At 39.7% G+C, this 123,987-nt stretch overlaps 1 protein-coding gene and 1 long non-coding RNA gene across 2 annotated transcripts; one reads left to right on the forward strand and one right to left on the reverse strand.

The window, feature by feature from the left end:
• The first annotated feature begins 670 nt into the window (after positions 1-670).
• On the forward strand, positions 671-35,134 carry mfng (MFNG O-fucosylpeptide 3-beta-N-acetylglucosaminyltransferase). Its single transcript, XM_003220963.4, has 8 exons — positions 671-1,791; positions 7,403-7,451; positions 11,951-12,053; positions 13,748-13,901; positions 15,819-15,904; positions 32,247-32,412; positions 34,152-34,237; positions 34,712-35,134. The coding sequence occupies exons 1-8, from the start codon at positions 1,438-1,440 to the stop codon at positions 34,776-34,778; spliced, it is 1,065 nt and encodes a 354-aa protein (XP_003221011.1). The 5' UTR covers positions 671-1,437; the 3' UTR covers positions 34,779-35,134.
• Positions 35,135-54,270: 19,136 nt separating this feature from the next.
• Positions 54,271-58,785, reverse strand: LOC134299631 (uncharacterized). Its single transcript, XR_010006862.1, has 2 exons — positions 55,639-58,785; positions 54,271-55,437 (listed from the first exon to the last, which is right to left on the reverse strand). It is a non-coding gene; the product is annotated as an uncharacterized LOC134299631 (long non-coding RNA).
• Between the last annotated feature and the right edge of the window lie 65,202 nt (positions 58,786-123,987).

Here is a 123,987-nt window from a genome sequence, read left to right on the forward strand (position 1 = left end):
CCCATTGAATTCTCAACCACCCCCATGGTTGCTGTCACCATCTTGGATGGTGTTACATGGTATGTTCAGAACCCTCACCTCCAGTGATGCCACTATGTGATCACAATTGTATTTTTTTTTCAGATTTAGAAAAACAAATTATACAGTAAGCCTTTTTGTCTTCCTCTTACTAATGGCTACAACAACTCGAATCATGGCCAGGATTTCTGGGATTGTGGGTAGGACAGAACTGGTTTACCTTAGTCTGGACTTGGTCAGGCTCCTTTATGCAGGAGCTATGTTTAGAGCCCTGGTGGTGAAGTGCATTAAAGCACTGAGCTGGAGACCGAAAGGTGCCAGGTTCAAACCCCAGGAGCTGCGTGAGTGGCCGCTGATAGCTCCAGCTCCTGCCAACCTAGCAGTTCGAAAACATGCAAATGTGAGTAGATCAATAGGTACCGCTCTGGCGGAAAGATAACGGTGCTCCATGCAGTCATGCTGGCCACATGACCTTGGAGGTGTCTATGGACAACGCCGGCTCTTCGGCTTAGAAATGGAGATGAGCACCAACCCATGACTGGACTTAACGTCTGGGGAAAACCTTTACCTTACCTATGTTTAGAGTCTCACTGAGATTTTCATTAGTGAGAAGTTGTTTTCTTCACAGTAATGAGGGTACTTTTTTTCTGCTTGACAGAGTTGGCCAGAGGGCAGCAGCTGGGAGTGCAGCAGCAGGCAGGCAACTGTTAGATGTGAGATTTCCCCAGAGAGAAGAAAGACCTGCCTAGTTCTATTGTGTACCCATAAAAGGAATGGGGTGGAGCATTCACTCAATGTGGAAGAAGAAAAAGGAGGGGGTAGCAAACAGCTTGTGGGACTGGATAAAGGCAATCCCCCTTTCAGCAGCAGCTCTCTCTCCTATCAGTGCTATACTGTACAGCCTGAAAGACCAGCTACCTTAAGTGTGAAGTGCTTTGCAGTTCCTTAAAAACTGGGGTGTTGCTCTCTGACTTCTTCGTGGGATAGACTTTTGCCTTTGTGAGCCCTTGACTTGTCTTCTGAAGGTCATCTGAGCTAACTAAGGGAGCCTATACTTGTGGTGTTTTGGCTCAGATTGGCTGGTCCCTTCACTTGTTACTAGGACCTATCTGTCACTTGTCCCCTGCTATCTGGAAAATCAGGTCTCCCCAGCTGCTGTGTCTCTACCCTGAAGGCTTTCCCATACCCTTAGATGTGAGTGGTGTAGTGTATGTATTGGGAGGGAGAGGTAGAGGGTGTTTTATTTGTTTGAGAACCTCAAAGGCCCCATTTTTGCATTTTGTGAGTATTTCTTAGCCAGGACATTCTGTCTGTTTCCTCTTTTTCTGCATTTGTGGGAAAGCAGATACACTAGGCCAGAATTTGCTCTGTACAAGTGGAAAAGAAGATCTACACTTGTGGGAGCCAAAGAGGAGGGCAATGCGCCGGTACCTTATCAAGGCCTTCTCTGGAGTTATCCTTCTTTTCATGAGCATGGTGCTTCTTTCCACAAGGCATTATGGCATGCAGGAGGAGACAGGTGTCGTTCAAAAGCATGCAGGAGGAACACCAAGTAGATGGGAACAACAGGAGATGACCCTGATGGGTGTGATGGACCATGGTAGTCACACAGAGCAAGGAAACAAAAGCCTCTCGACTCATGTAGCTCATTCTACTGTTGGAAGAGGTCTGTTGCTTGAAGATCTTTTCATTGCTGTAAAAACAACCCACAAGTTCCACCAGTCCAGGATGGGATTGTTGCTGGATACTTGGATATCTCAGCTGAAAGAACAGGTTGGTATGAAGTTAAGGAAGAGAACTAAGTGAGTGTTTTGTGATTTTCCCCTAAACTGTGCCTTCAGATATGCTGGGACACAACTGCCAACATCCCAAACCAGGAGGCAAATGTACAAACTATTTTGGGATAACATGGAGGGTTGAGATTGGGAAAGTCTGATATATTAGAATCACAATCCAAATGATGTGTAGTGGAATCAAATTACTGCTAAGATGAGGAGCAAGTTTGAGAAATGTAAAAACAATTGTGTAAAGCTTTTTAAAGAGTTTGGATATTGTTATTGCATGATTTATGTATATTAGGTTTATGTAATGCTTTTTTCCTAGGAAGTTCAGGGTGATACACAAGGTTGGTTGATGCTTTCCAAGTGGGACATCTAATATGTGCTGGGTTTTAGTCCGAACTTTAAAGAAGCTATGAAAGATACTGAATAATTTGGAGAAAATAGAGTTTCAGATCCTTGGATAGCACTTTTAAAGTTTAGACTATAAAAGCAGAATGAATTCACCATCCCACTGAAATGCAAGCCACCAGCAACATCTATTGGCAGATATGCTTTTCCACTCTATAACTGTGGTTTTTGCTCGCTTCATAAAAACAATGCAGGGTAGGTGAAGATGAGATTGTAGTTGGCTCAAGGTAGTGCAACAGGTTTTGGGCTGCATGATAATCTGCAGAACTCGAGTCTTCCAGGATTAAAATGTGATATTTTGAACAACTGCACAGATTTGATTTTTTTTAAATTGTAGATCTACAAAGTGTAAGTCACCAGTACCTATGTCCATCTCATTTAGATCCTCTTCTTATCCTCCAGGTAGATGATATCTGAGAGCTGTATAGTAAGCACAAGTGATATAGTCCACAGATGGAAATGTGCAAGGTGGCCAGTTGATCCAAATGGGATCTTTTTATGCATGTGTTGTCCTGCGAGCAAAAGGAAGGTCAGGAAACATAAGAAGCTTTCATGCAGAGACAGCTTTAGAAGAAGCTTTGGTGAAAAACAAAGAGATAAAATAATTCTTGAGTCTGGCTGCCTCTTTTGGTTGTCCTACACTGCAGGGAGAAAGCTGCTGACAATTCAGAATTGAAACTGCTTGAGGTCTTTCAGTCTGCAAGGCCCCTGAAACCAGTTCATCTATGATGAAGTGAAACTTGTGAGATTTTTGCAGATGAAAGTAAAAGAAGGAACCACCAAGGGGCCAGAAAATATATGTGTGATTCACTCATACACACTCACCACAGAACTAGAAGATTTTACTTTTAACTGGAAACAGTAAATTGGCAGCCACAGGGCTGGAACCACCTCCTTTACTAAATTTATTTGTCTTCGGGCAAGAGTCTTAGTTAGTAGTATCATATTTTTTTAAAAAAGCTCAAAACTGTTCAGGGCTCATGGGGTAATTTAGGTTTTTAGTCAGTTTACTGATTGAATTTTGTTTTGGAATTTCCCAAAATAGGAACAAGGAACTAGAAGCTGCTTCAATCCTTCAGTCCTCTTTTAATCAAGATTTACTAAAAATGTCATTTTTGCTTAAAGATTTTTTTTAAAAAAATAAATAAATAAGGGGCATCTTTATTTTGCATCCAATTACATGATGTAACACATTTTTGTTCCTGGGTTATAAATGTCATTTCCTAATTGGTTCTATCATAAAAACATGGGAAATATTTATTAAACTGCAAAAACATTGTTTTTGTGGGACATCCTGCAGCATATTTTGTTATAGTTTTTCAATGAATATCTCATAGAGTCTCGATATAGTTTGTGGCAGCCACTCAAATGAAGTTTCTGGAGTAGAACAACTACTTTCAAAGTAAGTACAGTAGAGTCTCACTTATCCAACACTTGCTTATCCAACGTTCTGGATTATCCAACGCATTTTTGTAGTCAATGTTTTCAATACATCGTGATATTTTGGTGCTAAATTCATAAATACAGTAATTACTACATAGCATTACTGCGCATTGAACTACTTTTTCTGTCAAATTTGTTGTATAACATGATGTTTTGGTGCTTAATTTGTAAAATCATCACCTAATTTGATGTTTAATAGGCTTCTCCTTAACCCCTCCTTATTATCCAACATATTCGCTTATCCAACGTTTTGCCGGCCCGTTTAGCTTGGATAAGTGAGACTCTACTGTACTGCACAATTAAACAGGAATAACACTTTCAAACCAGGAACAGAACATTTTTCAAATTTTGTTACATAGTGTTACTTGCCATCTAACACAGCTTGATTATGAATGGCTTTCTGGAGTCTCAGACAACTCTTTCATAGTAGCTGCTACCTGAGTTTTCCTTTTTGCTGGAATTCCCAGAAGACGAATTTGGGCTCTTGTGCATGCAAAGCATATCTATCACAGATGTATGGTCCCTCATTTGTCTGAAGTTATTTGAGTATGCTGCCTGCTGAGAACATCAGTAAAACCTTTCATGTCCTCCTTGTTAGCTTCTTGTAGAGACACCCGACTGGAAACTGTGGAAGCTGAATGCTAGGCTAGATAGGACTTTTTGGATCCTGCACAACTTTTCTTCAGAATTTAGAAGTAATTCATTACACATAAGTGTAATGTGGGTGCAACTTACTTTTTTGGGGTAACAGGCATAAGGCAATTTTAGGATTGCATATTGAAAACTGGAGAGGATTCCTGCAGCTTTAATGTCTGTCTAGAAGAGGGAACTTCTGCATTCATTTGTTTGCTTATCATGCAACCAGGTTAACATGCAATACCTGTTTAACACAGCCATTAATATGAAACACATTTTCTCCAGTTTTCGGCAACCTAACAAAAGGGAACACTTAGTTACCTTACTGGTGTAAAGAGTGATGTTTCATGGTTTTTTTATAGGGTCCCCCTTTATGGACCCATTAAAGCAGTTTCAGAGCATATATCAGGTTTCAGGGGTTATTTTGAGAGATTTATGATCACTTTGGATTTTTACAACTTTCTTTTTAGTAAAAGGTAAATTTCAGAGGATAGTGACAAGGATTATGAAAAATGGCAAGTCACATAATGAACTACTTTTACAATTATTGCAATGAGTAATAGTAATGAATAACCCAGTGGACATAATAACTTGTAATGGGGTTGATTTGCATTTAAAAAGTAACTTTCTGGGCTATACTGTTTTCTCTCCTTACACAAAGAAAAGGCAGATTGAATATTTTCTGCCACAAACTCACATATGGTCAGCTCCTTGATTATTCCGGGCCTTTCATTGTTCATTATGCTTCTGCTATCTGTCTCATCCATCATTTTGGTCCACCCAGATAAAGTAACATTGATGCCTCTCATTTAACCTGAAAGCAGGTAAAGGAAGGAATCAAATCATGTAGATGTGAATATGGATAAAGGGAAGGGAGGACTTCAGAGCAGAATGTGATGATTTAAGGTCGACCCAAAACCTTTGCTTCCTGAGAAAGAGCATTGAATGACACCCACTTTACTTGTGTGATGCCCACAAGAAGGAAAGGATTTACATTGGATGATTGTTGGGTTGCAGAGAAGAGAGGGTTTTTTTAAACGCATGCCTTCTTGGCCATACATTATGTTTTTAGCTATACATCTACAAAGGTAAAGGACAGATGAAACAAAATATTCAGAAAAACATATTTTATAGAGATATACATGTGAGGGAGGTGGCATGTGACAGATTCAGCATCCCTTTAGTGAAGGTGTAGAACAAGTCTAAGAAACTGTGTATTGATATCTGTCTATCTACCTGCAGTTCTGCACTCTCCAAAAGTTGAGAAAACTGTCTTGTGTGATGTACACAGATTTGCCCAAACATCAGGGCTGAACCTCTTTCAGAGGTGAACAGCTCTGTCGTACATCTTTGGAATTCTCATCTCCGATCACTGATTTAAGGAACAATGGTTCTCCATAGTCTCTCAGCCTCCCTTTATTCCCAGCAGATGTCTTTTATCCATAGATATTGTTGTATGTGTTGCTTTTTCCTGAGGTTCTTCTCCCCTATAGTTGCCCTTTAGCGCTTTTTATTCTTTTGGAAACAAGAGCGCCACAATAGTATCTTGTCCGAATGCGCAGAAAGGCCTCGCTGCAACCGGGCCTGGGGGAAGGCCCACGTGCCTCGGTGACTGTTTGGATGACTTTGCCCCGCTTTCAATGTATAATGCAAGCACAGTGTTTAACCAGCCTGCAGGCAGCTGGTGGGGAGATTGTTTAAGGCTTGTGTTTCTCCCTTTCAGTCCCCTTGGCTTTTTGAAAGCCCATTTTCCGCTTGAGGGGAGCTATTCTTTGCTGGACGTGATCCCCGCTTTGCCCTTGGGATGGAGGAACATGCCACATAATGTTGTCAAGCGGGGCTGAGGGAGGGGCTGAGGTGAAGGGGAGCAGGGCTGGGAAACAGCAGAGAGTTTATGGGTCTTTTGCACACAAGCAGCTGTTCTTTTCTAAATGCAAATTTCCAAAGCTTCTGTTTACTCTCATATTAAGATATCTTGTGCATATCAGAGCAAGAGTCTCTTGTGACTAACCTTCAGTTTCATAGAACCATAAAATCATAGAGTTGAAAGAGACCACATGGGCCATCTAGTCCAACCTGCTGCCATGTAGGAAAAGCACGAACAAAGTTTGATGGCCAGTCCTGAAGTTCATGATTTCTTTAGTGGAGCCAGATCAGAGCAGACCCTCCAGGCAACGGGGCTGGTGTCCAGAAACATTTAAATGGCCCATATCTGCTTCAAGGCTGGTGTCAACAATACTGGAACATCCTTGGCTACTTATTGGGGAATAACTGTCATGACATGGTTCCTTGCTAGTACTGTGACTTGTCTTCTTTCCCTACCCTCCATCCCAAATATAGTATCACTTCAAAGCACTGTGGGGTGTTTAAAATAGCTGCCTCCCTTGTCTACCAGAGAAGACACGTAATAGGGTTCTCCATTGAGGATCCCTTTCAATCCTGGTGTATGCTATATCACTGAACCAGTTTCAGACCTACCGAACTGGCAAGACAACCACACAAATGAAGAGTTGTGGCGTGGGAGGCAAAACTGCACTTCTCATTCTATGAGGACTTTAGAGGTCTATTGCAAACAATGAACAAAACCACCTCAGGATTATAGAGGGGAGATTTATTTAGGAGGAGCCGTGACAGGTTTAAGGCAGTTTTCAAATTGGTTTGGATTAACACTGTAGAACAAGCAAGCCATCAGAGGACTAGTGTATTTTAAAATAAAGACATGCTTATATCTATCAATCTTTAAAAAGACTTTTCCTCGATCCCTTTCTCTGTCTCTCTCCTTTTGTTGCCTCCTCTCTCTTTGCCAAGAAGATGGGCCAGATGCTTATTATCAATAATCATATAACACTTTAAAAATATCCAAACTTGTTGCAACACTTATTTCACAACACCTCTGTGAAGGCCGGGGGGGGGGGGGGGCATTATTTTTCCATTTGTATAGAGCAAAACACTTTCCGAGTGTTTGGAGCACTTCATGTACATTACCTCAGTAATAATTCATCTCAGATTATGCTTTCCCAGGGCTGAGCAAATTATGTGGTTTGTCAAAGGCTGGCAGGTATGGAATTCAGCAAATGTTTGACACTGGAATAACCCCTGTTTCTTCTGTTTCTCAGACACATGTCTTCACAGATAAAGAAGATGATGAGCTGCAGGAAAAACTGGGTAATCCAGCCTTTGGCATTGTGCAACATCTGCTAACTGACTTCTTTAAATTGTGTATTAAGAAGTGTCCATGGTTAACAGCAACCTGACATAGCCAGCATTGGGGAAGGGCTGTCACTCAGTGGGAGACTGCATGTCTTGCAGTCAGAAAGGCCAGGGTTCAGTCCCTGGCATCTGGAAGTGGAGGTATTAAAGCTTTCTATCTGGATCCCTGAAGTCCTGGGAGATCCTGCCAGAAGGTGAAGAAAATACTGAGGTTCAATGTGTTGTTGAAGATTTTCATGGCCGGAATCATTGGATTGTTGTGAATTTTCCGGGCTATATGGCCATGTTCCAAAAGCATTATCTCCTGATGTTTTACCGACATCTATGGCAGGCATCCTCAGAAGTTGTGAGGTATATTGGAAAACTAAGCAAGGGAGGTTTATACATCTGTGGAAGGTCCAGGGTGGGGGAAACAACTTTTATCTGTTGATGGCCAGTGTGAATGTTGTAATTAATCACCTTGATTGGCATTAATGGCCTTGCTAGCTTCATGGCCTGGTTTCTTCCTGCCTGGGGGAATCCTTTGTTTGGAGGTGTTAGCTGCCCCTAATTGATTCATGTCTGGAATTCCTCTGTCTTCAGAGTGTTGTTCTTTATTTACTGTTCTGATTTTAGAGTTTTTTTAAATACTGGTAGCCAGATGTTGTTCATTGTCATGGTTTCCTCCTTTTTATTGAAATTGTCCATATACTTTGTAGCATATGCATTGTTCAGGGAGGAACAAGAGGGATCCTCTCACCTATGCAGGCGTCTACTGTATACAATGCAGCTGTGGACAAGTCTGTATAGGGACCACCAAATGCAGCATTGCTCAGACTCGAATCAAGGAACATGAAAGGCATTGCAGACTAACTCAACCAGAGTCAGCCATACCAGAGCACTTGACCTGGATACAGAATATTATTTGACAACACAGAAATGCTGGACCACTCTAACAAACACCATGTCAGACTGCACCCTGGACCTTCCACAGATATATAAACCTCCCTTGCTTAGTTTTCCAATATACCTCACAACCTCTGAGGATGCCTGCCATAGATATGGCTGAAACGTCAGGAGAGAATGCTTCTGGAACATGGCCATACAGCCCGGAAAACTAACAACAACCCAATATTGAGGTTGATGGACCACTGGCAGCTTTTGATACTTATGCCCAAAACTGCTTCAAGAGGCAGTATGACTAAATATCTGCTTACAAGAACCTGATTAGAGCCCCCTGAACTTGCTTTTCTCTTTCACTATTGCAACCTCCTTTGTTTTGAAGCAGCTTTACTGCTTCCCAGTTCCCTTTTGTGATAGGTTAATTTGGAAGTAAGTGCAATGGCCCAGATCTATGATCTATGATGCCATTTGAAAATGGAGGGATGTGTCCGCTTTTTCCCAATTAACTTGGCTTCAGAATGGTTTGTTACGAGTCTCAGTCCAAATCTGTTCCGCTGACAAGGCCCTTAAGGTAACATAACAAAACTGTTTTTCGATCTTCAGGTGTCAAATAATCAGTAAAGTCTTTTATCACAGCTTGTACAGTTCTCCAAATGCTTTGAATTAATAGGCACCCCTCCTTCCCAATAAGAAGGAAATCTGCGTGAATTAAATAAAGAACTTGGTTTTGAAAAACACAGCTCCCATCTGCAGGCTGTTAAGTAGCACATTGTGTGTCTTTTAAAAAAAATGATCATCTAATATTTTGAAAACCAATTTAAAAATTTGTACGTCATAAATGCTTAGGTTATGCTCATTTGTTGCTGCCGTTCTGTCCTTTCGCCTTCTAGACAATGCTTCTGTGGACGACATATCTAATTTCCCCAGTGCTCAGAACTTCAGTAGCTTGTTGCTAAGAAAATGAGTTTCTTTTCCTGGCTCCTGCTATCATTGCTAATGTAATTACTGTGCATAAAATAATTGGGCAAGTGTCATCATCAGTACCCCATATGTCGTGCCTGGGAGGAGAATGATGACCAGCATCGCACAACTCCCTTCCACCCAAATGACATTATTGGGCCTCATAAAAATAAATAAATCTTTGTTGGCTCAACACTCTCCCACCTGTTTTTGCTATTAATCGTTTTTCAGAGCATCCCACAATGATGGTTCTTAAAACAAAAATGTAATTTAACTTTGCACATTGCATAAACGGCAAATTCTGAAATGTTTTTTCCAGTTCCTTGTTTGTTGTGCAACAAAAAAAAAAGAAGAAAAAGGAGAGTGAATTATTCTAGTGCCCACAAGCAGCTTCTGTTTTCAGATGGTACTAATGCTTTATCAAAAAAGAGGGCAAAACGGAACATAAATCTGCAAAGAATGTATGCATGCGTGTTTATGCGAACCCTTGCAAATGTGAAAAGAATTATTATAGTTTACGTGGAAATACATCATGCTATAGTGGGAAAGACTGTGACTATATAGACCATCCACACTGTAGATTATAGCTATTTGAGATTCTTAACTGCCATGCCTCCATCCTATGGATTTCAGGGGTCTGTAATATCTTATGGCACTATAGCTCTCTGAGAGAGGGGGAAATATCTCACAAAATTTCACATCCCTAAATTCCATAGTATTGAGCCATGACAGTTAATGCAGTATCAAATTGCTATAATTCTGCAGTGTGGACATAGCTGGTGATCTGTGTGTTCTTCTCAGTCTGCTAATCTGATGCTCATGACTGATGAACAACCTCCATCCCTGCTTCTCTATTCCTAAAGTGGTTCACCATCTTTACATTGGAGTTGCACAGGCAGCCCTTCAAATAGAGTAATGGTCTCTGTGAAGTAGGAAACATGACTAGCTGAGATCAGCTGTCCTAGCCCACAGCTGCCCTTGGTGGCCCTTTGGAAAGAGTAGGGCAATACTTCACCTGAGGGATCATAGTGGGTGGTATCTCCTTGTTTATTCTAGGAGCTGTGTTTATTATAGTTTACGTGGAAATACATCATGCTATAGTGGGAAAGACTGTGACTATATAGACCATTACATTCTTTTTTTAAAAAAACAGCTTAGACCCTAGATTCAACTGGGGCCCTTCACATTATAGTTATAGCACTAGTATTGCTCTTTAACAGCGCTCCATGCAGTCATGCCAGCCACATGACCTTGGAGGTGTCTACGGACAATGCCAGCTCTTCGGCTTAGAAATGGAGATGAGCACCAACCCCCAGAGTCAGACATGACTGGACTTAACATCGGGAAAACTTTACCTATTGCTCTTTAACTGCCATGATCCCATCCTATGGAATCCAGGGATTGGTACAGTTTAGGAAGGGGCATTTATAATGATCAGTCAGAGATCTCTACCATCTGATCAAACTACTATACTCTTGATTTTGTAGAATGTTGCTCTGGCAGTTAAAAATGAATGATGGCACTATTGTTCTGTACTGCAAAAAGGCCTCTAGGGAGCCCGTTGATGGACTATGGTGGAGTGTAGCATGAGAGTATGACCAACATCCTCCTTGGTGCTCTGATCTGTCGCCCAGAAGCCCATGGGCTTTTTAAGGGTGTCTGAAATGGTGCAGCTAATGAGTAATTGAAAAGACTTGAGCTTGCTAGTGACTCAGCTTCCCTTGGGTGAATATTGAAACTGTAGGCTGCCCTCCAGTTTGCCCAGGGAAAATGCATTCTCCCTGGTGCAACTCCAGCATCCAGGCATCCTCCCTCCCACCCATTTTTCTACTTTGTAGTTTTCATTCATGCAATTCTTTTTTTTTCACAGCTTTAATGGTGTGCCATGGGGATGGATCTAGTTTTGGGGGAAAGGGGGATTGTGTGCCCTTCATCAGGAGTTTCATTGAGGGTCATGGACCAGGGTCATGATGGGTTCAAGGGCTGATGAACCTGCCTCACTTCCAGGTGGCATAGATATGTTATAGTAGGTATGTCTCCACAAGGATTCTGCATCTGAAATCCTCAGGAGATGGGCTCAGTGGTTGGTACTTGCTGCATAACAAGTAAGGTATCTGATTCTTGGGCTGTGTTTCATTTTAAGCCAGTAGCATACAGCTCTGAACATTAACATTGTGATCTTGTTTTCAAATCATATTTGTGTGAGAGCCTGGCTCTGTTTAGTTATGTTAGTCTCCTGCTGCTAAGCCTATAAATTAGGATAGCCCTCAATCTTATAAAAATTACAAAAATCTTATTAAAAATATAAAAATTATAGCACAGTGCTATAATTTTAACTGGAAATTATGCAATTTGATTATGGCACGACTTTAGACCTTGTTTTTGAATGACGTGTCTTAACACTGAAATGTACTTTAATTATGCTTTTATGTATGTATCAATTTTAATCTAATTTTATTTCAAGTTTATGTTTTTATGCCTAAGGCACTGTGTAAGTGCCATTTGTAAGCCACCTTGAGTCCCCCTTGGGGTAGAAAAAGGTGGGATATAAATAAGGTAAATAATAAATAAATAAATTTTTAGACAGAGTTTTTTTCTTGTTTTTTCACCAGGTGATCATGTGATAGTCACCAACTGCTCTGCAGAGCACAGCCATCCAGCACTTTCTTGCAAAATGGCGGCAGAGTTTGATGCATTTTTAGCAAGTGGCCTGAGGTGAGCAAACTTACTGAAGTTGGGCAGTGCATCCAGGGACCAATGTCCAGACAAACTTAATATGGGTTTGAAGAGCATCATATTGATGTATGAGTGTTGTCAATAAATATAAATACTTGTTCCATAGCTTGTTTCTAATGGAATGATTGACCAGCATTTATTATTCAATCTGTTTTTTTTCCTTTGCTAAATGCCTTTGGTGTCAGCCAATAACTGGGGCCACCTGAGGTTACTGTGAAAATGGAAACAGCATTTGCCGAAGTGAAATTTCCCAGATCACAGCTTGAAAAGTTATCGCAAGTTGTGCTGAATGAGGGATTCTGGGGCTGAATCTACACTGTCCTATATCCCAGGATCTGATCCCAAATTATCTGCTTTGAACTGGATCTAATATCTCCAGGGATATTAGATGTTAGATCAGCCCCATCCCTCCTGACCTTCCATAAAAGAGTGAAAACATGGCTTTGTGATCAAGCCTTTGGAGAACTTGTGCAATAGATAGATATGGAATTTGTGCTATTGACTATTGGAATGGCCTGGATTATGATTGTGGATTGCATGGTTAATAGAGAAGGTATTGTTTTAAATGTTTTAATGTATTTTATAATTCTGTTTTAAAATGTTTATTTGAATTGTACATTTTTAAGGCATCAAATAGTTGCTTATGTTTAAAGCCACCTTGAGTCTCCTCTGGGGTTGAGAAAGATGGGGTACAAATGTCGTAAATAAATAAATATATACACATATACTATATATATATTCTGGGATAAGCAAGTAATCTGGGACCAGATCCTGGGATATAGGATAGTTGTAGATCCAATCTGCAATGCTAGAACTTGTAATAAAAAAGCAACTTTTACAAACTGTGAATCTGATAAAGTGGTAGGTAAAGGTAAAGGTTTCCCCCTGACATTAAGTATAGTTGTGTCTGACTCTGGGGGTTAGTGCTCATCTCCATTTGTCCATAGACATTTCTAAGATCATGTGGCCGGCATGACTGCATGGAGTGCTGTTACCTTCCCGCCGGAGCGGAACTTATTGATCTACTCACATTTGCATGGTTTCGAGCTGCTAGGTTGGCAGAAGCTGGGGCTAACAGTGGGAGCTAACACCACTCCCCGGATTCGAACCACCAACCTTTTGGTCAGCAAGTTCAGCAGCACAGCTGTTTAATCTGCTGCACCACTTAGGGCTCCAAAGCAATTTTTAGTTTATTTCAGGAAGTGCATTGACCTTGTGAACAGCAAGGTTAATTTCATCTAAAATTGCTGTTCCAACCCTCTGTGTATTTTACTTATGTATAAGGCTAGGAAATGATTGAAATTTCACTCATAACAACTCCTTTCTACAAACACTATTCCCAAAATGGATTGCATGTTTTCCCCAGCATCTGTAATTAAGAAAAATGGGTATGTGTCTCAATGCATGAAGGTTGAAAAAGCTCATCCTGTTTGGGAGGTAGAGTTCAGTATCTTGGAAAGCTTCTTTACAGTTCATAGTCAAACACTGACATTGTTTGGCCCTCAATAAGAAGTGCTGTAGCAAACAGGTAACAAGTAAGCTTAGACTGAATTGATAGGATGGACAGTGATGGAAAGACTGTTCAATCCTGAGCAACAGTCCTAAAGAATTAAGTTGAAAGTGTACCCACCATTTGAATGTCCCAATTGAATTTTTTCCTTATTCTTTTCCAGTTGGTTTTGTCATCTTGATGATGATAACTACCTGAATCCACTGGCTTTGCTGAATCTCTTGACTTCCTATTCTCCAGACAAAGATGTTTATATTGGAAAACCAAGCTTGAATAGACCAATTCATGCCTCAGAAACATTGCCTAACAACCAGACAGTAAGTCCAGTGCTTGATGCAGGAATCATGCCTAATTATCAGATTGGTTGGCCAGGACTTCTAGGGGAAGTAAGGAATAAAAATATTATATCTTCAGTTCCATCTAATGTTGATCTCAGGAACAAATGATAGGCTCCAAAAACATAATTAGCAACTCCTTTCAACACTTCTTCTAGCCCAGTGGTTCTCATCTTGTGGGTCCCCAGATATTTTGGCCTTCAACTCCTAGAAATCCTAACAGCTGGTAAACTGGTGGGGATTTCTGGGAGTTGTAGGCCAAAACATCTGGGGACCCACAGGTTGAGAACCACTCTTCTAGCCTATTGGAAGCAGGACTATGGATATTCACAAAATGGCTGCCACATTTAAAGGAGCAGTAAAAGAGATAGAACACAAAATAGTGGAGGATTTTGATTCAAGGATGGGCAAAGTGTGGCCATTTAGATGTTAGCAGTTCCCGGTATTCCACATCCTTGGCTATATTTGCTAGGACTGATAGGAAGTACAGTCTGACATTTTTTGTTCAATCCCATTTTGCTCAAAATATTTGATACACAGTGATAAAGAACATAACATGATTTTCGAGGAAAAAATATAAACATCTGAGCACTGTTAAATAAATTGAGAGTATCTAGTTCCAGGAAGAATTTTTTTTCTGACAATGGATTCCTGATGCAGCCATTTCCATAAGTTACAATACATGCCTGGCCCGGGACATTGTATTGTCTATGGGTCATCCCCCCACCACTAGGTATGAAAAACAACTATCCTGAGAAGTAAACCTTCTCCACTACCTGAGGGTGATATGTTAGCATAGTTGACATAGAGCAAGCTATGTGGCCTACTCAGTTCCTTACTTAAACACCTTGTCAATTTTTAGTATAGGCAATCATGTCGCTCTGCCTTATTACAATATTATATTATGTAGACAATAAGTCTTACCAAGCATCAAGCAGCTTTCTACAGCATAGTGTAAGCTGATAAAACATACAAAGGAGGAAGCCTAGGAAGATTGGACCCCCCTTAATTAACAAGGTAAAAGTTACCCTGACATTAAGTCTAGTCGTGTCCACCTCTGGGGGTTGGTGCTCATCTCCATTTCTAAGATGAATAGCTGGCATTGTCCGTAGACACCTCCAAGGTCATGTGGTCGACATGGCTGGATGGAGCACCGTTACCTTCCCCCTGGAGCGGTACCTATTGATCTACTCACATTTGCATGTTTTGAACTGCTAGGTTGATGGAAACTGGGGCTATTAGCGGGAGCTCACCCCGCTCCCTGGATTTGAACCACCGACCTTTTGGTCAGCAAGTTCAGCAGCTCAGCAGTTTAACCCACTACGTCACTGGGGTGCCCTTTAATCAATAAACAAACAAATATTAAATGTAAATAAATATTAAATGTTAAATGTAGTGTATATCATTACACCTAATAGGTATGTGCTATTCTAATTAATCACTGAAAGAAAAGGTACTGGTTATACTATTAAGCATGGTATCTAAAATTACTGAGCAGCACTGCAGCCTCTATGGAACTCTAAGGAATTTTCCCAAGGCTACCTCATTTTGGGGCTGGAAGGGGAGGTGGTGGGTGCCATCCTGCTCCTTCTGGCTCTTTGAGCCCAAAGAACTAGGATGGTTAGCTTAAAGTCCAGATCTTTCCATGTGTTTTATTAATCTGGAGCAAACTGGGAAACTGGGATTAATTCAGTTTTATCTGAGGCATCCTTTGGATGCTTGAGATAAAACCGAGACAGGTCCTGCATTTTGGGTCTGCCTGGAAAGGTCCTTGGATGCTGAATCAATTTGGAAATGTCTATGTATCTGTTGTTCAGCCATTAGGAACTGGTTGGACTATCTTGCTATCCTTCTGCATATTTCATATTGTAATTCAGTTGTTTTCCTCCATCCATTTAGAAGTCAGTGTACTTTTGGTTTGCCACTGGAGGTGCTGGGTTCTGTATCAGCAAGAGGCTGGCTACCAAGATGGCTCCCTGGGCAAGGTGAGCACTGAATGGGATCTTGTTTGATCAGCAAGAAATTGTATGTAAATGCTTCTGAGAGATGACTCCATACCAGGCATGGGCAAACTTTGGCCTCTGGGTGTTTTGGAGTTCAACTCCAACAATTCCTAACAGCCTACCATTTGTTAGGAATTGTGGGAGTTGCAGTCCAAAACGCCTGGAGCGCTGAAGTTTGCCCGTGTCTGCTCTATACCTTTCTCTAGCAAGAAACTGCTTTCCTAAATCTTATTCATGTGCTTGGATATCTGTGCAGTTTTGGTGATTTTCCCAATGGATATGTCTAATTCTTCTCCAATATGATCAGGTCTGAGTAGTGCACCAATCTGGAAGGCAGTTCAAAGATTATTGTGGTCACATTATTCCAGGCAAGAGGGAAAACAATCGTCATATTACTTAAGAACCTGATAATCAACTCTGAAATTAATAGATATGAAAAAGGAAAAGGTCATATGCTAAACTAGCATATTTCTGCCCCCACAGCATTTTGGGAACAGCATATTTATGAGTATATCGTAGAAATAAAATGTATGTGTAAACCAGCTTTCCCTAACCTGGTACTCTCTAGGACTTATAATATTAATCATCTTCAGCCATCATGGCAATTATAGTCCTGCATATTTGGAGGTCACCAAATTGGGCAAGATAGGGTGTACCCATTTAAGAATGTGAGTAGGTATGTGAATGTGTATATAAAGAAGAGTTAGTATGTAAATGCAAACTTAGATAAACTGAAGGTCAAACTGCTCACAGACATCTCTGCTTTTTGAGATCTTCTGGAGACAGCTAGCATCAGGTTGTTGTCATTTTTGTCTTGTGTCTATAAGTCATTTCTTAGTTAAGACAACCCTAGGACAAACTTATCACAGAGTTTTATTGACCAGATTTGTTAAGATAAGGTTTGCATTTGAGAGAATGCGGCTTGACCAATGTCACCAGTGTGAGTTTCCATGGCCAAACAGGGATTCAAACCTTACTCTCTCAGACCAAAGCACACTAGTTGTAACTAACCTACAGTTTTTATTTTAATTATTATTTGTTTATTAGCTTCAACAATGAGAACATAAAATAAGAACCAAAGTAAAAGAAAAATAAAGGAAACGGGAAAGGAAAAGAAGTAAAAGACATACATGTAGAATAATACATGCACATACAGTGCTTCCTCATTACTTTGTGGTTCGCTTTTCGCGCCCTCACTGTTTTGCAGTTTTTTAATAAACACTAAAATAACAGTATAAGTCATAAACTATTATAAATCCCTCTTTCTACTTCCTTCCTAAGGAGAAGCCTAAGGAAGGAAGAAAAGAGAAGCCAAAGGGAGAGAAAAGGAAGCTGAAGCAGTGTTGTTTTCACCTCAAAAGGCATGCATGTGCTTGAGAGGCGAGGAGGGGACAGAGACTCTACTTGCCAGTGAGGTCGTAAACAACACAAATATAGCATTCCTACTTCGTGGATTTTCACTTTTTGCGGTGGTCCTGGAATGTACCCCCGCAATAAGTGAGGGAACACTGTATATAATTTCTACACTGCCATATAAAATCCAGATTATCTGCATTGAATGGGAATATATAGACTCATATATTCCAGTTCAAAATGGATAATGTGGATTATATGGTTTGATAATCTAGATTATAAGGCAGTGTAAAAAGGGTCTAGGACAAACTATTAAAACACAATACTAAAACCTTCAAACTAAACTGTAGTTAAAAAAAGAAAGAGAAATTATATATTTTTTTCATAACAGATCCAACTACAAATTACTAGTAATCACTGCCACAAATTATTACACTGTTAAATTTCTTATTGTTTAAAATGTTATACATTATTTCCAATCTTTCCAAAAAGAAAAAACACACCATCTTCTGTTGGTTTGTCCTTTAAAACTTGTGTTAACCTGTCAATTTGACCTATCTTGGCAATCTTAATGCACTCTTCCATCATGGGTGCTTCAGTCTGTTTCTAAGTTTGAGCAAATAGTGTTCTTGATGCTATTATCACACATCAAAGAAGTAGTCCATGCTTGCTGCCCAATTCATTATCTATAATATCCAACAAAAGCCTTTCTGGTGACATTGCAAGATCTCCCTTTAATTTTATTGGAATTAGCACATAAATCTTAGACCAATAGTTTCTCGCTTTCTTACAAGTTCACCGCACATGAAAAAAGAAGCTTTCCTTATCTTGACAGCCCCAACGTTGGTTAGATTGAGCCATTTTGTTCATACCATCTTTCAGTCACAAAGATAAAATTGTTTATTCTTTCCTGATTTCTAAACAGTTTCAGCTTTTATCTAGGTGTCATCTACTTTGATTGATAGTCTGTTTTATATTTTGATTTTATTGTCAGATGCAGCAATTGTTATATTTACAGCAAGCCAACAAATAAAAAAATGATAAATAGACAAAGTAACGCTTTCTTCCATTGCTCATCCAGTGTTCTTGAGTAATGGTGGGGTTCCTCCTGTCTTGTTTTGTCGTTTTCTGGAGATTTGGGGGGGGGGGTATTTTATCATGTGATCCTATGCATGTTTACTTAGAAGTAAGTTTGTTTTGAGTACAGGCAGTCCACAAGTTACAAACATCCGACCTACAACGGTGCAATGGCATCAATTACCACTTGTAAGCCGCCCTGAGTCCCCTCGGGTGAGAAAGGCGGGGTATAAATAATTGAAATAAATAAATAAATAAATAAAATAATACAGACGACTCATAGTTTAGAAAGAAGGTGAGACAGCAGAGAGAGAAAACTACCCATCGGAAAGGAAAGTTTTCTCGGCAATCCTTGGTTTCCACAACAAGCCACATTTTTCAAAATCCAATGATCACAGGGACAGAAAGTGAGGGGAAATCTTGTGAACAGGGACATAGACCTTTCCCTATGGGATCTAAAGCATATATTGTCCCTTCCTACTCTTCATGACCTCATGGACCCGCCCACACCAGAGCTCCCTGTTGGCTGTCTTCTTCTAGCTTTTCTGTCTTCTCATTGTGTGGCCAAAGCACTTCATCTTTGCCTCTAATATCCTTCCCTCCAGTGAGCTGTTTATGTATATGGCTGGAGTTACACTTTAAAAGTGTACCTGTTCCAACTTCCAAACAAATTCAACTAAAGAACAAACCTACAGAACTTGGGGACTGCCTGTATAAGGGTATACACATAAAATAGTAGAATTAAACATACTAACGACTCCCAGAATAGGTTTTAGATAGTGTTAATAGTCACAAGTAAGTTTAAAGGTCAGTTTATTGTGATAGTGCTAAAATTTCTTTCCATTTTGCTTTCTGACCACTGGAGCGGTTAAAACAGGAACACCATGTTTGGACCATTTAGTAAGAGGTTGGATTAACCTTCTAGCAACAAAATGAAATCCATTTGCATTAGAAGTGAGGTCAAGGTTTCTCAGAAGCAAAGAGAGAGATATAAAGTTGATTTCCCAAGATGATATTGCTTATAAAGGTTATATTTTGGGATCCCAAAGTTCTCCAACTGTTATGATCTCTGCTGGCTATGCTGGCTGGTGGATTCTGGGACTTCTAGTCCAACACCTGCCCCCAAACAAATCTTTCCAAGACTTGGTGATGATAATATAGAGTGATCTTCTAAATGCGGAAGGAAAATTCTACACTATAAAATGAATGCAACTTGACACCACTTTATCAGTTCTACCTCAATGATATGGAATCCTGCTAGTTGTATTTTAGTGTGATACCAATAGGATTTGGCAGAGAAAGTGAAACATATTGAAAAAAACTACAATTCCCTAACACTGAGCGATGGCAATGGTGTCAAGCCGCATTAATTCTACAGTGTAGATGCATCCTTTCAGTACAATTCCACACACGTTTTATTATTTGGTATAAATGCATAAGGCTGTGCTCAAAGTCTTTAATGTCTTTGATGTATTGCCTCTTTTGCATTTGATCTCTTTTGATAGATCTTGCTTCATAATACATAATATGAAGCAAAGAAACGAAAACAAAGGAATGCCTCATTTTTAGAGACAGTGCAAAGAGAAGTTTTAAAAGTTGTTTCATGAATTAGAAAACCTCCTTCAATAACAAAACCCAAACATCTGTTTTTACATTGTCATTAAAATGTTCATTCCTGTAATAAACAAACAATGTATACTGTTCAACAGACATATTATCTAACTGGCACTTTGCCCAAACTCTTATATAATCTGTCAGTTCAGTAATTCTGGCTATTTGCCAGTTCTTTCTTACACAGCCATTAATCTCGGGATTTTGGAAATGTTGTCCTTACTGACAAATTACTCTTGCTGGCACACAAAAGGTTAATATTAAGTTTGAGAGCACATGTTTGAACCTTTCCATGTATATTACAATAAGAGAGAGAGAGTGACTGAGAAAAAGATATATATGTTTGTGGATTCAGTGATAATTGGTAATCTAGCTGTGAAAAATCTGTCAGTTTTACTTCATTGTGCTTCTCAGAACATTCCTGTCAGCCCATCCAAGTTCCATAATGATTCATGGGGCCATTTGGAAAAAAAAATATCCTACACAGGAATTGGTTCATACTTTTTCTTAATGTATGTTTTTTACACATTTCTTCCCATTGACCAAAGTGTATTTCTCTGTTTTTTAGGCTATACGTTTTTCAGATGCATATGCATAGTTTTCTATGTATTTTAATGCCCAAAATCTGCTGCCACTGAAACATAGATTTCTAAGGCAATATGTTCTTTGTCCGGTTAGTAGCATCGAAAAGTGCCAAATGGATTTTTTTTGCAGGAAAGTGCCAACTCAACTCATTTCTTTTAGATCTATAATTGTAATGTCTAGAAACTAGATTGCTCCTGGTCCACTGCTATGCTAATATTTTGGAGCAATGCTATTAAGCATGAATAAAGCCAGCCATACAAGAGTTATGTCTCTAGCAATTAACAAAAAATAATTAAAAAGCAAAACAGGGTAATAGCTTAAAATATGGCATATACCACAGATAGCCCCTTTTCATAGACATTTTTTACAAGTCCATATGGTAATTTTGTGGATACATTGGCTCATATCCATTTCAGTATCTTTTCTACGATTATGTTTAAGCTTTCTCTCTAGTTTCTTTGCTAGTCCATAAAATCTCCTCTGATTCACATCTAAGAATGGAGAAATGATATATTACATGTATAACCCTGAACCAATAATATTTTAAAATCAGAAAAGTGCTCAAAAAGTCTATTAATAGTTTTGTATCCCACTTTCCTATTGTTTGCTTAACCTTGAAATGTGTTCTGATTCACAACAAACAATGGAAAGAAAATATAAGCTCTGTGTATAACTCTGAAGCCATAGCATTTTAGCATCAGAGAAGTGAGTTATAAATCTATCAATAGATTTATATCCCACTTTCTCATTGTTTGCTTGGCCTTGAAATCTCTTCTGATTCTCATCTAATAATGGAGAAAGAATGTGTTTAAACCTGAACCAATTTTTTTTTGAATCAGAAAAGTTGGCTATAAATCTATTAAGAGGTTTATATCCCACTTTCCCAATATTTAGATTTTCAAGTTGGTTGACAAACATGTATGATAAAAACTATTTTTAAGTTGCAGCTGATAATGGGTTTTTATATGTCAAATTTGTTACCAAATTCAAAAAACAAAAAAAGAGTTATAAGTGGCAGCACATTGTTGGCTAGGATTAGAACATTATGTAGAGATCAAAACTTTAAAAATTTAATAAATCATTTTGGTACAGGGCTTGGAAAATTGCATTTTATAGCAAACAAAAACATCTTCAGCAAGTTTTTTCCTGATTCTAGACAAATGGATTTGGCACCTTTTGGAAACATATATCCACATACATAGATACTCCATATGAGAGCATAGAGCCAATTGAAGGCATTTGTTTGCATGAGTTGAAGAAAAGAGAGCCCACTTCTTCCACCCAGTGTACAGAACATGACCAGATTGGCAGCTAAATCTCAAAGAATCACAGAATTATAGAGTTGGAAGAGACCACATGGATCATTCAGTCGAACCCCCCTGCCATGCAGGAAAAGCACAACCAAAGCACCTCTAGTAAATGATCGTCTGTTTAAAAGCCTCCAAGGAAAGACCTTCTACCACATTCCAAGGCAGAGAGTTCCACTGTTGAACAACTCTCACAGTCAGGAAGTTCATCCTAAAGTTCAGGTGGATCTTCTTTCCTGCAATTTGAACCCATTGGTCTGAGTCGTAGGGCTGTTCCAGATTGAGGAGAGGGTTAGAGCCCTTTCGCATTTTCTGGGTCTGATTCAGCCCGGAACATGTGAGATGGCTGTGCAGACAGCCCCTTTAGAAGTCCCAGGACTTCTGATTGGCCAGTCTAGACAGCGGCCATAGTGAGTTTGCCCCGCACCTTCCAAGGAGGCACGGAACACATCCACTAACAAATTAATTTGCTACAAAGCAGGGTTTTCCTGCTTTGTGGAGAAAGCATTCACAATTATTTGGGACATCATCTGGATGCCCCTGCTAATATCTGGGAGGGTATGCATTTTTCACCCTGTCTGGATGCGCTCTTAGTTTTTTGAGCAGTGGAAAACAAGCCTGCTCCCTCTTCTTTATGATAGCCTTTCAGATATTTAGGCATGCCTATCATGTCTCCTCTCAACCTTCTCTTCTGCAGGCTAAACATACCCAGCTCTTTAAGATGCTCCTCATAGAACATGGTCTCCAGACCTTTGATAATTTTAGTTGCCCTCCTCTGGACATGTTTCAGTTTCTCAATATCTCAATTAAAATGTGGTGCCTGGAATTGGACACAGTATTCCAGATGAGGTCTGACCAAAGCAAATTAGAGGGGCACCATCACTTTCTTTGATCGAGATACTATATCCCATTTTGGCCCTAGGAACGCTATATCTGAGAGCAAAGGCTAGTTTATGAGGTGCAGGGCACGCTGTATGAAACTCATAGCTTTGCTCAGTAACACTTTGCCACATGAGAAAACCTCCACATTCTTATGATAAGGCTTACCTTGTCATTGTCAGCTAACAGGAGGCTATGCTATGACGCCTACCCTCCAGCATTTCCTTGATGAAAACTCTGAAATTTGGGGCCAATCACCATTAAAATATGGTCAAGATGGCAAAAATTAATAATGACAAGGAAGATGCAAGGTAGGACAGGTTACGGTACTAGTTTGCTTTTTCCTGGACCTACTAGAAAGGCAAGGCTTTTTTGAAGTACAGCTAAAGCATTTTCTGCAGAATCCATTGTCAACACTGCACTTTGTTGCTAACAGATGTGTGTAAACAGCCAATAGGTGGCATTCAGAAACCATTTTTCATGACATTAAGATTAAGCTAAGGTGACCCCATTTAGAGCTGGGACCCATAGTTTAAGAAGCAGTCCTCTGGAATAGCATAGATTAAGTATAGTTTGTGCAACATGAAAGCATATTTTTTAGCTCCTATAAATAACCCTTTTCAAAAATTAAAGAAAAGCTAACATTGAGCAGTGTCAGAGGCTGCTGAAATTTAGCAAATGGCTAAATGCACTAACATAGTGCAATGGACTAATATATTCAATTACTTTGTCAGCTAGCAGTCATGTGGAAATCTTGGTTTTATAAGCATTTCAGAAGTGTTTCCTCAGTCAGCTGGAATAGGAAGCCTTTCTATGCGTTACCTCTGGTCCTACAGTTAACTCTACCATGGCATGTTAATTGAAAGATGATGGTTTACCAATTTGGTTTATAATTAAAAGGTTTTGTGCAATAAACTAAATTTACCAACATTGCTCTTGATATAATGAATTAATTTTCACACCGAATTAATTGCAGTAGTGTGTTAAAATTAATCTTTTTAAAAGAATAGTTAATTAAACCTTAGAGCATTTTGGGGGATTTTCTATCTTAATAATAATATAATCAAAAGTAAAAGAATTTGGATATATTCACTATCTTTCCCTCAATATTAGACCAAAGACAGCTTATAACATGACCAAAAACAAAATTCAGCTAAAATTATTCTAAAACTTTTTGACTCAAGTTTTTTTTTTATGTAATCCCGGGTCTATGGGTATTTTAAAAGATATATAAAAATCAAACGTTTATTGATAACAAATCTGCATTTGCAAGGCTTGCTGAACAGTCTGGTTTTCCTTTTTGTGAAGTACAGCTGAAACATCTTCTGCAGAGTCCACTGAAAGCACTGCACAACAGATTTGTGTAAATGTCTAAAACAGCCACTAGGTGGCATTCAGAAAACCTTTATTGTTGCCATTTTTTCATAACTCCAACATTGAGCTAGGGGGACCTCATTTGGGGCCAGGACCCACAATTTTAGAAGCAGTGTGCTAAGCATATTGTCAATTACATGTATGTAACTGTCTTCAAAACCAGGCGTGGGCTTACTATGGCCCTGCAGTTGTTTGGGGCTTCAGTCCTCTGAAGCCCTATCTAATATATCTCCAGAAGCCCCAGGCAGGTGAATATGGGAGCTGTAGTCGAAAACATCTAGAGTCAAACCTTCTGCATCTCTATTCCATATCAGGTGAGAAGCACAACAGATGATAAAGTTCATGTTAGGGTTTCTCAGGTCCAGTGCCTGAGAAATTTCAATTTAAGGATGAAAATGTCCAAGACTACAAAGAAGACACTGCCTAAGTGTTGTTTCAACCATACAGTTCTTTGCATGATCAGCTTTTTAATGGGTTATCTATCCTTCCCAAATGCTTCATATTTACAAATACACCGGAAAATTCTTGCTTGGGGGGGGGGGGAGAATAAACCACCAGAGACTTTCCATGTTGAAAGATATGTTGCTGTGACAATGTATAGTCATTACAGGCAGGATTTTCCCACACAACTGCCTTATATCACTCCATTAATATTACATTTTCTAGTAGTCCTGATACATATGTCTCCTTCTTTATAAATATTTAAGAGATGCTAATGAAGACATATTTGGGCTTAGTTTATACATCATCTAAGTCTTCTATCATGTTAATATTAAAGATTCTGTTTTCTTTCACACAGAATCTTATGGAGCCATAATAAATAGTTCAAGGGATTTTTTTAAAATAAAATAACCTAGTGTCCCAGTTTTGTGCTTTTATCAGAACCCAGTGCTCCCTTGCTGCTACTCACTCAGTGCAGTGAAAGGTAGTAAAATAAATGATTTGATATAGCTAATCACTGGCTCCTTACTGTATGTTGTAAAGCTGCCAATTTTTTGTGTATGATTTTTCTTCCTTGAGGCACAACTTAATTTAGTAAAATATTGTTGCCAGGACTTTGGTTTATAATTAGCACTAAATTGTAGGAACCATAAAAGAAAAAGAAAAACCTCCAAATGACATAGGAAGAGCAATAAATGAAAGACAAATATATGTGGCAGAACAACTGTTCCTTACCGATTCTTTCAAAGCAAGAAATTTTTATATTAGCCTGTAACAGAAACTTGTTCTGAATTTTCTGAACAACTTGAAGATAATTTTCTTTACCCTATTCAAACAACCGCACCAGTAATATATTTTCAGGCACTGAATGCCACAAGCTTTGTAGACACATCATATATTTCTCCACATTTAATGCAAAGATTTTGATTATTAAAAAATCTTATAACTTCATGTCCAAGCAATAGATCAGAATAAAGATATGTGATTCTTAAATATAAAACCTCTAATAAACCTTTAATAAAAAGAACTTTGCCTTGTCACTTTAGACTGACCTCTGTTGCAAAGAACAGAAGAGACAAGATCATTCTCTATCTGACTTTCCTTTATTATCGGTGTATTTCAAGATAATTGGATTTTATAGTGAGGTTTATTGTGAATTATTAAAACATAAATTGCAGGTTTTTCTGCTAGATTTGCAGGGTAGTTTTATTAATGTCTACTCAAATGTAAGGGTGCATGAGATGTACTCCTACTGCATAAATTGGAGCCTAAATTCCATGTCTGGGTATTCCATGCCTATGAAATTCATGGAGTTTCCATAAGTCAATAGGCAACTTGAAGGCACACACAAGCACACACACACACAGTTATGAAGACCTATGTCTATTGCAAGATATCAGGCTGGTTCTACACTAACCATATAATGCAGTTCAGTACAGTTCACTTTTCCTGAAAAGGAGTCCCCGGTGGTGCAGTGGGTTAAACTCTTGTGCCGGCAGGACTGATGACTTGAATGTTGGGTTGCTGACCTTAAGGTTATTGGTTCGAATCCAACCCAGGGAGAGAGCGGATGAGCTCCAGCTCCATGTGGGGACATAAGAGAAGCCTCCCACAAGGATGGTAAAAACATCAAACCACCCGGGCGTTCACTGGGCAACGTCCTTGCAGATGGCCAATTCTCTCACACCAGAAGCGACTTTCTCAAGTTGCACTTGAAACGGAAAAAAAACTTTTCCTGAATAAAAACCCTCCTTTAAAAAAAGAAGTATAATATTTACTGTCTTTGTTATAACAGTAATATGTTTTCCATCTGCTATGAATCTTATGTGGTCCAGATTGATGTAACTACAGTAGAATCTCACTTATCCAACATAAACGGGCTGGCAGAACGTTGGATAAGCAAAAATGTTGGTTAATAAGGAGTGGTTAACGAACAGCCTATTAAATGTCAAATTCCGTTATGATTTTACAAATTAAGCACCAAAACATCATGTTTTACAACAAGTCTGCCACTTGTTTGGGAGTGTGGCTGCGCTTGTGTTGTTGTTGGGCGTGTTGGCCCACTGTGCGTTGCTGCCTAGAGAAACAGCTGTGGATCTGGACAGGAGGCAGACTGCGTTGGATAATACAGATAAGCGTTGGATAAGCGAAAGTTGGATAAGCGAGATTCTACTGTACATTTTTTCATTTACAGTACTGAACACACAATCAGCTACCTATTTACTGAGAAGTGAATCAGAGGCAGGATCGACACTGACCCAAAACCAGGGCTGATATAGTGCTGGATACCATGAGCCATGAGTCCTTCCTGTTTTCCATCATTTGTCCTGATGACAGCCAGGGCAAGAAATGCCATGGGATGGGGGGACAGACGGAATATCCCTCCTTCCTCTTTCTTTCCCAGACGTTACAGCAAAAGATGCAAAACAGATAGGACCTGGAGACCACCACAACACAGCGGTTGGGGGAAAACAGGATTGCCATAGTGTGTCTCTGCGCTTCCCACCCCCAGGACATACAGGATAGCAGTGGGAATAGTTTGGGAACTAGTTCAACTTTCCCCACAGATCTGAGGCAGAATTCAGACTCAGGGTGATGTGGGGAAAGGCCATTTGAAGGTGCCTTGCCCTGCATTACCACGAACCAGTCATGTGCAGTGTTTGGCCACTGCAGGGCTGACCCTCATCTCCATTGATCTAACTGGTCTCTGTCTCAGGCATCCCTGTGGACAATTTTGGATTTTGAAGTATTTTCGATTTCCGAATTCCAGATAAGGGATGCTCAACTTGTAATAGATGACGTGGGAGCAATTCCAAATAGACTTGGAGAAGACATCCAAATGAAATCACCACATACAGGATCACAAAAGCACCATAACAAGAAGTGATACACTTTGGAATAGGCTATATTACTGACAATATCTCACTGATTACTAGATTCTTGAATAGCATTCAAATTCTTGATGACTGAAACTCCAGTCTGTAACACTGTGAAATGTATAATGATTTAATAATTTTCAGCGACAGGATTTGTTCTGTAAGATGTTTAATATATTTCATATATTTAAGATTTAATACATACTGTACATTTAAATTGAATAAACTGCGCTGTCACCACAGTGTCCAATACAATGATTTGATCTGTCCTCTATATGTATTTTACTCTGAAGCATTACTGAATTTCTTATTGGGTAATGCTCTTGAACAATTCATCAGCAGTACATTTAAGAGACAATCCTATACAGATTTACTTCAGAGCAAGTCAGTGGGGCATTCTTCTGAGCTGACATATGCGGGATTGCTCTGTCAATTTCTGAGGCTGAAAATGAGTGGAAACTTGGCCAGTTTGCAGCATTATTCCATTATATTGCCACTGAAACACAAATCTATATAAACTTGAGACACTATCTTAGCATCTGTTATTTCTGCTAAAATACCTGGCATGAAGGGGGTGAGGTGAGAGAGGGTCAATACATGAATATGAGTCATGCAGAGAGGAAGAAAAAAAAGTAGTCTGAAATCAATGGGTAACAATATCTCATGAATGCTAAAAATAAATTGTAAGAGCTGCAGTGTCTTCAGAAATGATTCTGGAAACATATCGGTCTAAGGAAAACCAACCAACCTAGGTTACTTTAACACTATTAAGACCCTCTCCTAATAGCATCTTGCACCCAAAAAACCCCCTCCCCTCCCCTCCCCAGATATGAGTGTACTTAAGTGTTTGTGCCCATGATCAGGAATATACATAGATCCTAAAATAACTGTTGCATGTTAGACTAGGGGTGTGTCTACACTGTAGAATTAATGCAATTTTACATCACTATAATTCCCTTGGCTCAAAGCTATGGAATTGTGGAAATTGTAGTTTTACAGACCTTCTCTACCAAAGAGTATTGTTGCCTCACCGATCTACAAATCCCAGGATCCCATAGCATTGAGCCATGGCAGTTAAAGTGGTGCCAAACTGATTTAATTCTACAATGTAGATATATCCAGGGAATGGGGAGACCTGGGCTAAATCCAAACAGCCTTAATGAGAGTAAATCTAGTTAATGCTAATTCTATTTTTTTTTGTGTCAGGAGGACTTGAAAAAGTCGCTTCTGATGTGAGAGAATTGGCTGTCTGCAAGGATGTTGCCCAGGGGATGCCTGGATGTTCAATGTTTTACCATCCTTGTGGGAGGCTTCTCTCATGTCCCCACATGGAGCTGGAGCTGACAGAAGAAGCTCACCCATGCTTTCCTCTGGTCTGAACCAGCAACCTGCAGGTCAGCAACCCAACCTTCAAGTCAGCAGTCCTGCCAGCACAAAGGTTTAACTCATTGTGTCAACAGGGGCTCTGCTCATCCTATTGATTTGTTAGAACTATTGTGGTTGATGGTAGCAGTTCAGTTTAGTCGGTTTAAATCTCAAAGAGAATTTTTTTTTTAAAAAAAACACTTTTTGTAGCAACTATAGGTGCTGCTGCAACTGTTTTATCTTATTAATTCTGTTGAATTTATGAAACAGACAGCAAAATGTGCTTCTAATTTTAATACACCCATGTGCACCAATTAGTGTCAGAGACAAGTCCAGTTAACTGCAACAAGCTATAGTAGACTCCAAATATAGGTCATCAGGCATATTTTTCTTTCTTTCTACATCATCCTTTGGTACAGTCTATGTGCTTTTACCAGGAAGCCCCAAATATAAACTCAGCACATAAAATCAAACCTGAAATCTATTTTGAATCTAGTAGAATATAATCTGATTTAGATTCCATTTAATCCATATTAAGTCCTTCTGAATCAATGGCTTTTATTTCTGAGTCAGCACATATAGAATTGAGCAGTCTGTCCATTTAGCACCTCTTTGATTCTATCTTAATAGAAAAATGCTGCTTTTACTCAGTAGTGTATTCATTATAAAGGCTAAAGTATTATAACTAAAATATCGTAAACTGAAATATTTGGAACCTCCTACTATTTATTTTTTTTGTAATTCACCCAGTTATTATCCTCCTGTTTCAAAATGGGGTTGTTTTTTTTTCTTTGCAGAAAAAAGAACTAAAAAATTCCAAGAAGTTCTCTTTTTGAAGTGTTTAACCAAATAACAAAGTCATTAATTTTCACATTGCGCAGGAAGTAGGACAGGAAGAGGAAGCTGCCTGTTGAGGAACTTATTAGCACATTTGTCTCCTTTATAGAGCGTATCGATTCAGAGGATGTCTGATGTGTAGGCAAACAGGGGTTCAAAGGGAACAGAATGGATTCTTTCAATTTACATGTCAGGAGCAAAGGGTGTTTGAGTCTGGAGAGCCTCAGCCATTGACTGCTTGTAGGTTCTTTACATTCAGGGCAACAACAAAGTTAGTATATGCTGCATGAATATGTATCTTTATGCGGTTTTAAATTCCTCTGGGCAGCGAGGGAAGAGGTGGATGTGGTTTCTCCTTCTCTTTCCTTTCCCCCCATAGTCCTGACGTCAGCTTGCTGTAACAGACTCCATGTAGTAAGATTTCACCCTTGTAGTCTGGGTTGCAATAGAGAATGAAAATATTTGTAAAACAAACTAGAAACAAAATGTAGTGTGCTGGGTATTCATTTTGAGCAAAAACATATGCATACACAACAAGGATATCAAAGGAGCAATGTGTGAAGAATAATTTCAGTTTTGAGAGGGTACTGGGACCATAAACATAAAATCCTCAGATAAGCTTTAGTATGGTGATGGGAATCATACGACCCCTCCAGAGGCTCCTGGCCTGGAAATACCAGCATTTCCTACCAGATCCAGTGTTGGCTAAGGCTGCAGGGCACTGGAGTCCAACAACCTGTGGATAACTTCATAGTGGAAGCTGAAGATGGCTCTTGTACCTAGTGCATAAGAAGGAATTTCATAAGAAACTCTCTCAACTTCCATTCGAACAACTCTAGAGCTGCATGATCCCCATCCCTGCTTTAGGACCAAAGTGTGGAAGCAATGTTTTTGTTTTTGTTCCAGATGATTGGTATAGCAGTCTCATTAGTAAGTCTCTCTTTCATATTTTCATAAAAAATCTATAAATATTATAGCAATGGGAAAATTGTGCATTTTGCTTTCTTCAAATAACTAGACCTCTGGTACTTTGCATGCTGAACATGAAGACAAATCTTCACAAAGAAAAATAAAATCCTCTCCCATTTCTACTGGTCACAATCAATAGGTAAAGGTTTTTTTTTTTTAAATAACATGAAGAGAACAGCCTGCAATGCAGATGGTAAAGTTGACAAAAAACTCAGGAAAAAATGGAGGATCTAATTCAGCACTTTGCTGTTCTTTTGTGCTTCCACATTAGCCTTTCCACTGAGATTTCTTGTCAAGATATATTCAGAAGAGGTTTAGCAGGGCTTTCCTCTGAGGTTGTGAGAGTGTGATTTGTCCAAGATGGGTTTCCACAGCTGAGTGAGGATTTCAATCATAGCCTTCCAGAGTTTTACCCCAGTACTCAAACAGCAATACTGTGCTGGCTCTCACAACTCAGCACTGGCATGGTTGAATTTATAAGTAACACACTTGGAACATATGGATCTCAATCTACACTTTTAAGAGTGCTGAAAGCCCTACACCTAGAAGGACAAATCTGCTAGTTTCCATTGTGCCTACATTTTAGAAGTTCAAATTATTTCCATCTGAATATTAAGACAAGTTTTGTTAAAATATTATCAAAACCAAACAGAAATAAAATTCCTAGCTAGCCTCAAAATATGCAGTTTGAAGGATCTAATCTAGTGTCTGAAGTTTGAAGTGCATTCAGTCACTTCAGTCTGCGCAAAACTGGAACAGCAACAAAAACAGCAACAATCAAACCCAAGAATGACACATAACTTTGCAAATTTAATGCTTGTGATGTTGGTAATTCAGGAGTCATTTAAACCTTATAAAATGACCATGCTTGTAATTCTCAAAATGCCCATGATTGACATTTTCACCATGCTACCATAAATTAGAATATATTTGGACAATATGCTTCTGGATACTAATGGAAAGGGAAGCTAAGGCTAGATCTATACTGCTGTATCATCCAGTATCTGATCCCAGATTATCTGCTTTGAACTAGATTATATGGCAGTGTAAGGTTAAGGTAAAGGTTTTCCCCTGACATGAAGTCTAGTCGAGGAGTCACGTCTGACTCTGGGGGTTGGCGCTCATCTCCATTTCTAAGCTGAAGAGTCTTAGACACCTCCAAGATCAAGTGGCCAGCATGACTACATGGAGCACTGCTACTTTCCTGCTGAAGTGATACCTATTGATTTACTCACATTTTCATGTTTCCGAACTGCTAGGTTGGCAGTAGCTGGAACTAACAGCAGAAGCTCCCCCTGCTCCCCTGATTTGAACTGCCAATCTTTTGGTCAGCAACTGAAGCAACCCAGTGGTTTAATCTGCTGCGCCATTGGGGGCACAGTGGAGACTCATATAATCCAGTTCAAAGCAAATAATCTGGGATCATGTACTGGATTATACGGCAGGCCAAGCCCAAATGGAACAGTATTGAGGCATTTGGTTGACCATAGTGGGAACGTAACGCTGGAATAGATAGATTTTTTTAATCTCATGGAACAGACTTTTCTGACGCTCTCCTCCCAGTTTCAATTCCTGGTCTTCACCTATATACTGTCAAGATGCTTACACAATATTGTATATCTGTTTCTGTTTCTGTTTTTTTTTTTTTAGTGGCATCAACTTCCTGATCACATCAGAGCTCATTCATCTCCCAGATGACTGCACTGTAGGGTACATCATTGAGTGCAAATTAGCAAGTCGCTTGGTTCCTAGTACCCTGTTTCACTCTCATCTGGAGAATCTGCATCTTATACAGAGTCCTCAGCTAACCAAGCAGGTGAGATGATGCAGGGAGGGAGGACATGACAGAGGATGGTTGTGACTAAGCCTGAGTGTGGCAGACATTCCAAATGAAGAGTTTGTGTAGAGCCTGAAATGACCCCATCATTACATATTGTATTGTCTGGGATCCAATCATCTCTCCTTGACGTTGCACATCTGTTGCAGTGATGTAGCATTTTCTCAGTTCAATTGGGATTTGTTATATTTTGTACCTGGGGGCAATGCAATTCTTTTTGTTGATGAACTCATTATTCGCTGCTGAGATTACTAGGGCCAGCCTCCTTCCCTTTGCTACTGACAGTGGCACGCTAGCTCTCCATCTGTGACCAGATAGCCTGGTGTTTACTTTGAATAGGGATTTGCCAGGCTGGGGTTAACTGGAAAAGGGAGAGACAAGGAAAGCAGGAGAAGGAGAGTGAGTGAGTGAGTGAGTGAGTGAGAGTGAGAGAGAGATTGAGAGGGAAGCTGATGGAAAGGCAGTCATTCACATCATCTCCTCAGTAATTGTGACACTGATTGAATCAATCATGCATTATTTAGATGAGGCTTTCCTGACAAATGCTTCCCTAGACACTTCTTGTCAATAATAGGCTAGGGAATGAAAAGGCAATTAAGTAGCCAATAAAACGTCTGCCAGTCAACATGCAGGGAAAGGCACCTCTTCCATTCTGGACTGAGTAGAAGTGCCAATAAATTGCCCAGCCTCCTTCTGAGAGGAGAGCCACACAGTCAGCAATATCAAATAATATGAGCTTTGCTTGAACTTTACCTTTTGATAGATGACATGGGAGACCTACCTGTCCATCTATCTGTGACAGCCCCCAGATGGCGTAGTGGACTAAGTGACTTGAAGGTTGGGTTGCTGACCTGAAAGCTGCCAGGTTCGAATCCCACCTGGGGAGAGTGTGGATGAGCTCCCTCTATCAGCTCCAGCTCCATGCGGGGACACGAGAGAAGCCTCCCACAAGGATGGTAAAAACATCAAAACATCCGGGCGTCCCCTGGGCAACGTCCTTGCAGACGGCCAATTCTCTCACTCCAGAAGCAACTCCGGTTGCTCCTGACATGAAAAAAAAAATCTATCTGTGTAGTACCATATGTGTCTGCGCATGCCCAAAAATGTGAAAGCAGTACATGCCTTCATTCTGAATTTTTATATTCCAGCATCATCTACCACACCTGGCTGTGCTCGTTGTGTAGCTTAACTCTCAGTTTCACTGTAACTTTGTGTGACAGTTTCTTAAATAAAAAAGAGGCAGTATGAAGAGCTTGGGTAAATGGAATCTTTGGGGTTCTCATTTGTTGGGTTAGAGCATTAGAGAATACAGACGTTAGAAGCAGTCATCTGGACCCGTGTTTCATTCTGAGACTTGTTTTTATTGATTCAGACTTTTACCTTGTTAAACTCCTTGTGGGGTTTCAAAATGTTTGAAATTATAAATATATAAAAGGAAGAAAATTACTTATCTTTTTTCCCAAGAGTTTGACAATTAGCTATCTCTTGGGTAAGTGTTGGTAACTTCCTAGTTCCAAGTTCCCAAACTAGATCTGTTAGTTAAAACAGGCAAGGATGAAAGGCATAGGTGGGACAATGATAAACGAAACTTTATGGAAAAGTCCCCAGTTAGCGGACTATGGCATGTGATCTTAAGTCGGCATGAGGTAAATGTTCCTCAGAAGCAACACAAGGGCATGCATATTCTTCAGCTCTCTTTCTTCTGCTGTTTTTCCTAGGTCACGCTCAGCTATGGCATTTTTGAGAATAAGCTCAATACTATCAAACTGGCAGGTCCTTTTTCCTCACAAGAAGACCCTTCCAGGTATGTCGTAAGACTGCTTTGCTTCAGAGTGTGCTGGTAATAGTATGAAGGCAGATGGATAAGGGCAAGAAGCAAAAGTAGAGTCATATGGGGACACCAATGGAGCTTCAGGTAGAAATTGTGCAGAAGAGGAATGAAGGCCTGCAAATGGGGGAAATGTAGAGCCAAGAGTTGGCTTCATTCCTGCTGTTCATGCTTTACTGTCTTTTATAATCTTTTAAAATGGACCTTTATTGCAAGGGCTGAAACTGAAGCCAAATGTTCAAGGTTTTTCAGACCCAAGGGGTTGAACAGGATGTACTCTGGCTGTGGCTCCTTTTAAATCTGCACAGGATTAGAGAGTTCCACTGCAGTGCAGTGTGAGAGCATCTGGTGCTGGATAGGACACTGGGGAGCATGCACGTCTCCTTTGTGCCCCTCTTCCCCAATGGCATGAGCTATCTCTTTATGTACTTTTTACCCTCTCTTTTCCAGATTCCGATCACTTCATTGCCTTCTTTATCCAGATACATCTTGGTGTCCACAATCAGTCAGTCAGTGACAAGTTCTAGGAAGCCCTCACTATGGATGGAGATTTCTCTTAAGACCACAACTCTCTCGAACCTGTGTTCAACAGAGAATAGGGGGACTATGAAATGACTTAGTGCTGATTGTGTTTACTGATGATAAACAAGGAGCTGAAGCAACAGAGAAGAGGAAGTATTTATGAACAAAAAATTGTTCTTCAGATTACAATTGTGGCACTTAATTGTAATTGTCCTGTGAACAATTCACATTGTTTCTCTAATAAAAGCACATCTCTCCACTAATCAGTTATGCAATTTCATATGCAACACAGGGGATATAGCTTTTCCATGCTATTCTTTCTTTAAAATAAATAAAAAAAACCTACTGAGATATATTGTTGTCTTTTCATCATCTACATACTGGTGTGATCACACTGATATTGTTGTGACTCAGCTGGAGTCTCAGAGTGACTCTGATGGGGATTGTGGGATTCAGGTTCCAGATGTTCAAGATGATGGGATTCAGGTTCAAGATGACTCTGATGGGAATTATGGCATTCAGGTTCAGAGTGTCACTGCCGTGAGATATGAGGAGCAGGGAGGCATTCCCACAGCAGGGAATGGTGTTGATGATACTGGAGATGATACCAAAGCTAGCCAGGTGCAAAGGGAGGACAGCTCCCAGTTAGAAAGCATGCAGCAGAGGCTGCTGCTAACGAGCTGTCTGGCCTTGACAAAACAGAATCTCTGGACCGAGCTGGCCGTTTGGAATTTCGGGTTTGCAGGAGCGTTAGAATAGCAAACAAGAAAGAGGCCAGAGGCCAAAGAAATGCATTCATGCTATGCAGGGAATATTATTTTTATTTATTTATTTATTTATTTATTTTTCAAACTTATATGCCGCCACTCCCCTAGGGCTCGGAGCGGCTTACAAGAACCGGCTAAAATCAACAATTTAAAAAACATTTTAAAAACATCATTTAAAAAAAAATCTTTAAAACATCCTAAAAGCACCTTTTAAAACATCAGCAACAGAACTCAAAAGCCTGCCGAAACAGGTGTGTCTTACATGCCCTGCGGAAGGCCAACAAGTCCCGCAAGGCACGAACTTCAGGTGGCAAGGTGTTCCACAGAGATGGCGCCACTACTGAAAAGGCTCTGCATCTAGTTGCAGTTAGACGCAAGGTCTTAAAACTGGGGACTTCCAGCAGGTCTTGGTCCTCAGAACGGAGGGATCTCTGGGGTTTGTAAGGGGTGAGGCGGTCCCTCAGGTACATCGGCCCTGGACCATGTAAGGCCTTGAAGGTAAGCACCATCACTTTGAAAGTGATCCGGTGCTCAATTGGTAACCAGTGCAGCTGCCGTAAGATTGGTGTTATGTGGCATCTTATGGGGACTCCCGCAAGGAGCCGGGCAGCTGCATTTTGCACCAATTTGAGCTTCCGGATCACCGACACAGGAAGGCCAATGTAAAGGGCATTACAGTAATCCAGTCTCGAGATGACTGTAGCCTGGATCACTGTAGCCAGGTTGTCCCTAGATAGATAGGGGGCTAGCCGTCTAGCCTGCCGAAGATGAAAAAAGGCAGTTTTGGTAACGGCGGAGACCTGGGCCTGCATCGTCAGTGAAGGGTCCAAGAGGACTCCCAGACTCTTTACTAGTGAAGACGGGCGTAGCACTTCACCATCCAGGGTTGGCAACTGGATATCCCCACTGCCCGGTCGGCCCAGCCATAGGAACTCCGTCTTTGCTGGATTCACCCTCAAACTACTGGAACGCAACCATCCAATAATGGCCTCGAGGCACTGGTGAAAACTGTCGGGTACAGACTCCGGTTGGCCTTCCATCTTTAACACAAGCTGAGTGTCGTCAGCATATTGATAACACTCGAGCCCGAAATCTCGGACCAGCTGAGCAAGTGGTTGCATATAGATGTTAAACAACAGAGGGGAGAGAATGGCCCCCTGAGGAACCCCACAATGTAGAGGGGACCTCTCAGAGACCAGGCCCCCCCTCTCCACTCGCTGTCCACGGTTGCGAAGAAAGGAGGCCAGCCAATTTAAAGCTGTCCCCCTAACTCCAGCAACGGCAAGGCGGTGGGTCAGAAGATTGTGATCGACTGTGTCAAATGCTGCTGTGAGATCCAATAACACAAGCAACACCGACCCGCCCCGGTCAAGCTGGCATCGGAGATGATCTGTGATGGAAACCAATACAGTCTCTGTCCCATGCCCCGCACGGAAGCCAGACTGGAAAGGATCCAGTCCGGCTGTGTCGTCTAGGAACTGCTGCAGCTGCACCGCTACTGCCCTCTCAATCACCTTGCCCAGAAATGAAAGATTCGAAACTGGGCGGTAGCTGGAGGGAACCAAACGATCTAAATCTGGTTTTTTCAGCAGAGGAGAGACCACTGCCTCTTTTAATCCCTCTGGAAAGACTCCTTGCTCAAAGGGTGTGCTGAGAGAGAAACCTTTGTCAAAAGCAACATCTCATTTGGGTCTTGCTTTCTCGGATTATCTTGCAGCTTTGTTTATTCAAGTTCATAGGACTTTGTCATGTATTAATGGAACCTTGTTTTATGCCTAATGTTTTCTTGGATTATTCTTTACAGCCTTGGTTTTGCAACAATCTTTTGGATCTTTACTTTTGCTTTTTAAGAGCTATTTATTTCCTATTTCCTAATAAATTACAAAAGACTTCAACCTGTGTACAACCTGGTGTGTTCAGCAAGGTGAAACTAACCTGAGGTGCGACAGATATGTGCAAGCCTGAGATCCACTTTCCTTAGAGCTCAAGCTCTAAGGTCCACATGTTCAAACTATGAGATGCATTCATCTTCTTGTGTCTCTTCCTTCTTTCCATTCTCAATAGGATTTGAAGAGGCACATCAGGTCCTTTCGTTACATTGAAGTAATGTTTTCAGCAGCTGGACACCAGGACTGTCCTCCAACCGTCTGACTTGCTTTGAGAGGTCTTGGTCCAACTGCTAGTCACAATTAAATAGTAGGCCCATAGAATCATAGTTCACAGAATCATAGAGTTGGAAGAGACTGCTCGGGCCATCTAGTCTAACCCCCTGCCATGCAGGAAAAGCACATTCAAAGTGCCCCTGACAGATGGACAGTTGGAATGAACATTTATATTTGGAGCATTGAGAACAGAGACTGGGCAGTGGTAGTGATGAGGGACTGAAGTATGGGAAATAAAAGTATTATTATGGTTCAGAAATGATGGGAAACAACACACTTTTTTCTGTTTTTGGTAGTGAAGAGGAATTCAGAGAAGGAAAAAAAATCTCCTTCCAGTCAGGTGTATGATATTCCTAATCCCTAAACATTAGAGGACTTTTTAATAGAGGATGGATTGCCTTGGAGAGAAGTGGTCACTCTTTCTCTTGTAGTCTTTAAACAGAAGTTGGATAACCATCTTTAAGGTGTGCATTATGTATATGTATGCATGAATTTTCTATGGAGGCTCAGATACTGCTGATGTTTCTGTCATTCTCCCATATCTTCCTATTCCTCCATATTTCATCTGGCAGAAAGTAAAATGGTTAAGAAGGAAAAAAATGATGCAGAATGCCACCGGACTAGTAGCACTATAAATCTTCCATTCTAAAGTACTCTCCATCTCTATGTCTCTCAGTCATACCCATGCCGAAATATGTGTATACCACAAGATGTATCCATGTTTGCCATCAGATTGCTCATCTCACTCCAGCTATCAGTGTAAAGCAAGGTTCTACTATATCTGTATTGTCGTATTTGTGTAACCTTCTTCTATCCAATAAACCTATGCTCTCTTCCATAACAGAAAAATTCACAAAGAAACACAATTTAGCCATTTCCCCCCACTGATACATAAGATTTCCTTAGTATACATAGGAAACTGGAACTATTGTTATGCTGCCTTCCAACTCAGTTTTTTTGCTATACCCTAGGTGCCCTCTCACACAACCAAGAGAAACAGAGAGAAAGAATGTTTTTTTTCTGTTGTGACACCCATCTAAAGAATTCTCTCCTTAAGGAGGTCTGCTTGCAACCTACTTTGATATCATTCTAATCTAGTGCCAGACAATGACTTTTTAACAGGGTGTGTTCTTATCTGCTGTATTTTTACTCTTTATATTTATATACTCTCAGTGTTATTGCTTTTGTGGTTGATTGTATCAGGTAGAAGGGGTTTTTTTGTGAGTCACCCTGGGAACACAAGCTGTGCTGAAAGAGAAAGAATATGGGTTTTAATATATTTATGAAATAAAATGCCCAGGAAGGATTCCATAGGATAGAACCATAGCAGTTAAGGTAGAATCATAGTACCAGTGTGAAAGGTCCCTTGATAAATAAAAATACTGAATTGTTCCAACAGAAAATTAAAACAAATCTTGTTTTGAAGATGAACCTAATAGATCACACTGTAGGTTTATTCCTGATGCAGAAACAAACTTTGTGTTCAAGAACTAAAGTAGTAACAGTGATAACAATAGTGGTAGTAGCAGTAACAACAACAGCATCAGTATTCCAAACAGTGTGCAAAGCACTTCACATGCATTCTTACTAGCAATCATGCTACATTTTCCATGTGTTAAACCTCCAAAAAAAGCTTGAAGAAGTTTCAAGGGTTTTGCTTTCTTGTTTAAATGTTCCTATCCAAAGTCAAGATGGGGCAGATAGCTTGGCGGAATTTGTCATAGCATTAAACAATCCTTTACAGGCACCAATGAAAAGAACAGAAGCAGTGGAAGAAAATGATTCGGAATGTAGACGTACCTGGCCCATATGACGAAATTCACTGGACAGGCTTCTTTTGTGAGTTTTATTGAAGCAGGAGACAGGAGTTTGCAGTTGTAACTTAGTATCAACTGACCTCCTCTAATCTGGAACCTTCCAGACTCATTGGACTACAGCTTTCTCACCTGCAAATCACATTGACTGTGCTGACAGGGGTTGATGGGAGTTAGAGTCCTACACATCTGGAAGGTGGACAACTAGAGGACACTGGAATAAAACTTGTTTTGCAAAGTTGCTGAAATGTGAGAATTGTTCAAGAACATTTCTCGGTGGATCATACCCCGTGTTAATGATCAGGAAGAGGCTATATTCATCCATTATGAATTATAGTATATCTTGTTTTATTTATACATTGTTTATGTATTCTAATGGTATCCAATGATAGTGAACTTGGATCTCTACTTCCATTTCATACTGGTAGATGAGGCTGAAAGATAATTACTGGCCCAAAGTCATCCTGTGTGCATCATACCCAAGACAGGTTTAATCCAACACTGAAATCACTACAACATTTTAATACAATTTGGGATTTTCACCTTAGGCCTCATAGACTCCTCCTAGGCTGGCCTTTGCTCTTTGCTTTCTGAAAGTCTGTTACTTTTGCAAAACTCTTATCTTGGGGGGAAATCAGCAATATTGGCCTTTTTTTGGGAAACCTCTGAAGGATTGGGACTTTGAGGTCAACATGCTAAATAGCCCTGTCTTTCATTCTTCTGGAAAATCTGAATATTGATCTTGGCCTTGTTACAATTATTCATTTGTCTGAGAACAGTTCTAGATGCAGAGACATAGGGATCAAATAGCATTACATTGATTAAAGCCCTGAAAAGTGAGGTCTCTACTTCAATGAAGTAAAAATCATGGTGTGTTTTGAAGTTCTCAGTATAAGTGAAAGGTTTTTTTAATGAGCGAATAGATTATGAAGAATTCATTATTTTTGAGGGGAGGAGGTCCATCAAAGTGCTACAGATTTTCAGAAAATAATTTAGATTATTAGAGAACGAGTCCACTTTGGATGATGTCTTTGACGTGTCAAACGCTTTCAGCTCCTGAATGTTAAGAAGAACAATTTGATCCAAAGAAAAACTAAAGAAGAAGGGGAACCACATGTAGCCCAAGATACTCTAATTAGTGGAGGTCAGAAATTGAACGTGTCTATTTTCATAATGCACTCAAATAGTTAAGATACTTCAAAACCACTTGGCAAACTTACCTGGGGATAACTGGCTTAGCTTAGTGCTCTTAGGAAGGATTTGGAGAGATAATATTACAGATTCAGAATAAGATTTGGAAATGTAATGTTGCAGCCAATGAGCCCAAAGCCATTATGGAATGTTTTAAGCACAGTGTTAGTTCCACTGGATGGTAACAGGGGCCTGAGATGAGGTTAAAAGAAAGCATGTAATGTGTGAAGTACAACAAAAAAGCCAGCCTTGAAAATTACTCATCTTACAGGGAAAAAATGAAATGCAGAATCTAATATTTTCCAGGTTTTAAAAATGTTGGTATAAAGATGATAGAGAACACACAGAATCTAATAGGGAAATGATACGATTAAAATATCTTAAAAATGAAATCAGACAATGGGAAAAGAGCCCATGGGCCATCCAGTCCAATTATCTGCCCCGCAGGAATATGGAATCAAGGCACTCCCAATGGAAGACCATCCGGCTTCTGTTGAAAAATCTACATCAAGAAGATTACACAGTACTCCAAGGCAGTTTATACCAGCAGGGCCGTAGCCAGAAAAAAATTTCAGAGGGGTTTTTGAAAATTTCAGGGGGGTTGAACCCCTACCCCCCCCCTTAACCTTTAAAGGAGGTTAAAACCATCCTTTAATGTATGTGGGTGAATCATTCAGTGAGGGAATTGTTTAGATAAGAAGTGAGTTAATGATTATTTTGCAACAATTCATGAGAGGAAGGTAGGGGAAATGTGTCATTACAGAAGAGGCCCAAAGGACTAGTTATGGCTTCCCACAATTTGGCTACCCACAATTTGGGAAAGTTAATTTTTGGACTGCAACTCCCAGGATCCCTAAGGTAGCATTGGTCCATCTAGACCTGTATTGCCAATTTAGACTGGAAAAGGTTTCAAGCAGGATTCTTTCCTCATTCTACTTTAGAGATGCCTGACTCTGATTATCTTTCAATTAGATAAGATTGGTGATGATAAGATGTGAAATGGGTGCTCCAAAATGAAAGCATACCAAGGAATTGCTGGATTTGCTGGAAATGTTCAATTAACACAGCCTACACAACCTGGTGCTCTTCAGATATATTCACTAAAATTCCCATTATACAAAGATGCCATGGCATTATAGGCTGGGGATGATGGGATTTGTAGGAAGCTGCTTCAAGAGAGCCAGTCCTTAGAAAAATGGGAAAGCGTGAAAATGTTTTACCGGGGCCAGTTTTTTTTCTGACCAAATGTTACCACAATGAATTACGGTTATGGTGTTGACTCAAGTTTGTTGCTGCTATTATTAAAAGACTGGGAGTCAGAAGTCTTTGTTTAGTATAAATCATGCAGAAAACTACCATTAGACCTACTTCTGTTTTGGAGCATGTTCTTTGTCAGGGAACTTTCTATGGTGCTGAAGCTGATTTGCTCATTATCTTCCACATCTGATATTAGATTTCCAGCAACACACAAGATTCTGTCTGATCCTAGAAGCTAAGCAGGGTTAGCTCTGATTGTTACTTGGGTGGGAAGCCCCCAATGAATGCCAGGTATTCATAGGCTAGGTTTCAAAGGAAAGAAATGGCAAAACCTCTGAATATTTATCCCTGTCCCCCCCAAAAAACATATGAAATTCAGGAATTATCATAAGTAAACAGGAGACGTGATGGCACATATACACTCAGATACCATCTGTAAATCCAGTGATTGCTTACTATGGACATAAGGAATGTATAGATTTCCCAAAGAATTCATTGAAAATGAATTTAGACAAGAAATCTGAAGAAAGTGAGGGAGGTGGCCCCACAACAAAGTCATAGGAGCCAGTTCAAAAAAACAAAAAAAAAACAAAAAAACCCAACAAAAAAACCACACACACATACAAAAAACCAGTGGAATACAAGGTGGCAAGAGATCTTTGAGTGGCTGAAGGCAGAGGAAATGGATGAATAAAGATCATATGTAAAGACATGAGTAAAGAAAGAAAGGAAATAAAGACAAGGAGAGCCTTGAAGGTTATAATATAAATATTAAAGTAAGAATTATGTTTATTTTGCAATCTCTTGATTTGGAAATTTTATGCCAGGGATGGGGATATGTGGCCCTTCCAGATATTGCTTTGTTACAACCATTGGCGATGGTCTGGAGCTGATTAGAACTGCAGTCTAAAAACCTATGGATAGCCACATGTTTCCTGCCCTTGATTTAAATAAACACAGTACCTTTGGGGGCGCCATATATATACTATATACTGGAGCTTTGGCAAAATTACATTTTAATACTGCAATATACAGAATCCCTCAGCTGTGATGGCCATACTAGGCTGTAGATTCTGGAAGCTGTTATTCAAAAGTAATTTCCCCAAGATGTGCTAATTATACCCTTGTTTTCTATACTGCTTTACATCTGGTCACTACATCCAAGGTCAAATGGTTAACATTCCAGAAATGCTTATTGAATTAAAAACATGGATTATAAAAGTGTCACGAATATTATCAGGATCCAAATACATATATGCAAAAGAATGTGGTCCTTTGCAAAGTGGGAACAAGGCAGTATATACTACAGAGGTTCCTAGTAATTTGCTTCGCTTACCATCTGTTATCTATTCTCTGTTCAAAAACAACAGAACAAGTTTATTATGAACACAGTCCCTGAAGTATTTTTAAAGTCTTTGGCTAAGCATGGATTTAAATACAGGATGCAGTTGTTTATCATATGCAAATCAGCTGCTCATTTTTATTTATTTCCAGGTTAAACATACCCATATCCCTAAGCCATTCCTCATAAGGCATGGTTTCCAGACCTTTTACCATTTTGAACATGTTCCAGCTTGCCAATATTCTTTTTTGATTTGTGCTGTCCAGAATTGATCACAGTATTCCAGGTGGGATCCAACCAAAGCAGAAAATAATAATAGTATTGCTTCCCTTGGAGTAGATACTATACTTCTGCTTATGTATCCTAGAATCACATTGGCAATTTAGCTGCTGCATCACACATTTGACTTTACTTAGGAACATCTTGCTAGACAATGGGAAGTTTTTTGGCAGAACTATTATCTCTCAGCAGGCCTTGCTTGAACTACTGATGTTGCAAGTGACATTCTCCTTCAGAGTTTCAGGGACAGAAAGGATGGAGAAAGGCACAAGTGGGTGGACTGCAGACCAGGAATAGATTTGTGAGGGCCAGTGAAGCCCTTGTGGGAATTGAAAGGTGTTAAGATGGAAGATCATTATTAGATGAGGGAAACAAAAGTACCTCTGGAACTGTTATTTTCAGAAGAGTTGAAAACCTTCCTTTTTTGGATTACATCTTACTGAATTCCCTAGACAACAAGGGTTAATATCAAAGTTGCTGACTCTGGAGTCCCTTGTCCTCAGCAGTTGTCTATAACCTAGATTGCACCAGCACCAGCACATTACTGATTTATGTACTCTCATTATCACAGGTTTCTGTTCTATTGCTAAGGGAATGGCTTTGTACTTCAGGGAAGATGGGGTTGAAAGAAGCAAGGGAGGTAAAAAAAATAAAACGTGAAAGTTACATTCCCAAGTAAATTCTTAATAGAGGTTGCAATGTCATAGGAGAAACATATTCCATTATTTGAGACTGCTACAGAGGTCAACAGTAGAGATTTGCCATCTCTGACATTTGCAGGCATCTAGGAGGACATGAAAAACCACCTTGCCACAAGCTCTTCAGCACATTGCAGGGAAGTCTAGGGAATGAAACCATTTCCTCAGACCAATATTGCCACCTTGTTAGTCTCTTTAGCGCTGAGATGGGCTATAAAACACCATAATAACTGGGCTGGAGTAGAGCCTGGTCACTCTTATACATGGCCATAACCCTTTTCCTGAATTGCCTAGATAGAAGCTCCAGCTTTGGTTCAGGTGGCATTCTAGCCTTTGTTGAACTACAGCTTTCATGAATCATGCCCAAATGGAAAATAACATAAAAGCTGGAGTATGACATGCCATGCATTCTTCATGCATGATCTGGGGCAGGTTATTTTCAGTCAAGTTCCTGCTTCGGGAGATGTACTTTAATGTCTTGTCATGTCAGAAATATGTCTCTTTCCCACCTCATTTTGCCTCTCATAGGGCTCACCATCCTACTGTGTCCCTTCATTCCAAGGCCATGTAGTTGATGGAGACAGCTATGAGGAATATTGTGACTACTGCAGACACACAATGATGATATCATCTTCTAGGATCTCTAGGATCTCTCATGCCTTCTTGTTGTATGTCTGACTATAGTCATATAGTCAGATGATTCTCCACTGTTTCTTATTCCCTGCCAGCCACATCATGGCCACGAAGAGCAGACCATAGAAGGCTCATAGGCTGTAGTTTTGGTCACTGCATGAGGAATGAAGAAAACTCTGACCATCAGTATTTAAAAACACACATATATGTGTGAAGAAGAGAATGCCAACCTTCATTTTTCACTCTTAGCGCTTTCACTTTAAGGCAGGAGTAGGAGAAAGGTCTCTTTGGGTTACATGAAGTTCTCCAGGGCTATTTTAATAGTCTTCAGGAGACCTCCCTTTTCCCAGGTTTTCCCCCTCTAAAATACTCTCTAGTCAATGTGGACAGCAGTTAGGCTACTTTGATTGCCCCTGAGCTATTGACTTCCAGGTCACATTCCCTGTCCTTAAAATTACATAATCTTTGGGTAGTACTATACATTTGGGGAACATTTTTTTCAAAAATAATTTTTAATTTTTTAACCATTGGTGATGGTGAATAGTGTGTGGCCTTCTAAAGTCTGCTGCTGGACCTCAATCCATGCAATCCTGAACACCCCCACCCCCCCAATTTTCTTCCTCTAAGTGAAATTTGCATTCTCAAAGCTGGAATGTGGTTATAAAGAAACAAGGCCTTTTCAAAGTCCTTCTTGTTACAGTCTCTCTGCCCCGCAACCCTTTTATCTGTCAGAAGGACCTTAACCTTTGTGACTAGGGCTTGGGGGAGAACCTCCTCTGAAAGAGCTAATTTATTTCAGTGTTTGAAAATGTGTGTTATTAATTACTGGCCTGAGATCTGTTGATTGGTGATCTCTCTGATGTTTAAATTGCTTTCCAGGATTTAACAAGGTCAGGCAAGTTTGTCAAATATTTAGACCGACTGCAGTAAAACATCATTTTGTGTTTCTCCAGACAGATGCCTGTTTTAAAAAAAACTCTCTGGACAAATTGAGTTAAATGTCTTGTTCATGACGTCCTCCAATTTGCTGCTATTTTGGCTGAAACCCTGACATCTCTGTGTGACTATGGACCTTGAGAAAGGAAAAAATGAGTTTCTGAGTTAACTGTTTTGAGAGAGTAGAAAATCCTGTTGAGGATCAAGGCTAGTGTAAAAGAGTTATACAAGTAGTCATTACTTTCTCATAGGTTCTATATGTATGTTTTCTAGTGTAGCAGGTTTTTCCTATGTGAATACACAGTTTTATCTTTCATGTTTGATAATTCTCTCTGCCATGTTTAATTCAGTCAGCAGCAGCTGTTTGACCCATGTGCAAGAAGTGAGTTCGCAGCCTTCATGCATGTTGAACTATTCATTGAACAACTGTGAGGTTTGGGAGAACTATGCATACATATATTTATATCACATTAAAGTGTATAGGACCTTTATCTTAGGCATAGGCAACATGAGCCCCTCCAGATGTTTTGGGCAGCCAAAACAATAATCTCTTATTATCAACTATGCTGGTTGGAGTTGGTGTGCACAATAGCCCAACATTTCATTTCTTTTTCAGGATGGATCAGTGGAGAATTCGGATGTAATAACATTTGTTCCATTGTTGACCAGCTCAAATTCACTCTAGAATCTTGAAGGTAGGAGAAGGTTGGAAAGGAGTCAGAAACCTTGGTGGATGTGACCAAGAAACAGTATATGCTTCTGCCATGTTTCCATCCCCATCTGGCACATAGAGTTTAAATTCCTTTACTCCTCATGGATGGAGTTTCTGAGTCTCATGCGTATGCTTTGCCTGATTTATGAAGTGTTTCTCTTGCTCTGGGGACCAATTGCACATGCTGGAGCGGTCATTATTTACATTCCCCTTCTCAGCCACGGCTGTGCACTCACAGCAAGGAAGGCAGGGCTGTGCTCGATAAAGCATGTACGCCTCGTGCGGCTGTATCGACACCCATCAGCTTAGTTGGGTTATTACCGCAGTGTCTGTGAAGATCACTGTAAGAAAGATGGCCCCTTCGTTTCTTACAACAAACCAAGCAGAGGAAGCTTAATTTATGAGGTCTTCTTCCTTCTTCAAATGGAGGGATGGAGGTGGGGGTTTGTTCACCCAAGAGGAGGTCTGAGATAGGAACCACTGTGCTTAATGTCTCTTTATGGCTCATCAGTTCCATCTTTTAAGCTAGAAACTTGCAACTCTTCAGCTCTCCATTGATTTCAAACCCCCCCCCCCCCCTCAGTCTTTCCTTCTCTCACTGATGCCTCACTCTTTCTGCAAGCTGCTCACAATGGCATATGTGAGTAGGATCTCATTTCACCATCTGAGACAGCATTTTCAGAAGGGCATCCCTGTTAGCTGACCACAGCTGAAACAACCAAAAGAAAAGCTTCCCTTTGCAACTAATAATTTAATGAGGACATAGACATTATGGAGTATTCCTTGCCTAAGAAAACTATGACATTCATGAGATCACCATAAGTCAACAGGCAACTTCAAGGCCTACCCATGGGATGAACCAATTCCCCATCTAAACTGTCATATAATGTAGTTTGCAACCGTATTACATCATCAGCGTAGATTGAAATAATGCAATTCGATTTAGTTTCAAACTGCATTATATGACAGTGTTGATGGGGCCTGAGACACCAAGATGAATTGCCTCAGTTGACATTAGCAGAACTGGGGATGCTTCTTTCCTTTAAGTTAATTACATATGTGTTAGCAGTTACATTTAAGGCCTTTTCACACTGCACAGTTTTATCACTATGATTCCACTTTAATTGCTATGGATAGATTTTATGCTTTGATGGTGCACTAGAGCTGTCTGACTGAGATTTTTAAATGCTCCTTCTTAAATAACAAAGTCCATTATTTTATAGAATCTTGTCATGGCTCTTAAACCAATTCCTAGTGCTATAATTGTGTAAAGGTATGAAAGGACCTTCAAATCTTACCCTTCCTCCCCTGAATCCAAGGTGATGTATATGGCTGTCATGCTTCTCCTACAACCTTGTGAGATAGGTCAGGTTCAGAGTGACAGGAAGAGTGACAGACTCAAGGTCATCTAGTAAGTTTCATGTCTCAGTAAGGAGCTGAACCTGGATTTTTCAAATCCAGTTCCAAAAGTCTGAGTACTATTTCACACTGTTCATTTTGGTTGCCCTTTTCTACTTTATCCTTTCGGACCATTAGCTCATATATATCAATATGACTAACATTGACTGGGGATGGTTCTCCAGGCTTTTAGGCAAAACTCTTTCCTTTCATACATTCCTGGAGATACCAGAGACAGAATTTTAGACCTCCTGCATGCAAAGTATGCACTCCTCTGGGGTCAAAAGAGGGGATTTTCAAAGAGACTTCTTAGTCCTAAAGAAACTCTGATTGGGAGAATTCTCTTGAAGCCACCTTTTTATCCTGTCTTCCTAGTATTAGAATAGATCCTAATATTTGATTAGAGACCCCTTCAATCTAACATTTATTTTTTGTGCCTCCCATGGACATGTAGTAGTTGGATGGAGGTGAAGAACATCTCAGGATTTTCAGTCCTCAGCTGCTCCCCACCTCTGTCCAGCTACATTGATATTGCTTGTTAGTCTACTCCATTTAAACAGTAGTATACTGTCACACTTCAACTTTTAGCTACATTCTGTTCATTCTTGAACCGTATGGTTAACAAATGTCCCAACTGTTGTTATGAAAAGGTAATTAACAAGTCCCAATTATCTTAAAGTTAGATAAAGTTTTCTCTTTCACAAACATAGTAATTTTGACCATCTTGGCCAAGCCACAAATCTTCATCAGTCGTTATCAGAGAGCATATTCATTTTGTCTCATTCACCTGAACTTATATCTTCTTCATCCTTTGCCTTTCCTTCTCCGCTTAGTATTGGTGTAGTGGTTTGTGCACTGGACTGTGTCTTGGGAAACCAAGGTTTGGATCTCCACTTGATTATGAAACCCACTTGGTTACCATGGGCAACCTACACTGTCCCAGCCTCAGAGGAAGATAATAGTAAACATCTGAATAAACTTTGCCAAATAAAACCATGAAATACATTCACCTTAGGGTCACCATAGGTTGGAAAAGAAAATACACAGCAGCAACAACACCAGAATCACCCCTCCTTGAGTCTATAGGGCACAAGCCTTGTGTATAGGAGTTGGAAGGGTTTTGCAAAGGCCATCAGCCATCCAAAGTCTGTTTGAAGACCTCAAGAGGGAGATAATCTACCCTCCTTCAGGAAGTCTCTTTCACTGTTGAATACTTCTTCCAATAAAAAACTTTTCCTAATATTTAGATGGAATCTCTTTTCTTGTATTAATTTATGTTCTTGTCTCTGGAGTAGCAGAAAACAAACTCACTCCACCTTGTACTTGGTGTTCTTTCAGATATTCAAAGACTCCTGTAATGAATCTGGACATGTTCCTACTGGTGCTGTCTAGAATTGCATTGGTTTTTTGGGCTGCTGTATCATACTGTTGACACAAATTTAGCTTGTGGTCTATTAAGACCCCAGAGCCTCTTCATAATATTGTTTTCAAGCCAAGTGTCAGCCATCTTATATTTGTTCATTTCAGTTTTGTTGCCTAGGTGTAGCACCTTACATTTATCCTTAAAATTCAGCTTGTTGAAATTGGACCAACTCTCCAATCTGTCAAGCTCATTTTCAATTCTGATCCTGTCCCCTGGGCTACTCACTAGCCTTCCTCCTAAACTTGATGTCACCTCTAGATTTGATAAGCATCTCTTCTGTTCCAGTGTCTTCTTTTCCAATATCTTAAGTTAACACTGGACCCAGGATAGAACCCTGAGACATATGATTCCTCACTTCCCTCTGAGATGAAGAACTGCTATTAGAGCACGGTCTCTGGATTTAGTCACCAAGTACAAATCCACCCAACAATGGAACTATCTACCACAGTTATCCAGTGTGGCTGAATATCACAGGGAACTTTTTCATAAACCTTACTAAAATAAATATTATACTACATATGAAACACTTGCCTTATCTACCAAGAATAAGATTTTATCAGAAAAGAGGTAAGATTGTTTTAACAAGATTTGTTTCTTAGAAGTCCTTGCTGGCTGTTGGCATTCATTTCTATAAGAACCTCATCACATTTGCTGCCAGAATTGCCATGGATTGTGGCAAATCCTTCTCATGCCCAGCGTGGGGCATGGCGAACCCATTGCCTCATGTCCCACATTGCCCAGCTTCCTCCTCATACCACAGGGGGAAGTGTCTGCTGCCCGGCTTCCATCGGTTGATCTCTATGCAACAAGGGAAGCCTCTGGTGTTGGCGCGGCGGCGGTGTATGCCAGATCCACTTCGGTATTGCTACAGAGCCCTGCCGGAAGTAGATCTATGTCATGTGATGGGAAGGCTCTATGGAAAAACTGAAGAGGAACCAGTGTATTCCGCCAAATTTTAGCCTGTCTGATGAGGTCTTATGTGCATTGACTTACTATTTAATGTTCTCTTCTGGAACTTTTCCTAGTATGAATGTTGAGCTTATTGGGCAGTAATTGCACAGGTCTTCTCTTCCTGCTTCTTTTCTGTTATTCTCGGGGACCTTCAGAGGAGCCCTAGGAAATCCTGGATGTTGGTTTCATAATTATGGGTTGGCTGTCAGAACAATGATGATTCATGCCCACCAGTCCTCTATCTTCTGACATGACCATATGGTGGAGCTCAGACAGTGTTGAAATGACTGGCTACATGGCTATGTTGGAGTGTATCCATGTGCCTCTGAGTGAGGATTGTTATCAGTTATGCCAGAACATAGTCAGCACTGGCAATCACTGCTCAATTGCCCCTTTCCTCCTCTCCAGTCACTACAAGGCCATGCTGTGAAGGTAGCCAAAAGGTGAGTATGGGCTGGAGGGGTTGAAGATTTTGAAAACTGCAGAGTGTTTGAAAAAGTTCCTGCAGTGGTAAGAAAAATGATTAAATTATGCATTTTACTCTTTAAGGAATGAATAATGTAAACAAGCACATATCTAGTGCTTTAACTCTGAGCTACAGACTTTGTGAGGAATCTGGTATTCGACACATAAAAAGGTAAAGGTTTCCCCTGACGTTAAGTCCAGTCATGTCTGACTCTGGGGCACATATAAAGGAGTATTTTACCAGAATTTAAAGTACTAATCTAATATTCCCTATTCCCATTCTGAAAGAATTTTGTATTTTACAAAATGGAGAAAACAGCTATCCCTGAGTATGTTTCCTTCATTTTTATTAAATTCTGGATGGTTTTTGTATAGATAGTAGCATTATACTTCACCTAGACCTTGTAAAATTTATTTTAGACTATAAATAGAAACCCTCATGAGTCAATAATGGATGGTAGTGTTTATCTTTATATCTCGTAAGATTACCATAGATGTGAAAGTTTGAACCTTGATGGTTCTTATTGGATTCTTCTGCACAAGGATCTGAATACCAAACATTTTCTTTTCTCTCAGCATGATTCCCTAGGTAAAACATTACGACCAATGATAAGCAGGAAACAACTTTTGTGTGTGTATGTGTGTCTGTGTGCCTTCAAATGGTTTTTTGACTTATGACTTCCCAATTAATTTCATAGTGCTTTCTTAAGCAAGGAATGCTTAAGAGTTGGTTTTGCTGGTTCCTTCCTCTGAACTCTTAATTACAGTACCTTGTATTTGTTGGGGGGTCTTTGTAGCACTAATGTAATCATCCCATACATGCAATCAATTGTACCAAAATTTTGACCTGTAGCAATTAGCATGTGATAATAGTGCCACAGTATGAAGGCCTTCACTTATTGTAAATCAAGCTAGGTGTTAAAAGATACAGGAAGGAACAAATGACTGCTGGGTCATTTGGCAGAGGCTCGGTGACAGGAACAGCCCTGGAAAGGCTGAAACGGGACAATTCATTAGGCAGAAGTAGAAAACTCCAGGCCTGTGTCTTTACCAGGTGGTAATGCTAAATCTGAGCCTCCTCGCAATTTGTCTTAATGCTCAGTTTAGTGTTTGAGAAAATGTCTGTTTTTAGAAACAGCAGCCAATTTGAGCTCTGAACTGACTTTCTGAAGGGAGGTATAAAGCAAACCACTTGCCATCTGCTCTATTGTTCTAGAGTAGCAGATGCAGGAGGGGGAGAATGGGGAAGAAGGAGCACATAAGGAGAGAGGTAGGGAAAAAAAGAGAAGGGAAATGCGGAGAAGGGAGATACTTTGAAAGCAGAGAAGGAAATGAAGGTTGGGAAAAGAAAATGCAGTTGGATGAAAGTTTAGCCAAGCATATGAATAATTGTCATATGTAAGCCGCCTTGAGTCCCCTTAGGGGTAGAGAAAGCCGGAGTATAAATAGGCTAAATAAATAAATAATCCCTACTGAAGGTGAGAGTGTCAGGCTGAGATTCTGCATAGTTGCACCTAATGTAAGTTCATATGCCAGAATCTGCTACAGCTCCTTTCTTGCCACACCTAGAACTCTGTTGTGCTCCAATAGTCTACCACTACCATTTCATCTTTCTATGTTCCCATAGCCAGACACAGATTGGGACTATCTCCCACTGAGATACACTGCAGTTCTCTGGAGGTCACAGTGGTTAATGCCATCAGTCTATATCTGGCTATATGAGAACAAATCTAGTTTCTACTCTCAACCCATTCACTATTCAGCAGCAACAGAATGGATGTGGGATTAGGACTTGCAGGCACAACGGTGGGTGCATCCACACTGCAGCATTAAAGCACTTTGATTAACTGCTGTATCTCTGTCCTATGTGATCTATATTCTGGTGGGCAAATGAGACATCTCTACTACACTGACTCAAACTACAACATCAATGCTCTCCAGCTGGGTTTTCTAAGTAACTCAAAAAACTACAAATTTCAGAATTCCAAAGGGGGGCACCATGTTGGATGACGTGGTACAAAATGGATATAGTTTGATTACATTCAGTTGATTCTGGAATAATGGCTTGAGAGGCAGAAAAAAATCCAACTTCCATAATGTCCAAAAAACCCCAAACAAACATATGCAAGCACAAGGTGAATTTAGGTTGTGTACATCACCAACAGGATATCAGTTTCATTGAAACTGATCGGACTTAACGGAGTCTTGTCATTAATTTCTCTATGTCTGTATTGTTTTTGTAAGGAATGTCTGACTGAATAATGTTAAAAGGGGACATGGGAACAAGAGGGAAAAGGAAGCAGGAGTTAAAAGGCAGTGAAGGGATGCTCTTTGGGAGTTAGAAAAGAGCAATGAACAGAGAAAGTTTTTTGTGGCATCTGTCAGAAGATGTGTGTTGTGTCTGCCATTCTGTATGGAACAATGTGAGCCTGAAAATCAGGATAGACAAAATGAGGACATGGATGCTGATTGCAGAAGAGAAGAGAAATGGGAGGTTGTAGCCCTCAAGCGATCTTTCCCAACTTGGTGCTTTCTAAGTGCATTGGATTTCAGCTCCCATCATTTTAGGTTGGTTTACAGGAATTGTAGTCTAACAAACCTGGAGCATGCCCAGTTGGGAGAAGGTAAGCTACCCTAGACTAGATGCAATGGTCAGGAGTGCTTATTATCAGCTTCAACTGATACGCCAGCTGTACCCCTTCTTAGATTTGGAGAACCTAAAAAAGGTAGTGCATGCACTGGTAACCGCAAGGTTGGACTTCTGCAATGCGCTTTACATTGGGCTACCTTTGTACCAAGTTTGGAACTTCAGTTGATTCAAAATACAGCAGCCAGACTGATTACAGGAACATCTAAGAGTGAGCATATTACATCTATCCTAAAGTTACTCCGCTTGCTGCCATTTAGTTTCCGGGCAAAGTACAAGGTGTTGGTTTTGACCTTTAAGGCCCTACATGGTTTGGGTCCAGGCTACCTAACGGACCGCCTTCTCCCGTACAATCTGCCCCACACACGTAGGTCCTCCGGGGGTGGTTACTCCAAACAGCCAGAATCCAACTGGCGACCGTCACCCAGAGAACCTTTTCATTGGCCACCCCATGAGTGTGAAATGAACAGAAGAGCTCCAACAGCAAAATAAGCTGTTGGAATTTAAAAACCATCCAGCAGGCCTACCCAGTCAGTTTTCAAACATGAATTTTAAATGTGTGTCCTTTGTTTAATCTCTGTTTTGTGTATTTTAATATTTATTTTATAGAAATATGTTTTAATATGTATCTTTTATAGAAATATATTTTAATATGTGTATTTGTGATACTTTTACAATGTTTATGCATTTTAATTATTCTGTAACCCACCTTGATCCACAAGGAGAAGTGGATAAGAGATAAAATTATTATTATTATTATTATTATTATTATTATTATTATTAGATACACAATAAGATTAGTACACAGCAAACAAGATCACGATATATATATTTTTTAACATGACTGGGAATACTTCTGGAACATGGCCAAACAGCCCGAAAAACATACAACAACCCTGTGATCCCGGCCATGAAAGCCTTTGACAACACATTTTCCCCAGGTGTTTCTTAAAATGGAAAAGAAAAGAAAAAGCCCAACTTGTTCTTTCCTTCTGGAAATGTACAGCTTAAACTTCAGGGCATTTGCCCCCCCCCCCCCCCATGGCTGGCGCAAATCTACTTTGGGGGCACAGTGCTGACAAGTGCCGAATGCCAGCCATCATTAGAAGTAGATTATTGCCTGGGTTTGGGGCAGTGCCCTGCTGAGGTCTTCTGGGTCATGGCCACCAAGGCAACCATTCCTGACCTGATTGCAAGAGTTGGCAGGAGATCTTGCTTCCAAAACAAAACAGAACACAAAAGCCAGACTGAATGCTTTGGTTTCCTCCCTCCACCTCTCTCTGTTTGGCTAGAGTTGATGCTGAACACTTGCAAGCCAGAGATTGAGCTTCAAACTTGGCAGCCAAGTAAATAACAAGCAACGCTGTCTTTTTCTTTGGGCTCAAGAGGGAGGTGGGCTGGTTTTAATCAAAAGGTAAATAACAGCCAGGATCTTCTGACCCTTAATCCAATTTCTTAGAACTAAGAAACAGCTTTCCAGTACACCCACGTGAGCCCCCTCCTTTCCACCCACTGGAGAGGAATGGCTGCCAATACAACAGAGTCCATTCTGCAGCCAGCTATCCATCAATAGCGAGTCAAAGTGAGCTCAAGATGGAAATGCTTCTCTAGGTCACAGAGTCAATACACAGGACTCTTCACAGCTATGAGTTTGTCTCCAGATCCAATTTTAAAATTGTCCCCAAAGCAATCTTACATATGACTTAGGAACAGCTTCCAGGATCCAGCGGTGTGTCTACAGAGAACTGGTTCTTGATGATAATGGAGTTTTCTTAAGTCCATTGACTGTCTTGGACAGAGTGATGCTTCCTCTTTTTCCAATGCACAAAGGATTTTCTTGTCCATGTGGTTTTTCCAGGTACAGATGGAAAATAATTTATTTAGATTTAATTGTCATGATGCTTTTCCCCAAGACTTTTTGTGAGTAGGACTTTACCTTCTCCTGAGAATATGGTCATTTGTGACGCTTGCAGATGTTTCTGTATGCACAAAAGAGGCATGCATTTTAATACATTCAAATAGCAAAACATGTGTACAGTTGAGAAAAATATGCATAAATATGCTTTATTTAATGAAGGAAATAAGTCTGTTACATAACAAAATCATAGATGAATCTTTAGGCAAATAAAAAAATGAGCAATAATATTTATGCATGAAGAAAACAAAGATTGAGAATCTACCTCAGGGAAATTCAGTGTAAATTTCCTCCATCTGTTACTTTCCCCTTTTGTTCCACCTTTGTCCTATTAATGGTAGCTGGTGCCCACTACAGCTGATGGACCAGAGGACGAGGATATTCTACATGAAAGAAAATGAAAGCAGTTAGGCAAAATAAAATGAAAGAAACATATCACCATTAAGTTCAGCGCAAAAAATAATGTTTTCTTTTGGTTCTGAAGTGTAGAGTAATGCCACACATGTTTATGGGAAAGGGAAATATCTTCTACCACCTCTTCTCTGATTTGGCATCTCAAAATTTTAAGGAGAGGTTTTGTCCCAGCAAAACATTTAGTAACTTGATAAGTGAACAATAGAAGTAATAGCAACAATAACAACAGGTAAACACTTCTAAATTTAAGAGATGATGGTGATAATTGTGATGATTGTTATTATTGTTTACTATTGTTGCTAATACTATTCATATTAGAAGTAGTAAAGAACATGTACCAATGAGAAATCTCTTTTTTGGTTAAATTGGACAGAGACAGTGAATTAATTATGTTATAACAAGGCTTCATCATCACTGCAGTTAAATAAATAAAAATAATAATGGATTAGCTAAAGCTTTACCATGCCCAAAGTGAGCATAATTCATCCAGCCATGCCATATGTTTAAAATCATGTCTTCGTCATCAAAAAGATATATGCACAGTGTGACAATCTACAATGTGTGCTTCAATAAATTTTGTTCTCAGTTGCTGCGTGACTACATAGAATCTTGTTTCTTTGGATATAACTATTTTCTCTCAGTTTGATGAAAATTGTTTTAACTCACTCATCAGCTAGGACCAAAATATCCAGTGATAGCTTAATGAGTGCATTCCTTGGCTCAGTATATATTGTAAAGAAGCAAAATAAGGAGAAATGTTTTTGTCATGTGAGTTCCATGAATACTATTCTGTTGATATGAACCATAATAATTGAGTACGCATGGTTTAGATCCTAACCCCTACTTAAGGACATTTCATACATCTTAAGGAACTATTCAAGATTCCCAAAATAGGTCTAACACCTTGGATAGTTTCTTTAAAATATAGACTTATTCAAAAGTGGAATCATTGTTTCACTGACATGTGAATACAACACTCCTCTAGACCTCCACAATTGTCTTCAAAACCCCTATCCTTCGGGAGCCTTCCTATATTTTCTCTTTGGATATGCTTCAGAATGAGACTCTGTGCTGCGGCTGTCCTATATATTTATTATCTAAGAAGGCCTCAGAAGCAAATGTTGAAACCAGAAGTATTATGATAAATACAGATGGCGCTAGAGTCCATAGTGTTGCTTGGTAACAGGTCACCCTCCCAATTTTTCCCCATATAATTTTATTGCAAATGTATGAGGAATGGGGAGGGGTACAAGAGTGGATATAGAATGGAGGCATTTTTAACATCTTACATTTTTGTCTTCTTCCATTGCTAACACTAAAAAGGTTTCTATGATGTTAAAAAAGAAAAGAGAAATTAAAAAAGAACATTTCTAATCTAAAACACAAGAATACAAGAGTGGGTATACAGTGTTTTGAAACAAAGGAGACAGAAAAGTTAAGAATGGAAAATAGAAATCCCTAAATAATGCTTCCTATCTTGTCTTTGCTGTCCTCTTCATAGTCAAAAAATCTATTCTTTTTGTCATACAAACTTCTTATCTCTGGTAGATTAACTTTCCAGGATCCCTTGGATGCAACTGAGGATCCTGTTGTTCTTGTCACAGACATCTTTATTTTTTCTTTCTTTCTTTTTGTTATTCCATTTCCTACAACTGTGTACTACTAATTTACCCTTGGTGCTATAGAAAACCTTATTTTTTCATTTTCTTTTCTTTTTTTAAAGTTAATAAAAGGCTGCTATTCTTTTTCAAATTTAGAAGAATTTGGCAATTGTATAAGCGCACTCAATTTCTATTACAGTATTAGATTCCTTCTTTAAGTTTGGGGGGGGGGTGTCTGTCAATTGCATAAACTTGCAGATTTCTTTTTGTTTCCGGTAATTGCAAATAATGAAAAGCGATGAAAAGCTCTTTTCCTCTTGTTTGGTTAGTTTAGTCCATTTATGTTTAAATAAAGTATCCTCAGGATCCTCATTCTTGAAATAGTCCAATTAATCTTCGTCACATGGAGTGGCCTGTTGCTGTAGTTGAATGTCTTCTTTATCTAGGATCTATTGAGGTTGCCATCTCCTCCTGCCCTATGGTCACTTCCTGTCTTATTTGCTGTTTGGACTTAGTCCAAAGGCTCCATGTGCTCCCAAAATGTTATGGCTATTGAGTTCTTAGGTATGTTAAATAATTTTAATTCCCACAGTTCTTATAGCATAATCTTTAACAAATGAATTCACTTTCACCCTTTGTAATTAGTCTCACCAGATAGTTTTATCAGGCAGATTTAGAAAATTCTTGAAGAATAGTTCCTCTAATTAGATTTTATAATCCATTTTTTCTATCTCTACAATTTCCAATTGAGAAAAGGAAAATGCAATTTATCTCTCAGACATGTTTTTTGTTGACAAAGTTGGTGAACTTACAGCAGATTTGAGAGCATATTTTCGTTTTTCAGCCTTGTTTTAAAATAGTATTTTAAGAAGTGAATTGGAGCTGCTTTTGTCTGCATCTGTTTGCATGACAATGTCACTAGAGTATGCAATGTCTCCCCCTTCTCTCTCCTCTTCTCCTGTTTCAGTGGAGAAGGTGAGATCCTTTGAGTCTTGAGGGGTTTGCATTTGTCCTTTTTCTTTCTGACAAAGCATTTCTCAACTCCATGTGATTAATAAATACCCAGGGAAATCCCAGTGTTTCAGCCCACTCTCTGAGAAACTGTTCACAACCCCATTTCTTCACGAGAAGTCCCAATTTTTGATTAATTAAAAATGTGGGTGGACTGGAGAACTTATCAAGTGGGAATTCCAGTCTTAAACCATGGAACAAGTTTTCAAGAAGCTCTGTGGTGGTTACATAAGATAGAGAAAAAATAAACATGAAAAAATGCTTCTACTTCTTCATAAAAGACATGTTCTCCTGGTGTGTGTACAAAGTATGGTATTTTGATCCTACTCTTGCTGCCATAGTTCTACCTTAATGAATTCTGGAATTTGTAGTTAGATGGGGCAATTGGAACATTTTGCAAGAGAGTTCAAGTATATTCCTTTAAATTACAGGAAATTTCCAAGTGTATTAACACAACATAAATCCCAGGATTCTATAGAATGTAGTCTTAGCAGTTAAAAGTGGGGACATGTTGCTCTAACTATACAATCAGGCCTGTAGCGAGGGGGCAATTTTAGGGGTTCAACCCCCCCCCCCCAAATTTTTCAGGTTATAAAAAAAACCTGGTTTACTCATGAATTTTAACTGGTTAACCAAATCCCCATGCTAAGTCTATGAGACGCAAAACATTAAGAGTCCCTCCAGGCACTATTTCAAGCAGATATTGACAGGTTTGTAGCGGGGAGAGGTGTGTTCAACCCCCCCCCCCCCCCGAAATTTTCAAAACCCCTCCCAAATTTTTTTTCTGGCTACGGCCCTGTATACAATATAATGCAGATCCAAACTTAACTTTATGAAGGTTTTTATTTGAACTGTCTCCAATCAGACAATCATTTTCATATTCATCTTTTTAAGGACCTAGTACACTGAAGAAAAGTATTGGTTAAGATAGCAATAGTTGTTGCACTTAATGGCTACCACCTTAGCTTTTGCAGAATATTTCTCAGTCCATGACTATTGAAGTGAGAACATGAAGGAAATAGTTCTCCTTGATAAATATGTGATGCACCAGGAGGGAGAAGAGAGAAATGAGGTCATTGCTTCCCTAATAATGATTCTACTCTCTCCACCATGAAATTTTCTTTCATTCTCCAAATTTCTAGCCTTACTGTAACTTAAAGCTTAGAAATATAGCTTTGGCATCCAAAGAAAGGGTGCTGGAGAAGTTCCAAAGAAATTCAAACAGAACAGATATATGTGTCAGGCCTGGATGATTTTCAAGGTTTCACTCTCTGGAACTCCAGAAATTTGGGAATGAAGGAAAGTATTCCTATAAGTACACTTCTGCCCCTCAGTTGTTTTCCCATTCACTGAGATTTCAGGGCCAAAACCTGAGACCAGGGTGTGGGTCTTGTAATACATATCATGGGGTGAGGCAAGCAAGGATACCTTCCATTATGCCCTTCCCTAAGCTACATATGACATAGGAGGAGCTTTTGTGATTGGGCCAAAAAGAACGCTCACTGTCAGTTTAAAGGAAGATTGTAGAGCAAGCACAAGACACATATGAATAGATTAAGGTTAAGCCAACGGGCTCTACTTCCAGCTGAAAATGGGAAGAAATGGGTGCTGAAATTTTAATACAATAACACTCAATGAATTCAAACTTTCCTCTCCCCCAATGTCACTTTCCTTGAGAATGGTATAGGCATAGTGGGGGGTGGTACAGTGATTTCATCACCCCTCTATTTTGCTGCAACTGTACAGTTGCACAATTTTGATATTTTTGTGAGATTTTTCTTCATTTCCAATATTAGGTTCAGTGGTTCAGACATTATTGCACAAGGAAGAGTAATGGAAGAACAGTGATATTGGATCCATTGCTTTCTCCTGTCAATGAAAAAAGACAATGTGATAGTGATTCAAGTGCAATGTGGCTATGGAAAAAGACATGATGTCATAAGGACCAGCCTTGTGTGATAATGTCCTTGGAGTCCTGAGAAATGGCAGCCCTGTAACCCTTAAGTACACATCTTCATGGGAGGCAGGATATATTTTTCTACTGAAAACACGTTGCACTATATTTCTTTTCTTGCAGATTGCTTTGGAAAAGTATAGTCATTTGTATATCACCATAACAAGAAAATGCTTCAGAAGGAAAGGGAGAATATAAAAACGAATATAATCAATTTAATATGAAATATCAATTTAACAGAAACAGAAGATTGTAACTTAAGTGACCTATGTGCCTTCTCAATTTGTTGTCCAGCTGCTAACAAAGAAGAGATAACTTACAAGTCCCTGTTCCTATTTTTTGTGTATCTTTGAACCTGGCTTGGATTCCACAGTCTTTAAGTTTAGAGTAGTGATGCCTGTGAAGTAGGACAAATGTCTACTCTGGTGAAAGAGAGGAGTAAGAGAATTCAGTAGGTGGGACTTTTCCACTCTCCCCAGCTGTCTCCACAACTTTTGCTTCCCTGTATCAGGTTCTAGACATCATAGAATTGAAGGGCCTTTGGTTCAAGCTAGACATGAACAGAAAATACGTATTTCCTAGAACAAATGTATTTTACTTCTAGTGACAGGATTTCTTCAAAAATGGATGTCTCCACAATCAGACGTGTAAAGTAAACATTGTTGCTTACATATTAATAATTGGCCCAAAAGCAAAGCACATGCTGTGATAAACAGATGTCTTTCACTATTCTTGTGGTATTCCTTCAAATAAGTTGGCTGCATTGCCTGGTATGACCATTTATGCCCCTTTCCCTAAATAACAGGATTGAAGGTGTAAATTAATCCCATGTAGACATTATAACAAGAGCAGGGAACATCTTTTGGATAAAAGACCCAATTTGTTTTCAGAGAAGTTCTCGGGAGCTGTGTTTCATTAATGGATGATTTTAAAGGCACAACTGTGGAAACAATAATACCAGTATATTTCAGCTTAAAGCTTTTACTGGCAGGAACTAAATCTTAGGGGAACACAGTGATATTTTGAACTTATGGGGGGAGGGAGGGTGAACAATCCACTCACTCATGGGATAAAGATGAAAATAGTTAGCAATGGAGAAACTAGCAAATTCAGACATGTGATAAGTAATGAATAACGGAATCTAGTATTTGCAATGCTACCAGACTAAACACCACAATTACATGATGCTATCCCCCCCCCCCACTCTACCCCAACCCACTCCAGTATGGGACAAGTTCCTATATGTCCCTAAATTGCATTCTTAACCATTGGCTATCACTTCTGTGAGACGTGGCCCAACACCAACTATCAGGCTACATGACACCACTGGTTTGCAGAAATGGTGCAATATCTATTTGTTCAACAGCAGTGTGTCTCGAAATCTCAAAACTCCTTGCTTTTGCTTTGCTTTAGCCTGATGCCTTCAGACTATTTGAGAATCTATCTTGCAAAAGAATAGAAAAAGATGTGGAATGTGTTTGTTTTCCCTCAAAAGCAAAGACTTTTTATTGGTCCTTCCCTTTGTCTCAAGAACAAATATTCCACGCTCTTTATGAATCTAAATGTAGCAGCTGCAGTGTGGCAGCTGAGACTGGATTGCCATTTGCAGATAAATCCGCTTTTCCACTAGATTTGACATCACAGAACTACTCTAGATCCTCTTCTCTTTTTCAAGGGCTCCAGAAATGTTTTTAAGGTGGAGGAGCCCCTCAATATTGGCAAGCAGTGTGTTATTATTTTTTTCTTGCTTGCAGAAAGAGGGCAAATGACTTTTCCTATCAATTATCAGTCAAATATCCCTAAATACAAAGATTCCTGCAAGGACAATGGGTATATTTAAGTGCCCTCTGTGTAGCTTATTTCCAAGCAAGTATGCATAGGATACACTGCTGACAATCTTTGTTCTTCCTGGGAAACTAAATGGCAATAACAATTGTAATATTTGAAATGCTTTAAGTGCATTTAATGTGTTCCGTCATTTAGTATACTTGTGATTGCTAATCCAGAGGATATTCAGTCACTTAGATGTCTTAATGATCCAGTTTTGTTAGATCATTTGGAAAGAAGTTCAGCTCCTCCAGCCTGATCAGTGAGGTTTCTCCCCACTCCCCCCGTCCTGTTCCAGCACCCATGCTCCCATACTCTCCAACTATTCTGATTTGGTAGCAACAGTCCCAATTAATAGTCTGTTGCCCCACTTTTACAGATTCTCCTTCCTCCCCCATTGACTTCAATTACTGCAAAATACAAAAGTAATTTGCACTCAACTAAGTCAGAAAGAAAAGATATAAAACCTTCCTTTCCCAATAGGCTCAGGCAAAAGCAGCCCCTCCTATTTTGTATGTCCTTCCTCATCATAACTGTTGCCTTCTTGATCACACTCTGATGTTTCTTGGCCACACGTGTCCCTGTTTTCATTTTATGTATGTTTATTTTCCTATATTTGAGCTTTTAAAATTCCACAGACCCCTTCCCCAGGCATTTCATTCTGCCTGCTTCAGTTTGCCTTCTCTTGAGATTTTACTTTCTCTTTTCTCTTTACTTTTCTCTTTTCTCCTTCCCCGAGTCCACCTTACTGCTGTGTCAGTCACATGTTAACCTGTATTTATTGCCTCGGAAGAATATGTACCCATGCCTTGTGCAATCTCTCTGTTTCCCCATTCCCTCTTTTAATTTCCCTTTCTTCTAATTCTCTTGCTTCTTTTGGCCTTCTCAGCACATCATTTCTAAAGGGGTGAGTGTGTGTTTGAGCATGCACTGAATCCTTGCCTTAGAGTGCTGCACACTGAGATCAGGCGCATTACTCTCAGTGGGGACTCCTTTCATTTGCTGTGACATTTATACAACTGACAGAGCTTGGAAGAGTTTGTGGAAGCATTAACCATTTTTCCAGGCCAGTTTTCTGCTCTGTACCTCGATCAGTCAAATGTCACCCTTTAAAGAATGCAGCTGGGTCCGTCATTCTTAAACGGAGGTGCTTAAATGTATTTAAGACAATGGGGACAGGTACAAGCCATGCATAGCTGACAGTCCATCCAAAGCTGACATTTGAATTTTGGGAATTGGGAAAACTGGGCTAATCTACATCATAGTCTTGGGAAAGACAAAAGGTTTTAAAATAGGACACTTTTGGCATGGAGCAGGAAAATGTATGAATACCTGTTCAGTGAGGGAAAGAGATTCAAAGCCATCCTCCAGTTCCCCAGCCCAAACCTCAGAAATTATATATTTTGCGCCCATAAAAGGAAATTTCCCAATAACCCCATACTGGCTGATTTTACAAGGGGCTGGTGAGTACTGCTTAAGTATGTGGAGATAGTTTCTCTTGTCCCATCGGATTTCTCCAAAATGCCTTTAAGGGCAAGGACAAATTTATTGCAACTACGATGTTCCCAGATAACTGGACCCCAGAGTTTTGCTCAAATAAAGAATGATGTTTCAGGGTCATCATCAATTCTGTTTCAATCCCTTGGGTGCATCTCTAAAGTCAGTCTTATCATCTGGTTTTTTTGACATATTTTTACAGCCTGATTGTATTGTTGGACATAGAATTGTCAGACACAGAGAAATGTGAAGCCATAGAACTTGGGAAAAGGTGAGGGTTTGGGCTACAACTCCTGGAATCTCACCCACCACAGTCATATGTTGGTGAAGGGATTATGCTTTATTCCTCTTTTGTCTTATTTATGTATTCGAATTTTTAAAATATTTACAACCTGCTGTATAATGTAAAATCGCTAGGTGAGTTACAAAATAAAATCAGTCTAAACAAAGGATGATTGACATAGAATAATTGCTGACATAGAAACAAAACAAAACAAAGCAAGTGCAACAACCCAGGGCAGATCTCTTGCACAATTCCCAATTCAGCAAGACATTATTCTGCTTGGATCTCATTCAGGCACTAATTCATCACCTACACTATCCTGGCTGACTCCAGTTAAAAAGAATTGAGTATACCGAGGGCATCTAGGTGTCACTTATGGCGATTTTGCAGATTCATGAATATATTAAACAACATGGAGTTAGAATGGAACCATATAGCTTAATTGCCATGTTTCCGAACAGCAGTTCCCCAAATTCAATGCCTTGAATCAGACCTGGAAGTAGGAGTGAAGCCATGATAACACAGTGCTCCCAACTCCTTTTCTGCAAAGCCAGAAAATAGGATGCCATTATCAGTATCAAAAGTCACTGAAATGTCTATAAGGATCAACAGGATAGCACTATCACTGTCTTTCACTGAGGCAGATTTCAGGATAGGGCAACCAAGAAGAGTTCAGATGCAAACTTTGGACTGAAACCCTACACTTGAGTTTCTTCACCCCAATGGGGATAGAGGGTGGAGTGTTAATACTTGCATACCTCACTTTCTCTTCAGGAGAAAGTGCACTATTGTCACTTTCAAAATGGAGGACATCTCCTCATGACACAATGAGACACTTACCATAACATGGATCTATCTAGTCAACTCACCTGTGCTAGATTTCATATTACAGTAGAGTCTCACTTATCCAACATAAACGGGCCGGCAAATGTTGGATAAGCGAATATGTTGGATAATAAGGAGGCATTAAGGAAATGCCTATTAAACATCAAATTAGGTTATGATTTTACAAATTAAGCACCAAAACATCATGTTATACAACAAATTTGACAGAAAAAGTAGTTCAATATGCAGTAATGCTATGTAGTAATTACTGTATTTACAAATTTAGCACCAAAATATCATGATGTATTGAAAACATTGACTACAAAAATGTGTTGGATAATCCAGAACGTTGGATAAGCGAGTGCTGGATAAGTGAGACTCCACTGTATAATGGTGGCATCTAGGTCTGCAGTTATCTGACAGATTTTATCTGTAAAATTATTGTTAAAAGCACCACAGTGAACTGCAGAAGGCTCTAAAATTGGATTCAGGTGGCATCCCCCACAGTCTTGAGTAGTTCAGCTGGACATGAATTCACAGACACAATGCATGCAGAGAAGAAGGCTTTCTTCCTTGCACATTTTGCCAGGTTATAGGAACAAAGATATTCTCTATATATCATGTTCTCTTTATTATCTATAAATTGAGTTTTCCTCCACCAACTGTCTTTGCTTTAGGTCCTATGCCATTTGCACTATAGCCACTGGTTTAATCAGCTATAAAGGTTTTAGCAAACCAAAGGCTCCACAGGACAAGAATGGGCATCTGAGCATGATCTGAGCATTATTCCATGGTTATTCAAAGGCCTTCACTGAGACACCAACCAATTTTATGAGCCAGAAGCATTCAAAAATCTTTCAGATTCCTTATGTCTTTGGAACTCCCGGTGGCGCAGTGTGTTAAAAGTGCTGAGCTGCTGAACTTGCAGACTGAAAGGTCACAGGTTCGAATCCGGGGAGCGGACTGAGCACCCGCAGTTACCTCCAGCTTCTGCCAACCTAGCAGTTCGAAAACATGCAAGCGTGAGTAGATCAATAGGTACCACTTCGGTGGGAAGGTAACGGCGCTCCATGTAGTCATGCCGGCCACATGACCTTGGAGGTGTCTATGGACAACGCCGGCTCTTTGGCTTAGAAATGGAGATGCGCACCAACCCTCCAGAGTCGGACACGACTGGACTTAACATTTACCTTTACCTTATGTCTTTGGAAGCAGAACATCTTGATCAGTTCCTCATTCCTGTAAGGAGGGCCTTCCATTGTCAAATCAAAACAGAAAAGAAACTATCCAGTCATAACAACAGGATTACTGAATCTCTCTCACTATATTTTCTTCACTCTGCCCAAAATCAAAAACAAATAAGGTTATTTCCTGCTACATGTGATGTGCTGATGAAGTTGTGAGTTATCCTCATGTTTTCTAAAGTAGTCATGAACAAGCTCTGCAGGACACACTCACTGTGGATGGTGAAGTTATCCCAAACCATAGCCATTAGATTTTCTAGCTGTACTTGTCCAAACTAGACTTGCTTATCCTTACGCATCTTCCTCTCTGAGCCTATAAGAGCTTCAAGAGTGGCTGGGTAGGCCCTGCTCTCTATCCCAACCTCGTTGCAAGCGCGACTGGTTGGGATGAGAGACAAGGCCTTCTCAGTGGTGGCCCCTCAGCTGTGGAACTCCCTTCCCTGTGACATCAAGCAGGCCCCATCCCTCCTGGGTTTTAGAAAAAAACTCAAGACCTGGCTTTTTACGCAGGTGTTTAGTGAATAGTAAACTACAGAATGAGACTTTAACAGCTTGAATAATGGACTATGGATTTTGGAAAACGATTTGGACATGAGAATATGACTCGGCATTTTATATGGTTTTAATCTGTTAATTGACTGATATGTGTTTTAATTGCTTATACAGTAGTCTCACTTATTCAACATTCACTTATCCAACGTTCTGGATTATCCAACACATTTTATAGTCAATGTTTTCAATACATCGTGATATTTTGATGCTAAATTCGTAAATACAGTAATTACTACAGAGCATTACTGCATGTTGAACTACTTTTTCTGTCAAATTTGTTGTTAAACATGATGTTTTGGTGCTTAATATGTAAAATCATAACCTAATTTGATGTTTAATAGGCTTTTCCTTAATCCCTCCTTATTATCCAACATACTCGCTTATCCAACCTTCTGCCGGCCCGTTTATGTTGGATAAGTGAGACTCTACTGTATGTGTAGATTGTTTAAATTTTGATGAGATGTGTTTTACTGTTTACCTGTGCGGCATTGAATTTGTGCCAGATTTGCAAGCCGCCTTGAGTCCCCTCCTGGGTCGAGAAAGGCGGGGTAAAAATAAAGTAAATAAATAAATAAATAAAATTTTGGTCAGCTCAGAGAAGTAGTCTGCAAGGTGTGATGTGGCCCTGCATTATAGCAGGGCCATACCTCTTCTCTTTGATCCAATGCTAGATATTGTCTGACTTCAATGCAGTTCAAGTGTTCAGAGTCCAGTAACAGTGGTCAGAAGGGATGCAAGTTTCACTATCATAAAGGTGTATTATAAGAAGCTAGAAATGAAGGTAGGTCAAAAATGCTGTTGAACAGAGCCAAAACCTGGGGGTTATGCATAGTCAAGTCATCCTTGGAATAATAATGCCATCAGGAACAAAGGAATCAGACAAGAGCTAAGAACCAGGAATTATGTTGCTTTCAACAAAGAGCTGGTGCTCTTACTGACTTTTTATATAAAGTTTTCCAGCCATGCCCAAAACCACAGATGTATTTGGTGACAGCATCTTCTGGGTGTGTTCTTCCCAAGACCTTGATTGCAGCCTCACACTTTGTCTGAGGGGAGAAAGCTTAAGTCTTCCTCTTTCCCTAGTCCACAATGGACTCTCCTCCTCCTCTTATGATCCTGAACTTACCTGTTGAACAGAAGGAGGGCTTGGCTGGTCTTCAGGCATCTGCTGAATCTCTTCCACTGGTACATCTACACTTCATGGTCTCAAGCTAGGGGAGCCTAACAGGGAGAACCCTACTAGGTTGACATCAGGATGGATGAGTTTCTTTGTGAGGGAGATATAACACTTAGGGGTGATGGCAAATCTCCCTCTGGCCCTCCAGTCTAGTTCTATGCTGCACTAAGTATACAGGGAAACTAAGGTAGGGCAGGCACACACCACGTTTTGGTCTTTACATCCTCAAATTATGGATAAAGTTGTTCCAGTTGAGATTGTGGTGCTTCGGAGGGGACTCCTGGGGAGCATTAGAAAAGTGGGACCCAAGGGCCACATGCAGCCTGCATGTTATGCTTTGTACAGCCCTGCTTTAAGGTAGCACACACATTGAGAGCATTACATAAACAATAACAACATAGAATTATTGATTGTGGTGACAGCTTGAAAAAAATCTTCTTGAATTATCCATCACTATGTGAAGTTGTTGTTCAAATTGGGAGACTGTGCTTGATGCTAAAACATTTTTTAATCCCAGCATATCTAAGAGTAAAAAAAAAAAAAAAAAACAGCATTAGAAAAATACAAATGTGATGGAGAAAATTCGATTTTCTTTTGCTGAGGCTCTGCATTCCTGGTGAGAATTGTTCTTTATGGGGTGCTGTAAAGTTAACTCTTATCTATTTTTACCAAACATTTCATAACCTGACTTATTCATCTCATAGGCCAATAAAATTGGAAAAAGATACAAAGCTTCGAGAGCAGCTAGAGACTCTTGGGTGTTCAATATTTGATTTTGGTTTGGCTTGTCTCTTGTTAAAAGTTAAACAAATCCAATTTTGTTTTCTGGCTGTTTTTTTCCCTCCCCTTCCTTTGCAGCTGGGGGCAAGGAATAAAGGCAGGTCAGTTCCTCTCCTTTTCAAGTTAGTGGCTTGTCAGTTTCATTTTCTGGTTCACCTGAAGTAGCAGAAAGTTGCTTTGTTACGTCTTCCCTAAACATTGCTAGGAAGCACTCACTCGTCCTATAACCAAGGCTTTTCACTGAAAATGGGTTTTTATTTATTCCATTTCAAGCCTTGAAACCCTTCCTTCTGATTTTTCTTCTCTTTAGAAAGTCCTGGGCTTCGATGAATCTTGTTTTTAAACGCCCGGGAGGAGAATGTATGTGCTTGTGGGGACCTGCAGTCTTTTCCCTTTTAATGAGTTTCTTCTAGTTTAAGTACTAGCAATCTTAATATTTAAGACCAAAAATAATCCAACCGTGTTGACCCATTGAATCATGGTTTACATAAATTTTTGGTACAGCAAATTTCCAATAATTCACTGAGTCTGCTCTAGCTGGGACTAATAATTAGATTTGGGCTCTAATATGATTCGTTCTGAAGCCTCTCTGTTTTCCATACATTGAGAGTGGTCCATTTGCTTCTGACTCACTGCTGTTGTTCGAGAAGGATAATTGCTCTCTCTACACCAGGGGTCCTCAAACTTTTTAAGTGGAGGGCCGATTCATTGTCCTTCAGATTGTTGAGGGGCCGAATTATCATTTTTTAAAAAAATGAACCAATTCCTATGCTCACTGCACATGTCTTATTTGTAGTGCAAAAAAAACAACAACAAAAAACAACAACCCAGCAACAATTATTTATTTATTTATTTACTACATTTATACCCCACCCTCTCTCACCCCAAAGGGGACTCAGAGCAGCTTACAAGTTGTATGTACATACAATATATTATATTATTAGCATAGCACAATATTAGCATTATATAATACTATATTGTACTATACCATTATAGCGTAATATTATTAGTAATATTACATTTAATATATAATATATAATTAATATTATCGTATTATACAATATTATTATATTGTATTATTATTATTAGCTGCCCTGAGTCCCCTATTGGGTGAGAAGGGTGGGGTAGAAATACTATAATAAATAAATAAATAAATATTATATTGTATTACATTATAATATTATTATCAATATTATATATATATATACACAATACATTATATTATTACCATATCATTCATTTACAATATTTCATTTACAATATTAGTAAATTAAAGAACAATACAATATTTAAAAATAAAAATAATTTTAACCAACATACTGTAAACTCATCAGGATTGCAGTGGGAAATGTGGACCTACTTCTGGCCAATGAGATAATCAAGTAGGATTGTTGTTATTGTGTGCCTTCAAGTCATTTCAGACTTTGGGCGAGCCTAAGTCTAAAACTGAGGGCGGGGGCCAGGTAAATGGCCTTGGAGGGCCGCATCCGGCCCCCGGGCCTTAGTTTGGGCACCCCTGCTCTACACTGTAGAGTTAATGCAGTTTAACATCATTTTAATTGACTCAATGTGATGGAATCTGGAGATTTGTAGTTTGGTGAGGCACCAGCACTTTTTGGCAGAGAGGGCCAAAGACTATAAAATCACAACTCTCATGATTCCCTAGCATTAAGCTATGGCAATTAAAGTGGTGTCAGACTGCATTCATTCTATAGTGCAGATGTGTTATTGAACACGGCACCCCCATCACTGATTTCTAGTTTCCTCAAGGGCAAGAGAACATTAATATGAATTTATTTCTATATTTTTCATCTTTGCCCCTATATTGCTATTTTGATTCAGAAGAATGCTGGCAGGTGACTCACAGCAACTCCTGACCCCCCTGGATATTGTTTCAACCCTTAATAAAAATGTATATTTGATTTCTTTATGTCCATTTTATATCCTTGTTTCTCTGTCTGTTCTATATAAAATATATGAAATGTATCCTGATAAACACAGGAGATCGGCACCTCTGCCTGTCCTGGCAGCAAGCTACATGAGCACAGGAATATCCAGCTGTGCCCCAGGGGAACTCCCAGCCCTGGCAGATTGCCCCACCATTGTGCATGAACAATAAGGATGGATGCTTTCCTGGCACCGATCAGAGATAAATCCCAAGTGTATGTACAGATCATCAGACTCTTGAGGCTAAGAGATCACCAACCATAAAGACAAGGACTCACAATATACATCCAAGTCTGGACCCTGATGGTGGAAATCACCACTTTTAGTTTCAGGGACTCCTGACACATAACTATCATAACCCCATCTTTATCACCCAAAGCAGGACTGTTGTGCTAGTCAGAAGCCCCCTTAAGTCCTCCAAATATGATCACAGGAACTTCCTGGGGTTGTCCCCTTCCAGAAGGATGTCCCGCACAGAAGATTAGGCTGCCAGAAATCAGCCCAGCTGAGAGGAAATCCCCACCTAGAATGAGTGACATCAGCAAAGCTTAGTCAATCAGAGTGTGGGGACAGACCGACCCCTTCTCTCAGCCAATCTGGGAAAGGAGCGGGAAGTTTGAATGGAAACTGAACTGCTTAAAAATCTATGCTGTCTGTATTCATGCTTATGCTTGTACATTTTGGATTATACTTCTAGGAGATAGCCAACATGAATACTTTCTGGCTGGATTGAATAAAGCTCTGTCACTTGTCTTCACCTGGTGAATGTGTCCTCTGACCTGAATCTTTGGGCTGTTAGTGTGACGCTTGCCAGGCATGAATCCTCTTGTCCACGACCCATAGTTCTAAATTTGACTTCAGATGCACCAAAGTAGGTGAACTTCCCCACAACTTATACAGTGGGGAAGATAGGTGTGTGCTGTGAGACTGCATTGGATCAGAATATTTAACACGGGGATGGGCAACCTGGAATCTCCCAAGGGGCCAGTTTTCAACCCTTGAGATCCTGCAGGGCTCACAGATTGCTTTAAAAGCAAGCAAGCAAAGCAAAGCAAAAGCCAAAAAACCTCCCAGAAGTGAGAGGAAAACTGTATGTAGTTTTAAAAAGAAAAATAGCTATTTTGAATGTGTCTGAATACAGACTGCAACCTATTTAATAGGTGAATCACCACTTCTGAAGGCTTTCGGGGCCTCCTTCACACTACCCAATTATAGCACTGTGATTTTACTTAACTTCCACAGCAATGTCCTATGGAATTTTGTGATCAGCAGCACAGGGGAAGTACTTTGAGATCCCACTCATAGAGCTCTAGTGCCTCATTAAGTTATAAACTCCAAGACTCTACAGGAAATGACCAATGGAATCATAGTGTTAATTGCAAAGAAGGAAATGATTCCAGGAGTTTATCTACACTGTAGAATCAATGTAGTATAATACCACTTTAACTGCCATAGCTCAATGTTATGGATTTCTAGGATTTGTGGTTTAGTGAGGCACTAGCAACTCCCATGACCCTACAGCATTGAGCCATGGCATTTAAAAATTGCTCAATAACAAATTACTTGTACAGCATAGATGTACCCTAAGACACCACTCACAATGCAAAATTATTGCAGTTTGGCACCATTTTAACTATCATGGCTCTCTCCTATGGAATCATGGGATTAGTAGTTTGTTGTGGCACTAGAAGTTTTTGACTAAGAGGGACAACTATCTCACAAAGCTACACACTCTAGAATTCCACGGCTTTGACAATGACAATAATGTGACATCAAACTGTTATAATTCTATGGTGTGGATACAGAAGAAGAAATCCACAAGGTCAGTTGTGTGAGTGATGTGTTCAGAAAAGAAAAAATAGCCTTGATGAGCTGCATGTAGCTCCATGTTTATCCAGACCCTAATTTAATGGAAATGGTAAAACGGGTCTTTACCTGCAAACATTCTTGACAGTTGCCCAATGGTGGCTGTATGTTTTGTAAAATGTGTTGGTTTTCTGGTGGGGTTACCTACCTTATCCTATTTTCAGATATCCAATCCTTAATTGCAGTGTCTTTTTCCTTGGGATTAATCAAGTGTGTGTATATGTTATCATGCATGTAATTTCTTTATGAAGGTTGGTACCTGAGTTCTCTGAGAAACCTCGTCCTGGCATGTGATCTTGAGTTAATTACCTGTTTGCTGACATCAGCCAAGATGTGCATTATTCCATCTCAAGGATCAGAGAAAGCATGACTCTTGTAGGATGTGGGTATTAATGAATATGGACATAAGCTCTTCGAACTGTATTTACATAAGAGGATGAAAGAGGAAACCTTGTCAAACAAATTTGTGGAAAGATGGATTTTATTTATGACTCATTAGAGTACTGCCTTTCGAAACAATGTTAATCCAAATAGACCTTTTCATTATCTTTAAGGAATGTCTTACTTTACTGGGGAATTAGACCTGAGATGCTTTAAAATGGTAATATGTTATTTTATGTTTTTAAATGGAGACTCAGTTTCAAAACTATACCGTAGTGCAGGGAACGACAATTCTAGTTGGTACAGGGGCCATCTTTCTGTCCTGAGATCCCATGGCACCATATAGACTGCCAAAGTATTTTTGATCAACAACATATGGGGGGGGGGGGGGGAATGTATTTTTAAAAGTTGAATTAAACTTCTAGGAAATGGCCAATGTTGCAGCATAGGTCCCAATTAGTCCTCCGTAATCCCATTAGTTCAGAAGCTTTTGAAATGTCCCAATTTGTTTCTCCTCCTCTATTTTCCTTCAGCTTACCTCAGTTGCAATCTGAGTTGAAAGCTTCAGACTGAGAGCTTACTACCATATATACTTATGTATAAGTTATATATAAGTTGAGGGCAGGTTTGGGGGTCAAAATTATGGATTTTGATGTGACTCATGGATAAGTTATGGGTCATTCTGCAAATATTTACATTCACCCATTAATATAATTTGACCCCCAGGTTTTGGGGTCAAATTATATATACTGTATATTTGTATCTACAATAATTCAACAGGGGAGAGGAAAGACTGGAACTTCTGAGGGCTGGTTGAAGCAAAAGTGAACTGCTGTACCATCTCCATCTCCTGGTGCCAGAGCGCAGTGTGTTTAGTGCCTTCCATGTTGCCCAGTCTTCTGTGTGCCCAGGAGAGAGACTCTCATCTGGTCTCAGCCATGGATTGAGGTACTGGGTTTTAGCCTGCCACTTTTGGACTCTCGCTTGCTGAGGTGTTCCTGCAAAGTATCTCTGTGGATCTTAGAAAGCTATTTCTTGATTTAAGGTGTTGGTGTGCTGGCTGAAGGATTAGGACGATCATATTTTTTATCCTAAAGAAGACACAAAGCAGCTAATAATGCTAAAAACATTATAGCTTATGATTTAAAACTTTAAAGATATAAACACTAAAATAGAATTAAACATATAAACTATTAAAAATAAATAATGAAAACCATTAAAACTATTAAAATATATTAAGATATATAAAATGCTACACAGCACCAATCTTTTGTTTGCCAACTAAATCCTCAAACTATTCACCTATCAGGCAGCTGTCGTAGTTCAGCCAGGGCACCTATCCTTATTTCTCTGCCTTCCTGCTTTCTCAGTTGCTTTTAATATGTCCCACTTCACTCTGACCCCTCCCCCCCTTGTATCAGTATTACTTCACTTGCTGCAAACCCTAGAAAATCCAAAACTCTTAAGTGAGCAACCAACATTTGGAAAAGAAAGGAGGAGGTAGGATGGTGTCCTTCCAGTCAGAAGGAAGCAAGGGCTGCAATTGTAGCTATTTTGGTGCCATCCGAAATGGCTTCTTCTAGTAGGTAAACAATTTGCATAAGCAAGGGCATATTCTCCAACCATCTTGATAGGAACAGTCTTGACTTTTCTGCTGGTCTGGAGACTAGGCTTAGGAACAATGGCTTCAAACTTCAGGAAAGGAGATTCCACCCGAACATTAGGAAGAACTTCCTAACTGTGAGAGCTATTCAGCGGTGGAACCCTCTGCTCAGGAGTGTGGTGGAAGATCCTTCTTTGGCAGCTTTTAAGCAGAGGCTGGATGGCCATCTGCTGGGGGTGCTTTGAATGTGATTTTCCTGCATCTTGGCAGAATGGGGTTGGACTGGATGGCCCATGAGGTTTCTTCCAACTCTTATGATTCTATGATTCACTAGTTCAGCTGCTTTAAAAAGTCCCTGTTTCTCTCTCCCCCTTCCACTTTCCCTCTTTGTCACCAGCTTACTACAATTGTTGCAAAATGAGTTCAAACTGCAAAAGTAATCTGCCCTCAATTTAGCAGGGAGAAAGGATTTTCTTCTGTAAAATGTTTTGGAGTATTCGAAGGGGAAAGTGGAGAGCCTTGACAATTAAAAGTGTATTTTCTTGAGACAACCCCGTTTGAATCTTCAGGTTTATGGGGTCACTTTTAATTTCTCTCATCCACATACAGATTCCCCCTTACTTGAGTGGATCTTAGATTTCTCCTTCACCTCTAATTTCTTAAAACGGGGTCAATATTGCAGAGAGGTATTTTGAGTTTTAAAATATTTTCTCTCCTTCCTTCAGTCCTGGCTTTTCTTTTGAAGATTTGCATAAACTATGTATTTTAATGCTGTTTTACTGTTTTCTTCTACTCTCTATTCATTCCCTTCCTACTGAACGGTGTGCAGGTCTGTCTGCCTAGGCTGTATCATGGGAAGGAAACAGTAATACATAAAAAGGTTCAAAATTGGGAGAAATTCACTCTCTACTTACCCTGAGAGAGGGTTTTTCCCCACTGCAAAGTAATGTTCCATTTACACTAATAATGTAATCACACACATATTTACTTGCGGTGAAGTCTTGTAAGTTCAGTGGGACTTACTCGTAGATAAATGTGTACAGGATTGTAGTGTGAGATCATGTAAAAGATTATTGGAATGCATAGATTTCTTTATGAAATCATGTCTTTTCCAACTACATCTTTCTTAACTGCTTTCATTTCACTTATCTTTTGAAGTATCTTATGCAGTATCTTTTGAAGGTGAACATACTGCATAGTATCCCCCATTTCCTTCCCAGATTTTTAGGCTAACGACAATTTTGTGGAGTAGCTTAGGATAAGACTATAATTTTATGAGAAGTCATGATTTGACTTGATTCAGAATATACATTGGGCAGAAGAAGCAGTATGAACCCAGAGTTCATGTAGTAAGCATGAGTCGGAGAGAACGTTCTAATTTTGATGACTTGCGATAAAAGCATTTTGATTTTGTAGTATACCATGTATTGACGGGCATCTTGTTCAATATTAACAGTGTACAAGGTGCACTTATATTCTCATATGTTTTGAGATTCATGTTTATAATTATCAAAGACTGGGGCATTGGGAAATGAAAATTGCAATTCTATCCCAGTTATGGGATGTGATAATCGTGCAATTGTGGCAGCACCCTGTGCTTGGGAAAGAGTTATGGGCATCATTTCCTATTTTCTACATTTGCAAGGACTCAGAAAGCTTTTGTTTGGGACATTGACTGGTTTAAAAGGTAGTGTCTTTTGGGGGAAGAGGGGCATAATCAGAAATGTCTTCAGTGATGGAGCTCTGTTGTAAATTTGTCTAACAATGTAGGATCATGGTCCATACAGTTGTGCATCTATTATCTGAAATGTTTGGCAGCAGCGGTGTTTTGATCTTTTTATTTTTTTTTATTTTGGAACATCTATACTTACATATACAGTATGCCCAGCACCCACTTTTTAATTTATCAATATTGACAAAATAATTTTTTTCTAGGCATTTTAGGTCCTCCAGTATGCCTCTATGGTATTCAGAAATCTTCATTTCAATATGGTGCGCTGTGTGCAGTTTTGCATATCTATACAAAGTCCGGGAACACAACCCCAATTGATATAGAGATTGTACTCCATATCCATTGGAATACAATGGCTACATAATGAGCTATCTTGAAGATATCTAAACATGTCTAAACATGAAATTCATTTAAGCAAATAATAATACAGTAGAGTCTCACTTATCCAACATAAATGGGCTGGCAGAACGTTGGATAAGCGAATATGTTGGATAATAAGGAGGGATCAAGGAAAAGCCTATTAAACATCAAATTAGTTTATGATTTTACAAATTAAGCACCAAAACATCATGTTTTACAACAAATTTAACAGAAAAAGTAGTTCAATACACAGTAATGCTATGTAGTAATTACTGTATTTATGAATTTAGCACCAAAATATCACAATGTATTGAAATCATTGACTACAAAAATGCGTTGGATAATCCAGAACACTGGATAAGTGAGTGTTGGTAAGTGAGACTCTATTGTAATAATAATAATAATAATAATAATAATAATAATAATAATAATAATAATAATTTATTTATATCCCACCACCATCTCCCATAGGGACTCAGGGCAGCTTACAAAATAGCCCACAAAGATGCCATATATGAAATACATAATACATAAAATGAAATACATCAACATACAAACCTTAATGACATTACATAAACCAGGTATATAAATTGGATAAAACAACCTTCATTAAAATAGAATCAGTTAAAAGATCCATGTAATCAATATTACTGTCCAGCTGAATGCACAGAATGTAGATATAAACTGCTAAGTGATTAGCAATCAATTCTGGTTACTGTCTAAATGAAATTATCAAATGCCTGCTGAAAAAACCAAGTTTCCTAAAGTGTTGTAGTGTAGAGGGTTCTCTAAGTTCCCTGGGGAGGGTGTTCCAGAGCCGGGGGGCCACCACCAAGAAGGCCCTCCCCCTCATCCTCACCAACTGCACTAAAGACGGAGGTGGGACTGAGAGGAGGGCCTCCCCAGCAGATCTTAGAGTTCGTTGGAATTCTGGATAAGGGATGCTAAGCCTGTATTTATTATTAGTCATGGTGTGTGCTCATGTGCACCTGCATAGAATATTGCATTTATTGATTAGTCCCCCTCCCCTTTTTTCCAGACTTTCCTAGGCTCAGCACATACATTTCAGGGTTTCACTGCTTAAAATACTAATGTTGTGCGTGCTTCCATATTACTATTTTTTACTTTCTTGATGCTTGGCCATATCCTTTTGATCACATTTCATTTTTGTTTGATCACATGTATCTCCGTTTTTATCTGTGAAAAAATGGAGGGTATGACATCATGGTGTCAGCAACTTTAAACGTGTTACTCCTATTTCACCGACTGCAATACTGACAGCTTTCTCTCAGCACCAATGCTATATCATACCCTTGGGAAGGTGAAATCATTATCCAGCCTCAAGAAATGACAACTAAAAAAATCAGATTCAAAAACTTGAACACGCCTTTCAGCTTCAACACTAATTAGATTCTTTACTTTCCCAGCTGTTCTGGTAAGACTATTCCTCAGAACACCATTATAAATAGAATAATAATTAGAATCCTTCTGCTCACAAATCTAAATTGGTTGACAGGCAACATATATCCATTTGTCTGTAGACTCGGATTCTGTTTGTTTATTTTTTTTACTCAAAACGTTTGAAGACGGCTTGTTCCAAACACTTTTGATGTGCTGGGCTGGTTTGTTGGTTTTTGCTCCCTCGTCTCTTCTCTCTCCCTGTCCTTTTCTCTCTTTGTTTTTGAAGCATTTCAGAAATGCTCCTCGCGGTTTTATTGATAAGTTGCTTAAGCCCTCTCTGCTGCGGTTTTTGGATTTTGAATTGTCACTTTTCAGGGCTTCCTTTGTTTCCACTCTTATCATTCTTATCTGCTGCTAGGTGCTTTGAGCATTGTGGAAAGTCGGGATAAAAATATTTGAAAACAAACAAGACTTTTAAAGCAATTAACCTCTAATAACAAAGGTTTAGAACCCATTGAGAGGTGAAACAAAATTAAAAACTATCCAGTATAATAAATAATAGTAATGAAAAGTGAATTAGGTGCCAAAAAGGAAAATGCTTGCAAACAGATCAAAGCATTCAAATAGCCACGGATAAAGAAAAAAATGTACACAATTGCTAGGATGGAGATTTGCCATGGCCTTAAAATAGAAGAATTGAAAGCTCAAGAGAAATTGTCTCAAGGTTCCTAGCTGCCATGGTTCTTATGGACTCTATTACTTGTTAGCCCTGCCTCAGGTGTTGTTAGTTGCTATCAAGTCAACTTCTAATTATGATGATGCTATAAATGAGAGTTCTCAAAGATTCCCAATCCAAAATCCTCTGCTCCATACTTGCAGAATCAGGACAGCTATGGTTACAGTGACTGAACCAGTCCAGTTGTAATGTAGTCTACCATTTTTCTTATTGCCTTCTACTTCACTGAGCTCCATCACCTTTTGCAATGAGTCATGTTGTCATGTCATCTAATCTCAGCTTAATCATTTTGGCTTCTAGGAAGAGTTCAGGCTTGATTTGCTCTAAGTCTCATTTATTTGTCTTGTTGTAAGTCAACTCTTATTCAACTCCATACTGTATTTCAAATGTTGATCTTCTTCCTGTCAGTTTTTTCACTAGTCACCTTTCTCAACCTAGCATGGAAATTAGAAATACTACCGTATGAATGATTTTGACCTTGTTAATCAATTATATATTCTTATAAATAAAGGTTGGCTTTAAAGGTATGCGAGTTTCAAGCCATGAAGTGCTCTAAAGCTTAGAATGAATGTCTTGAATTTTACTCAAAAAGAAATTTGTAGCAGGACTGAACATTTTAGATGAAGTATCAATATCTCCATTGTCTTGCTCTGGCCGGTTTCTGAGTTTCTGGCAACATATCCCACCTAGCAGCTTGTGTATTGCATCACAATATTCCTCACCTTGATCTCCATGACCGGTGGAAGGATCAGAACTGTAGTTCAACATATCTGAAATACACCATGTGTGTGGAGTCTGATTTATGCACTCTTGGAACAAAGGAGGTGGTAAAACCATTTCCATAAGTGAAAAGGAGAACAATCTACAATACATGAAGGTTGTTTGGTTGGGTCTAGATTACAATCATTGCTGAAGGAGAAAGTACATGCAAAAACTTTCATGTAGATAGATTGCATCTCTGTTGCTCCAGTGATTTTCTGTGGATATGTTGGTTGGTTTCTGTGCCACTAATGAGCTCATCTGCATAGGTGATCAAGCAGCAGTCTTTAAATATGGGGGAAGAGATGCTCAGGATGGATGTTTTTGCAAAGATGCAGCATATGAGTGAGACATATATTCCTTTCTGTGGGTGATGAGATGGGATAGGAAAAGTGCAATCTGAGGATCTCACAGTCAAGCTAGAGAGACAGCAATGGGGAGCCCTACATAATCACTCATCCCCCGAAAATCTCTGCAAGCCTCAAATGCCCCCTATCTTGTTTGGAGTTTGGTGTATTTCCTTTGCACTATTGGAGCTGATGGATGGAAGGTATTGGATCATTCTAGTCAAATGGCTTTAATTTCTCTCCCTGCAACCTATTTGCTCATATTAACACGCAAAGGTGTAGCGTTATTTCCCCTAGTAACCTTCCTAAACAAATATAGTGTATGTAATATCATTACCCGCAGTCCCAAAGTTACGAGCAAGGTAGGTTCTGTAGGTTTGTCCTCAAGTTGAATTTGTATGTTAGCCAGACAGGTACATCTTTTAAGTATAACTCCAGCTAAATACATATATGTATTAGTTTTGGATAGCATAGGGAAGGGTTAACACCCCTGTTTGTTTTGCTGTTTGTGCTCCTGTTCAGAAGATTTTACCTCACTTTCTGTCCCTGTGATAATTGGAGTTTGAAAAATTTGGCTTGTTGTGGAAACAGAGATTGGTGATAAAGTGTCAGTGGAGACACCTTTCCCCCATGATAACTCTTTCAGGAGTGATTTTCAGGATAAATTTATTTCACTTCTTGTTTCACCTCTGTTATTAACTATGAGTCATTTGTAAGTCAGATGTTTGCAACTCGGGGACTGCCTGTATTTATAGGGTAGTATTATTACATTGGCCTAAATTGAATTACTAGTTCATCTAACACTCAGAATCAAGATGTATATAAATAAATGCAAATACAGGTTGATCATCTCATAAGATGTTGTATGGTTTCCTATTATGTTGGAAACTGCCCTGAGTCCCTTGAGGAGATAGGGCAGTATATAAATAATAATAATAATAATAATAATAATAATAATAATAATAATAATCTGAAAGCAAAAATACTTGAAATTCTGAAATTATCCACATGCATGGCTAATATAATGATTACTTAATGCATACAATTATTAAAAATATTGTATAAAATGATCTTCAAACAATATGTATATGGTGCATATCAGTGGTTCTCAACCTGTGGGTCCCCAGATGTTTTTGCCTTTAACTTCCAGAAACCCTAACAGCTGGTAAACTGGCTGGGATTTCTGGGAGCTGTAGGCCAAAACACTTGGGGACCCACAGGTTGAGAACCACTAGTGTATATGCAACTTATTACCTTTGGGTCCCATATCGACAATATCTCATTATGAATGCACATACAAATACAGCTATTCCAAAATCTGAAAAACTCTGAAATCTAAAACATTTCTAGTCTCGAGCATTTCATATAAGGGATACTCAATGCATATAAATGCTAGTTATTAATGGCTTTACAGTATGCCTTTCGTTTCCACAGGGAATAGATTCCAAGACCCCTGTGGATACCTAAAACCATATTATGTTTATGTTTATAACCCGCTTTATCTCTCCCGAAGGAGAGCTAATACCATAGATAATACCCAACCCTATATTTTGGCTAAACTCGGGCTAGATCAGACATGGACAAAATTCATCCCTCCGGGTGTTTTGGACTTGCCATGATAATCAGTTACTTTGTCTGCACTTATCCTTTAACTCATCCCATTCTATTATTGTTGCATTGGATTTTAACAGAACACCAATTTTTGTTATTCCATTCTGTTTCATTTTTTTAAATCAACTTCCCAAATATCTGGTCATTTTTGTTATCTATAACTCTTATTGGGAGTATTTCTATTTTATCTATTAGGGATTTATTTTAAGAAATAAATAAAAGGAAGTCAATTTGTTTCAACAATGGAATGTTGAAAAAATGGATTTCTGGGAGTTGAAGTCCAAAACATCTGGAGGACTAAAATTTGCCCGTGCCTGGGCTAGAAGCACACAGGAGACCTAGGAAGACCCACAAACACTTATGGGTGGAATATTTTTGAAGAGTGGGCAAGTGAAACCTTGAATATTAAATTCGTGGATAAGTGAGTTGTACTGTATTCTAGTTGGAACCAGCTATTACATTTAGCCATTCTTTTCCAGTTCTAGTACAAAATCTCTTGTTTCTGAATATTTTAACTCAGTAGTACTAAAGTCTAAGTTCTAATGTATCTTATTTTTGCAATTTATATTTCTCCAACAGAAAGGGTAATGGGTGCAAAATTCTGATATGATAGAATGACAATAAGTGGGAAAGAATAGTGAGACTCTAAGCACACTCAACTTTCTCATAAATGTTCAACAGCGCTTCTCTGGCAGGAAAAGTCAAGCTGTGAGTGGCTCATTTCCACACACACGCACATCTCCATACTCAAAAATATATTACACATGCTTTCATGACAGAGACAGCAAATATGAATCTTGGGAATACAATAGACAGCCTTTCTCTTCTCAGTTACAAGATTAAATCTGACACCAGATTGGGGAATTGAATAGTTTAGGTGGATTATAGAATGTGATACAGCATTTCTATTCATTACTAGGCTACTGTACTAAAGCTTCATTTTGCTTCTGGAAACCATATTTAGAATTTAACTCAAGATTAGTTTTCATGGGTCAAGTGCTCATTGACTCATTTTAACCATCCTGCGTACATTTGTGTATAGTTAAATAGCAGTAAAAATGCAGCTTTCCCCTCCAATAGAGAGGGTTTTTTCCCCTCTCTCTTCAGAGAGCCTGATTCACTTTAGTAACTTAATACTTGGTGCTGTGGGCTATATTTCAGATGAAGGAACAGGTAAAGCCATTTCTGAGTATTTCTTGCCTTAATAGCTCCCATGAAATTCATGGGGTCACCATAAGTTGACAAGGGATTTGAATACCCCCCCCCTTCCATACACAATGCAGAAAGATGGCATGATTAATTCTGCAATCATATATAGTATCAATCTTGTCCTTCACTTAGCTACAGGGTAAGCCCAGTGTTAAGTACCATTCTTGTCTCTGGTGAGAATTAATGGAAGATGGTTTTGGAGGAGAGAGCTGCATGCTATATGCCAACCCATGTCAACCCATCTGATTATGTATTCTTGTTCCTTCTGGTTGTTGTGATTGTTTCTTACGGTCTTCGCTGTTTTACAAGTTGTATAGGTCTTTAATTTTGTTTAATGTGTGTATTGTGTTGCTTATAATGTATGTTGCTGTTTTTATGCTTGTAAACCGCCCTGAGTCCCTTAGGGAGAGAGGGCGGTATATACATAAACTTTTACTTACTTTATTTACTTACTATATGGCCAGTTCTGCAGGCTCTAATCCAATGTTCCAAGCATTTTGGACATCAACTCCCACAAGCCCTAGCCAGCTTAGTCACTAGCCAGTAATTTTGGGAGCTGACATACAAAACATCTGGAGGGTCAAAGTTTGGGAACCACTGTCCTAATCTGAAGGCTTGTCATACTAAAGATTCTTTGTATGACAAGCCTTCAGCTGAATTTTTTGTTACAGTACTAATGTTGAAGATAAATTCAGTAATCAGTCTAATTTGCTTTTGTATGGGTGTGTAGAAGCCACAAGATGTCCTCCTAAATTGCTCCTTTATTCTTCACATGATCTTTTCAGTCAGCTTCTCTCACTCTCGTTTATAAGCTGTCTGTCATGCTTATTCTTATTCCTGTTGTATCCATCAAAATGTCCAATCTCTCCCCAGCATTCTACTTTAACTCTACTTCTTTTAAAGAGAAAACAATGGTAACTTTTCATCTTGTTTGTAGTTTAGCCAACCCTTCACTACCTTGACCTCACCACACACACACACACACTCTCTCTCTCCTTCTCTCTCTTTCTTCAAATCTTGCACTCAGCCTTCATTTTAGCCTTCTCTGTCTGACATAGACTGCAAATCCCTCTTGGCAGGGAATGTGTCATGTTTTATATGACACCTAGCACACTTTGGGCTGTGAGTAAATCTTGAACAGTAATAGCAAGCAATATTTACTATTACTATTTCTGGGTATAAGCAGTCATGTTTTACTTTCTACTGGCAGACTCAAACACAGCTCAAATCAGTCTTCTCCAGCCTGGTAGCCTCTAGATGTATTGGATTACAAATGCCATCATTCGCAGACAACTGTATTGGATGATACCAAGTATAGGGAAACTAATTTAAGCAGTTTTGGGGTGTATTCCTAGAAAGTATCACAAAGCTACTTATGCACAAATAATAATTGGCTTGTGTAATTTGATTCTGAACACACATCGCATTATGTGCTACAGCAGGTGTTGATGTTTCGTTTCCTGTACAATGCTTATGAGTCTTGGGAATTCAAATTCTATAATCTGTAATGGGGCCACCTTTTTTTGCCCATGCATAATTGCAGGATTTGGCAAATTTTAAAGCACAAACCAGTGTGTATAGGTGTGTGCAGGTAGGGGAAGGAGTTTTAACAATCTAAATCTGTACTCAGCTCCCTGTGAAGCAGTCAAACCCATGTTGGTGGGATGGTTAATCATCTCTGGGTTTCAGCTCAAATTTTAAAGAAGCGATGCATGGGTGGAAACATCTTCCAAAAATAAGTTCAGTACCTCTAATAGATTCCTTGAAATTCAGGCTAAAGCCCAGAGAGGATTCATTGCTCCACTGTCTTGGAAATCTTATCTATTATTGTACCAATCAAAAGGTGAACTAATATACATCTCAATTCCTGTTCATGACATACACAGGTATTAAAAGTGCTATCCATGTGGAATGACGTTTTGGGGACTATGCGAAACAGATTTAGTAATTAGATGTTAGTAGAAGTTGGGTTCCACAGAGATCTCCAATAATGAAATGATAGTAATATGCTATTTCACATAATTCTGGTGAGTTTGTTCATGTTGCTGTGCATGTCATGGGGCTGGTGAAAATTAAAACTTTTCTGATTTATAGACTTTAGTTCATTAATGTTTGTGTGATAACTCCTGGAGGTACTTGGCATACACACAAAGCATAAAGAAATTTGTGTCATGGCATATCAAGCCTTTCAGCTCTGCCAAGATATTTTTCACAGCCGATTTCTCTCCAATCTTCACTTCCCCCAGTTTTCTTTCTCTAGAACAAACCCTCAGTTCTCCATGAGTTTTTGATACAAAATTATCTGCCAGGTTCTGCATTATCATCTAATGTTCACTCTGGTAATTTAATCTTCAGGAATCTTCTAATACAGCCAGGCAACAGAAAAATGAACATGGAATTCCAGGGGAGGATCTGCATTATTATCAAGAGTTCTGTTGCTATTTAAATATGGTAGCCAATACTGGGATGCCATCACTGCTGTTGTTGAAATTGCATGGCTTCTCTAGTGCTGCTCTTTGCTCAAAGACAATCATTTGAAACCACATACAGTAGAGTCTCGCTTATCCAACCTTTGCTTTTCCAATGTTTTGTATTATCCAACACAGTCTGCCTTTTAGCAGTCAATGTTTTTGTCGTCAATGTTTTCAATACATTGCGATGTTTTGGTGCTAAATTCATAAATACAGTAATTACTACATAACGTTATCGTGCATTGAACTGTTTTTCTGTCAATTTGTTGTAAAACATGATGTTTTGGTGATTAATTTGTAAAATCATAATGTAATTTGATGTTTTATAGGCTTTTCCTTAATCCCTCCTTATCATCCAACATTTTCGCTTATCCAACGTTCTGCCAGCCCGTTTATGTTGGATAAGTGAGACTCTACTGTAGCTTCATTCATCTGCAGGACAGAGAATCACCTTCCCTTTTAGAATTGCTCTGAAACATCCAAACTAGAATCTATTTTAAGATCTCAATGAAAATGTGTGTAGCATGGAAACAGATTCTATGAGGAAAACAGATTCTATGAGGAAGAACCAGCCACATAGAGAAAATTTAAGTCCTAAATCCATTTGGTAATATCAGCTAAATGAGTGTTTTACCTGTGCATAGACTCACTATTCAGACATTAACAACCAATACAATTTAGGCTGGAATGGATGGAGCTGTGATAGTAATCTTCAAATACCAGTGCTTTATTTGTGTGGTGTTTTCACACCAGACAATTACAGCTCCATGAATCAATTGTAAATGTAATTACTTGATTTTCCACCAGTTGGGTGACCTTGGATGGATCACACATTCTCAGCCCCAGAAAATCTCATGATAGGTTTTCCTTAGTGTTGCCATAAGCCACAAATTACTTGAAAGCACACAATTTCAACAAGCATTTCACCAATGTCAGTGATTTTTTTAAAAAAAATTGCACAAATGGGGAACTTGCAAAATGTTTACATTTTTAGAAGTTCAACACTTTTTGAAGCAAGAGAGGCGGCATTGCTGCACCTCCAGATAACAGAGCCAATTTGATGCAGTGGGAGATCAGGGTCTGGAAATGGAAACCCACTCTCTCATTTTCAGAGTGTGTGCAAAAGAAAATCTCCTCTGCATAAATATTGCCAAGAAAAGCTTATGATATGGCTGCCTTAACTTGCAGTGAATTGGAATCATCTTGAACTCACAAAGCAAGAAACAACAAAATCATGCTGTTCTTGAGAGATTCTCAGAACCCGCCAGGCAGCACACCCAATGGTGAAGAAAGCTAGGTATTGTAATCCTCCAAGTAGAATTTCCTTGCCCTTGTATAGATTCTGCTATATTACCCCATATAGTCATTTCAGTTTTGAGTGTTGGTATGACAGGCAAAATAACAACATTATGCGTTATGTTTCCTGAAAGCAATTCCCTCCAATTACTTCCATTTTTTTTAAAAAATAGTTGCTTTTGCTCTCTGCTGCCTCCAGCAGATTATTTTCTTGAATACACATTTTTGAAAGTGAAGACAGGACTGATTGAAGATGTTTTTTCAGACATATAATTTTTGCCTTCTACAGAAAACATGGACAAATGTCACACATAATAAATGTCCTACTTATCATGGACAGGGCACCCGGACTATGGACAATCCATAAAGATTATGAACGGGTAGCTACACTACATGCATCCAAGATAAGTTGCAAAGTTTTGGATGCCCTCTAGTGGTATCTCTAATTGGTATAATTAGTATAGGAAATTGCTTCTGGGAGGACACTACCCAGAATTCAAAGCAGCAAATTGGCTGGATGCTTTAGAGAAAATAAAGAAACAATCTGCACATTGTGTGCTCCCTTTCTAATAAATAGCTACTAATCTTCTCTATAGCTTGGTGCACATCAAAAACAAACACTATATAAAGAAAAACACTGCTGCCACCACTGTCGTTGCTATTCATAAACTTACAGGCTCGCCGGTGTTTGGTGGCTTCCAAGTGAGTGAAGCAGTGAATCTGTTCTTGATATTCGCTAGTTTAAAGTGAGTTATCCTAGGTGGTGAATCTAGTTTGGATTAGGATCCAGAACCCTGGAAAATTATTTTAAAGCCTGCAATAACAACTGGAGTGGATTTCCTGATATGGGAACCACCTGCTGTCCTATAGAGGGCTTGTCGGGTGGATGGGAATCATGCAGCTCTCCAGCAGTTGGGTAGCAAAGCCCAATGTTCTTCACCACTGACTATGGTAACTAGGACTGAAAGGAGCTGCAGCCCAACAACATCTGATTTATAGCCTACCTGTCCTTCTGCACAGGATTTAAAGTTGCTCACTATTTAGAATTATAGAATCATAGAGCTGGAAGAGATCTCACGGGCCATCCAGTCCAACCCCCTGCCACTCTATGTGAGGTCGCCTCTGAAGAGTGCCTGGAAACTTCAGCTGGACCAAAAAGCTCTAGCCAGGTTGCTCACTGGGGCTGGCTGCAGGGAGTGGACAATCCCCCTGTTGCAGCATCTCCACTGGCTGCCAGTCTGTTTCTGGGCACAATTCAAAGTGCTAGTTATGACTTTTAAAACCCTAGACAGTTCATGTCCAATTTATTTGGCCAACCACATCCCCTTGTACAAACCTACCTGAGATCTTCAGGAGAAGTCCTTCTCGCAGTCCCACCTCCATCTCAAGCCTGGTTGGTGGGAATGAGAGAGCGGGCCTTCCTTCCCAATGGCTGCCCCTTGACTCTGGAACTCCCTGCCAAGAGAAGCCAGAATGGCCCCTCCCTGCTGTCCTCCTGGCAGCAGGCTAAAACCTTTCTATTCAGGCAAGCTTTTAAATATGAAGGTGTTTAAGACCATCAGAGGCTGCTGTGCTTTTGCAATGTGATTTTATATGGTTTTAACTTGGATTGTTTTTAATATTCATGTTGTTTAATACTGTTTTAATATTTGTATATTTGTATATTTTAAGTTGTACTGAAATGCTTTTAGTTGTGAGCTGCTTTGAGTCTCCATTTGGAGAGAGAAAGCTGGATATAAATAAGCATAATAACAATAACAATAATAATCCAAAAACAATTTTCTGGATTCATAACAATCTGGCTTCCAAACAGACTTTGGGTACAAAACTATTTGGGTTGTTCTGGTGGATATTCTTTCCTTGGGAGAAACAAGGGCGTGCATCTTTGTTGACTTTCCTGAACACCCCCGCAGTTTCAGCAGATAAAGGTATAAGGAATCAGAGTCACTTCTTTTGCTCTTATTCTGCTTTTACATCTCAGCCAGATTCCAGAAGGTGGTGCTGGGGGATTACAGTTTCATTCCTTGGCAACTGTGTTGTGGAGTCTCATGGGGCTCCATTTTATCTTCTACACTGTTTAAGGTATCTATGAAGCAACTAGAAAATATTGTTTACGCCCAATGTTGAGAGATTACATTTCCTAGTGGAACCTCAAACTCTCTCTTTCTTGCTGTGTTTTATTTATTAAACTAGTTATATTCTGCCCTACAATGATCTCATCATAGCATACGATCAATTTGAAAAGTTTAAATATTAAAATAATAAAATAGGATTTCCAACCAAAAAGCATGTAGAGTTATATAACAATGTTAAATGTGTCAACATAGTTAAAACCATGGACACATTGGATAAAGCCATTTAAAAATATTTTAATAAAAATTTCACACCAAAGTGAGCTCAGAATTTGTGGCAATTGGGCATTGGACTGCCACAGAACAGAAGTTCCTTTCCATCCTAAAAATGACGAAATTTGTGAATTTTGATAAATTTGTCCAAAACAAACTGAAACAAAATTATCAACCATCTGTTGTTGTGTGCCTTCATGTCATTTCTGACTTATGGTGACCTTAGGACAATCCTATGTTGGGATTTTCTTGTCAAGACTTTTTCAGAGGGAGTCTGCCTTTGTCTGTCTCAGAAGCTGAGAGTGAGTGACTTTTCCAAGGTCACTAAGTGGGTTTCAATATCTGCCAGTGGATTTGAAACCTGTTTCACACACTCTTAGTCTAACATGAAATTACTACACTATACTGAGTCTCTTGCTCTCATCTACACTTTCCAAATTCAGTCATTTCAGGTATTCCTACACTGTAGAGAGGAATTTTGTGTCTTCTTGATATGTGAACCTTCAAGTTGACTTACGGTGACCCCATGAATTTCATAGGGTTTTCTTAGGGAAGGAATGCTTAGAGGTGTTTTACCAGTTCCTTATAGGCACTGAAGTAGCATCTCATATGGGGGAAGAATGGGACATAAATTCAATCAATAATACACCTAGGGAAGGGATGCCCATGAACCCATCTTTAAAACCTCAGCTGACTGAGAAAAGAAAAGGATGCTCATTTTGTAGTCTGGGTTACATGTAAAAGTGACATAATACATCAGTTCTACAAGGTTTGGGTCACAGGTGCATAATACCTGAGGGAATGCCTTCTCTCATTTACACTTCCAAAAATTAAGTCAATGTCTTACTGCAGAGCCAAGTATTAAAGAGGAAAGGATGTTTATTTATCATATATCAAATGAGCTCAGCAATGACCCACGTTTTATGGTCCTTTTATAAGAATAATGGGGGTACAAATATAGCACTTCGACATCACTTTAACTGCTATGCCTCCATCCTGTGGACCTTTGGGATTTACATTTTTGTGCAGCATTTAAATTTTCTCTGGTGTAGAGCCTTTAATGGCACACCAAACTACACATATCAGGATTCTATAGGATGAAGTCAGACATTTAAAATGTCATCAAAGTGCTATAACTGTGTAGGGTGGCAGACAGCTTTTCAAAGCCATGAACTCTAGCATGGGGTGTTTGCTCCATCACCTGCTGCTTTTAAAATTTGTTTTGTTAATTCTTTTATGGTGTTATTGCTTTATTGAACTTGATGACTGACTTCTGGCTTGCCACTTTGGGCTGCTGAAAAGCGGCATCTGTACACATACGTTTGCACGCACACACATAGAAACACACAGAACCAAAGAAAACATACATAAACAAACTGGAGATTCCATAAAATTTCTTGCCATTGGGCTGGTTATACAGGACTTTTCAACATTCTCAGTGCAGAGATGGGAGATGTTATTTTGAGGGTTAGTGAGGGTTTCTGGGAGTTGCAGTTCTCAAAAGTAACAGTTTCAATTCAGTGAATTCATCACATTAAGCCTAGCTGAATCAAAAGGGATTGTGGAAATAGTAGCTGCTGACATTAGTGGAGGTGTCCCTGCTGGTTTTACCTTTTTTCTGGGCATGTTTTCCTGTTTGGGAGTCCATTCGTGTCATAACCACAGGAGATTCCATGGCAATGAGGTTCCACCTGAACATTAGGAAGAACTTCCTCACTGTGAGAGCTGTTCAGCAATGGAACTCTCTGCCTCAGTGTGGTGGAGGCTCCTTCTTTTAAGGAGGCTTTTAAGGAGAGGCTGGGTGGCCATCTGTCGGCAGTGCTTTGAATGCAATTTTCCTGCTCCTTGGCAGGGGGTTGGGCTGGGTGGACCATGAGGTCTCTTCTAACTCTATGGTTCTATGATTCTGTTGAAATAAATTTTTATTAAGGGCTTACTGGGGTAAATAAAATTGGGTAGGAAAACTCTGGGAAGATGGGGAGAGTTAGGTATGGTTAAAGGGAGGGAAGGATAGATAAGGAAATATGAGCTGGGGGAGGGGGGATTTGTACTTCCATTCTTCATTTTTGCAGTTTACAAAAGTTCTTATAGTCCTTATTTCTTTTTCTACGTATCTTCGCCCTGATTCTTCATTATTAAAAAGAGATTGGGCCTCTCCTTCCTTCTTTCTTTCTTTTCCTTAAAGAACATATTTATCCTTTCCTTTACATTTTCATATATTCTTTAAAGGGTATGATTCTAATGAGGGATTATATAAGGTACAGTAGAGTATCACTTATCCAAGCCTCGCTTATCCAAGCTTCTGGATTATCCAAACCATTTTTGTAGTCAATGTTTTCAATATACCATGATATTTTGGTGCTAAATTTGTAAATACCGTAATTATAACATAACATTACTGCGTATTGAACTACTTTTTCTGTCAAATTTGTTGTATAGCACTTAATTTGTAAAATCATAACCTAATTTGATGTTTAATAGGCTTTTTTTAATCCCTCCTTATTATCCAAGATATTCGCTTATCCAAGCTTCTGCTGGCCCATTTAGCTTGGATAAGTGAGACTCTACTGTATTTTGAAGATGTCACCCTTTCCCAAGGGACATAATGTCCAAGCTCAGCCAAGTCATTTTGACATGTGAAGTGGAAATCCTACAAACTTCTCTCCCTATCCCTAGCAGTGAAAATAATGGCAAACATTATGCCAACAAAGCGGCTCTTTTGTGACACCTCAAACCTGCTGCCTCACTCTGTCATATTATAGGGCTGATGATGCTTACAAATGTGCCCCCTCCCAATGTTCTTGTAAGGAAAAAAAATGTTTTCTCCATATCATATTTTTCCATCAACATAGTATGAACTCTCTATAAAATATTTTCCAGTTAGAACACTGAAAGATAGTATAGATTTCACTCTTGATGTAAAGCTTCTCTCCAAACATGTAGGGCACTTAATGTCTGGATAAATCTTTGAAAGTACCTACATTTTTTCTCTTCTGCTTGAAATCACAATGTCAGTATTTCTGGATTTGTATAATATTAATCTGATATTGAAGCTTTTTTCCACTGTCCCCAAACAATTAATGGCCAGGATGACAATTGTAGACAAGAATAAATACCCTGTTCATTTTTCTTCCTCTCTTAGCACAGGCTTTAGAATCCAGCCCTCTATGTGTGTACTTGAAACTCAATTCAGGAAAGACTGAAAGGTAACAGCGGGCAAGGTAGATGGTATTGAAATTTATGGTGTTTTTTCCCTTTCACTTTTGCAGTTTGGCTAATTTATAATCTATAAAAGTCTCTGCATAATTGTGTCTTGATTAAAACGGTATAATTAGGCGCTCTGGATCTCTCTCCCCTTTCCCCAAGATTATTTCTGTCTAATTGCTTTAATCTGTGTTTTCACGCACCCACTAGAAAATCAAAGCAGGCTCCCGGGAGGATGGGAGTGTGAGTGAATAAAGCTGACGACTCATTAAATGCAGAGGAGAGAGAAAACTGCATCTAAATCACAAATATGATAACGAGAGGGAAATAAAAATAATGAAAAATAAATTTAAGAGCCCTTATCACAACATAGATTTTGATATTAGGGATACATTGAAAAGCAAACAGCCCCTTGCTAAAGCTGGCTTTCTGTTTGGTAGATGGAAAACAGATTGACTCCCCTCCCAGATATGTTGTTGAAGGTCCTGAAAAGGATAGGTAAAGATTTCAGGGCAAGGGTTCTTCCACAGAAGAGTGACATACCAAAGACTTCACTTATACTTCCATTGCTATCTGAAAAGTATGGGGAGGAGAGGGTAAATCTAAGGATTCATTATTTTGCTTGCAATTTCCAGATGTATTCATTTATTGTGTCAGAAGCGAGTTGAGAATACAGTTATGCAAAAAGTTACAACTTGGCATTATACTAAATTTCCTTTGACCAGAAACTGGCTACTTTTAGTGCCTCTGGTGTCGCTGTAAGAAGGTCTTTCATTGTGCATGTGGCGGGGCTCAAACTGCATTGTAGTAAGTGGTCTTCTTCACACTTGCATGTCGTGGACTCCACTTTGTAGCCCCATTTCTTAAAGTTAGCTCTGCAACTCGTGGTGCCCAAGAGCAGACTGTTCAATGCCTTCAGTTCAGTTGCCCAGTCTTCTGTGTGCCCAGGAAGAAGTTTCTCATCTGGTATCACCCACTGATAGAGGTTCTGGGTTTTAACCTGCCACTTTTGGACTCTTGCTTGCTGAGGTGTTCTTGCAAGTATTTCTGTACATCTTAGGAAGCTGTTTTTTTTATTTAAGGTGTTGGCTTGCTGGCTGATATCTGAACAGAGGATGGGCCAGAGATGTCAACTGAACACTTTTCCAAATGAACAAATTCCAAGTGTTCCTTCTACCCATGAAAATGGCTTGTTATGGAGAAGAGTTGCCACTCTTGCCAACAAAGAAAAAAATCACTAGAAAAAAGGACAAGATTTGTATTAAATGCAGATCTTGACATCACTTCTATAAATTTAATAGAAATCCTGTAGATCTCACCATAGTAAGAAGATCACCTGTGTGCCAGCTCAATCTGTGTCTGGTCTTCAAGCACACCCTTCCATATTTCACAGATAAAAACACACATCAATGTGTGGTCAAAATATTATTACTGAGATCTTATTACTGAGATGGAATCAACAAGTTAGGAGAGGCTGAAGCAGTTTGCAGGATTCCTTCCCCTCTTTCCTGCAGAGTTGAGTCAAGCTGCTTTAGCACTTTGAATTCTGTTTGCAGCAATGGTAGTAAGCTGAGGATAAAGGGGGAAAGTGGGGAGAGGAGGCAAAAACTGAAACATTTTACAAGCAGATGAACAAATGGGACAATGGAGGATTAATTGGGATTCTTACTGCTGAATCAAGATAACTGGAAAGTTCAAAGTCCTTGCAGGTTTTCCTTTCTGGTGGCTCTTTATTAAATCAGTCTTGGGCAGAATTTCCCTTGATGTGATGAGTCATGGGCCATGTAGTCCCGTTTCTGGCACTGTTGTGCCAGATGAGGAGGAGAACTTGGGTTTTTCGCCGTTTCAGTCAGAATTGGAACTTTCCCAGCCAAATTTGGAAACCTTGCACCTGCAAGAGATTTGTCTTCCAGAAGTCTGTCAAACAAGCCCTGAGCCTAAATCTCCTACGTTTTCTCGCCATGATTTTTGTAAACAACAGAGAGGAGTCGATCAGGCGTCTCGCAGGAGTGCTAGGATAGCTGCTAAGCATTCAGCTGATTAAGCCTGCTTCCCATGGGAAAGTTTAGGGAGTCATGCATCTGGACTCAGAAAATAGCTTTCGTTTCTGGTTCTCCAGAGAACTGCTCTTGGGCGGGAAAACGGGACCCTATTTAGGTGTTTTACCCACAAAGGGATCTTGCGGAGTCAATTCGTCAGCAACCGGAGTAGCGTGTGTGGACAGCTACTCCGCTTCCAAGCCTCCGTTCCTGTCGCCAAGCCTTCGTTCCCAGCTTTGTTTACTCCACGAATCCTGCCTTGCTTTCTAAGACTCAGCCTCGTCTTGTTTCCCGGATTTTACCAAGAAATTACCACGGATCTTGCTCTTGTTCCTTGTTTCCTTGTTGCCTTGAATCAAGCCTCGTTTTTCCAAGAATCAAGTTACTTCCTAGCCTCGCTCAAGTTTCATGGACTAAAAGACCTTGTCATCTCCCCTCACTTTGCCTGGCAAAGTGAGTGTTTCGGTTATTGGATTACAACTTTGGACCTTAATATTTCATATTGGACATTGTTTCTTTGGACTAATTTTGACCTTTCCTGAAAGGTCTATTTCTGGACTATTTCATACACTTGCTTTTATTAACTTTATATATTCCTTCAATAAAGATATTAGTTAGATTCTGGCCTCTGTGTATGGTTATTGGTGCTCTGCAGCCTGGGTCGTGACACTTGAAATGTAGAGTATAGATTATCATCCAATTTAATCAGATATTGTCCTTTGAACAATCCTTCAGATGTAGGGTTGTGTTTTGTGAAGCAGGCAGGGGTCTGAATCCTGTTGATAGTGACGAATAGAATACAGCCATTAATTTAATGCAATTTACCTTTGTGTTGCATCGCCAGTCAGCAATCGTGTCAATGAGTCTACTGTCATTGGGATGACCAATAGGATCCTGCCATTATAGTGAAGAAGGCTGAGGATAGAATGTAACTTTCACTTTGTAGGAAACCAGTTTACATTCATATCACACTCCCACTGAAATGAAAAAGGCTTCTGAGGGCCCATCCAGACAGGCCTAAAATGCAGGACCTGTTCTAGGTTTACCTGGGGCATCCAAATGATGCCTTGGGTAAACCCAAATTAATCCAGAGTAAACTGGGATTTCCCGGTTTACTCTGGATTAATAAAACACCTGGAAAGATCCAGACTTTAATGTAAGGTCTGGATCTTTTCAAGTGTGGGCCCTGTGGGGATTGACTCTCGAGATCGCTTTCACGATCCCAGTTCTTTGGATTCCTAGAGCCCAAAGGAGTGGGATGGCCAGCCCCCATCCCCCCCCCCCCGAAACTTACATGAGAGGCCTGGTTGCATGGTCAAGCCCCTCCATTGAAAGCTCCTGGCATGTAAAAATGATGTAACAGGAGGTTGGGAAGAAGGGAGGAGGGATTTCCATGCTGGCTCCATCCCCCCCCCCTCCCCAGTCATTCTCTAGGAATGTCCAGGGCTTGGGGTAGGGGTGGGGACTAAATTCTGAGAGGAATTAATATCCCAGTTTCTCCTGGGATTTAGTAATGCCTGGAAGGGCCCTGAGACTGCCCACCTGCTGTACCACAGCTGGTGAAAGTTACATTTGGACTTCAGCTCTTAAAATCTCCCCGCTAGCTTCAGTTACCATGGACAGTGACCTTGCTGGGGTAGCAGTTTTGGGAACAGCAGTTAAAAACTTTTTCAAGTTTTCCTCTTTCTGAAATGAAATAATTTTGTCACTTCATCTGCTACTGTACTTGTGGGAATTAGGTTTATGCCAGAGTAATAAGTGAATAGTTTTTTTTCCACATTAGGTGCAACAGACACTTGTTTTTATACTAGACTAGTGGTTCCCAACCGTTGGTCCTCCAGGTGTTTTGGACTTCAACTCCCACAATCTCTGACAGCTGGTAAACTGGCTGGGATTTCTGGGAGTTGAAGTTCAAAGCACTTGGATGATCAAAGGTTGGGAACTAGAGCAAAATGATTGGGTGGCATATGTCACCTTCTTGGACATGAAGTGCAATGGACTGGTCTTTTCATGGACTGGTCACCCTAAGTGGCAAGATATGATCTTATCAGGGAATTTCAAGTCATTTTACCATCTGAGGCAGATACACACATGGCAAACCCCACCCATATCCCTATAGTATTTGCACTAGTCAAGATCCACAGGGCCCAAAGCTAGTTAAGTTGTTTTCATATGTGTGGCTGAAGCCCTTACAAGAGCAATTTCCCATCTCTGGCAGGAACCTGCAATTTACAACATATATTTTAAAAAACCCAAACCTTTTGCTTCACTTCCATGTCTTACAAAATCTTCTGCCTGAGGCAATGGCTTCACCCTGCATTGTGGGAGGCCTGGTCCTGAATCTTACAGGAAATTCTCTTGAGGACGCTCTGCTGAGTGGCCTTGAGATAAATTATTAACCTGGAAAAAACTACCCCCTGCTGTTTCTGTATATGTAATCATGAATGCAGATTAGGCTTCCTTCTTCACTTATAAGCATCACTCATCCAAATGGGTTAGGCAGGGAAGGGAGGAGCTGATCATTCTTCCTTTTGCAAAGTTCAGGCTGTGGCTGCTGTTGCTTATTTTGATAAAATGTTGCTACCTGTTCAGAAGAGGGATGCCAGATTGAGCTTGCAGCAATCCTAAACTACTGGATTTCATCGGACAATAGTCTTCATCGCATAATAGTCACACACCCATTTTTGGGGTGGCAGAAATAGTAAAATGCATATTCCTCACAGAATAGTTACACCCTTAGTTCACAGGTATGACTTTTATGCGAAGAGAACAGACATAACTATGCAGGGCAACTTTGAGGAAATGTGGGATAGAACTATAGAGATAATATAAGGCTCTTGCTTATATGGACCAGATCCAGTGGTAGATTTTCATTCAGGAGAACTGGGGGGAGGAGAGGGGGCAATAATGTTTTCCACTGCAACCCCCCCCCCCCCCAAGCTTGGCTCTGAATGATGTGAACTTCTCTGGAGCTAGTTTGTGGATAGTGTGGAGTGAGGTAAAGGAGCGGGGGGAGGGGAAAGTCCCCCAAATCCCATCAGATGACCAGTGGATTCAGATCTGAAAGCTTAACTCATATGTAGGGTTCTCAGTTTGTAGAGCCTGGACCTGTTTCTCTAGTCTTCGGGCTAAAGGGGAGGAATCTCAGGGTAAGAACACTGGCTTGAAAAGTCATGTGAGTATATATTTTTCTCAATTTGTGTATTTTATTTAAATACCATATTCTCTTCATGTGTGTTCTATGCTTACACTATCATGCTTAATTATTTACCAGGTCCTGATAGAACAAGGAGTTATGTTCATGTCACTTGTTTTGATGCTGAAAGTTCAGTGCCTGCTATAGCCTTGCCCTAGTCATATGTGTTTGAGATGGTCCCATCCCTACAAAAGGGACTGCCCCAGTTTTGTGACATGAGAAAACATTCATTTGACGGTGTTCCAAGCTTGATAATCTTAGAATACCATGCTATTGAGCTGTGTTCAATTTAACAGTTGTTATTGTGGGGTGACACTTAGAAACAATGCCTACCATCTACAGTGTTCCCTCACTACTTCACAGTTTGCTTTTTGCAGATTCGCTGTTTTGCGGTTTTTCAGTAAACTCTAAAAGAATATTATAAATAATAAAAAAATTACAATCCCTAAGGAAGGGAGGAAGGAGAAGTCGAAGGGAGAGAGAAAAGGAGCCCAAGTGGCAACGGGAGTAGAAGAAGGCGATTTATCAACACACGATTGGTTGATAAAGACTTAAAATAGTGTATAACTACTAAAATAATGTATAAATATTAAAATAAATATAATGTCCCTACTTTGTGGATTTTCACTTATTGCGGATGGTCCTGGAACCTAACCCCAGTGATAAGTGAGGGAACACTGTATATAGCACTCCTGTATGGAGTAGGCAATCTCAGAAATGCATATTTGAATAATACAGAAAAGATAGATAGTGCAGAAAAATAATACAGCAGAGGAGACAGCTATCTCCAATAGAGCTGGCATCGCTGTCTTAAAATATAGGTCATTAAGTTAATTACCTTTAACATCAGTGAGAGTCATATAGGATACCCCTCTGTGTGTGCAGAGAATGAAGTAGTTGAAGCTATATTATTATAATTGTCTACCTCTCTCTCTGTAGTAGAGCAACAAAAGAGTCATACCGTTTTCAATAGGAGTCTTTTTATTATCCTATAAATCTAAATAGATGGATGGTGATGATGATGATTTACTGCAGGGATGTAACTATCTCTCTGTTGTGAGACACCAATGCGAAGGGTATCTATGTCTTTAAATTATTGTTATTATGTTTATTATATGTAGTTAGTATTTCCTATGTGGTAAGCATTCTTTGGAGAGAGTAAAAAATAAACAAAAAACAAAACCTCCATCTGTGTTTGTTCCCTTTAGCCCTCACTAACAAAAAATGTATATAGCTGAGATTTCAAAGCGCCAAACAATTTTCTTTGAGTTCTATATCCTTTAATCAAACATATCTTATTTAATGCCTTTCCTTTCTTTCACTGAGCACAGACCACTCAATAGTTTCCAAGGAGTGCCAGAGAAATAAATTAAAGCTTGCTCTCGCTGCTTTTGAAATCAATAAGAATTTTGCTTTTGACTTCTGTGAATTGCAATTTTAACTCCATGTGTGGAGGAAATATGAGTCTCATTTTCACCTCACCTCCTTTCTCCAGGCTTCCCACCCTGCCTTCCCAGTTAATGCTAGCTCAGGAGAATCCCTGCAGGATTGTCCCACTTTGGCCTGTTGTGACTATTGTGGCCTCATCAATTATTCCCTGTGAAATTCCATCTCAAGTGGTGATTTCCTGAGGATTCTCCTGCTCTGATGTGCCTTTATAAATGATAACTGGAAAAAGTAAAGAGAAGCTCTGCAGGACGCATTTCCATGAATAATAATACAAGTTTAGGCTTCCTTATCCAAAATGCTTGGGACTAGAGGTGTTTTAGATTTTTGAATTTTTATTTTGTATACCTGTATTTGGATATATATACATAGTGAAATATCTTGGTGACTGGGTCCATGTCTAAACACAAATTTCATTTATCTTTCATATTTTATATATAGCTTGTATATTATAAAAATTAGACTCCAAAATTATGAATTATGAGATGCAGCTTCACTGAGACATACAGCATGGTCACATTGCCTTTTTCTGTTTTGCTCAGCCTTAATCCCTTTTGAATTTCCTTGGAATTATGCCTCTCCTCATCTTGGATTTCAGGAAATCATTTCCCAAATTACCACAATCCTTTCACAACGAACTGGGAGGCTCGGGGGAGACACACAATCAGAACCTCTGGATCCACTTTCTTGTTTCACCTGATACGATCTGGGTTATCTGTGGGAATGCTTCCTCTCCTATGCTGCCAAACCAATTTCACCCATTAAGACAGCCATCATCTTAAGCACCCATTGCTTACCTGGACTAACACCAATGTATCAACCAGAGCTAGAATATTAAGCCCATTATTGCTTGCCTCACCACATTCCTTTCTGATCACACTCCTCTCATGGGCATATTAATAAGTGGACACAAATCTTAAAATCAATCAAATGACAGTCCACAGCAAAGACCAACCAGCAATAACTTTGAACATCACCCTGGACCACTTCGGGAATGGATCCTAGTTGGATATTTCTAATTCAATCAGGAGCCAGCACGGTAGGCTTGGAATAGTTGTCAGAATACAATACATATGTTATGTGTTCTTTGTAGTGTTGCCTCTACTGACATCCTCTCTGGCCATTGAGAATAATGTTTCTGATTTTGCTTTCAAGCCATCTGTGTTTCATCTGGTTTTCTAGAAGCTTGACATTCCAGGGCCCAAATCTGCAATCTTAGCAGAGCTGAAATCACACAACATTAAAGTTAATTTTATAGAATATATATTCAACAATGTTGTGGATTAAACAAAGTGTGTATATACTGAATCACCAGAAAGCCAAGGTGTCACTATCTTAACCACCCACATGGATAATTTTAGATTCTGGAACATTTGGGGTTTTGGAATTCTGGATAAAGGATGTTCAACCTGCAATAATAACAACACTTACATAAATCATTACAAACATTAGGTAATTAAGCCTTGCAACCACCCTCTGAGGTAAGTATTATTATTCACCTAATTTGATAGATGGGGATGTGAAGATGATGTGAAGTATCTTGCCTAGGGCTCTAAAATGAGCCAGATTCCAAATTGGAAGATTGAGGGGTGGGAGTGGGGAGTTGGGGGGGGGGGCAAAGCTATGGTGTCAGCTTTTGTTAATACAAAACAGCTGGCTTGTTTTCTTAAAGTATTTTGTTTGCTCTAGAGCTTATTTTGGTATTTGTGGCATTCCACAAACCAATGGCAATGGGAAGGATGGCCAAGACATTTTGCTTCATCTGGTGAAGAGGGAAAAGTCATATCACTTATGTTCCTTACCAAGAAGTCAACCATGTTAGAATTGAACCTGATTTCAGCATTAGTGATGCAACATTGTCCTCCGGCACATTTGACAGTACCAGGTTCAGAGATTCAGAAACTGACTTTTTTAGCCGCCTCACAAATTTCCCCAGCTAGCATGACCATGCTGGCTAATGCATTCTGGAAACTTTAATCCAAAGCCAAGATCCAATGGTGTATTTTGGTATTTGGCACCCATTTCTTCTACTCCTCCTCCTGCAACCTTCTTTAGTGTCAAAAGCCTATTTCACTGAGTCTTCCTACCCTCTAGAATATTTTAGGCTGTTGGATGGGAGAATTGTCAATTTGACTGAAAGCAGTGAAACCAAGTGGTAGTACATCATTGGGTCTGGCTCAGAAATAAATAACTTTTCCAAGAACTACTTAGCATTTGGGGGGGGGGGGGCAGGCAGTAAATGCAACAGACAGAGCTCTGGCTGGATCTACACTGCCATATAATGCAGTTTCAGAATGCAGATTAATTGCTTTTGGACTGGATTATGCTCGTATAATTCAGTTCAATGCAGTTAATCTGCATTATGAAATTGCATTTTATGGCAATGTAGATCCAGCCTGGCTCACTCTGCATAATACCAGGATCAGTGCTGGTGGAGACAAAAATGGCCTCTGAGCATGAGCAGTGTGTATACTGCATTAATGACTCACCTGTGAATAACCACAGTCTGCTTGCACCAGAATGAGCTTTGTAGGCTTGTTGGTTTTTCATTCATTCTAATAATGAAAGTAAGACTGGCAGTCCTTAGGAAGTTCCAGACATGGTGAGCAAACAAAAGTACAAGCAGGGAACTTTTCATAGGTCATAATGAGTGCATAAGGATTGAGGAGAACATCTGGCACAAGGTTCCTATCCCCCTCCCCAGATGTGCTTGTTGAAATTTGAAAGAAAAGCATAAAAAGAGCTTATGTGCTCTTATTTAGCCTCCTATCAGAACTTAGTGGGTCTTCTGTTCTTTTCACATTCCCAGTTTCAATCACTATCAAAGATATAACGAACAAGTTTTTACTCAGTTATTCCATTTGACTTTTAATTTTTAAAAATTGTTTGCCAGTGTGTCTTCATGTTTTATTTTTGTTACTGCTGCTGCCATTAAGAAAGATGATTTGGCTGATGTCTTTGTGGTAGCAGCTATTTCATTTTCCTGGAATGACCCATGGCTCTTTCACAGTATACAGTTATAGCATTATGATACTGCTTTAATTGCCACAGTCCCATCCTATGAAATTATTGGATTTGCAGTTTAGAAAAGGACATTTAGAATGGTCAGCCAGCGAGCTCTAGTGCCTCTCCAAACTACAGACCCTAGGACTGCATAGGTTGTTACCATGGCCTTCAAGGAGAATCATACTGCTATAACTGTGTGGTGTGAAAGGACCCTTGGGTTTCTTTTCCTTATACTGCCTCCCATTAGAACTCACACTAACAAGAAAAAGTGCTTTAAAATCATATGAATTTGGGAGAAAGGTGGGAGAAGGATTATGGCAACTGGAAGAGTTTGTTGCAGCTCCTCTTATGGCAATGGCACACTACCTATCTTCCCTGGAGTCTTGTACATATCCACCCACCCTTCCCTCTTCTCACTTCTTCTGTCCCATCTAGGCTTGATCGATCCACGAAAAATTTGATTCTAAACTCGTTTCAAAACTAGAGGGGGGCAGCTTTTCGTTTCTGATGGTATTTCCAAATTTGGCCCCCCAAAAAATTCGAAATTAACAAAAATTCGTTATTTTCTAAATTAATTCGTTAATGGCGGACGCGCATGCGCAATTCCCAAAAACAGCACAGAGGGAGAGGACTTTACAGGACTCTCCCACCCTCATTTTTTGAGTGATCTTCTTCCAACTTGGTACAGTGGTAGAACACATTTAACACTGATAGCTCACCAAAATTTGGAACGTTTCCCTTATCCTCTGATTTTTGGCGAATTTTCATAGCTTTTATAATAAACCATTTTTTAATAATTGCAGAAATCTGTTCCTGGTTTGAAAGTCTTATTTCCTGTTAAATTGGGTTGTCTTTACTGTGAAAGTCATTGTTCTACTTCAGAAACTTTGTTTTTGTGGCTGAAACTTTGTTAAATTGGTGTGTGTGTGATATATACTGTGTATATAGTCCCTGCATAATATGTGTGTGTGTGTGTGTGTGTGTGTGTGTGTGTGTATAGGTAAAGGTAAAGGTATCCCTTGACGTTAAGTTCAGTCATGTCTGACTCTGGGGGTTGGTGCTCATCTCCATTTCTAAGCCCAAGAGCCAGTGTTGTCCATAGACACCTCCAAGGTCATGTGGCCAGCATGACTACATGGAGTGCCATTACCTTCCCGCCAGAGCGGTACCTATTGATCTACTCACATTGGCATGTTTTCAAGCTGCTAGGTTGGCAGAAGCTGGAGCTAACAGCGGGCACTCACTCTGCTCCCGGGATTTGAACCTGGGACCTTTCGGTCTGCAAGTTCAGCAGCTCAGTGCTTTAACACACTTCGCCATCGGGGCTCATGTATATATAATATACATACACATACACACAATGTGGAGAATATGTGGAAAGGTAGATAGATAAGTTGGGAGCCACAGCGAAGGCACCTTCCTGGGAGCAAGGTCTAATAATAATAATAATAATAATAATAATAATAATAATAATAATAATAATAATAAATCCCTTACAATATCCAAGATGGCTCACTGCTACAGAATCTTGGGAGGTTTAGTTTGATATGGTACCATTATTGGCAGAGAAAGCTAAGCTGTAGGAGTTGAAATCCAATCATTTATCCTCCCTATAGAATCAATTTTATATGCATTTTTAGCTACAGAAAAGCTAAAATCAGGACAGTAAAAGAACAACACCCAGAAAATGGGAATTCCAGACAGGAAACAATCAGGGCCAGCTAATACCTCCCAACAAAGGATTCCCCCAGGTAGGAAGCAGCCAGGCTTTGAAGCTGCAAGGCTATTCAATGCTAATCAAGGTGACCAATTGCAACATTCACACTTGCCTCCCACAGACAAGAGTTCTTTCTCCCACCCTGGACCTTCCACAGATATATAAACCCCACTTGCCTAGCTTCGCACAGACGTCAAAACCTCACCGCCGGGCCCCTCTCTGTCTCTCTCGGTCTCTCCATTCCCGGCTCCATCCGCCGCCTTCCCGCCTCACAGAGAGACACCAGGCCTGAGCTGAGGCGAGGCGGCGGCGGCGGCCATTTCCCCCCTCCGTCTTCCTCCTCGGCCTCCTTCCCCCTCGCCCCCTCCCATTGGCTGAGCCCGTGACGCCCCTTTTGCTGAGGGGCAAAAGGAAAGGGCCTGAATGGTGGGAGTTTGGGTGATTTGCAAAAGCTTTTTTTCCTAACGAAAAAAACGACGACATAACGAAAAACGGCCTCTCGCGATTCGAATTAATAACGGTTAACGGGGAAAACAAATTATTTGAGCAAGCCTAGTCCCATCTCTTTCTCTCCATTCACCTGCCTGAAGAAGTGATTGAATATGCGGAAACACAGGAGCAGCCAGGACGATCCGCCCCACTACTACAGGCTTCTCTGTTTCTGTGTTAAATACAGGTGTTTTTTTTCTTTTTTTGGAGTGGGGTAGAAATGTTTACAAGTTTCCACTTCTATGTGGATCCTGTGCCCCTAACCCTCATTAAAGTGGATGGCCAACTGTACTCTTTTATGCCAATTTTTCTAATCTTCAAGCAACACCCTTCACTTAGATTACCATGTATGCTGAATGTTTCTTGAACACTCATCCTTTCTAAGAGTTTTAAATCCCAGACAATCAATCACCATGTGATGAATTTGGCAAGAACCATATTACCACCCAGTATGCAGCAAATGTTGTCCTCCACTCAGAGTTTTGGTTCCAAAGAGTATTGCAAATGGAATTCCTTCTTACAGAAGGAAGGCAGAGAAGTGAAAAAGTGCAGCCATGCAAAAGAGATATTATATAAAGGCAGCATAACAAATCTCAGGTGGTCAGCCTCCTACATTGACTCTTTGGATTCAAAAGTTCTTTTGATCTTGGGAAATCAATGGAACACAAGGATTGGTGCAATGATATAGGCAGAACGGGGGTGGAAGGAGTATCCTGGAAGAAACAATTTTCTAGATTTTAGATTTAGCGAGTGAAAGCAAACCCTACTGCATCCACTTTGTATGATGACAGTTAACATTAAGAATTACTCTTCCCTACAGAAAAACATGGTTAGAAACATAAATGGATAGTATAGAAAAGAGATATTTCTGTTCCTTTTATCTTGAATATTCAGATCTCCTGCAAGAAGGTCAATGTGTCATTTTCTTTCATTGATTGAAATATCAATAATAGTAGCTTTACAGTTTTTGTATTTTGTGTCCCTACTTTTAACACACAGAACAGTCCATTCTACATCAATGATTTGGAATTGTTGCATTGCACAATCATGATAGTTACTTTTTCTCAATTTGACTGTAAGCAAGCTGAAATGTTTACAATAAAATGAGTATATATAATAGCCACAAAAATAATAATGCATTGTCTGGCTTTTCTGTCCTTCCGAATGATTAAGATTTCATTCCCTCCCCCATTAGTTCTGTTTGTCCACATGGAAACATTTCAATCAGTTAAAATATAACTGCCAGATCAACAGCTGCCCATTCCTTGAGATATTAGGGCAAAACTTGAAACCAAGAAATGGACCCTTGTGATGCTAGAGAAATAAATCTTGTCTAAAAATTGCAAAGCAAGAGTCAGAGTGAGGAGACTAGGGTCCAAATTCTCACTTGGCCATGGAAACCCACTGGGTGACTTTAAGCAGGCCATAATATCTCAGTTTGAGTGGAAAGTCAAAGGCAATCTCCCTCTGAAAAATCTTGCGGAAACCCTGTGATAGGTTTGTCTTGAAGGCATACAACAATATGTTTGTGTGATACATGCATGATTTAGTTGAGAACTAATTCATTAATTGATAGGTGCTGGTCAATCATCCATCAACTGTCAGTGCTTTGGAAGCTCTAGAAAAACAAACAAACAATTGGAGTTAATCGGCACAAAGATGCTACTGATCCTTGACATTATCTGTCTGCTCTTTTACCTACCTATTTGCCCCAGAATCTAGACAACCATTCCATTAGCACTGATTTAAAGGAAGGAGTAAGAATTCAGGTAAAATCCAGTTAAGCAAGAAATATGGCTACCTTAGTCAACTGTCAGAGTGAAAACAGGAGATAGCACTTGTATCTTGGCTATGTAAAACAGGGAATTCCAGCAGGTGCTGCTTGTTACCTGGTTGTGAGATGAGTAATAGTACTGAAAATCCCTCTACTACATATCTTTTAAAGGTACAGAAGCCAAGTCCTGTGGTCTATCTGGCAATTCTACTACCTCTCTCACTAGTTGCCACTATCCCTACTAGGCTTTGCATCCCAGTGTGGATTTGACTGCAGTCATGTAAACAGCTTTCCCAGGCTGTGGACTGCTGTCAGAACTTGTAGAAAAACATTGCCAGCTGCTGGCAGGTTTATTTCAGGAGGGGGAGGGGAGATAAGGCAGAAGCTCTAATCTGCTGCTATAGGGCTCATGCATCAAGAAGCTTTGTGAGTTATGATGCGAATACCTTGCTCATTGCCTTGCTTCAAAGTGCACAATAGGATCAACTACCAATATCTTTCTCTTCAGTGGTCATAATTACACTATTACAGGAATGCTCTTTGGAGGAATACCCAGATTCCAGGGGAAGATCCGGAGTTCTCAGTCCCGCAAAAACCAGCCCCCCCCCCCCCCCCCACGCACAAGACCTACCAAATAGCAAGGTCCAGGAGGAGCCAGGACCTTTGGTGGATTTGTCAGTGGCTGAAGATTCCCTTCTACAGAAAAGTCAGAAAGAAAACTGTCCTCAAATATCAGAAATCCCAACACTTTAAGTCATAGAAAAGAGCTTCTCTTTCAACATTTAATGCTGGGCTGCAGCAGACAACACACTGAGAGCGACGATACCATGTGGAGAAGCCTTCAAATAAATAACCTCTGATTAGATAAGACTGTATATTGGGTGGGGAATGAAAAAGAGCTGTTGGTGATAGGAGAATGTGTTGGAAACAAGGCCAAAGCTTGGTGCCAGACTGCTCCTGGCATTCCTGAAAACTTTGAACTCTACTGGCAAGTGACCTTGGCTTGTTAACTCACACTATCTCTGGCTTTTCTTCCCTTGACTTGAGAAATGGCTGGGTTGGACTTTATGGTCGCAGTGCTGCTTCCTGGGCTTTATTTTTGGACATCTCTTATCTGTTTGACTATTTGCTTGTGCATGTGATCTACTTCATCTCTGTTGTCTTGGCTCCAATCAACTGCTTGTGAACACTCCAAATGTATTTTTTCAATTTCTTTTAGACCTGTTGCCACTGGCAAGGGATTTGCTTCCTGGAACCACAACACTTCATTTTATTCTTGACTAAGACTATAAAGGATATTAACACATTTTCCAACTGAAATTTTTCAACTGTGAAATTTTTGTTCTCAAGTGAAATAACCAACCTGCCAGTTTCATTTTTGCAAAAATAATATGTGTACGTTTGAAACAACAACCAATGTGTTCCATGCCCAAAAGGTACATATGAAGAGCCATTTAAAATATACAAAAAAGGGTTGTTGTGTGTAGATTTGTAATTGCAAACAGTAGGGGCATAAGTGCTGGTTTTTTTTTTCTTACTTGTATTCCTGTTTGCCTTGAGATTCTTCCATGAAGGAATGCAATAAATGAAGATGTCTCTAGACCTGCCTTTGCAGATACTGTAGTACACCTTGATTTTATTTTGAGCAATGAATCCTAGATTGGTGGTGAGATGGGTGTCCAAGCTACATGACACAATTCAAATCAAATTTTCTCTTCCTCCAATGCTGCTTTCCCTGAGATGTGTCTTTTCACCTGGAAACCTAGATAACTATAGGAATTATTTAAGACTTCAGTGAGAAGTTCTAGACCAGACAATCAACTTTATGGTCTCAAATACTATTGAGAGTCATTTCAGTGAAAATGTGTACAGTTTGAACTATAACTAAAACAGATACAAACAGAGTTGAGACATTCTTCCTTAAGTTTTGACAGATCCAGACAATACCTTGCAGTTATTTCTGCCAGAAAGCCACCATTGAGATATTTACCCAACTCCATCATGTTGAATCTGTCCAACACTTCCATATAATGTAGGTTCATGAAGACTAAAGTACTGTTCATGGCAGAGCCCTGGCTTTTCACATGCAGTAGTTAGTTTGATGCCTGTTGAACTGGCTTTTAAAAATGATAACATATTAAGGGATGAAATAACATAGACTTGCAGCTCCCTAAAAAATGAACAAATGGATTATGTGACCAAAAAGGTAACCCTTGTATGGTGGAATGTTTAGAGTAATCGTCTGGAACTTGGAGGATGTATATCTATAGTCACCATTGGGACTTGAAACTCAATGAATATATTTGGGCCAGGCATTCTCTTTAATCTTATTATGAAGATAAAATGGGGAGGAAGAGAGTCATGCAAATGCCTTCAAGTAATTGGAAGGAATAAATCAGGAGGGGAAAACTTCCAGAAGTTTGGGGAACAACAGTCCAGGATTTCAGAACCCCACATTTGCTATACCATCAATACTCAATTCATTGTCCCAAATGGACAATCGCATCCTTTGGAGGTCATGTGCAACCAATTTGCTCAATTTCTCCTGTTTATTTTACTAATGGTAAGCCTTTTCAGAACTTAGTATGACCAGATGGTCCCCATGTTCAAAATAGGCATATATGAAAATGGGCTAGTGGGAGAGATATTTATGTATATTTCTATGCAAGTATATTATTAGATGTTTAAAAAATGCAGTAAATATGTAAATATACAAGAGTGCATGCTAGAGATTAATCATGTAATAGTTTGATCTTAAATTGCTCACCTTATGTATTTATTAATAAACCATTGATGGACAGTAGAATTTTATCTATGTAAGAAAAGATAGAGCAAAATTTGTCCATCTATTCTATCTGGGATCTGGAATCCATGTTACATTCTTGAAACTAAAATCAAGCAAGTGTTACTCTTCTTGAAGTGTGGAAATTTGATTGACTACTATAATACGAAAATTCCTGTGAAACTTATAGTTGTTATATTAAGGCAATCCAAGCTGAATACCTTGGTCTAAGGAAATATTACTGATAGATTGTTTGTTTTATTATACATAATATATGTACATGTTATACATAATATATGTTTCTAATTTTAAGCCTACATTTCTGTTTTCTTAATAAAATATTAATTTGTGTAAAATATTCCTAATGGATTGAGGAAGAGATTTTAAATATGCCTGCAAGTCTTCTACAACTGGATGCGATTTATAATGTTCAAAAAAGGAATGGGTAACTGTGGCCCTAGAAATGTTGCTTACATAGCGTCATCAGTTTTAGCCTATATAGCAAACGGAGACAGATTATGGGATCTGCAGTTGAACATAATATAAAAGGACATCTGTTAAAGAGTCATCTGAGAGAAGAGGAATTCTTTCTGAGTTCCAGGAAAGTTAGAAAAGCAAAAAGCTGCCTTATAATAAATTAAGCAGCTCACCTAGTTTAGTATTGTTTGATCAGAAGTAATTGTCTCTAAAGCAGTGGTTCTCAGTCTGTGGGTCTCTAGATATTTTGACCTTCAACTCCCAGAAATCCTAACAGCTGGTAAACTGGCTGGGATTTCTGAGAGTTGTGGGCCAAAACACTTGGGGACCCACAGATTGAGAACCACTGCTCTAAAGTCTATGGCAGGAGCCCCTGGTGGTGCAGTGGGTTAAACCCTTGTGCTGGCAGGACTGATGACCTGAAGGTTGGGTTGCTGACCTGAAGGTTGCTGGTTTGAATCCAACCCGGGGAGAGTGCAGATGAGCTCCCTCTATCAGCTCCAGCTACATGCAGGGACATGAGAGAAGCCTCCCACAAGGATGGTAAAAACATCAAAACATCTGGGCGTCCCCTGGGCAACGTCCTTGCAGACAGCCAATTCTTTCACACCAGAAGTGACTTGCAGTTTCTCAAGTCACTCCTGACACAAAAAAGAGGCTATGGCAGAAGGCATTTCCACTGCCCAATCCATTGCAATGGAAATACTTTGGAATGCACCTGCAACCAGAGTTAAGAAAAGTTACTCTTATTTTCACAACCTCCAGGATCATCCAACTAGCATGCTGGCTGGAGATTCTGGCTGGAGATTCTGGGAATTTTAGGGACATTGTCTGTGGCCCTTACACTGACACATAACACAGGTTAACTGCACTGAACTGCATTATATGGTAGTGTAGACTCACACAATACAGTTCAATGTATTTAAACTGTGTTATGAAACTATACTATATGGCAGTGTAGATGGGGTTTGGGACTTTCCACATTCAGGATAGAATCTACCCATAGAACTATAGTTTCCTCTATAGATGACAATCTAAATCACTTTATTATCTGAGGAGGAACAGTACATTGCACCCTCTTCAACCTGAGCCAAAGGGATAAGTATTCCAAGCCAGCCAAATGATTTTGGCATAAGTGCCAAAAATAAATGAATGAATGACTGAATAAAAACCCCAGAAGCACTGCCTCCTATTTCTGACAGCAAATATACAATGGCACACAATTAAATGCTAACAACACCCTGACTGCTGCCTGAGGCAGCTGCCTCTCTCTCTAATGGCAGTGCTAGCCTTGATTCCACTTCATCTTGTGGATCTCTTACATGCTTAAAGCTGGAGGCTGAGGACAGTGAATCCTAATATCATTTTTATTGATTACGCAGATAAAATCTTGTATACAGGGTCTGCTGCAGATTAATTATAGGGAGTGTGCTTTTGTCAATGGGTCATGAGAATCTCTCAGCTGGCCCTCTTTTTTCCTATGCACAGCTAAAATAAAGCCTAAAGTGCCTACAAGGTGGAGAAGATGGGTGTACAGTATTGCTGTTTTAAAATGAAGGTGTTTGAATCCATTTGAAATCAAGCAGATTTGGAACCTGATACATTTTTTCAGGGCATGGGCTATGGTTGCATAGCTCAAATTACTATCACCTAAAGCAGCTGCACCAATCAGGGCTTGCTTTTGCTTGGCCTATTTGCATGTTCAAATTCAGTTGGTTGGAAGGGATCCTTTTGATGGCAACAACAAAATATAGCATTAAGTGTGTGCTTCAGGGCTGTTTCTCACCTTGCAGAATTCCTAATTGTACATAATGCACATTTGCAGTTCAGTTGTGACTGACATGAAGATATACACATAAGTTACTCATGATTTCCTGCATGGGAATACCTTCATGCACATGACCTAAATAGAATGAAGTTTTACCCTGACATTGTAATGCTGATAGTTTTAATCTGTTTTGTGGCTGGAACACTAAATTTGTTTAGTATAGCTTGCTTTTAATTATAATTCATTGTTGTGATTTTATTGGGTTTTTTTATTGATGTATTTTATGTTTAGCCTTGTATGTTGTTATTTTATGTTATACTAGCTGTGCCCGGCCACGCGTTGATGTGGCGAAGTCTGGTGGTGTTGGTGAGAAATTGTTGAGGTAGTGGTGGTATTGAATGTCTGTTGTATGGTTGTCTTTATGTTTAGTATGCACACTGGAGTGGATTATATGGCAGTGTGGAGTCAAGATAATCAAGTTCAAAGCAGATAATATAAGATTCTAAATGGGTTATATAGATGTGGAAGGGCCTTGAGTCTATACTGCCATATAATCCAGCGCAAATTAGATAATCTGTAGAAGAGGCCTAAGTGAGGCCTAACTCTGCCTGTGCCCTGGGCTGAGTGGGTTGCTAGGAGACCTAGTGGGCGGAGCTTATCCTTCTAACTGGCAGCAATTGGATAAAAACTATTATTCCTCTCCCTGTAATTAGAACTTTATTTTTCTTTTCTTTTTGTTGTATCAACCTAGAGCCGTGAATGATGGGTTGTGTTGTCAAATTTCGAGGTTGGGGGGGCCTGTAGTTTTGTTGTTTTGTCTGCTGCCCTGATGCCATCACTCTTTTATATATATAGATTGCTGCTTATTGCCAGTTTATTGATTCTGGCTAACTTTTTGTTGTATTTTGTATATTCTATGTTGTATTACTGTTGCCTTGTAAGCCGCACCGAGTCCCTTTAGGAAGATGGGGCAAGATATAAATAAAGTTGTTGTTGTTGTTGTTGTTACTATTATTATTGTTTTTGGGGAGGAGTGGTGTTCTGTCACGCGCTGGGCCTGTAACTGATTGTCTTTTGTATAGGACGTACACTTTATGCCCAGCGGGAAGCCAGGGTGCCTAAAGAAAGATTGTTGAGGAATTTTCCTGAAGAAGGATGGCCTATTGAATCTTTAATGAAATAACAAGGTCTTTATTGATGAACAAATAATAAATCTTCAAGGAGTCAAACAATAATTCAAAGTTTCCTTAATAAACTGTTGGCCCTTTGAGTCTTGTCCCCAAGGGACAGGTGATTGGCTTTGAATAACTGTGAAAACCCTCTTATAACCTCTCCCAGGCTGTCTATCAATATGGGCTTAGCTGATGGGACCCACTGCCGACTCCAAATGCGTCTGGGTATCGAGTGGACCTACCAGCCAAGGCTTGCAGATGTTTCAGCTGGGGTTCCGTGGATCTGTGATGCTGCTCTCTCTTTGAGTCTTTAGAAACTTAGGGCTGTTTCCCTCAGGAGCTGTGAGGCTGAGAGGCTGTAAACTCTCAGCCAGAGCTTTTGGGACTTTTCCCCTGGAATTTCTGTTTCCTCAGATGTTCTATATCCCCGGATGTTCTATATCCCTGGATGTTCTATATCCCCGGATGTTCTTGAAATATGAAGCTTTTCTACAGGACGAGCTGGTCTACATCCTATAGCTTAGCTTCCTTAAGAGAGACAGACTTAAAAATGGCTCCTTCCCTCCCAGAGCCCTGAACAAGGGGCGGAACCAAACTTAATGATGATTGACAGGCAGCCTGTCCTATGATTGCAAACATTTGCAGCAAGAAAATAAAGTTGAAGGATCTGGTACAGCCGTACCAGCACAAGTGGCGATGTTTTGACAAAAGTCTCATTGTATGGGTTGAATGAAAAGTAATGCAACTTAAGCAATGTGCAGATATTGGATTCTTGACAGCAGAAGGTGTCACCCCAAAGGAGATTCACCAGAGAATGCAAACTGTGTATGGTGATTGTGTTCATGTGAGTACTGTGCATCGTTGGGCAAGTAAGTTTAAAGATGCTGAGGTGGGAACATCTGACTTGCGTGACAAACAAAGTTGTCAGCAAGCAACCAATGGGTTTCACAAGCAAAAGGTTGACAGATTGATTCAGGACAATCGTCATATCACTCTGAGAGAAATTTCAAGCATAATCGGCATTTCACAAGAACATATTGCTTTGCTTGGCTATCAGAAGATCTGTGCATGATGGGTACTGTGAGACTGTGGTTGTGGAAACAGAGTGTCGACTTCTTCCATGATAGCTTCAGAAAACTTGTTCATTGTTGGCAGAAATGTATTCAATTGTCTGATGATTACGTGGAAAAGTGAATAGTGGTAGTTAAAGAGCACATTCTAAGGATTATTTCTGTGTTTGATTTTTAAAATATTCCCATCCAAACCCAAGTAACGAAGGTGGAGGCATTACTTTTCATTCAACCCTCATAATTTATCAGTAACAGGTTTGAGCAGGTTTGGGCCAGTGTTAATAAAGTAATTATCAGGAGTCTGCATACCCCAGTGGTGCAAGATACTGACTGATCTTAACAACCAAGAATTGGTTAGTATTTGGGTGGGACACCATCAAGGATTACCAGATGCTCCAGGCTACATTTCAGAGGAAAGAAGTGGTAAAACCATCTCTGAATATTCCTTTCCCAAAAAAATCCTGTGAGATTAATGGGGTCACCATAAGTCAACAGGTGACATGAAGGCACATATATAACACTGTCAATACTATCCATGTTTAATGTCCCATTGACCCCACTGTCTTCCATTCCACTTGCTAGCTGCTTGTGATTTGTGTATATATTCCCAATTCTGACAGAATCAGATTTTAGAAAAGTGATTTTGTGTGGACTATAGTTCCAGAATTAGCATGGACAGTGAGTGTACTAGTTAGGTATCCTTGCAGTTGTTGTCCTAAAAGTGACTTCCACTTCATGATGAAATGGGATGTAGCTCAGAAAAACTGAAACTAAATCCATTATGATGTAACCCTAACTCAAAAATGTAACTTGCTGTAGATTGTCAGGAATTGCAACCTCTTCTGCTGATTGAAGTGACCTTAATGAACTGGCCTTATGCCGGTATAACCTTCTTCTGATGGCCAGTTTCAAAGGCCAGCTACCAGAGAAATGTGCTGGTATAATTAATCTGCGGCAGCGAAATCAGAAGAGGGCAGAGAAAGGGTGAAAAGAAGGTGAGTTATGCCAGATCAAAATGTCTTCCACCCGAGATACACAGCCACTATGTTGACATAAAGATAGTTCAACAAATCACACCTCAATCTTAAAAAAAAACTCGGGAAGACACCAGTTAAATTCCAGATAATTATTACAAATAATGTCTCTAAAAGAATGAGATAAATGGGTGCTGAAGTGACAACTACTGTCAAAGCCAATGGAGCTGAATCACAAGAACTCACCTATGTTTAGAACTATTTAGAAGAGTCCCTTCCACATTGCACAATCATAACACTATGATCCCATTTTAACTTCTATAGGAACATGTTGTGGAATCCTGGGTGTGTAGTTTGGTTAGGCACTACAGTTCTCTAGATGAGAATTCTATTTTTCTCCCTAAACTGTAAATCTACGGAATCCATAGGATGGAAGCATGACACCCAAGACCTTATCACACTCAGGTTCTGAAGCCAGGTGACAGTGGGGGCATTCGCCATGCAGCGTGGTGAATCCATGGGGCAGCAGAGGTAACCATTGCCCTGTGTCCCACATCATCTGCTGCACTACTTTCCCCATCACATGGGGGAAAGTGTCTCTACAGGGCTTCCCCACGTTTTTTTTCCAATGAAAACACGGGAAGCCTCCTGTGTTCTCTGGGAGTGTCCTAGCATGGTGGCAGAACACTTCTTTTATGAAGCCCCACCAGAAGTAGCCTTATGTCATATGATGGGCTCTGTTGGGGTCTATCGAGGAAGTGCCCTGGAAGTATCCTAGGATGCTTACCAAAGTCCATGTGATGAGGTGGTTAGAGTAAAATCATAGCACTATAATTGTGTAGTGGCAAAGGGAATTTAGTTTTGAAGGTACCACGAGACCCAATAACTTGAATCCTATTGCATAGTCTCAATGAGGGTTATGGCCTTAGCTACATTGTCACACAGCAGCCGGATTCAATCTGCATCATCGGGGGTGTGGGGAACCCAGCACCACACACCCCGCATCCCCTGGCTTCAGTTAAAAGCGATCCCATGGGGGAAACGTCAATCACACGGCTTTCCCCATGGCTTCCTCTGGCAACATGGGAAGCCCCCTATGTTGTTGTAGCGACCCCATGCATTAACTCTGCCTTACTTCACCCACAGAGCCCCACCGGTGTCATTTGATGAGAGCTGGATGACCTGGGCTAAATCATGGATGACCTGGGCTAAATCAGCTCCTGCTGCCAAATTTAGCCCTTTATGATGAGGTTGTAAATCAATCTCTGAATAAAAATCAACACACTAGTAAATCCAACGGATTCAATGGACCTACTGTATTTGGGAGTAAGAAGAGAATTCAGGTGGGTTTTTTTTACTGCAAAGATAACAATCAAAGCTACTCCTCTGAATACAGAAAAACATGAAACTAAAGGAGTCTCCTTTCCTTTGGGTTACAGTCTGATTTATTAGTGTAGCAACGGTGGCTAAATATAACTGTTTTATAGGATGCTTGTCATCTTCTCAACATATCTTGGATTCCTGGTTAACAGTGGAAGGTAGCCAAAGATTATCTGTGCACGGCAGTGACTGCTGAATAAGGTACAAGAGTAGCATCAATTAGAACTTTGCTCATCTCTCTTTCCTTGCAAAATGAAACATAGAACCAGGTTGTGAGAGTGGGTGCACATGCCAATAAAAATCTTTATGCCAACTTCCTTGCTTCCTTGCTCTGCTTTTCTATTCATTTGCCTGTGAGGGAGGTTTATGGAGAATAATGAAATAAAGGCCAAAGCCCAAAGAAAGCTGATTCATCCCCAACCCAGGGCCAGCGGCCGGCTCCAAGCAGAGCTGTAAAATCAATCTGTCACTGCTCACCGCATTATAGATCAGCGGAGAGATTCTGACTGCAGTGAGCGAGGCTGCATCTTGCTGCCATATGGGTCTCTCCTTTCTTGCCAGATCTGGGCTGAAAAGAAAGAAATGTGATGATGGCTATGATCAGGATGGATTGATTTAAATCAAGGGAATCGAAAAAGTGAAGGGAAGAGGCAGATTTAAATCATGTTTCTAACTTTTTAATCTGTATATATCCAGAGCAATCATGCATATGTATTGATTGCAGTGACAAACTAAGTAGGACATTTATATAGTACCAAGAAACATAATTCAGACACTTGGGTCATGCTTTATGCACAAGTGACAAACTGCTTAGGAGAACAATTTTGAGATTTCTGCTTGATTCTTTATATACATAAGAATGGTAAGCAAAATCACTAACCTGAAGATGAAGTCTCTGGAATTTTCAAGGAGAACACCTTTCCCCATTATATGGGCAGTAATTTTAATGTTCCTTGATTGGCAAAGTCAAATATTCATGATTTGTTTTGAAAATTCACACATTTTGGCCTTGTTTCCATTTTTTATACAGAAAAGCAGGCTTTACTTCAATGGCTTTACTAAAATGTCACAGACTCTGCTTTAGTCTTAGACATTATTAGCATGTTCATACCATGTTCTTAAACTCTCAGCAATGAAGAATGATAAATCAATGAGATTTTTGTATGATTGTAAACAACATCCAAGGGAAGCAGGGAGCATATTATTGATTTGAATCTTCTCCTAAGGCACTGGTGGTAGTGGTGGTAGTGGTGTGTATGTGTGTATGTGTGTGGGGAACATGACACTGGGCTCAGAGCTCCTTCAGATCCTTCAGATTCACCTTCCCTTCTATCTGTCTTGTAGACCAGTGGTTCTCAACCTGTGGGTCCCCAGATGTTTTGGCCTACATCTCCCAGAAATCCTAACAGCTGATAAATTGACTGGGATTTCTGGGAGTTGTAGACCAAAACACCTGGGGATCCACAGGTTGAGAAACACTGTTGTAGACCATGATGGAAACAGCCCATCACCTTTCCCAATGGCTTTCTGTGAACTGCATGCTTCTGGAGAGGAAACATGTACAGAACCTGAGATGTAGCCAGCAACCAGAAGACCTGTGGAAAAGGATACCCAAGGCTTATGGAATTGTGAAGGATATACGGCACCCCACAGGAAGATAATAGTGCATGCCAGGTTTAAGCAGGGTTGTAGGATATCTGTTATTTGTTAGAAGTAACAGATATCCTATAGCAGAGCTTTCCAAACAGTGTGTTATGACATGTTAATGTGTCAGCTACAGTGCGTAGGTATGTTGTACAAACATGACAAGAAACCTCTGAGTCTGCATGAAATAAGGAATAAATCATATATTTTAAAAATATAAATGAAAGGTTTTAATGAAAAATGATGTGTCCCTGTACATTTTGTTATAACAATGTATACATGTTTCCACTAGTTTTATAAGCTCTGCTCTAGCGATTCCACCTAAATATTAGACAGAACTACTTTACTATAAGAAAAATTGAATATACAATAAAATAGACTGTCTCAGAATATTGACGGACTCTACTTTTTTGGATGTCTCCAAAAAGAGATTTGATTGACATCTTTGAGATGTGGTCTAATTGTCCATTCCTGCATGGCAGGGGGGATTGGATTAGACGGTTCTTGCAGTCCCTTTCAGTTTTTAAGAATATATTATTCTATTCTGTTTCAATATTATTGTAAATCAGGACATTTTAAGGGGGATTTTGGGAGAATTAATTAATGTAAAATAAAAATAGGTTTTTTAAATTCTCTTTTTAATTTTTCAAAAGGCACTTTTACAGTAGCAGCAATGTGTAGAAGCTTGACACAAAGTGGACACAGAGCAGCCTTGTATTATACTGTACCCAGAGCAATGCTCTCTTTGAAGATATATTTCTCTGTTTCAAAGACTGACAGCCCAAATCTTTAGAAAAAGAATAAGAAGGGATAATAAAAGCCTTGAAGTTTCTCATCAGAATGTGCAACCTAGACACTTGACTCAAGAGACACACAGGTTATCTGGTAACAGTATTTCTGCTATGATGGGATGTATGTGTTTTCATTTAAACTATTGTTTATTTTAAATATACATTCATAGGAATGCATGCATGCATGAATATTTTTCATTTTAATGTAGATTTGTTCCTCTTCCACACTTTTAGGTGACATCTTTCTTATATTTTTTAAATGCCTACTCTAGTTGGACCTGGTTGGTTGTCTAAGTTTTATTAGTTGATGCATCTGTTGCTTACATCGTGTTTGGTTACTGTAATGCAGTCAACATGAGGCTGATTTCAAAAGGTGCTCAGAAAAGTTGATAGCCCCAAAGAGTTGCAACCACATTGTTTACTAGCAAGCATACCTCTCCCTTGTTGAAACAACTCCAGTGGATGTTGGTCCATTTCCAGGCACAATTCCAAGTGCTGGTCATGACCTGTGAAGCCCAATAAGACCTGGGTACAGAGGAGGGCGACTAAAATGACCAAAGGTCTGGAAACCTGACCCTATGAGGAGTGGCTTAAAGAGCTGGGTATGTTTAGCCCGCAGAACAGAAGGTGAGAGGAGACATGATAGTCATGTTTAAACATTTGAAAGGATATTATGAGGAAGAGGAAACAGGCTTGTTTCTGCTGCCCCAGAGTACTGGGTTCAAATTATAAGAAAAGGAGGTTCCATCTGAACATTAGAAAGAATTTCCCAGTCGTAAGAGCTATTCAACTCTCTGCCTCGGAGTGTGGTGGAAGCTCCTTCTTTGGAAGCTTTTAAACAGAGCCTGGATGGCCATCTGTTGGGGGTGCTTTGATTGCGCTTTTCCTGCATGTCAGGAGCTTGGACTGGATGGCCCATGTGATCTCTTTCAACTCTATGATTCTACAATCTGTATGTAAGATTGTTTACTCAATTAGATATTTCAGGGTAGGCTTTTCTCTCAGTCTGACACCTTTCCAGATACATTTGGTGCCTATTAGAAAGAAGGTTGTTTTTTTGGCTACTCAATGACTATGGAACACCCTCCCTATGGAGGCTAGGTTGGCTCCCTCCTTGATCTTCTTTCAGTGACAAGTGAAAACTTCTCATTCCAACAGGCTTTTAGGGGCTGACTATGGTGGGATTTGAGTATTATGTTGAATAGTGTAATGTTTTGTCTTGTGCTGGGGCAAATATCTGTTTTTTTTCATGTCTTTGCAGGACTGATGACTTGAAGGTTGGGTTGCTGACATGAAGGTTGCCGGTTCGAATCCAACCCGGGGAGAACGCGTATGAGTTCCCTCTATCAGCTCCAGCTCCATGCGGGGACATGAAAGAAGCTTTTCAGAAGTATGGTAAAAACATCTGGGCGTCCCCTGGACAACGTCCTTGCAGATGGCCAAGTCTCTCACACCCGAAGCGACTTTTGTGGGTAAAAAAAAAGTTCATAAAGTTGGTGGTAGACCTTGGTGACATCACTCCTCACTTCCAAGGCATCAAAATGGAGGAGAAAGAGGAACAGGATGTTTGGAACTTGGATGAGGGTGAAAAACTCTTGGTTCAGCCCTGCTATTGTGAAGCTGGTGTTGTGTTTACTGATGCTGGCAGAGTCTTCATAATTCATATTTTCACTGTGGAGGATATCTCTTTCAAATTACATTGATATTCTCATGTGTGGAATTGAGTCAAAATTAATAACAAGTTGGTTTTTGTGCAGACGTCCTACTTCTGTGCCCGTATGGCTGACGTATTCATTGGAGCAGGGCAATGCTGGTATGTGCTCAGAACTTAATTGCTTTAAACCTGGAGCAGGCAGAAGGCAGATCAGTTTTGAGTGGTTGTTCTCTGGATCACTGACAATTAATCACGAAGGACTTCTGACTCCTATTTGTCAATAGTATATATAAAAGGCTTCTTTTTCTCCTAAATTGGATCCTAAAATAAAAAAGCTTGGGGTGGGTGGGGGTATATTTTTATGTGAAAGTATTTGTGTGTCAGTTCCTCTTCTTAATTGAAAAGATAGTCCTTGGATCTGGACTGGGTAGATCATGCACTGAAAAGCATCTTGTTCACTTAGCTCTGCGGTCGTCATCCTAAATATCACTTTTGTCCTTGGGTAAAGTTGTATTTTGCGGATCAAGAAGGAACTGGAAAGTCTGTTTGCCCCTGATTTGAACTCTTTACTTAATGTCAATTTCTGCTGTTTGGCAGATTTGTTTATAGGCATGAGTGTAAAATGGTGCTGAATTCATATTCATTTGCATGTTCGACTGGCCTTAAGAGCCTCATCACAGTCTAAAATTAGATTTAGTAATCAGACACAGCAGATCCATATGGACCATGCTAAATCGATATCATATATACTACTTGGAGATGCGGTGTGAAGTCCTTCTCATTGCATGATTTATTTATGTATTTATTGAAGTTTTTCATATACTACCCAGCTGGCAAATGCTCTCAAGATTATTTATAAATATAAAAACACAAAAATAGTCAATACAAGGTGATTAGATATATACATTTTAGTGCTCAGGTGCCTTTACTTTATTTTGCTTAGTATTCATATGGTGATCTGGAATTGCCTTTAAGGATCTTGACTACCCGAAGAATGCAAGTTACATTTTTTAATCCAAAGTGGAAAATGTGTCCATTTTCAAAAGTGGCATTTAAATCAGTGCTTGCATTTTGTATAGGAAATAAGATGACAACTAATCAGGTATTAAACATGGGCACAATTTCCTTTTCTATCAATTCAGAAGTAATAGGTATCCCAGACTCAAAAGAAAGTGTTAGTGCTTATTCTGAAAACACCCTTAACTCAGACTTAGAAGAGGTAAATTCAGTCTGTACCACAGAAATAGCAACTCCTTTGCCACAAAATAATTGGGTAAGATAGATCACAGTGAGAATGAACTAAGTATGAATTGTGAAATTGTGTACAAATAAATTATGTTTCAGAAATTGAATACTTCTAAATTTTAGATGATAGTAAATTATGTCTCAGAAATGAAATACTTCTAAATTCTAGATATTTTTTCATTAACAAAATTTCCTAGTAAGTATACTTAGGATTAGAGACAAATAGCCTGGTTATATACTAGGAAGCAATCCCCAGAAAAGTTAATTTCAGACTTCAGATAACTGGAACTTTTTGCTTTTAGACACATTCAAGTGTTTTGATCTCAAGGACCTGAAGTCCCTTTTATCTCAAATATAAAGAGGTATGATAAATTCTTAAGAAAACAAATGAACCCCAAAACAAAAGCCTTCCCATTTGTACTACCAAATGCATCTTGGAAAAATCCACATTATATCTGTTTTCCATATAATCCATATAGTTCAAAGCTGAGTCTCATGAGGAAAAAGAGGTGGCAATCTAAATTTAACATCTTAAACTTGATTAGATAAAAATTGGTTCAAATTATGCCTTTAAATATTTAATCTATGATTTAAACCCTCAAAGGTTGGTAAGGTAAAGGTAAAGGTTATCCCCTGACATTAAGTCTAGTCATGTCCAACTCTGGGGGTTGGTGGTCATCTCCATTTCAAAGCCGAAGAATCAGTGTTGGCCGTAGACACTCCAAGGTCATGTGGTTAGCATGACTACATGGAGTGCCATTACCTTCTCGCCAAAGTGGTACCTATTGATCTACTCACATTTGCATGTTTTTGAACTGCTAGGTTGGCAGAAGCTGAGGCTAACAGCTGGAGCTCATCCTGCTCCCTGAATTTGAACTGCCAATTTTTCAGTCAGCAAGCTCAACAGCTCAAGGTTGGTAGTGGCATCTAAAGCATACATTATTGTCATGCTTGCGTATGCCAATTTTGTTCACTGTGGATGTTGCCATTCGCTTCATTCACAGTAACCAAAACTTCCTCTGCACCTAGTGCCCTGAAGCCTTTTTACCATGCCTATGGTGAGGAGAGTAGGGGAATTGTGGAAGAATCTGGCTATGTTCCTGTAGCCAGATTTGAAATGGCCTTAGCAGTTTTAGTCACTGAGATCTCTGGGGAACCCTAGGAGATCACAGAAGATATTTATGTATTTATTTATTTACAATATTTATATTCTGCCCTTCTCACCCCGAAGGGGACTCAGGGAGGATCCCAGAAGATATGTGATGACTCATGGGCCTTGTAGTCCTGTTCCTAGTACTATTGTGGCAGACGAAGAGGAAAACATGGGATTTCTGCCGTTTCAGCCAGAGCCGGGGCCTCTCCACCTGGAGGATGTTTGCCCTCAAGAATCTAGCCAAACAGTCCTTGGGCAGAATTCCCCCCCGTTTTCCCGGAGGGACAATTATAATAGAGATAGAGGAGTCAGAGAGGCTAATCGCCGGAGCCTGAGAATCGCTGCCAAACAACTAGCTGATTAAGTCTGCTTCCCTTGGGAAATTCTAAGGAGTCATGCATCTGGACAGAGTTGGGTTTCGCTTCTCGTTCTCTAGGGAAAGTGTTCTGTTGGCGGGAAAATGAGACCCGATATAGGTGCTGGTCGCAAGGGGAACTTTGCGGAGTCAATTGATCAGCTTGAGGAGAGAGATCGTGTGTGGACTTCGTACCCCAGTTCCTTGCTTCCCGGATCAAGCTTCAAGCCTGCCTTGTTTCATGTTTTGCCACGGACCTTGTTCATGCTTCATGTTTACCTCGTCTTCTAGTCACGGATCCAGCCAAGAATCAAGTTTATTTTCCAGCCTTGTTGTCTAGCTACATTGGACTTAAAAGACTCTGTTGTTTTCCCCACACTATTGCTTGGCAAAGTGTGTGTTTCGGTCAAGTGGATTAAAACTTTGGACTCTAATATCTTATATTGGACAATACATTTCTGGACTATATTTGACCTCATCTGAAAGGTCTGCTTCTGAACTATATTCTTCACTTGTTTTTATTGACTTTATATATTTCTTTAATAAAGATATTAGATAGATTCTGGCCTCTGTGTAAGGTTATTGGTGCTCTGCAGCCTGGGTCCTGACAGCGGCAAACATTCAATGCCCTTTACACATAAGACAGACCATTGTACATAGAAAAAGGTATATATAGGCTTTTCCTTTCTTCGGCATCTTGGAGGCTTGTGCTCGGTTCTGGCCACCAGGGGGTGCTGTCGCTCCATCTCCATGCCAAAGAGCTTTGTTCATGAACTTCCTCCTTGATCTAATTGCCAGCATTTTTCTGGCATTTCCTTATGAGTCCCTCAAAATACCTCCCCTCTTTTAAGCAGTACCTACTTATCTACTCACATTTTGCTTTCAAACCACTAGGTAGGTGAAAGATGGACTAAAGTGTAGGAGCAAACCCTGATCTGGGCTTCAAACTGTCAACCTTTCAACTGACAAGATTCACTGCAGTTGGTGGTTTACCCTGCTGTGCTAAAGCCCGGCCCTTCACATCTGGCTAATGGAACATAGTGAGTTCCCTCCACTCTCCTCCAGACACAAAACAACTCTATGATATGTCCGAGGCTCAATGGCTCAATCTGGTAGCATTCTGCATGCAGAACTACTATGCAATGTTGACTCATGCAGGATTGCCTCTGATTTTGCCTCCCCCCCCCCCCCGTTACACTTATTTTGTTTTTGTTTTTTTCAAATCACAAGCTCTGCTGACCTAAAATATAAAAAAAATTGTAAACTTTGCTAGTTTCTTATTTTTAAAAACCAAACAAACTGAAGCAAAACTGCTGATCAGGATTTTCCATGCTATACAGCAGATCTGTCTGATAGGTATGGTATAGATATCCAAATCATGAATATAATTGGTGCAACCAAAAAAAAAGGCAGTCCCATGAACCAACTGAGCTTCAACTATGGTCCACAATGGTTGATAAATCATTAGATTAGCCAGCCTGCTTGCCTTAAGGATTGTCAGATTGCTCTGAAGCCACAATATAAATCTAATGGTCAACATTTGGCTTTGTGCATTATATATCATGAAAGCAAACAATGTTCAACATGACAATGCTTATCTGATATTATCAAATTCCCCCCACATTTATTGTGTACTTGTATAAACTAAAAGGGAAGGAGGAAAAGAAAAGAAAGGAGTAATTCCTTACAAACTGCTGTATATATTTAACTAAAAATAGGGGAAACAATGAGGGTACTTGCGGATGCACAACAATATTTGTGAGTCTCCCCATCTGTTGTTGGCATATACATTTATGGAAGGCAACTGGATGAGTTTGTTTGTACAGCTGTTGCACATGGAATGAAGTTGCTACAAATCCTACAAATACGACATCCAGTGACATAGGATAAGTCCATGGACAAAAAGGAGGAATGGCTCCCTTAATGTGCCACGGAGGCACTCTTTTATTTTAAAGCAGCCATTATAACCATTCTTCAGTGTCTCCCGTCACCACCAACATGAACACAGACCTGCCCCTGGTCTCACTCCCATTTGCTATTGTGGGAGGA

The sequence above is a fragment of the Anolis carolinensis genome, chromosome 5 (genome assembly GCF_035594765.1).
Source record: "Anolis carolinensis isolate JA03-04 chromosome 5, rAnoCar3.1.pri, whole genome shotgun sequence".
NCBI classification, from domain to species: Eukaryota; Metazoa; Chordata; class Lepidosauria; order Squamata; family Dactyloidae; genus Anolis; species Anolis carolinensis.

Coding starts and splice junctions, on each gene's coding strand:
- mfng (XM_003220963.4), top strand. CDS start 1,438: ATGCGCCGGTACCTTATCAAGGCCTTCTCTGGAGTTATCCTTCTTTTC. Junction 12,054..13,747: donor TTTTTAGCAAGTGGCCTGAG/GTGAGCAAACTT, acceptor ATTCTTTTCCAG/TTGGTTTTGTCATCTTGATG. Junction 13,902..15,818: donor CATTGCCTAACAACCAGACA/GTAAGTCCAGTG, acceptor CCATCCATTTAG/AAGTCAGTGTACTTTTGGTT.